Source organism: Phlebotomus papatasi, chromosome 1, assembly GCF_024763615.1.
Source record: "Phlebotomus papatasi isolate M1 chromosome 1, Ppap_2.1, whole genome shotgun sequence".
Taxonomy (NCBI): Eukaryota; Metazoa; Arthropoda; class Insecta; order Diptera; family Psychodidae; genus Phlebotomus; species Phlebotomus papatasi.
In genome coordinates, this window is record NC_077222.1 from 50,505,058 (window position 1) to 50,649,236 (window position 144,179).

General features: G+C 34.1%; 1 protein-coding gene across 1 annotated transcript; it reads right to left on the reverse strand.

The window, feature by feature from the left end:
• Nucleotides 1–9,746: 9,746 nt before the first annotated feature.
• Nucleotides 9,747–118,299, reverse strand: LOC129805635 (uncharacterized). The gene is made up of 5 exons (XM_055853680.1): nt 117,289–118,299; nt 93,802–94,040; nt 79,053–79,165; nt 28,912–29,074; nt 9,747–13,376 (listed from the first exon to the last, which is right to left on the reverse strand). The coding sequence occupies exons 2-5, from the start codon at nt 93,967–93,969 to the stop codon at nt 12,147–12,149; spliced, it is 1,674 nt and encodes a 557-aa protein (XP_055709655.1). The 5' UTR covers nt 93,970–94,040; nt 117,289–118,299; the 3' UTR covers nt 9,747–12,146.
• Between the last annotated feature and the right edge of the window lie 25,880 nt (nt 118,300–144,179).

Genomic DNA, 144,179 nt, shown 5'->3' on the forward strand with positions numbered 1-144,179 from the left:
GCTACATCTCTTTCGTAGAGGTGATGCTCCTTTGTTTCTCCAGGCATTTGTCCAACCTAATCATCACAAAGGCTAAAACTTCACGAAATTTTGTGAGAAAAACACCTGTCCAAAATAAGGAGTATCACCTCACTGGTAAATGTCTTAAAACATTTCCCATTTTTCATACGAAAAATCTAATTCACAAGGCAAATATCACTTCAAGTCAAATGTACAAATCACCACTAACGTGAATCAACACAATATTCAATGTATATTAGGGCGTTTCAACTAGGAAAAATTTTTTTTGGCACTATTCTCACGGTGTTGTATTTGATGAGACAAGAAAGTTTTTCTTCTACGACCATATGATCAGACGCTGTTTACAAGTGGCTGAACGACCCTCTCTGTAGAACAAATTTCTGATTTTACCGGATTTTACACTACAGAGAGGGTCGTTCAGCCACCTCTAAACAGCGTCTGATCATATGGTTGTAGAAGAAAAACTTTCTTGTCTCATCAAATACAGCACCGTGAGAATAGTTCCAAAAAATTTTTTTCCTAGTTGAAACGCCCTAATGTATATTCAATAATATCACTCAAAAAAGCGAAGAAACATTGTTAGTACTTCATCACAGCTAAATAAGACTCAAGTAAACACGAAGTTCTGCCATATTTCTCGTAAGCAATTGCTCACACTGAATTTTCAACAAAGCAATTTCAACTCAAATCATATTCAAAATTTGACTTATTTAGTGTTAAAATCTTCCAAAAAGAACAAATATTTAGATAGAATTCATTGTTCATTAAATATTGGAATAAAAATCCATCATTTTAATCAATTTATTTTTAGTGTCCAATTTTATCCTCAAAGTGACCAAAATAAGAAAGTGGACAAAATAATGTGCCTTTCCCCTATAGATCTAAATTTAATACTGGCTGAGACCAGCTTCTTTCAGACATGTGCGAAAAATAGCGTTTTCATGTAGCCTTGTAGAAGGTTGTCCGATTAACCCTTTAAGGACGATTGGAACACCGGTGTTCCATAACGAAAATAATTTTTGCTGACTACCTAAAGTTATTTTTTTCTTATGTCTGTACATAATTGTTAAAGTAGAAGGTTGAAGGAATCAAGAATATTTTTTGCAAATCTCTAACTATTTCCTATGTAGTAAATATTTAAGCTAAAAAATGACGAATTTTTAAATTCTCATATTGAAAACATATTGGGCACTTGAGATCTGGATAATTGGTTATCCCACGGCTCAGGACAACAGACCCTACTCTCCTGATACCACGAAGGGAAACCGCACACGATTTTCGAAAAAAATCCGTTAGGATGGATAGGATTATTGTATAAGAACTGACTTCTTATCTGAGTCAATTAAATATGTATGGATAGTGTTTAAATGAATTTTAACTAGGGGAAACTAGGGCACCACTGAACACGGAGTAGCACCGAATACACCAATTTTTGTAATATTAGACTTGACAGGACGAGACCTGTAGGAATTCATGGATATTATAGGGATGCTCGATCATTGAAGAAATGTTCGTAAGATATGAGGTAGTTTAGAAATAAAAATCACTGTTCAGCGCTACCGCATGTTCGGTAGTTGCCCAGTTTCCCCTATACCGACAACTGGTTTGTTTTGGGGACAAGTATTGATTTATTGGAAAGTTATTTGAATATGGTATTTTAATAAAATTTAGAAAGCTTTTAAAATTGGTTACGAACCAGACGAATTTATAAAGAAAATATTTGTTAAATGCTTGAATTCATGACTCTATATCCTCAGAATTTTGATCACAGACACAAATACTTCAAAGCCATTTTTTGAGTATAACTTATCACACGTGATGTGTATTACGCCAAGCTTTTGCACTTTGCCACCTCTTCAAAAGAAACCAAACGTTGAAATAAAATTAAATAGCACAAATTAATGGTAACTTTATTATTTCCATTTATGTTTTAATTAAAACCAAAGAGTAAAATAAATTCTCTTTCAATGAGATTACGTGGATACTCCATTTCAATAAACGCATCAGGGCACTAAATAAGTGGCCAACAGGGCACTCTAACATATCTTCACGCTGTTAGCATTTCAATTGAAGGGGGAGTGATTTAAAAATATAATTTCATCTATCACAAAGCGTTCTATATTAATTCAAATGGCTCTTAAAGAAGATATTGGAAACACTTTTTGAGAGGTCTCTTGAAAAATTTTTCCCAAGAATATCGAAGCCACTTCATATTCAATCCTCTTAGATTTTACCTCATGTGTGCACCATAGAGTATTCCTTGTTCAGAGGAAATTCATGCCGCTTTGACGATGAACGAGAAAACTTCATTTTAATTCTATTACATATAAGAGCTTCTCCTGTAAATTTTGCTGTGCAACTCACCAAATATTGGGGAAGAACTTGGAACAAAAGCCACTTGTGATTGCCACATGGGAAAAGTGGGTGGGTGAGGCTGGGTCTGCACCTTGAGATTGGTTTGGGATTTTCCTCAGTACCAGGAGCATATGTATGTATGTATATATATATTGAGAGCCTGAGCAAAAGTCTATATGGGGAATATGGTAATTTATGCCATCTCTTGTGATATTCCAAACATTCATCCGCTGCAGCATCGTATAGATATGCTTATAGGGGATGGAGAGAACTGCAGGATGGTTCGGGCTACCCATGAAATGCGGGTCCCATGTGCATTGATGTTGAGGATGGTGTGCAGCCTCCGACGACTGTCATAATTCTACCCAGTGCACGTAAATGTCGTCTGGCTGGGAGAAAAATACATAAATTTTACCCATCTTCCTCTTGCATATTTCCAGCAATTTGCTGAATTTTGAAATTTTCGCCAACTCCACTGGTGTTTACATCCTTTTTTTTTGTCCTCCCCATGGCTTTCCTTCAGCATCACAGTGCAGGCGACAAGGATTCTCATCTCATTTTCTGCACATTGCCACAGCGATACAAGGAGGTGACAATTTTCATAATTCAATTTTTCCCATCTAGAAGTCAATATCCCAAGACCAAAAGAATGCACCATGCTGTGGAATTATTAGTCTGCATACAAATACAAAAAAGTCAAATTTTTCATTTTATTATTTTTTATTGGAAATTCTTGTTTTTCTTTCTTTCTTTTCTTCTTCGTCTTTTGCATATGCATCATGAGAAAGTCATATATATATATATTTTTTACAAATAATTCATTTCTATAAATATTCAAAAATAAACAAAATGATCATCGCAATGGAAACTGATTGGATTACATCAAAGTAAATTCTCCATTAATTACTGTAGAATGTGTCAACTAAATAATATAGAGGTGTTGAGTACACACAAAATTAGAGACTAGCATCGCAATTAGATAAATTAGTGTGGGATCTCTCACATTGCTTCACCTTGTTGTTATTATAATTTAAAAGCTTACAAAATTAGTATTTCTCTTCGTTTTTTTTCTTTTAATATCATATTGTTGTTTTTTCATTTTTTTTAAAGGTATATTTACAAAAAATTATCTTTCTCTCTGACCTAAATTACTTTCCGTCTTCGTTCTATGATATGATTTTCTCTTTTCATTCGGATATTTTAGTTCGAGAAGGGCCACACAGTACCATCAGGTTGTAACATCTCTGTGCTGAGTTAGAAGCCAAAAATTGGACTTGGATGGAGAAGGATGAGGGAAAATGCTTTGGTTTATTCTTATGGTGTGGTAACGAAAAAAGATAGAGCTCCCATTGTGTCCTGTAAAAATTCTAGTAGTGTCTTCGGTGTGTTGATAAAGAACGACTTTTTTCATTGGCTACAGATCTGCACAAGAATTGTTGAAGCACTTTAATTAAAGATTGAATAAATCACTTTCTCTTTATCTTATAGTAGACTCATAGAAAGTGTGTTTCCTTCAATGTACGCATCACTGCGCTGCCGTCGCTTTTCCTTTAATCAAAATTTTAACACGAAAGAGCAGCAAGTTAACTTCAAGTATTCTGATTTAGAGAAGACTAGGTGCACTTAATAATCCGCTAGCGAGACTAAACCTTCGATCTATATAACTGTAGTGGGATTTAATCAATAAATATTCTTTTATCGCACAATTTTTCAAATAGTTATTTTATCTTTTTCCACATGACTTCTTTGTAATTTTATGTGGTATTTTACTGGCTTATGTGCCAGACACATTTACGATTTATGATGACAGACGGTTTGACATAATTATATTCAAAATAATGATTAGACTACATTGCCATCGGATTCCCACTGAAACGTCTCTCGGCTTAAACTGTAAGGCTGTTTAGGTTATTAAACAACTTTAGAATAAGCTTTTCCAACGTTTTTTTTTTTATTTGAAGGCTAAACCTCAATCCTAAAACGGCAGTGGACGCTTGTGTATTATAATTTAATTTTTGTTTTGTAAAGTTCTGACTGAGGCTTATTTGTTGGACGCACTTATACGGGCTTTGGATTAGAGACTTATGGCTTAGACTTAGCGCTTAAGTCATAGTCTAAAATGGTCGGGTTGTGGCTAAGCCCAAAGATTTGGAGACTCAGCTAAGTCCTCATTGAAACGAATTTTTAGTGCTTTGTTAGTGGCTTTTCGATGATGACACACCCTTGCAGTGCCACAGTGAAATATAAAATCAATCATTACAGAGATAAAAAAAAGAATTATACGCGTATTCATGTACTGTTTTATGATGTTTTGAAGGAAAAACTGAATTTTTCATCCGCCATTTTGACCAAAAATTTTGCATGACTTTCCGCGAAGCGAGAAAATAACAACAAAATGTATTCCCATCTCTGTCGGGCTATTTTTTCCTAATTATTGAAGGACTAAAGTTACTAAAAGTCCATTCCCGACAGCAATTTGGATAAAAATTGCCCAGAAATAAATTATCTAAAATCATTCAATTTGCGTATGAAGTATAATACCATGGTAAGGAATGGGTTAAAATTAAATAATGTGTCATTAGTTAAGCTTTTGTTTATAATAACCGATTTAATTTAACAACTTTACCTCGAATTTAATAACTTAGAATTTGTATTGAGACACACAACTCTTCGTAATTTGTATACTTTTCTCTTTGAGTATCAAAAGTAAGTGATACCATGAACACTAATGCCATGCCGCTCTTTAACACTTAAACCACATCATATAATGTTAAAGAATTACATGAAAAAAGAATCTTACATAATATTGTTGTATTATGATAAAACTTCTTTGTTTTAGGCTTTAAGAGCAAATATAGTGCATCAATTGATTACTCTTTCTCCGGTCTTGAAACAGAAATTGTGCGACAACTTTTCTTGCGCGTGTCTGTAATTAAACTCGCGTGTTTTTCGGCGTGCCCAGTGGCTGGTGAAGAATGAAAATTGCACCACTTAGTACAACCAACACGTTCCAACACACCGAGTCTTAATAAAATAATGAAAAGGGAAAGTTTTTCTTCTCAATGTGACATAGGAAAAAAAATGTGAGAAAACTCCTGCATCAATTGCAATTACGTGAAATGGAGTATTTCGATGATACTAAGGACACATACACACCGAAAATAGAAAAGCAAAAAAAACTGTCTCACACAAAATTGAACATTAATTGTGAAACTTTTTCAATATGAAAATGGAAAAGTTTCACACTTAAACTGAGAAAATTTACAATGCTAAATAGGGGTATGGGTGAAAATAGAGGATTTTCTGCTTAATCCTAGGTATATTGACATGGATTTGCAGGAGTAGAGAAACTTCTTTTGAATGTTTAGATTTGATAATTTTGGCTAATGAAAAGAAAAACCTGAAAGTTTCACGTTTTGCAAGTAGCTCTTCTTTTATTTGTTTTTTTTTTTTTGTGAAATCTTTTTTTGGGGGACGAGGAATGGGATTTGGGATAGATGGAAAATGATGTCAATCGGTGAAAGCTCTCCTTCTGAGCTTCAATTTCGTTCTTTTTTTAACTCAATATCTTTTTCAAATTGACATTATTGATTTCTGGGGTGGATGAAGTACGTTCTCCTCATACAATGCTATATCTTTTTATAGTAGGTACATGAATCCTTCATGTTAAGCTAATAAGATGATTATTTTTGCAATTTTCCTCTTCGTTTTATTTACAATTCCTTCTGTCGCTCCAGCATTAACTCTATGATGATGAAGACTTTATGGCTTGTGATTGCAATGGGAAAGGATGATGAATTTTCAACTACTACCCTCTATCTATAATTTAGGCTATGTACACTGCTATATCTACAAATTTTTCCACTTTGTATACTGCCCTTACTTAACTATTTTATTTTATTTTAAATTAAGACTTTTCGAAATACAATTTTTTACACAATTTATTTACAATGAGCTCATTAACAAATTCAGTAGTCTCTCCATCGTCTTTTACCTTTAGAATAAATTCACGTAATGTTTTCTTTTTGTTCTATAGTCTATCATTCATCTCATGAAACTTAAGTATCCATTTATACACATTCTTCTATTGAGGTTCTGTAGCGCCATTGTATTTTTCTCTATACCACCGAAAAATATCTCTTTACATCCCCATTCTAAGTTTCTATTTTTTCACCAGTTTTCCGAACAATTGTTAATTGCATTTGGGTGCTTTACCAATGATCCTCCTCATTTTAAAATGCTTGCAATTGTTTATTTTTAAAGGTAGAATCATATTTACTCGCAATCCTGACCGTCACCGTCAAAGCGTCACCGATTTTATTATTTAAAAAAATGCACAATTGAAAACACAATGAAAAATACTGTAAATAAATCATCTAGTTCTGCACAAAAAAATAATCTACTTCTCTAGGGGGAAGTGGGGCACCTTTGAATGTGGGGTAGCTTTGAAATTGTGATTTTTCACCTACTTTTAAATAAAATTGGGCCTTACCGTGATATAATTTAGCTGCACAAACAGATTGACAAGCTAAATTATATCACGATAAGGCTCAATTTTATTTAAAAATAGGTGAAAAATCCCAATTTCAAAGGTACCCCACTTCCCCCTATATGAATTATTTTTGAGTTGGATTGGTTCCGATTAAAGTCCGAACGAAAAGAAAACAGAAACAGTATAGAGCGAACATTTTCATTAGTTGCATTTTGTAAATTAACCCTTAAGCTGGCTATACACTAGACAAAATTTATTGCAATATTTCTTTTCAATATTCAATATTGACAAGGATTGCCTCCAATATTGCCAAGGATTAAAGAAAATTGTCCAGTGTGTGAGTAATTATTGCAATATTTATTTCAATATGGAGCATTATTTCAATATTTTATTTCATTATTTTGAATGGCTACACACTAGGCCAAATAATGTCAATAAAAATTTTCAGTCACATTGAAATAAAATTTCAAAGAAATTCTAATTCTAAACATCAAATTGATTTGATATTTCTTTCAATATTTTTTAATGGTCAGGAATCTTCTTCGTTCAGAACATCACAGAACTGCTGGGATTTCCTTGTTCATGAATAAAAACACATCCAAGTTAGAACACATCTCTTCCTGTTTCTTCCAGAAAATCCCAGATTCTTGGAATTTCGTTGTACATTTTGTCAAATCTTCCCAAGAACCCAGCTTGGTTAGCACTTCTCACCTACTTCCTCCGGGAAATCACAGTTCCTCTCCAATTTTGTTGTACACTTGGTCGAATACATTCGGAATACTCATGTTGGTCAGAAGATTTCCCCTGGTTCTTCCAGAAAATCACAGAATTTCTGGGATTTTCTTCTGTATTTTGTCAATCACATCCAAAATACTCAAGTTGGTCAGAAGATTTCTGTTGATTCCTACAGGAAATCATAGATCTTCTGGGATTTTCTTTTGTATTTGGCAAGGACACTCAAGATACTCAAGATGGTCAGAAGATTTCTCCTGGTTCCTCCAGAAACCACAGATCTTCTGGGATTGTCTTATGTATTTTGTCAACCTCATCCGAAATACACAAGATGGTCAGAAGATTTCTGTTGATTCCTACAGGAAATCATTGATCTTCTGGGATTTTCTTTTGTATTTTGTCAATAACATTCGAAATACACAAGATGACCAGAAGATTTCTGATAGTTCCTCCAGAACCACAGATCTTCTGAGATTTTTTTTTGTATTTTGTCAAAAACACCCAAAATATCCAACTTGGTCAGAAGATTTCTCCAACTTCATCCAGAAGAAATCGTCTGACCAACATAAGTATTCCGGGCGTCCTTGAGAAAATACAAAACAAAATCTCATAAGATGTGCTTTCCTGGAAGAACCAGGAGAAATCTTCTGGCCAATTTGGGTATTTTGGGTGTTGTTGACGAAATACAGAAGAAAATCCCAGAAGATCTGTGATTTCCTGGAGGAACGAGGAGAAACCTTCTGACCAACATGAGTATTCCGGGAGTACTTGACAAAAGATACAACAAAATAACACAGGATCTGTGATTTCTGGAGGAACCAGAAAAAATCTTCTAACCAACTTGTGTATTTTGTGTTTGAAACAAAATAAAATTTGTGACTTTCTGGAGAAACCAGGAGAAATCCTCTGACCAACATGAGTATTCCGGGCGTACTTGACAAAAGATACAACAAAATCCAAGAAGATCTCAGATTTTCTGGAGGTACTAGGAGATAAGTCCTGACAAAAATAGGTTTCTGGGAAGAATTGAGCGGGATATACAACAGAATCTCTGGTGCTGTCTATGGTGGTATTCTAAGATGTCTTCCTGTTCATAAACATTCTAATTCCATGAGGTGTTTTCGATGTTTGAAAGGAACTGAATCTCTGACTAGATTGGTATTTTAATAAGTTGCAATATTGAAGTCAATTTGTTCAGTGTGTTTGCAAATATTGAAATATTGATTTGAATATTCGCTTCAATATTGAAGTTTTATTTCAATGTCACTTTGAAATATTATTATTGCAATAATTTGACTAGTGTGTAGACAGCTTTATGGTCAGTTTTCTGTTTGTTAATAAAGGTGAACTTTTGTCCTAAAATCACTATAAAATTGCTTATATTTCAGAGAAAAAAATAAATAAAATGGTGATGCTTTAACGTTGACGGTTATTGCAATTCAACCCTTTATGAAATTTAAGGTATCACTGAAATGCAAATAGGAATTTATTTCAATTGCAATGTATTTTAATTTTAATCGAAAAATTTTTTATTATTGCGTTTGTGGGAGGAATCTTGTGTGCAAGCCCATTCTTCCACCCCCATTTTGACCACAGTGAAAACCAACGTCATTATGAATATGTAGAAAATTGTTTACAACAGTAATTGTTTGCATGACGGTTTTAAATTTAATTATTTCCATTTTCAACCATGGGTTGTGTTATCAAACACAGAGAAGAAGACAGAGTGAAATGAGAGATAAAAAAAACACAATAAATTTATCGAATGCAACACAACAAATTGATAAAATAGACAATACCACACAATTGGGGATAATTGTTTGAATGCGATGAAAACAATTAATTCCCCAAGTGCTTGGAAAAAAATATTTTCACAAGATTTTTTTTTAGGATACATCGTTTGTGCTCTTTTTTTTAATTTCTCTCTATCAACTATTGTGAAGTTATCATGCTGTGAATGAATTTCTTTTTTTATTTCTTTTAGACTCTTTCTACATTTCCTCATTCAGTTTTGCCCTCATTTGAAAATTGTACAAGAAAGAAGTGTCAATTTACATACAATTCTACTTAATGATTTTTATTACGCAATTCAAAAAAAGACAGTCTTTAGTCTTTGTGAGTTTACAAGAATAATTAATCTATAGTGTTTTTGTTTTATTCTTTCTTGTCGCAATGAGATGAATTTCGTACCTAATAAATTGAATATTTCAATAGCAACATAGTATTGAACAGAATCACATTGTGCCATCTACTACGGAATCCTAATATTGATGATAAGATTTGGATTTTTTTTTCTGTTCGAAAGGTATATTCGAAAAGTATTCATGAATATTAGGCCTTAAGACTTTATGTTAAAAATTCGATTCTGTACAAGAACCTGGAGAAAAACGTAATAAAATTGAAATACTCTTCAGGAGTTTCCTGAACATGTAACTCAATTTTAATCAATGATTTTTTATAGGAAATTTACTGCTTTACAAAATTTCTAAAGATTATTTTCTACCATTTCGAAATAAAAACCGGTTTTCGAGATATTTTCGAAAAGATAATACTAAGGAGATTCTCGAAAAAAGCAAGGAATAATTTTGGCATTATAGTATTCGTGTAAGAAAAATTATTTATTGAGAAAGTTCAATATTTTTTTTTTTATTATTTTCCTTTCTCGAATCCTTTAAAACTTTGAACTTTTATAGAGGTTCTTACCAATTAAAGAAATATAGGTAATTGACATATTTTGACAAGAAATTTAATCATCTGCAAATTTTCTCGCAGACCTTTTCTCTAGCTTAACGCGAAATGTTCTTTTTAAGTCATTTTTTTTCAAAAGTTGTTTTTGATAAGAAAAATCTCATTACGGGTTGAGAAAGGCAAAAAAAGATTTCAATCACAAAGTAGATTGAGTGATCGCTTTTTGTAAAAAAAAAGGAATCAAGAAAAAAATTCTTTCAAATATCTTTAAATTCTAAAAGTACTCGGTAATGTTTATATTTTGGAACACAACTTGGTTAAAATTGATATCTCCTGTAAGGAAAATTATTTATTGAGAAAGTTCAATATTTTTTTTCTTTATTTTCCTTTCTCGAATCCATTAAAACTTTGAACTCTTACCGTGCTATCACACTAGAATTTTTTTCAATTTGTAAATTCAATTTAATTTTCAGATGAATTGTACCTATGCGTTATTTTTCATTAAAAAATCATTTGAATTGAAAGATTTTCGCTCAGTTATTGATATAAACTAATACTTGGCCCACCAAAACATGTTTAAACATGCAAAAATAACATAAATGTGGTTGCTCAATTAAATTTGAATTTAGTAAATTAAAATGCTAAAATTGCTCATTAATTTCAATTTTATTGCAGTTAAACAAGTGGCCTATTGAATCAAATTGTTTTTATTAAATTTATTTACTCGTAATTAATTATTATTTTTGGCCAAAAAAATAAGTACAGTGATTAGTGATAAACTTGTACGCGAGTGAAGCTTAAGTATCGGGAGTAATTTGCTGAGTTCCTCCAAAGCAATTCGAAGGAAATTGTTGCGTCAAGAAATTGCAGTTGGGAGTCTCTTCATGAGCCCCCTTGGCTGCAACCCTTTCTTCTGGCTTTGGAGATACTTTTGCATAACAGATAAGTGACTTATAAGGCATTTTAAGTACTATTACACATTTTCCGGAGTCACTCACAATCAAAAATCTCGAGGAACTATTTAAAAATGAGCAAATTTCTTGCAAAATGTGTCCTGGCTGTGAGAATTTTCAAGTAAATTCTAGAAATCTTATAATGCTCAATTGGCTCAATTGAATTTAAAATTAAATTGTTAGAATCCTTGTGTGATAACACCGTTATAGACAGAGGGGTGACATTAGCTCTGAAAAAGGCGACCAGTTTTAGTGTAAATTTTTCCCTGTTTTCGTATACATTTCATGAGATATCTCCAAAAGTAAGTAGCCTGCCAATTTGGGATTTTCGGTCGCCCATTCCATATTAAATTGGCTTTTAGATTGTATTTGTATTTTTTGCTAATTAATTCCACAATGACAGAAAACACCGTATAAACTCCAAAGTTTTTTCGGTTCGCTAGAAACATATGGGAAACATAGGACACGTCATGCCCTTGGCCAAGCTATTCTGAATTTTTCGTTTTGTTACTTTTTGCCCCAGGTTCTTTAATTATATTTGTAAAACTCATCCAAAATTATACTTAAAATATCAATCTCAACGAACTTTTTTGAAGAGCGATACGTTCTATCTGAGAATTGATTTTTTACCGTTTCTTTTTTTTCATATTTCTTGAATATGAAAATTTTTTAAACTTTTCGAAATACCTTTCGAAGCCAATTTCAATTCCTCTGTTTCTTTTAATCACTCTAAAAGAAAGGTTATGTTAATTTTTTCACTTATCTATCATCACTGGATCCGTGGCGATGACTTCCTCAGCACTAAATACTCTACCCCACGCATCACACGATTTATTAAGTATCCCTATAATCCGCTATATACACACATTCGTAATTTAGGCTCCACTGAGAAATCGCAACGGGTCTCAAGATGCACTGAACGGGGTATTTTTGGGAGCACTTTCCCTGCGTCCACTTCGGCCCCAACCGCTCCTTGTAGACGTCTGTGTGTGCTGACTGTAGCCGGAATCGCTGCCAAAGCTCGAATCTCGTCCAAAGAGGTTAGGTGGGGCAGCTCCGGTTGATGCACCATCGAGAGGTGGTTGACAAGAAGCTGTTCCAGCAGCATTGCGGAAGGTCGTGAACTCGGGCAGGATATAAGGGTAAGGATGGGTGCGATCGTGCGCCAGGTAGGGATCGTACAGGAGGCCATCGTGGAAGACGGGTTCGGCATATCCGTAGCCCGGATCGGGGATCACATGGCCACTCGGAGCTGGAGCTATAATACGTCTCCGGTCGAGTGACCGTGGATTGGTTCGAGCTCTAGCAGCAGACGGATGGTGATGAGTGAGGAAATTTCGCGGACATGGCTGATTACCCCGTTCCCGGAAGATTGTGGCCACGGGTTGAGTGGAGAGCTGTCGGTTGATTTGATTCCGTCGTTCAACCTCGTTGTCCTCACCCTCGGTACTTATTGTCGACGACGCAGCAAAGCAGTTCATTGTATTGCTCCTGGAGCTTCTGGCTGGTGGTGGGTGATTGACTTCTGCTGGGGTATTGTAGGGCAGAGTCATCAGGTGACTCCTCTGCCCATAAATTGTCGGTAGGACCATGTCAGATGCATAGTCCTGCTCAGACGATGTATTCAATTCGTCTGCACTGAAATTGGGCAACTTCCCATTTCGCGTGCTATGCACCTTACGACCCCTAAATAAACTCCCTGGACTGGCCATCATCCCGCGACTCCCTGTACTCCTTACACTGGCATTCGTTGCTGGTGGCGAGAGGAGGGTATTCCTCTCATTTGTGCTCCTCTCACCATTTCCACTGGCACTTCCACTACCACTACTCGTAGGCCCTGTTGTTCCACTGGGTGTTCCGCGCTCCTGATAGATTGTGGCCACTGTGGAGGTGTCTGGGGATGTCTTGTGGAAAGACCTCTCTCCAGGCAGACTAAGCTCATCCTCCGCAAAGTCATCGTCTGAGTGAACGGGTGGCTCTGACTCGCCGTCGGATTCTCTTGGTGGGCCTAACTCTTCATAGACGTTGTCGTGGGAACGATAAGGGTCTGGACCGGGGGATGAACAGACGAAGAGTGGCGGGGAGCGCGTCATGGGGTAGCCACTTGGGAAGTGTATCGATTTTGGGTGAAGCATCTGTAAGAGGGATAAAAAAAATGAGACATTTCAGTGACGTGTGCAATTTAGATAGTGCTCAAGAATTAAATTATTTCATGTTTTTCACTTCAGATGACTTAGAAGCACTTTAGCGATTTCAAGGGGCTTTAAGTCACTCTTTTCGAGGACTCTGTACATTGAGTCAGTCATACACATTAAGAAACTTATAATTATCCTTTAAAAAGCTTATAGAGAGAATTTTAGATGTAGATGCAGGAAGAAAATTATTGAGGTTTTCATAAGTGTAGGGGAAGGTTTTGAAGGTTCGTATTAAAAAAGGGGTCCAAGATTTAAGATTTTTTACTGAATGCCACATACACCGAATCAATTATATCACTATATCAAAAAAATCTCTTACTTATTGGGTTCATAATTCTGCCTCATAAAATTCTTGGAAGTCGTTGGATTTTCCTCTACAGGAAAATGAAAATGTAGCGGCATTTTTTACGAAGGTGCCCTGGTTAACTTCGTACCACTTTTTCCCACCTCTGTAGGCCTCATTTTCCCCGAAAACATTACACCGGACACAAGAATTTGGGCATCACTACTTAGATGGACCTTTCATCTACTTCCTTTCGCCATTTGTAGAAGGTATCACGCATTTAAAATCAATTTTAAGCCATTTTTCTAACACATGTTTTTTGACACTCGGAAAACCATTTTTCCCTGCATTCTGACAGTCACTTAAGAGCTTGGTTAGGTATGATTATCTCATAATCGCACCTAATGTAATCCTAAGATTTTCTCTAATTACCTCCAATTGGTCTAACAGAACATATTTCGGACATAACTGATTTCGAAAATAGCCAGTCACCAATTTAAAGTGAAATGTGGGAAGTTTCACTTTAAAGCAAGGAAAATTGAATGAAAAATACTTAAAATACATCGAAGTGGCAATTAAAGAATCACATCTACCATAAGCAGTCTAGTTTCACACTGCAAAAATCAGAAAGTAGTAATCACACTTATTGTAATCCTTGTTTTTTCTCTAAAGTCTCGAATCTGTCTTACACAACATTTTTTGAACATCAGTGATTCTTAGAATTACCAGTGATTAATTTAAAGTAAAATGTGAAAAATTCCGCTTGAAAACTAAGCAAATTGGATGAAAAATTCTCAAAACGCACCACATGGGCAATGAAAGAATCACAGAAAGAAGTGAAATAAAAACATCTGATTAAGTCTCATTTTGATGGGGAAGTGCGTGTTTTCCTTCGAGATTTTAGTGAAAATTGTTTAATATCCCAATTTTCTTGTGAATTTATTCACTGGAATCTCTGATGAGTCAAATATCCCGAGCGGCGTGCACAGTGTGACCTAAAACAGTGAGGAATTCTCAAATTCGGTGGTCAGTAATTTTGACAGATGTTTTTACGAAGCTGCAAAATTCAATTTTCCTGAGCTGCAAGGATGGTAATTTTACTGAATTTTCCTCCACCCACAAAAACGACCCCCTTCAAGCAAAAGATTTTCATGGTAAATATTAACCCTAATAAACCCTCTATAACTTGGAATAGTTTCTTTTTCGAAAAGACACTTGCAGTGTGCAAAAATGCATGAAATATTACACATCAGAATTACGATTTTAGGCCCATTTTTGATTTTTGCCTTTTGGACCCAGGAAAAAAGGCCTAGGCTTCCAAGTTTGTCAGAAAATGTGAGATGTAGGACTAGCTTTTAGATTATATGTCTATGAATGAAATTCATTTAGTAACTTGGAAAAAAATCAACTTTTACGAAGCTGCAACATTACGAAGGTGCAAAACCTTCCCCTAATACTTTCATAGAGTATTAAATTTTTATTTTTTAAGAAGTAAATAAAAAAATTATTATAAGGTAATTTTGGAATTATTTGTGTTTGTAATGTTTTTCCAATGAATATTGTACAAAAAAAAATATCGTAAAATTGTTCGTGAATGTTTGTGAATTCCTTTTGGGGACGAACGAAATGCTCGTAAATCGTATAACCCACAAACAAGTTCGTAAAGGTTTGTACTTTTTTCACAAACATTGTTCATAAGATGATCATTTGACGAACATCTTATGTACTTTTACAAACGTTTATTCGTAAATGTTCGTAAACAAAAAAAATGTTCGCAATATTTTGTCAATTATTCGTATTTTTTGTTTGTCTGACGAACATTTTCCGAACATTTACTAACAAATGACAAAATTTTGCGACCATTTTTTGCGTGTTTACGAACATTCACGAATGTTTGTGAAAGACAAAAATGCTCGTCATATGATCATGTTACGAATAATGTTTGTGAAAAAAGTACAAATTTTTACGAACTTGTTTGTGGGTTATACGATTCACAGGCATTTCGTAACTCCCCCATAGGAACTCACAAACATTTACGAACATTTTCACAATTTTTTTCTGTGTACGAAATGCTCGTAAATCGTATAATCCACAAACAAGTTCGTTAAAGTTTGTAATTTTTTCAATTGCTTTTTTTGTAAATTTGTTTATGAATGTTCGTAATCACACAAAAAATGTTCGTAAATTTTTGTCATTTATTTGTAATTTTTTGCCAGACAAAATATATACGAACAAATGTTTGCTGAAGTATAAAGTTTGTGAAAACAATGTTTGTGAAAAGAGTACAAATTTTTACGAACTTGTTTCTGGGTTATACGATTTACGAGCATTTTGTAACTCCCCAAAAGGAGTTTACAAACATTCATGAACAATTTTACGATCTATTTTTTCTGTGTATTGTAGATCATGGTAAATTAAGTCCTATTATTTTGTTGAATTGTCCAATTTTATTAGAGATAAATATTTGCTTATTTCGGAAACCAGGGATATAAAATATATTTTGAAATTTGTTTTTATACACAATGTCAAAGTAAATAGCAATTAAATTCGTAAGGTTTTAAGTACACTGAATGTTCTAATTTAATTTCAAAAATGTTGTGCAGTTGTGCGGTAAACAGAAATTAATTTAGTATCTTTAGAAAATCTCACAATAATATGCGAACAATTAGAATATTTTTAAGAGATCTTTTTAGGAATTCTTGAATATGAATAGCTTTGTGTAATTATGCTCATAAGCTTATTAACATAAGACTGACACAAAAGAATTAACAAAATGTGAAGTTTGGAAACTGAACAGCCCCTTGTGATTCGCGCATTGGATAAATTCTTGATTCTCTCGGGAGAGTGTCAAAGGAATATGTCACACTGAAGAAAATGTAGTGATGCTAGAGGAAATGTAGCTTGGTATTTTTCAAAATGTCTGCAGAAAGTGTGCTTATCTCTGACGAAGAAGGAAAATAACAATCTCATTGATTGCTATCTTCAAAGTAATGCAAATACTCTTGAAAGTTTTTCCATGAATTTCCGGATCTGTTTTCTTTTTTTTTTTGCTCTATTCACCCGATTCTCATTTTCTCTCAGTCAGAAAAATATGCCCAAAAGAATTTTCATCGTAGTGAAAATCTTGCTACTTTCATAATCTTCAGGGAATTCTTTTCCTCTTTTTTTTCTTGCCTTCATCTGACACTCACCACCTCGGGGGTAAAATGAATAAAAAAGAAGATGATAGAGGAGAAAAAAGATGAAAAATAAGAGAACTTTTGAGACAAATAGCAAAAGAATATCTTATAGAATTTCCTCTAAATTGAGTCCTTTGACTTTATTGTTCAAAAGGAAAATCCCACTTTTTTTTTTATTCATAGGAATATAAATATACTTTTTGTTGTTGTTTCTTGTTGCCGGTTGAAGAAAATGAACTCTGGTCAGGATAGAAGTGCAATTCTTTCAAATTCTTTGATAACGAAATTTTCTCTGATTCTCAAGTGGATGATGGTGGAAGTTGAAGGAAATGTAGAGGAAAAGTTTGCAATTTATACACACACACACACACAAGTGTAAGGGGATAAGAAAAAATGCTGTTGAAAAAAATGTGAAGAAAAGGAGAAAATACTTGAAGGAATTGAACTTTGTTCTGAGGAAAGCACATAATAAAAAGTAACTCTTAGTTTATGTGGAATTTCCGGAAAGGTGGAATTGAGGTGCGAAAAAGTGCAATTCGCCCCCAAACAATTGTTTCCACAGTTGAAGATTTTTCCAACAATAAAATATATAGAGATTCTCCACATTTTTCCCATGGGAAAAATTGTTCCTTCTTGCAATTGCCTAAAGGTATAAGTGGAAATTACAACATTTTTCTCTTTTGTCCCTTTTTTTCTGCCTCTCAACCCCGTGAAACTCCAGGACTTGGGAATGCAACTCCCTCAGAAACTTGAATTTTCACTAAAGCATTACTTATATTGTATGGAAAAATATATGGTGAAAAGTTGAGCGGATAATAATTTCCGAATGGTTGAAACAAGAATGTATGACTGAAGAAGTGGAATGAATAAACTTAAGTAGAAATTCTTTTTCTACCACCCCCCTACATCCCTAAACCTTGGCAAAAATATCTTGAGCTTTTCTTCTAGAACTGCATTGTACAACCATCCCTGAAGACTTCGTCATTATTATTAAAATCACTATGATGTGAAAAAGTTTCAAATAACCCCATTCAATGAGCAGAAAACGCAAAAGATTTAATAAAGCTGTGGGGGCTTATTCTGTGGGTGATGAAGTGAAAAATCTTCTTACATACAATAGAGTTCTTTCTTAGAAAATCATCCACACAAATATATTACTGCTAAGTGGTTGCACTCGTAATATATGGGAAGGAAACATGATTTATAAAACCACTGCACTTTATACTAACGGATTGGAACATAAATTGTGAAAAATCTCCATTTATGCCATCGAACAGGATCTTGAATCCTAAACAAAGTTACTCTCTTATATTTTATCACAGATAATCCAAAAAAATCAAACAGCATTACGAAAAATTCAAAACAATTTTGAATCAGACTGGGTTAACTACTGTCGAATAAGTCGCACACTGAAAATTTAAATAACATTTCTCGGTTAAGAGGCAAAATTTAATCAGTTAGGGAGAATCTAAACGGAGGGATTTTATTTCGAAATCGCCATTTTGACACAAAAGTCCCCCACTGAGCTTTAGACCGGTGCATTTTTGCGTATCTTTTGGCGCTTAAAATCTCCCTCTTCGGAAGCTCCATTTGTTTATGTTCAAATATTTTGACATTTCAAGCGATTTTAAATAATTTCTTTTTGTTTTTCAAGAGATGTTTCTCTCATGAACTATTTTCAAAGTTATCAAAAGTCGAAAATCATGTGAAAAAGGGACACGATATCGATCACTCTTCTGAATGTATCGTTTAATCTTTATTAGAATATGGTCGAATTGTCAAATAGACATCCTTAAATAGAAATGCAGAAATAGTCGAAATAGTTAAATAGAATAAAGTTGATATATAAAAAAATAAAAACTTAGGATATTTTCTTAATATAGCAACAATATTGGCATCAAATCCTGCGGTAGGATGGTTTTGATATAGAGGATGGGTGCCCCACATGCTCTTCCTCATAAAGTGTTCGTCCCAAGGCATAAATATTAACTTTACCACTCTTTAACAAATTCTTTGATTGTAAAATACTGTGTGATTGACGTTTGAAACGTTTCGATATAAAATAGAAAGTCTTCCAAACTATCTATTTTAGTTAGAGCACACTTGGAGAATTTATAACAGAGGCTGGAGAAAATTTATCTCAGGAATGAACCACTAAGGGAGATTTCCCGAGACTCACCGGTGCATAGCACAGTGGGGTGCATTTTGAAATCCCCCCGTATAGAAGACGCCTTAGAGTTGAAAATTTAGATAATAAAAAGCTAATATTTTGCAACTGTATGGCGCTCACAGTGAAAACAATCACCTCACCGTAGTTACAATAGTGAAATGGGGATCTCAGTGGCGCAATAGGCAAGACCGTTGGCATTTGGGCGGTGAGATCTCTAACTCGACTCTCACAGCTGTGAGTTCGTTTTCCGCCCGGTGCAAAGATCTGAATGTTCAGAAAAATACATTTTCACTGTGATAAAACGTAATAAAATGCACCGCCTCTGCCCAAAAACCTTTAGGAGCACTGAAGAAGAATTCACTACGGGGAAGGCGCTCCTGCGCGATCTACGATCAGCAGATTCTTCTAACACGAGGCACATTGTAATGACTACATTGTAATACCAAATAAAGTGTCTCGATAGATTAATAATAATAATAATAGTACAATACGTTTCACGAGTCGTATTCACCTAAACGTAAGGCTACATCCCCGAAAGGATGCCATGTAATTCAAGGCAAAATACCGTCCAGACGGTTATGGCAAGTTCTTCAACTCGGCCGATAGAATTATGATATTCTAACAGTTCTAACAGAAGCGCATGAAAAGCAAAGTGTTAGAAGTGCCCTAAAAATATTACTACGGGAAACTAGGGTAGTAATATACATGAGGGGTAGTTGCAAACTTTGCAAACACTGATTTTAATTTCGACGAGTAATAAACCGGTTCATAACTCATTGAAAATGGCTCAAGCTTGTTAGAAATTCCAAGACCTTTCTGACCAGCTCAAACACGATACCATTAAGTTGAGTAATGCACTTTTTAAAGTCTTCTTATACTCTGAACCTGAAAAACAATTAATAGGAATGATTCAACGATATTTTTGTAAAAATGAAAAAAAAACGCACGACGCGTTTTCGAACGATCCTAAAAAACATGGTTTTGGAGGGCAATGTGAAGAGTAGTAGGAGATGGAGGGCAATGTGAATGGTCGAAGGGTCGACATATGAGGGGATTCCCCGAAGGGTCCAAGTCTCTATCTCTATCCGTTTGGGCTCTAGATGTGGTATCAGCCGGACGGACAGTCGGACAGACGGATAAACAGTTTAACGTAAAAAAAAATCGAAATTTCAGATCACTTATAATCGAGGGATTATATAGAGGAACGGTGGCAGCCAAAATCCCGAAAGCCAAAATCCCGAACGCCAAAATCCCGAAAAGGCCAAAATCCCGAAAGCCAAAATCCCGAAAGCCATAATCCCGAATGTTCAAAATCCTGAAAGGGGTGAAATTATATGGAGGAAAATGTTTAGAATAATTTCCCAAGACACAGAAGATTTCCCTTTGCCTCCAGAAGCTATGAAGCTTCTGGAGAGAACCAGAAGAAGCTCGAGTAGCTATGACACTTTTAAGAATTCGGGATTTTGGCTTTCGGGATTTTGACGTTCGGGATTTTGGCTTTCGGGATTTTGACCGGGACCCGTTATTATAATGGGTCAAATTCATTGAGAATATATTGAAAAAAATTAGTTGTCCGAAGCTTGAGTCATCCGAAGGTACCATGCTTTCCCTTAGTGCTCTCCCTATGGAGTACGAGCAGTAAAATTACGAGACGCTTCTACTTGTAATAATAATATCGTATTTTTCTTTCTAAAAATTATTTTATAATCCAATTTTCAAATTTTTCGAAAGCTTGAAACTGAAAATCTGGATGTGGATTTGTAAAATGTGAAGTGTCATTAGTTATACCCTGATATCACACTTTTTCATTAAAATTTTAATGCAATTTATATTAATTTTCTCTAATTTAAATTTAAATGTGTTATTGGTGTTTTGAATCAATTAAAGATTAGAGTATAAATTCATTAATAAAAACGTTGATATGACCCAAAAATTGGTTTAAATTGCATTAATGCATAAATATGTTTTTAGACTAAAAATTTAATGAGAGTTGCAGTTTCAAAATCATTTTTTATTATTATAAATTTTTGGGACAAAAACAAATGTTTTTCATCTAGAGTTAGTCTTTTCCTGTGGTTTAAATTCAGATGTATTAAGTTTTATCTGAACAATTTAAAATAATAAAAAAAATACCACCAAATTACTCCGTGTCACACATGACGCAGAACTTACCAAAAGTACTAAATCCTTCTTCCGAATTACATACAAAAAATCACACAATTGTTCTATTCTCGCGAATACAGCTTCCTAGAATCCAAATGAAAATGGACGCGATAATTCTAAATGTTAGCAATGCTGCTAAAGTTCCGAAACACCATGAGTTCTTTTCTAAGATGCTCAAGCACTGAGATATCATGCCAAGTCGGAAGTTGATTTGTGACAAGACGACGAAAGTGCATTACTCACTTTATAGTGTCCGGGAATTACTTCTCATGGAGAATCTTGATTCTGCTCTATCTTGCACTGCTTAGACGACAACTTCCGCGGGGGTGAATTTTAACACATATATGCGAAGATTTAAAGTTTCCGCAATTGAATGGCACGAGGAGGAATGGCAAATGGGGATTATAAACATAAACATTCCCATCCACTTCATGGATGCATATTCAAACAAAATGGAGCACAATAATCACAGCAATAATAAAAGTCCACTCGAGTGACAATGCAGCAACAAAATCGCTGCATTTGAATTTTCCAAATCCGACAGGCGTGAATTGTGCAGATGAAATGAGTGCAGAAATTTTCGCGCCTCTCGAGAGTCCTTCACAACAGAACACAATAATGGTCTTTTAGGAATAATCCCTCTGCCGACAGATAACATCGTAAACACTACACATAGTGTACCATAGTTAAAAGTTTTGGTTTTAATACAGCAAAAAAGTGTTCCTAATTTGTCTTGTCATTCTTCCCTCCTCTCGAGTATATTCTGCAGAGATGACGATAAGGCCTGGGTTAAAAGTACAGAGGGAAATCCTTTAAGAGGAAGTTGTTGGTGAAGATGGGACAAAAGTTGCTAGTCTTACGAGGATTATTTTTGAAGAATCTAACTTGTGTGGCACAATGCGAGTGAATACTTCAACTGTGTGCAACTATTAAGGCAGGTGTCAGTGAGGTAGTGGCAAATTGCAAAGTCAGGTTTATCTGTCTGGCCACTTCTCTATTTGGCGAACATGTCCAGTTCCCAACTGCTGGAGCATAGTTTTGATGTGGTCCCTTTCTGTTCGACGAGTCTGGTCAAAGCCATACTCGTGGTGTTTAGTCATCCCACCCAAAACCTCCAACATGGATGAAACTCTCTGTGTATGCACAAGAGACTCTGTGTATTTTGCATCTCTTTGACCAGTAAAGTCCCCAAACTCCCAAATCCTCTGTTATGAGTCTTTGCCGAACAGGGTGCCTTAATTTCAATACAAGACGAAGGTGAAAAATCTCAGCAAATTGCTCTGGTTAGTCAAAGTATAATAAGCAGAATAAGGTATAAGGCCGAATAAAAAGTACTTCGATGAATGCTTGATTTGGCGAATTGATGGGACGAACCTAACAATTGGTAGCGATTATTAAACAAAGCTCAAGGGAGTTAATTTAAAAAGAATCTTAATTTGGATTTTGATATTTCCTCAACAAGGAGAGAAAGAGGTTCATGAAAATGAAGAAAAGGAAGAACAAAGTGAGGGAATTTTAACATTCAAAATGAGATTCCTTTCAAAATTAACCTAATATCCTAAATAGTTTCGACTATTTCATTCTTATTTCAAGAACAAGCCAAACGCCATGTGAACCGGTTAATAATTTAATTCAAAATATGTTCAAGGTATCGTAGAAACATTATAGTAAATAACTGATCAAAAATCAATATCCGGTTTATCACCGATCTATAATCAGTTGCCCCTGAACAGATCCTGTACCGGATTTGAAGTTTAAATTAATGTAAATTTGTCGCAATCGGTTGGAAAATACCGAAATACACTCTGGACAGCTCTTTCAATTTTGATATTGAAAACACGATAGATACAAAAGATATTGGCCAAAAGATACAAAAGATAAAATGTATTTAAATAAATCGATCTGCACAATCTGTAAAATAGCAGTAACTAGAGCTATATAATGTTGAAAAACTGCATAAATGAAGACGATCAGGACGAGACAATAAGTGCGGCAAAAGATCCCATGGTGGACCTAGCTATTCTCGTAATTGAGATTTCGAGCCATGAATTGTTAGTTTCTGGATTAGGTTCTTTCTATCTCAATCTCATGCCCTAGGTGAAAAATTAGTAAAGATTATTGGATGCAATTCAAATAACTTTGACATTGGCAAATTTTTGGTGACCAAAAAGATTTTAGTTAGAAACTGATCTTCGATCATGGTCTCAAGAAGACAATGAAGACATTTCCTTTGGTTTCAATGGTAATTGCGAAAAATTGATGGACCTGTGACTAAGACAATTTAAAGTTTATTGAGCAAGAACAAAAATCGATCTGTATATATTTCAAAACATGTTCAAATATAAATTTTCAAATTAAAAAAAAATTGTAAATGGTTTAAAGGAAGATAGAAAAAGTTGCAAGGCAATATTATTGATTCCAAAGTTGACTGATGAAAGAATACCCTGGAGCCCCCAAGTCTCTATCTATAGCCGTTTGATCTCTAGATCTCAAAACATACCAAATGGATAGATAAACAGCTTTCTATCACCGTTTGTAAACATTAAAATAGTAAAATCAACAGAAGGATGAATTATTGAAATTTTTAGGTATGGGAAAATCAATGAATTGCATACATCGCTCTTCCTTTAACCCTTTAAGGACGATTGAAACACCGGTGTCCCATAAAGAAAATAATTTTTCCTGACTACCTCAAATTTTTTTTTTGAAAGGAATCTACGATACTTTTTGCAAGTCTCCAACTGTTTGCTATATAGTAAATATTTAATTTTAAAAATTACAAACTTTTAAATTCTCATATTGAAAAATGATTTTAATATTTTTTTTTAAGCAAAACCGTTTTGGAAAAAGAAACTATAATAAACTATAATAAAAAGGTGAAGCTATAATAATCATACATAATATCTTCATTAAACTGTAAATTATTATTCATTGGTATTATCAGAAAAATTACTTAAATTTTTGGGCAATTTTTGTCCTTATCGCTCGTAGAGGTAAAAGAATGCATCGAAACAGAATCTTTTTGATTTTCCAATGTCAGATGTAAGACGTTTCATTGATTTTGTTTATCGGTTTAATTTTATTTTTGATTTTCGGTCCTTAAAAAGTGTCTCGTCATTAAAGGGTTAAATTTTAACAGTGCACAATTTGAGTATTGTTTAAAATATTGAGTAGTTCAGGAAAACCATGCATAAATATAATGCAGCAATTGCATGGAAAGGTTAATAAAACACATTCAATTGATATTGATGTGCATTATCGTTTCTAAATCAACTATGTATAACAGAACCCGAAAACCCGTAATGGGAAAACTTCTACCACTCTTCTAGAACCACCCCAATAAATTTGTATAATATTGTTTCAATCTGGTAAAAGGTTAGTGTGCAAAATAAGCAATAAAAATGTCGCCTACCAGATTTACAATGGACCCATTCCTTGTGTTCTTTTTGTCGCAATAGAGATAAAAAGCCGATACTATCTTCCTGGGGCAAAATCCGTGCCACTTAATTGAACCACCCTGCGTGAATTTATTGCTAAAACTAAAGCATACCGTGGGCGGTGGATGAATGTTATATGGTAGTGGGTGGTATTGCAAGTAAATACATGAATATAGGGGTATATTCCCTGGTTTTGAATTTTAATGCACCTCATATAAAGCATTTGCCATAGTATTTTTGCATACACCTCTCTTGTACACAAGACTGAGCTTTTGTTTACTATTAAATATGTCGCATGGCAGAGTGGTCATAGGGTATAGTACCATCCGGAGTGGATCCTGGACTTCTCTGTCTCTCCCGGACATATCCATGGATCAAAGCTCTTTTGTTTGATGTTCTATCCAGACATGTACAAAATACACAAACACGTGTGCGTTGTGGCAAACACACCTACATGAATCACCAAAAGGGTTTATATATATACCCCCAGTAATAGTGTTTAAGAGGTAAAAATGAAACTATAGGACTAAATCCCTAACTATAAAAATACAAATATATTTGAATTTGTGTACTTGAGTGTGGGCAGAAAAACACTTTTCCATGCAGTAGTGGCACAAAAAACACGAATACTCCGTGAGGACACTATTGAAAGCTTAAAAGCAATATCACGTAAAAGCTTCGAGCTTTAATGTATTCAATTTCAAAACAAGAGGTTGGAAAACACTATACGCTTTTTGCAAATCAGGTTGGGATTTTTTTTCATACCAACTATCTAATCTACTTCCGGAATTGCACTAGTTTTATGGTATACAAAATAATCTCCATATAATACACATATGTACACAATCGGCTGTATTGTCATAAGCTTTAATTTTAAAGCCATTTTCGATCCAGAGAACAACTTTTGCACCACATACGACATAATAGACAGAGGAAGTTACTACTAAAAATGCTATTTGACACGAGTGGAGTGATTTGAGATAGCACTTGAACTAGAAAAGTTATAGAAAAGCAGTTTGAGGTTTGTAGAGTTCCCTTACATAATGTCGAGACTTGCAAAATGTTCTAAAAATTTGTTAGGTTCTAGTAGCACTAATAGAATTTTGTAAAAATAATTATTTGTAGGTAATAATTACTAGGTTCAAGACACTTGAAAAAGTCACACTTCACGTTGATACAGTATATTGACCGGTCAATAATCAATTTAAAGAGATTCATTGATAAGCACAAAATCGTCTACACAAAAGCAACTAAAATACAATTGTATATAGGATTAAAATTATTTATAGGTTTATTACCAGTTAATATCCACTTCGAGGTAATTCAGGTTTGTTTACGATTTCAAGACTTCAAATAATCTAATCTAACCTTAATCGGTTGAGAAATGCAATTAATAGAGCAGCTTAAACTTAGATCTTGAATAAACAGAAAGCTTTGAACGGAATCAGCCAGGTTTTCGAGATATCCCAACAAATTTATTTTTAGGAAATATGATTTTCGAATAATGGGGAATTCTCATGAGACCCTACTGCGGGTTTCAGACTGGAGGTTTAACCTAGTCCCGAAAATTCAGAAATCCTAAAAATAATAAACAATTTAATCGGATTTTTAAGGTTTAGTGGATCATTTACCTTTCATAACTCAATCTTAAGTCTTAATTTTTCCAAAAGATTGTATAAAGATATTTGAGAAGTTAAGCCATATGTTTAGACTTAAGGCCTGAACCCTGTATATTACTGGTTCTAAACCTAAAGTTTAGCCATGTGATGTGGCTTCTCCAATTTCTTGCCAGTCAGAATTTTTATAAAAATTTGACTTTTGAATATTCAGCACAAATGTTCTATTTGACTTTTATAAACTGACAAAGGGAAAATTAAGTAGTTTAAAAAATTATATCCTTGTTACGCTTTAACCCTTTAAGGACGATTGGGTCACCGGTGACCCAAAAATGAAACTATTTCTACGGTCATCTAAAGTTGTGTTTTGCTCTAAAAAGTCAGAAAAAGTGATTTTGTCTGACCCTCGATTTTTTACCTTCTCGTTCTTAAAGAATTAAAGTGATTTCTGTTCAATTTAACATTTTTTTTAGCTAAAAACATTAATGTTTTTGGCTTTATCTCGAAATTGAAGGATTATTCAAATTTTCAGATGAATAAAACTTTTAAAATGATTTTTTAAACGGTATAAGGAGTCGATCTATACATATATGCTTTAAAATTGAACTAAAAAGTAGAACCAAGGTAAGTTTAAACTTAAAAGTTCTCGTAAATTTGATGTTCTTTGCAGAAATAATAAAAATTACAATATAAATTCAATAATTCAGTTTTGACAATACATTATCACACACGTATGTACGTGAATTGTTCGCAGTATTTCCGATTTGTTTTTTATCCCTTTTTGGTAAATTAAATGATGCAACTACCCGAGAAATTACGATACAAGCTCAATGCATATTTTTGTGAAGTCAAAGAAAATATCAGCGGTATAACCTTAACTTTTGATATTGAGTCGCAACCTTATTGTGCCAGTACCAGTCTTTTGATTTTATTAGGGATATGTTAAGGCATTATTCAGAAAATAATTTTGCTTGTAAAATTATCCAACGAATATTCAAACTTGCTTGTAGGTTTAGTGCAATATGGAAAAGGGTTGAAAATTATAAGTTTCAATAGGTCAATTAAAGTCTAACTGAAAATTTCGGTGCTCCAACAGTAGCTTCGCAAAGAGAACTTTCGGCATTGCTGACTTTTCAATATGTTTCTGGGGCTAAAACATTAGCTTTAACCCTCATCCCAATGCTATGAGTGCCATGAAGAGATTGTCTGAGGCGTGTATGGGTGGTTGAGAAGTAAATGTCTATGAGGAACGATTGATATAATTCATAGCTAAACTTTCGCAGATTGAGTTCTTGTTGACAGGATTCCCAGGCTGTGGTATACATAAGAGCAAACAACTAAAAGCTCCCTGAGAAGTATGGCTGTGACTGGTGGTTTTCGAACCCAAAATCGACCATATATTTTGGATGGGAGCTTTTCCCATGATGAAGAAGAAGGGTTCTCTGTCGTATGGGTTGACGGAGTCAACACACTGCTGAAGCTTAAAATTCAATTCGACAGCTACCATAAGGCAAATATTTGCACAAAAACGACCTTACCCAATTTATTGGTTGACTCCCACTCTCTTCGCAAACCATCAACCAAATACACCCCAACAGCTCCAATAATATTCACAGACACTGGGGTATAAGAGAAATATTTTATCGACCAAATGGAACACAAAATAACGATAAAACCCCACACATTATATGGGGGATATTATGAAGGATTTCACTATGTTCTTCGTTTTTTTTTTTCTTACTAACTTCCACTTCCCTCCCTAGCTCTCTTGGACATTCTGAAAAATTCTCAATTTTCCTTCATTCCTGAATCAGCAGACTATCAAGAAGCAGCATCTCATTTAGTTGGATAAAATTTCAATAATACGATAATCCAATTTAATACAATATTCTCTCCAATAATATTGAAATACGATATTAAAGGTGTCTATTTCCCGGTTTCTCATTCAATTGTGAAGGTGGTGCAATGCAAAAAAAGATCCATGAACAGGATATGACAGGGATATATACCTGAAATTTGCTACCCGAATTAAGAGAACAGATCATGACATTTAAATTTACAATTCACTAATTGATGACTAGAAGAAAAAGGGGTTTGGAAATGCCAACAAAAGGAATCCTTTATTATTCCTGAACCGTTTTTTTTTTCTTTCCTGCAAGAAGATTTAAGGCAAGCACTCCTCTCAGATTACTCGGGAACTCCTCGCGCGCCTTTTTTCCATTTCCCATCCACAAGGCCTTCCTCATCATGGTTTCATTAACAAAAGGCGACGACGTCTGAATCAGCACACAATGCAAAGTGATTGTGTCTGGTGTGACATGTTGTGACAGTTTTCAGTGAAATATTTTGACAGGCCTCTCAACTTCACTTCCAAGTCCCCAAAGAGCAACAACAACAAAAAAAAACATAGAAATCTCCATCGTCATTTTGCAATAGAAGGTATAGGGAATTCAAATGAACCGGATACCAATAGACGTTCTATGTGTAAATTGAATCCCACCAGCCAAAGCAACAATTGTGGGAGTCCTTCAAAAGAGGGCCTAATGGATTTTCGTATCCTTCCCGCCCATCGCTCACAGGAAATCGTTAATGGGTAAGAGCATAGAGTAAAAGAAAATACTATTTACCTCCATATTGTGCTGATGCCTCATAACGAGGGGTCGGCTGCCGAGATGTGCATCGGGATCTTCATATGTGACTGAATGGCCCCCGGATACCGCTGTGGCGTCTAAATGTCCTCCGCGCGTTGGGGTCTTGCATGGCAAGAAGTTTTGCACTTTCCGCTTGTGTCTGCAAGAGGCAAGATAGGGAAATTAGATTTATGGAGGAAATATGCAGATATAGCCAAAAGGAAATTTATCTGTCACACATCAAATGTCTCATTTTGCCACGCCCTATTATAAAAGATTAAAATTTTCTTTTAAATGCCTTCTTCTAGTTCAATGTTGGGAATCTGGTTTTAACACTTCACTATACGGCTTAATTTATTGGATCAAAAAGATAATCTGTTTTTCTTTTCGTTTACAAACAGTGAGATTCTATCGGGCTGAAGCATATTGGTCAGTAGGGTTAGGCTTTTAGACTTCGTATTTACTCTGGCTTCAAACACTTTATATTTTTCCCAGATTCTTTATTGAATTTAGGATATTTAGAAAAGTTGAAGATAATTAAAATATCTTTCTGAAATAATCAAATATTTTTGAAAAATAAAATTAGTAGATAAATAACATTATTTTTTTAACAGCTCAGAAAAATATTTTTTTTCTGTATTTTTGCACAAAACAATGTTTTTAAACGGTTAGGGGGAAGTGGGCACCTTTGAAATTGGGATTTGTCCCATGTTTAAGTCGGATTGAGCCACATCATAATGTAATTTAGCTTCTCAATCTGTGTGTTCAACTAAATAGATGAAAAATACTAATTTTAAAAAGTTACCTCACTTTCAAAGGTGCCCCACTTCCCCCTACGCATTACTGTTGTCCCGGGCCCTGGGATAACCATTTATCCACTCTTTAAGGACCATAATACGGGCTTCAGACTTAAGGCTCAGCCATATGGCTTACCTTCTCTAATTTCTTATCAATCAAGATTTTATGGAAAATTAATACTTAAGATTGGATGATCAAGTGATCTATTAAGTTTTGAAAAATCAATAAAATTGGTTGCTACTTCGAAATTTGAAACCCTCGGGAACTGGGCTAAACCTTAGGTCTGAAGCCGGCATAACGCGAAGCTCCATGCTTTCGATTTCTGGATCAAACATGCACCGATTTTTTTGATTCGTTAAAACTTTGCATACCTTAAATATCTTTATGCTCTAACCAATCAGTAAACTCTATAGGAGAAACTGGGGCACCACCAAACACGGGGTGCCACCAAACACTAATTTTTATTTCTAAACTACTTGGACTATCTCTACCATTCCTTCAGTGGAAAAGCATACCTATAGTGCCTATAAATTATTTCTAAACTACTTGGACTATCTCTACCATTCCTTCAGTGGAAAAGCATACCTATAGTGCCTATAAATTATCCTTTGAATCTTAGTCTTATCCTTTGAAGTCGAATATCCGATTAAAAAATCGCAATGTTTGGTGGTATCCCGTGTTTGGTGGTGCCCCGGTTTCCCCTAATGCTAAAATTATTTATGAGAATTAATATAATATTAAATTATAATTTTTGTATCCTCGAGGTGCAAGTTTTTCCTCTCTACTACAAAAAAAACCCTTTTCATACGTTTACTTTCCTTGTTACAAATATTTCGTATTCTTAAACGAATCTGAGACAATTTCATGGAGATATTTTTTTTTATTGAGTATGAATTTTCCTATATTGCCAAATGATGACAAATGGATATTGATATTCAATTGCTTTTGCGTACCATGTAAAGTGAATTTGAATGGAAAATTCACTCAAAAATCCCTTTCATATATTTGGGTAAAAATAATCAACATGGTTAGATTGTATCCTGAATAAAATTTTTCCTGAGATAAAAAGGTTTTCTTGTGGAGAAAATTTTATATGCAGAATACGGGCAACTTGTTTGATTTTGTTGTTTGGAGAGAAATGTTCATTTTTCACACGTCGAAATTTTTCACTTGCCCACTAAATAATTCAGTACTCAAAAGGAAATATTCATTTTTACGTGGGAAATTTTCATCCTTCAATATATAGAAGAGAATTTGCCAAATAAAATTCTCAACATTTTTCGTTCAGCTATGTTGGTATCAAAAATTTAATGGAGAAGAAAGAGAAGTGTATAACATGTTTGTAGAATAATTTTCACAGGAATTTCCGATACTCTCGGAATTTACACTTCCATGAGCCTCCAGAATAACTCAATAAGTGTGATTGAGTTATAGCCCTGAATCACATCTTATTTTCACGCAATTTCTCTCTCAACACCCTAAATCTCAGTTAAAAAAAAGGTAAAGAGGTATAGAGTTACGTTGTGTCCAGAAATCTTCTTCTATATCTCAAATAACGAGATAAACTGCTGAGAAATAAGTGATTTCAGTATCACAACCCATAGGAAACCGGTAGAGACACGAAGGAGGAATCCCTAATAATTTGAATTTACTGTTTAATTTGTGACTTCCACTATTTCGATTCACTGTTGGCTCCTGGTTTTCACTCGTTCAGGGATTTGGTACCATTCGTTCTCCACAAAAAAAACCATTTCCGTAGATTTACATAAAAAAAACTGTTGTCCTAGAGTGGGAAATGGGTTTGTATATAATGTGAAATTCAAAAGCCCTAGCAAAAGTTATAGAATAAGGGACGATATGGTGGTAAAATTAATCTGTGAACTCGTGGTGTAGTCCATACAACAGACCCAATGTGCTTCTATCATTTTGTCTCCTAAAAAGCAAATTTCTGTTGGAAAATGGGGCTCTGGGAAAATAATGGTATACTAAACATAGGGAAAGATGGGGCATCTTGCTATTGTTGATGTTTGATACTACAAGCACTATTTTCTATGCCATTGAAGGAGATTTGAAAAGGTATTCTTATTATATAGCGAGATTATGAACCTGTGTTTAATGTGATTAATAAATTTAATATAACTAGGGTAAATGTCCCAATTCAAAACCATTTCCAGACGCTTTAACTTTGACAGAAGGTTCAACACATTAAGTACATATTTTTTCTGAAGAGAATTACATAAATTTGCTCCTTGACTCTTCTATAATGTTACTATTTAGTGAAAATTCTTTAAATATAATTTGAAAATTTCTTAAATAGAAGAAAAATGCGCGAGCGTGAAATGCTTCTATTGGCAACAAATTAATCCAAATGGAGACAAGGGAAAGTTTCTAATTGGAGACAAACAGTGTTAAGTGAAACCGCGGCAAAAGGCTTCCAAAACCTTGTTGAACTGCTCTTGAGTGCAGGATTTGTTCTTATTCCTGGCCTTTTCTCTTTTCCCATCTAAAACAATAAGAAAATCTTTCCAAAAAAAATCATATTTCCGGGGCTTCCTATTGAAGCAGTTGCAGATACATCAGAAAAACTCTTTTTGTTCACGAAATAGGTGATTATTTCATTAGAAAACTTCACGTACCGTTAACAATAAAGATTAGCGCTTAATTTAACCAAAATTATCCAGAAATAAGACATAAATGTTAAGCAAAACGAATAAACAACAGTCACTTTATTGTGTTTTTCATTGGAAAACATGGTCGATCGATGAAAAGTTCGATGGTGAAAAGGTACACTTTTAATTTTTCTGAGAAATTGAATTGATTGATTGATTGATTAGCGAAAAATTTCCATTTGGAGCAGGTTTTGAATTAGGTTAATTTACTCTAGACAGAATTTTGCAGAAGAAAATATTGTTCTATTTCATTAGGAAGCGCTGTGAGTCAAAAATTCAACTTTATATGCAAGAATTTCTAATGCCGGGCAGTCAATGGGCCAAGTAGTAGAGACCTCGCGCTGTGGTGCAAGTGTTACGGATTTGAATCCCCTTTAGGTCATCAGGTATTTTTCTGGCGTTAAATTTGTTCAAAATGCATCCAGTGAGCTTAACTGCACTTGATTCCACGGGCATGGAACTGACAATCTCATCCTGTATAAAGGCGTCTACACATTGGGAGCAATTTTCGTCAAAAATTGCGTTTTTGACAGAAATTTGACGTTTCCCCCTATAACGCTGCAGGGAATTTCCTTCAAAAAAAGCAATTTTTGACAAAAATTGCTCCCAATGTGTAGAGGCCATAAGAAAAATAATAATGCATGTCTAGAAAGAAACCTCATTGTGGGAAGGCCTAGTTCCTTCATATGGAATGTTCTGCCAGTATTATTTATTATTATTATTATTATGTGACACAAGACTACCTATTAAAATATGCCATATATGGGTCATATTCGTGAAAGGTATATGGGAAAAATATGAGGTGTTCGAAGCCAGAGTGTGCGAAGCCTGGAAGCCTTAATTTAATCTCACAGATTTTAATTATTTTTTTTTATTTATTTTTGAAAATATGGTTCAAATTTGAGAGATGAAATTATCATTTATACCCTCCAAGAGTTCTAATTAAGGACTTTACTTAGTTTAATTTTTAGAAGTCGGTCCAATGCTAAAGTATGGTACATAAATCGTTCTTTTTATTAAACATTGTTACTATTTCAAATTTTCTGTTTACAGATTACTAATGCGCCAAATGGTAAAGTCAAATTTAAAATTATCATACAAAACTACCCCTATCTCTCCTATTTTAATGGAAACGCACAGGCCATACTCCAATTCTCCATTGATGGTAACAATGTGATTTTCCCAGTGACAATCTGTGTCACTGGACTAGCAAGACAGGACAGAGAGCACGTGTGAGTGAATGTGGTTTATTTTGGGACGAACCACAGCCTCAGCGAAAAACCAAATGTGAGGTCATGAACACTGTGTCAACGTCACTGATGAAAATTTTGAAATTTTCCTACATGTCACATCAGATGTTTTTCCTCTACTGTCATTATTTATTTGGGTATACTAGGTGTCTCGATGAACGGATATTATTCGTTTTGAATCTCACACTTTGCTCCCGTGGGAACTTTCTGGCTATACAACTGCACCCAATTACACAATGTCAGTCACAGGGACCTAAGCTTTTAGACATTTCAACTCAATAGTCCAATTGTTTAACAGCTAAATTTAGTTTTGTGGACTTTTCGTAGGATTTGTCCATTCAAATGACATTTCAGCTTTTCCTATCAAGAGAATTTCACTCAATTTATTTTTTGATTTAAATTTTAAGCTATATGGAATAATAAGAGTTAGAAGAGGGTTTAGGGGTGAAAATTGACGTCATTGAAAAACTTTTACGTATTTGTTTTATCTTTATTTAAATTCCAGTTAACCCTTGAAGAATGACAAGAAATATATCAAGATTTTTTTTTGGAAATTCAGATGTCTTTCATACTAAATTTTAGAAAATTTACGATAAAACAAAGTTTGAAAGGTTTAACTTTAAGAAGTTGAAGTATACGAATTTTTTGAACTCAGTATTACACTAATAGTGGAATGTTAAATTTAATTGCATTTTATTTTTTATTCTTTGTCTTAACTCGTCAAACCTCTTTTTGGGGGAAAAACGAATAAAATCCAATATTCCCTTAAACTTAAAAAATCAATACTATAAAAATACTATATCCATTACGTTCTCTGATTGGCTAGAGCCTGAAAGTATTCAAAAGTTCCAAAGCCCCAGCTAATTCGGCATCACGTTGTTATAAATACATTTTTTTATGATAATATATTTAATTAGATAGGTATAATAATGCTTTACATTTAATATTTTTCGGCTAATTTTAAAAATTTTCTCAACAAAATTTTTACTATGGGAAATTATGAGCAGACTTCAAAGCTGACCAGAAATTGGTTAAGTATTACCCAAAGAAGGTTATGGCGGTGAAGAGAAGGGAATTGGTAAATATTACTTTGGGAAAAGTTATGTTTTTTACATATCAGTATATAATATTCAATACAGTATATTGTTTTTAATAAAGCAAAATCATTGAAGACTGACCAAATGTATTCATGGAAGAGAAATTCTATCTTTGATTCTATACAATAATTATTAATTCAATAGAACAAAAATTAAATACGATATTAAATGTTCTAAAAAAACACGATAATAAAATAAAAAGAATTGAATTTTTTTGTTTCGCATCGAGGATTAAACCTGAACATATTTTCATGTTTTATTGAAGGCCATAGAAAAAAACGAATTTTATATGAATTTCATTTTACAACAGCATTGAGAAAGAAATGTATGTTGGAAATCGAAAAAGAGGAAAAAGCTTTCTATCAGAACCACCCTCTATTGTATTTCCCGTACAAAATGTTTCATTTAATTTTTTTTTATGATTCCTGAAAGGACTTCCCAGCCAATTAATTTCCTGAAGAACTGCAAGGCTTCACAAAGAAAATATTTTTTGGGATTTTTTGCCAATTCGAAATGGTTATTGCTCGACTTCAAGGAGAGGGAGAGCAATGTTGTAAAAATACCTTCGTAGATTTTGTGTAAAATATTGGTTTTAATTTTGTGTTTCGAATCCACTAAATCGTTCTTAAATATCTATTTTAGGATAAAATTAGTCAAAATTTAGTAATTTTAAGTAAATTTCTCGTGAATGACTGGTAAATCGAAAGCGATTTACTTTAAATTACTACATTTTGACGTTTCTTTTTAACACAGTAGTGTAGGGGCTGATTATGAAACCTATGCTTCTATGGATAAGTCGTTTTTTTTTTAAGAAAATGTAGAATCTGACTTTGATATTTGGCTTTTGGGTAGGATACAATGAAGTAATTTGGAACTGGACTTAAGAAACATTAAGGATTCTAGGATGGATGTTCTCTTCATCAGGAATCGAATATGGCAGGGGTAAATCACATACAGATGGGAATTATTATACTCTAGGTCTAGACACATTTACGACTTAAGTTGACAGACGGCTTAACTCAAATAAAATCAAAATAATGCTTGGATTAAATTTCCAACAGTTCTCCACTAACTAATCTGTTCCTCGGATTAAGCCGAGAGAGGGATTAGCCAGAAACTGATGAATACCTATGTCATCTGATCAGTATTTTAATTACAATTACGTTAAGCCGTCTTTCGGCTTAAGTCCTATGTTGTGTCTAGGGTGTCTAGGGCATTACACTGCTTTTGGACTTGGATCACAACTTTTCCCGTAATGTTTACCAATTTTTTAATCTCATTTTTTTCATATAGTCAAAAGAAAGATACCAGGAAGAGATTACTCTTAAACATAGGGCTTGTTATTCATTATCTTATTTTTTTTCCTCATCTCAAAGAGTGTGGAAATTACAATTTGGATCTGATTCAATATTACTCCCGTATCCTACACTGGTAAAAATAAAAGGGTCAAATTGACCCTTTTCAAAAGGATGGATCGTATTTGACCCTTTGAAAGGTTCACTTTTGTATCTCTTGAAATTTAGTATGCACATTTATCACGAATAATCATGTTTTATTGTAAACTTATTACTGATATCATATTTCTCTCATCTGAGCGAACACCAAAGATCACTTTTTCATTGTTTTTTTTATTCGTTTATTCCGGAATTAAATAGATGTCAAAACCGTGACCCTTTCGAAGGGTACCTGGTGACCCTTTCAAAGAGTCAAATATGATCCATCCTTTGGAAAAGGGTCAATTTGACCCTTTTATTTTTACCAGTGTAAGTATGCTTTGTAATTATTCACATTTAGGAGCTGAATTGTTAAAAATCTTAAATTTTGGTTTAATTTAACTTGGAAGGTGTCGGAATTTTGAAATTTACGACTTGTCACATTTTGCCCCATTTTCCCCTTTAACTATTTTGTTTACATGTCCTTTGAGTTGAATATAGCTAAGAGTGAATTTTCCAATAAAATATTTCGCAATTAATGTTAGACAAATAAGTTCGAGTACGTCACGAAGTCTCTTACAATTCACCGTGTATTTTTAAGAGAAATTCTCATAGTAAGCTTCTCTAGTGCGTCCTCACGTTCTTTTTCAGGGTAGAAATGGGTATTTTGGCAGCTAAAAAATTAATAGTTTGAACGAAAGAGCAATAAAAGCGCGGAAAAGCTTTCACTTTGGAATTTTTGCGCAAGTGTCTGATGGATGGCTTTAATTAGTGTTTCGCTGGTTTGCAAGAATGGGTGTGTATCTGAAAGTGCAATTGGGAATTATACTGCTTAAAACCAATAAATTGCGAAAATTTATTTGCGCGATAATAAAATTATTTTTGTTTCTTTGAAGAAATCGGAACTATATTTTTCAACGTTTCTCTCTTGTGGGTATATCACGTTGAACTTTCATTGCAATGGAGGAGTCTCTTGTTTTTCAAACAGATCCAAACCTCCATGTTTTCTTCAGGTGGTGATGCCTGATGTGCCTGGTGATGGATGAGGGGATGGGTGGGGGTTGGCAAAAAAAGGCATTCAAAAGTTTTCCCCATATACACTTTTTTCACAATCTCTTCCATGCGAATCCCTGATGGGTATGGAGCTTCTACCCAGCGCAGATATGTGTACATTTTTCCGGTAGGAGAGAAAACAAATAAGAAAATGATGAAAGAAATTACTCTGGGTGAGAGACTTTACCCGGGGTTTTTGGATGGGTTGGGGATTTGTTGGGTAAGTTTCTGCACATTATTGAGTTTTGCCCGGTGAAAACGGAGAAAAAATCTTCAACGAAGAGCACAAATTGGCGCAAATTTCCCTTCGGGTAAGAAATCCACTTGTTTGTCTCATATACAACCTATCATACCGCTCACATACATTCCTCAACCAGGTAACATTTCATCGTTTTTCTCATCGGAGACAAATTTATTGTTCACCCATTTCGAGCACATTCGTCTGGAGACAGGTATTTCTTTTTTTTAAATGAATTTATCAGTAAATCATATTTCTTTACTTGAGTCTCTCAATCATCTCTGGTGCTTACAGGCTCCACCAAAGAGCCTGTTCAAATATCTTCTTTTTTTGAAATTTAAAATGACTGTTTTTTGTTTTAAATTCGGAAGAAAAGAAGTGGCCAAGTTAAAAAGACTTCGTGGAATGCTTATACGTATAAGTTCGATGCCAATAAAAATTATTTAGCGATTCAACCCATGTGGCAAGGAATAGTTACACTCAGTCCCGGCATTATGCACTGCGGGATTATGCTCCTGACAGAATTATGTACATACAATTATGCAAATTTGCCTACTTTTGGGAGGAAATGTATGATATCATTTTTGAAATACGCCTGAATGTGTACTATTTTATTATGCGAGAAATTTGAAGACACTATGCTTATTTTAAGTATAAAACTTTAATTTCTTTTATTAAGTTAAAAATTTTAAATATTCTAACCATTCATTGAAGAACTCTGGCCAAAAAGTACTGTTTTTTTAAAGCATTTCTATTAAACAGTTGAATTTTTTTGTTTTGTCTACTTTTACTCCGCGCGAAATTCGTTCTACGGCAGATTTATTCAAAAGAAAGCCCCTGCGGGTATGCAAATTTTCTCGATACATAAAGCCATTTCGCGCGTTTTTTTTCGGTCCCAAAAATGTGCATAATTCCGGGACTGAATGTATACTCGAACTGGCTTGTCAAACAGCTCAAAATCTGCTCAAAAATTTATTCACCAGTTCTAACCCAAGAAGCAATTTTTTCTTAATATATTCTTGTAGAATTCTCGAAGTAAAGCACTATAGGACCAAAGATCTTTTTAGCTGCTCATAACGCTTTTGGTTCCATCACTGAGATTACTATAAGTAAAGTGGCGCACTGTTAATGATCTTAAGAGATTATATAGGAATTTCAACGAAAAATTCTCACTTTAAGTCTTTTAAAAGTGCACTAAAAGACTTATCTAATTCTTGGTTTTATAATGCAGCTATTTTGCTTCTTGGGAACCGCCTAGCACTTTACACGTTTGCGAGATCTGAAGACCTATCAAATGGATCTAAGATTATTTCCATTGAGCGAGAAATAATATACTAAGAGCTTTTTTAACATCCATCTTTGGAAACAAAAATTGAAAGAAAATCTGTTTTTAACCTATTGAACTTATGAACATTCTTTATATTATTCGGAAAAAAATAGTCTACGAATGAATAATAAAGAATTGACCAATTTAATACTTAGATCAGTTATGATAAGTAGACCTTGACCTGTAGATCTTAAGACAAATAGACATAACCGGGATACATCATATTCCACATAACGTTGGGTTGATAAAATTAAAGTAAAGATATGATTCCTTAGGGATTGAGGGATGGAATTTTAAATTGAAAAATTCAAGGATTTCACATATTTTTCTCCTTTGAGTTCGAGCTATAATATCAACGACACAGAGACGGTTAAGGAAAAAACTGAACAAATAAAATGTTAATTGACATGAAAGGGCCACACCTATCGCGGTGCTCAGAGTCAAATACATCACCACAAGACATTGTACAAAGTGGAATTGTGTACACAATTTAAGTGTTGTTCCCTCCAATCTGTGAGGGTTTTTATATTGATCGGTAAACATTTATATACAGTTTGCATGAATAAAGTTCTCCACATTGGCATATAGGAGGTAAAAAAAAAGGAGGCACCCAAGTAAATAAACATATTCTCCCAATGCGATGCAATGGCCAGATTAGTCATCGAGACCATTTAATTATGTGGCGGCTGTGGGTGTAAGAAATTTGTCTTATCGAATCAATTAAAACGGGTAATAGGTGATTTGATATTCAATTTAAAGTGTTTCCGAGATTGAAGATAAGGTTTAACATGGAAGTGATTTTCAGAGAAGAAAAAACTCAATATACAGCTGACAAGAAGTCTATAAAAGAACTCGTTAACTCAATAGACTTCTCTATCTTCACACAAAGATTTCACTCAGGTAATTCATTCCTGGGCAGGATGTTCCGAGAGAGGTGACAACGTATTAGGCAGATAATTCTGATACAAATGTTGCTTTCTTGCCAGCAAAAAGTCACTTACTTTCGACTGAGATTTTAAGGAAAGAGGATACAATCTCTCAATGTGTTCACCTGAAGAGGATTATTTTCTGTCAATTGTTGGAGATTACCAACCCCTAATAACCCACACTTCCCCTACTAATCATCAATTCACATACTGAGTGTGACTAAAAATCAAATACAATCCACGATGAAAGACACTTTAAATGCTTTCGAGCGGAACAAGGGGTTTGTCATTGGAAAATTTCGTTGAAAATTGCTTTTAAGGCAATATGTCTAAGCGATGAAACTTTTAGAAACGGAATTTATATTCCTGTAGAGCAGGATTTTTCATGCATGCTTACGTAGGTCATTCTTATCTTATACAAAACTGATTGTTTCTAATAGGGTCGCCCTGGTATGGTAACTATCTAGATCTTCCGTCACTTCAAAACCATTTTCGATGTAGATTCTAAAACATTTCCAGACAAGATAGGTCTACTTCAGCTATCTTTGCTGAGTCTACCTCCGAATCATCATCTTATAATTGTTCTCATTCTTGCAAGTTCTTAGCACACAAAATCGTACACTCTTTTGGCTGAGTATATATTTTGTACAAAGCGAAACAATAACGACCATAAGCTTATTAAAGGGAACTGGGGCAGTACTAAACATGGGGTGATTGTAAACACTGCGATTTTTAAACTAGAAATAAGAGTTCAGAGGATAATGCCTATATGAATTCATAGGTGATATAGGGATCCTCGTCCTTTGAAGAAATGGTTGACGTAAGTTCAAACAGTGTAGACATAAAAATAAGTGTCTACATTTACCCCAGTTTCCCTTATGTCTAACGGACTACTAAAACGTAAAAGTTGATATTCAGTTGTAATCGTATAACTTTGATTAAGCTATAAATAAATATATATCATTGTTATGGAGTTCTTGCAATAAAATTAACTAATGTTGATATTTCAGTCCTCAAATTTAGATTGAATACCCCTTCATGCAGATCCCAGCTATAGTTTGCTGCTTATCTGACAGAGACGACTGACTGTGGTGACGGCAACCCTTCCTCCCCCGTGAGATTCCGGTGGCGGTAAATCCAATTGCCATCATCATATTTCTATGGTCTTATTTCCCTCTTTCGTTTCGTCGGGGATTTGTCACGTTGTCTGGCGCTGTGGTCTCGTGCTGGTATATATAGAGAATTTCCTCAATGGCAAGTAAACCAATATTTTGTAGTATGCCCTTCGAGTTTAATTTTCTAAGCCTTTACCCCATCATCCTCGATATCCTCCATTGTGGTCATCGCTCACCCGGAATGTAATCCATTTTTATCATTTCAACCAGATCGGACAACATCTTTCAGCGAGGAGCTTATCTCCTCTCTTTAATCCCTTTAGTACACTGTTGAATGTTATTTTTACCATTAAGGGTGAGGTACATGGGCCGGTATGAGACAGGCAAGAGACCAGGGGCAATATGGTCGGATGGTCCATTGAACGTTAAGAGTGATGAGATAATTCTGGCAAACCATAGACACTAGAACCATTCTACGTTGGTCACCCAGCACTTTTTTTTTGTGTTGTTATTCCAAGTTAGCTGGCCACAAGAAGGGTCTTCAGAGTCTCAAAAGTGAAGGTAGTCGGAGGCAATTTATGTCCATTTTATCTGGGTTCACATTTTTTCCATCCTTGCAAATCCAACATTGAATTACGCTCCCCAAATGTCGAAGACCAACCAAGAGGATGGGTGATATTTTGGTCAAATTACAATATTTCCGAATCGACCCTTTACTCCGGCTTTTTGTCCTCCATAAATCTGAAGGAGATTGTCCGGACCGCACCACCCCAAAAAAAGCATATAATCATAATGTTTCTGGTGGATTTTCGTTATTGTCATTGTGTTGCCATTTTCCTACATTATCTCACCCCATACACAATCTTCCAGTCATTTATTGTCAAAGAGCAACCCTTTTTCACGCAGCAACGCGCTTCATCTCACCCTCGAATTTTGATGTCTAGGAAAGTTTACCGACATGCACAAACCTCGATATTTAATTATCCTCAAAAGGTGAATAGAATCGCATACACTTTAATTAAGTGTAATGTCTTCTACACTGTTGTACATGATAAGTAACATCGACTTTAAGACTAGCTGATTGGTTTCGTGGTTTCTATTTAATGGAAAATTAAAACGCGTTCCACGTTTAATTCAAGTAATGAAAACTCAAGAAAACATTTAGTTCAAACACTTTATATTTCCAACTAACTTTGTACTGTGAACTCTTTGACCAAGGGCTAAACATATTTACTATACAAGGTTCACTCGACTGTCGATCTGCTGAGTATATTAATTGTTTGGCCTCAATAAGTCAATCTGCCCCTTACGCTTTACTTACTGAGAGTGTACTTGTTTATGCAACCATTGCCGTCTTACTAGGACCCGTGAAGAAAATTATGCGACAAGAAAATTTCAAGATTAGATATTTTCCAAAAATAAAAAAGAACCGGAATTCAAATTTTTACCACGGATATTCTGGATATCCTTCACGAATTTTTTGAAAAGTCCCAAATTCGAGTAAGGAATATGGATAATAAAGAACAAGATATTGAAAATTTAGGGCGATTTAATATTTTGATTTGGCCTAACTTATTTTCAATTCGGGTAAGCGTCGTGGGATAGGGCAGCTAGGAAAAAATTGCTGAAGAATTATTTTTTCCTAGCTGCCCCATTCCCCGACGCTTACCGGAATTGATAATACTTGAATCAACCGTTGGAAAACACCAATAATAACTTATTTTCCAAAATTTGTGTTTACAGAATATTTTGTATTCGTTGAACTTGAATCCAATATCCATTTTAGAATTTTCCGATTTTTTTCTCCAGATTTTTTTTGAACCAAATATTACGACTCGGGGTAAAAAGTGACAGAAGAAATGAGGCAAAAATCTTCACTGAGTTAGTGACAGGCTCGATTCATTTTATTTTCAGTTAGCCTTTTCCATTTTTTTCACCCCAGCAGTGGAGGGATTTGAACGTGCCAAAAACGGTTTTTAACTCAGAGTAAATAGTTTTTAATGACTCCGGCACAACTTTTATATCAAAAATTTCACGAAGTTGAACTTAGAAACCCTTTCTTTCTCACATGTTTCGCATATGACTATCTCATTCTTTAGCATACCAAATTTGATTGAGCTAAATTGAATTTGGAGTGATGTTTAAGAGAAGAAGAAGAGTGCGAAAGAATGAGATAGACATATGCAAAACATGTGAGAAAGAAAGGGATCCGAATTTCGACTTCATGAAATTTTCCTGATCTAAAAGGTGTGCCGGAGTCATAAAGATTCACTTGAAAAGTTCATTTTTCATTTAGGTATAAGAAAAGTTGTACTGGGTCGAAAAGGTAAAGTTAAAGAGGAAGTCAATCAGAGATTTCTGTATCTGTAAAACCAGTAAACGTCAAAATTTGAATTGACATTGAGGCAACGGCCAATCACGAATTTAATTCGAAAAACTTAACGGTGTACACGATATATTCAATAAGGGGGAAACTTTGAGTTCCTGTCTCGTTTATTTCGAACAATAGTACCTTTTACTTCGAAGATGCTGTAGTATTGGCAGGGTATGAAACATAAGTGAGAAATCTTGGTAAGAGTGAGGGTTTCAGGAATATTATAGCAGTATTTCGAATGCGACGACGATAAACAAACGAGACATGATTACTTAATTAAATGCCATTTCCACGAGTTTCTCCAAGTCAGTTCGATTGCAGTGACAATTCCAATTTCGAGGCAAACACCCTCTGCAACCCCTTCTTGCAAAATCACACGCCTTTACCACCCCACGGGACTCAAGTCTGTGTGGATTCCAAACCCAATCCCGCACATGTAAATTAATAGAGTCTGAAAAGTTTTGTCTCACTCTCTCTCGCTCTTTCTGTACTTGATGTAATTCTGAATTAATAATCACACCCCTATTCTGATTGGATCGTGGTTGAATGGGAAATTGCACAAATTCTACATAAATGGTCACTCAAAATTTTGTCACATAGTCAGATTTTGTTTTTTGGGACGATGGATTTATTTCAAAAGTATGCAACTTGTTCTAGCATTTTGTCCAATTTCGCGCAAAATTGCCATGTGGTTCACAATTGAAGTGGAAAATTATGCAAAATCTCAAATGATGGGGTAAAACCACCTTCAAACGAGGTACACAGTTGCAACCTTGTTCAGCAATTTTCGGTTTAAACACACACGAAAAAAAAAACAGTTCCAAAATGAACATTTTCAATAATTTGGTAGCATAATGGTTGGACAAAATAGCATGTTGAAATGGTCAACTTAATTTGAACGTGTTTGCCGGACGTTGGAAAATACTGTTGAAATAGCAATTTGGAAATAACATCCCTCAATAGTATTTTTTTTCTCTCTATAATTCATGATTTTTTTCTCATTTTGTTGTCCTCTGAATTCAGGTGAATAGTTATTTCTAACAACTACATTTAATGTGCAATTTGAATTAAACAGGAACTTTAATTATAAAGCCCTCTCGAATATTTAAAGAACAAAAATATAGGGTGGTGAAGCTTTTCTCTACCTATTTACAATTATCCACATTTTCATTAAGGGAGGATTTTTCATGGGTTATCATGTGAATTTAATTCAGCACTCGAAACATTCAGGTCACTGGTTGACCAGGACGAATGAGACAGACATTAATATTATAATAAATTTAATTTTATATAATCCGTACACCACGAAAAAGAGATAATTGCATGTTGCATTAGTAATTTATATATTTCACATAATTATTTTAATGAAGATTTATATTGAAAAAGTCAGTGGAAATTGATTTTCTGTCTCACTGAAAAGTCTATTTTATTGTCTCGTCACAATTAATGATTTGGGGGGAGTGAATATGTGGTTGAATAATGTTTTAAAATCTCCTTTCATTTGGCCCGGTACTGTTAATACAAGAATGAACAATAAGACACGTACTTTCATTCATGAATATTCTCATCCAGTCTTTTGTATATTTAATGTGGAAAGTGATGGATTTAGGCTAAGGGAGAATATATGGGGTAGTATAAGCTGTTTTACGCACGTCATCCTTTGAATTCAGCGTAGGATCTCTGGTGGGCTCTTTTTTGCGGACGAAGGGACTTGATGTACCCAGAGAGCCGCTCAAACCCATAACCAAAGGCATCAATTAATAAGACACAATTATGGTGCAAAGTGAGACGATAAAGGCATCCCTCTAAATTGTATTTCATCAATTCATATTTACAACCCGACTGGCCAAGCAAGTCATACTCGCGGTATTACTGTATTGGTACTATTCCACTACTCATTGACTCGAATACATATATGATATTATACATAAATAAATAATTTTAGCGTTTTCATGTTTATTAAAAAATGATTTGTACTTGTCTAAAAAATTTTGTAAAGGAAATTTTAAAAGTGATTAAAGTGATAAAATTAATCGAAAAGATTGATCCCACTTCATCATCATCATCATTTTCAACCGCTTTTCCTTATTGGGGTCGCGGGCCCATGACATCCAGATTAGCAGCCTACGATTGCCGATCCTCCGCCACTTCAGGGAGATGTTCAGGTTCGATCTCAAAGTGTTCCAAAGCAAGATTCTGAATTTGATTCAGCCACCTTGTCCTAGGTCTGCCTCGAGGTCAACGCCTCCTCACAATGGCTTGCATAGCTTTGATCCACTTCAAATTCTTCTAAAGTTTCCTATCCTTGGAATGAATCTTTAAGACTGATCAGAGTTACCAAATATTGATTAAATTCTCAATACTAATAGTGTAGAAGCCGCATCTTTTATATATATTGCAACGATCATATTTTGAAAGTTATGAGTATTTTTCTCTCTATAGAATGGTACCCAAGAGAGCGTGTTCGTGAGGAGGGGAAGTCAACCATGATTTGAGCGAAGAAGAGAAGACACCGGACTCCGTATCCTAGGTCTGATAAGGTGGATATATTACTTATCCCAGGCCTACGTCAAATATTTAAGTTTAATAATTTAACAATTTAATTTTCAATTTAGCAATTTAAGTTTATTTGAATATAAAGCATATTTTGACGTTCATTGTGCATGTCTTTTTTACACTAATGGCAACATTTTGTCACTAGAATATGTAGGTGTAATCAACGGGTTAAAAAAATCATTTAGGGTTCAAAAATTGCAATTATTTGAACAAATTTTTAAGCATATTTGATATACCGTAATTCAATTGAATTATGATACAAAAATAAAATTTTACAAAATAAAAAAATTATAAACGCGATTTAAAAGAAATCACCAACTAAAAAGGCTTCTAAAAAGTGATATATAAATTGCGTTAGTTCCATAAAAATTAAATTTTTCACTTTGAATTTATCGACCAAACAGTTAATATCGAAAGGAAATATTTAGCAACTACAATACTTGGCCAAATATTGTTACAAAAATCAAATTAGTTCTGAAAATCTGAAAGCTTAATATTATTATGAATTTTATATGTATAAATTTTTACTGCGAATTAAAAATATGCAAACTTAAAAGAAAAATTATTTTTAATATTCTTAGTTTGAAGTGTAACAAATTTAGGAAGCGACTTGGAATATATCGTCGGTTGCGCCTACCTCTGTCGTATCTGCATTTGTTTTGTATCTGCATTTGGTGCAAGCTACAATACAGACGTCCCCTCTTGCGTGAAATGCTGACACAAAAAAATGCAGATACGACAGATGTAGACGCAACCGACGCGACGATATGTTGTCTCCGATCATTAAATCCACTTCCTGAGGCCCAGAAGTCGAAGCCTTATGCTCACCCTTCCGTGGTTTTACCATGACTGTCTCGCTATCTCTACGAGTGCTCTCCTCTCTATTCCCTTCTGGTAAGGGAATTAACTCGTGAATTTTAAAAATTATGACCGTTACAACTTTATAGAACTGACTTCTACAAATAATGGTTTATTAATTAAACAAATATTATTTTTTATAAAATTTCTGCAATAAAATACTCAAATTTAAATTAGGATTAAGCAAAACTGTGGGTTCTATAAATTAACTAAAATTAAAATTATATTAAAATAGAGTACGAGTACTGAAATTATCAGCAGTGTATGGTGATCATGAGTTGAAATGTTGTCTCGTCAGCCGGGTAAGTTTTCTGTTCTTCTTATTTTCTGCGGTTTGTCGAAAAGGAAGAGAAAGAGATTTATTGTTTTATCCCATGCGAAATCGCCTTACAATTTATACTCTCGAACCAGCGAGATATGACGTGAAGGAGAGAGAAAAAGGCGATGAGGGTGGGTGGAATAGCTGAATGCTAGGAAGTGAGAATATTTTAGGGATAAGAGGTTGAAACGGAAAAGAGTGAATTTGAGGATTATTGATGTGGGTTGAGTGGGTATTTTTGTGAGTGTAGAAGTTTGGGTGAGGAATGATGCGGACGGAGAACTCGCATTTTGCATTAAACTGTCAGAAATGATTTTTCCACTTCACCAATCAACTACAACATATTCTTACCGCCGGAAAATGGTACCATAATCGAATTTAAACGAGAGACATTGCAATTCACCAATTGTACAATTTCCATCTGAAATCTCAAATGTAGCTACAAGGATCTTTTATACACTCCACTTCTTCTGCTCACAGACTGATGGAGAGAATCAATGGGATAGGGTTTGATGGTGACTGAATTTTCTCAATATTGCATCATTCAAATGTATAGGGTTGAGGGATGTTCATTGATGACAACCATATACCCTTCCCTATATTCAACGCGATATTGTGCGACATTCATTTTGCCAAAAAGCTCTCGAGGGAGAATGAATGTGGCATTTTCGCAGAGTTTTAGCATTAGAAGAGTGAGATTTGATGAATGGGGCTGCCCTCGATTTTGACGAATGACACTCAAGTGGCAGTTTCTACGATGAATGGAATGCAAAATCCCCTGCAATACCATCAATTTAGTCCCTAGCACACGCTCATCTCTGAATTGTGTGAGTGATTTTACTGTCGAATGCAGGCCCGATACTGTTTTCTATTAATATGAGCTAATCCTCTCTATGGTGGACATGAGGATACAGCGTAATATGTATTCATATGGTAGCCTCATCTGAATCGCTCTTGGGATGCTACTATATGTAGAATTTTCCAACAAATACACAGAGTGCATTTGACGGATAATACTGAATAGAGGTTATGGCATATGTATATGTTTTTGGCCAAAATCATGCCCATATAGTGCCCAAATTGAATTAGATGGGAATCATGAAAATTTGTGGCGACAAATACCATAGGACTTTTCCCAACTAACAGCCCTACAGACTTTCCCAGGGATGAAAACAACATTGAATTCTCTCCCAACTATGTCTTCATACTTTCGCGTCAACATTGCAAAACAGAGTCACGTCCCCTTTGTATGGAAATATTTTTCTCAATGGATTTTTGCCTTCCTCTATCACTTTCCTTATATTTCCGTGTCACATCCGTTTCTATGCTGTTTACGATCGTGTCTTCACTTGAAAGCAACACTATACTCCCACGCATGAGAATTTCCTAGTGTATCACGTCATTGATTTCACTCACACTACTTAGTACACAATAAGTGATGCTTCACACTTTTTTGCTGCTATAGCGCTCACCGGGTCGATGGATTAGGTGGTGAGATATCCAAGTAAAAGGGATTATACACTGAGTTTTTAGCACAATATCTCATGGAATATAACGCTAAGTCTTACATGTGTTGGAGTACTGATACATTATCCCAATTACATTTCTAAAACGAAACTTTTGCAAAAAGATTTTCAATAATTTACTAAATTATTTTAATTTTTTTTTAAAAAAATTAACCAGTTTCTATCTTAAATGCATCTTCATCTACTTTAACTTCTTGAGATTATCGACTTTAAAGTTTTTTCATTTACTTCTGTGTCACTTCAACTTATTTTTTATTAACTCAATTTAGAAAATTGGCAAATGGTACAATTTCAAAAATTAAGCAAACCTTAAAAATAAAGCAATTATTTAATTAAGATTAAACACAAAATGAAATAAAATCAATTTCAATTTATTAAGAAAAAGAAGTAAAAAGAATACCATAGTTTTATAAAATGAAATAATAAAAACATGAAACCCGTAAAGGATTACAATATTAAATAGAAATAAGTTTTAATTAGGATAATATTAATCTAATAAATTTTATAAACTGCAATCCCAAAATATTATTTAACTTAGTTGCACTACACGTAGTTTGATTAGAGCCTTTTCAATCTAATAATAAAAATATTTTTACATTAGAATATCTTTTGTATTATTCCCGGGTAATCTCAAGTTTAACTAACTTTGGCTTAATTTTACAATTTTATAAGCACATAGAATTTTGAATCTACTTGCACATAAACTCTTAAAATTAACATAACTTTCTTTTTGTTTTGAAATTAAAAGTACTTTCGTAAACGTATTGGACCACAAGCCTAAAGTCCATAACGCTCCCATTGATGTTAAATTCTCCAACATTCGGAACAGAATTTAATTAAATTGACATAATAAAATTTTAATATTAATTGAATAATTTATTTATTTTGTTATTAATTTGAGTTTCAAATTGCAGATTTGCTTTTAAGCCACATGTCTGTAAGAGCTCGAACTAGATTTTTCTTTCTTTTTATTTTTTAACTGACTTTTTTTTATTAAGATTCCAAAGGTGTAAAGGCAAGTAATAAAAAATGTCAAAAACTAAATCTCTTCAGATGAATAAAGCAGAATTGGCTAGAATTTCTCCACAGCATTGTGTCTGTGAAAATGTTTCCTGTAGATATGAATTATGAGGCAGTGACAATAAATGATAAATTGCCTTATAATTGATTTACCCCCAATTGATATCCTTTTTGGGGTGGAAAGACGCCAAAGTAAAAAAAAGGGGAGAAACATCGGGATCTCACGTAAGCAGAGCAACAGCAGTGACATTTCGGAAGTATCGTTAAATGATAAATGCATTAAAGTTTATTAAATTTTCTCTGTAAAATCTATAAATCACACTCGGTCGTCTCCACAATTCGATATGATGTCTTGGGATATATTATATTTTTCACTCTATCAACAGTATTTGAACACTTGCTGGCCTCTGTGGCGCTGCACATGGAGAACCAAAATGATGCCAATTATTTTTGCAAAGTGCGAATATTGCCTTCAAAGTAACTTTTTCTAGTGCCAAAATCGTAATGAGTCGGAAAGGCAGTTTGGAATGCAGCAAAAGTGCATTGCGTGCTACATGTTGGACAGATGCCAGGAAGCCCTGTTTTTGGATTTTCCAGGACCCACTTTGAGTGAGGATGGATATTTTTGAGTCCATATGACCCCTTTCCACCTCATATCATGTGCATGGGTAATTTTGCATGTTGGGCAGAGGAATGAGATGCGAAATGATACGGAGAGCAGACCCTCTTTTTGTGGCTCCAACTTCTTCTGAGTACTGTTTTTACGATGAGGCGCGCTTGAGTGCTGATGGCAGTTGAGAAAAAAAAAGCTTGTCGCCCCCCTTTATACTTTACACACGTTGAGCACATGATGCTGAAAATGCCGGAAAGACTGTGGCCAAAAATGACGAAAAGATGGTGCATGGGATGTAATGTTACACATCAGGCGTCAGCACATTATGTCAGTTTTCATTTGGTACCGACGCTTTTTCATATCCTCTCAACCTCTGGGAGCATTAATGCTGAGCCACCCTCCCAAAATACCAAGGCTCATGAGATACAAATCCACCCCTTACATACTACACCTCCTTTACTTCCTCGTATCTCTTATGTTTCTTCTCTTTGAACACTTTTCGTATTATACTCCATACCCTGCCATCAGTCGTTTCTTGTGCGAAACTTCCCCAACAAAGCCACAGTATACTTCTCTCTTGTGCACCGGGTTTTGTTACCCAACCACCCGGGAAAGTGTCAAAAGACAAAACAGAAACAGAAGTCAAGATTGAGAGCACTATCGACTTCCATGTGGAGTTCCGTGTGTGAGAAACTAAACTGAGAAATCTTTGCAAACTCTTCACCCATTGACTTCCAGTTCCACCCCCAAATAGCATTTGAGCGATGAGACTAGATGACTTCTGTGGTGCGATGGGCCAAAGCCATTATCTACTATAAATCATTCACCATTAGGTCGCGATTGCTCTTTCACGTTAGCAAAATTCACCCCTCTTGGATACTTAGGAACTGTAAGAGCTTTTCTGGTTGACTCCGCAACTGCACATCACCTTTCAAGCTTCCTCCCCCCATACCCACACCTACCTACATACGTATATATGGAAGCTTATGGTTGGTATTCTCCCGTCATTGAACTTAGAGATTTTGATACAAGCCAACGTCTTGCTCTTGATGTATACTTCTATGCTATAAAATTTATTTTTATTGCTTCAAATATTTCCGCCAATTTGATTTTAATAGTATACTCAAGTTTAATCTCATGTCCCTCATATAATAGGGTCCAGTGTATATGCGTACCCATATAGGGATATTAGTTAAATTTAATATATATGAAAGATCTCAAGTTCTCAAGTATATCTCAAACTTTTACGTTTTAGTCAACTATTCAAGTATAAGCGACAGTTATAACTAACCACAAATGGGATACATTTATGTAGGGTCGAATGAACACCTCTTCGACAGGAAACCCCTATTGAGATTTTTATGAAAATGTTGAAATTTATTTAATGTATCTAATAAAATGTAAGTAATATGGTGTTTTTGATTAATCTACGTTTTTCAATAAGGATAAGTGTTCAAATTTCGTGTTCCAAATGGTATAGAGTAGGGCAGGGGGGTGACATTAGCTCTGAAAAATGCGATTAGTTTTAGTGTAATTTTTTCCCTGTTTTCGTACACATTTCACGAGATATCTCCAAAACTACGTAGGTTACAAATTTAGGGTTTTCGGTTGCCTCTTCGTTATTAAATTGTCTTTTATCTTGCATTAGTATTTTTTACTAATTCATTCTACAATGACAGAAAACAGCTAATAAACTCAAAAGTTTTTTCGGCTCACTAGAAACATATGGAAAACATAGGAAATGTCATGTCCCTGGAGTAGGGTGTCAATAGGTCCTGATATGAGTTCTTAAAGTGTCAATAGGTGTTCCTTTCACCTTAGCTATGAAAAGAAATGAGAGGACAGTTAAGATATTTTTTCATTATTTTAAATTTTAAATCAATTTCTAAAAATTCCTTTAGACGATTTTTCTATAACGAATTGCAGATTAATTAAAAATCAATAAAGTTTTGTATTAATTTCTTTTCTTTTGGGGAAAATTAAGAAAAATATTATAAAAAAGATATAGAAACCCAGATTTTCGATTTGGTTATTAATCCTAACCTAATAATAAGTTTAATTAGTTTGATCAAAGACAAATCCCTGTACTGTATACTGAGAGAAATCCGAAAAAGTTAAAATAACATTACAGAAATGTTTATTTTACCCTGCAGTATTGATACGAATTCAGTGTAAATATTATGCTTTTTAGGTGTATTAGGGGTTAAAGTTACCCTTTTCATGTTAATTTTACCCATAAAAAGGTGTAAAATTAACATTAAAAAATTTTGATATATTTTTACACCTAAAAAGTGTTAAAGTTATGAGGAAAAAAAGTTAATCGCTCCCCCGTTTTTTCTCAGTGTATAGAGTAAATTGTAGAATTTTAAGTTATAGTCCATCTGCTCGTCTATCCTCTAAGGACAAGTTTCCTTGAAAATTTAGAACCACCTTGTTAAGTAATTAAATAGGTAGGATTTTGCTCTAGTTGGATTTTAAATCGGAAGTTTGCAACTTGATGCAGAAAGGGATATGGTAACAGATTTAGGCATACAGCATTATCTCAATTAACCCCCGGTGTCGGAATCGGAAGGAATGCACAAGCCTCTTGCTGCAATGCCCAGAGACGATATGTGGTACCAGGTTTCGGAAATTGAGGTGCAGCGCTATTACTAAGTACCTTACTAAATTCCCCAAATGGGGATAACTTGCAAGATACACTGTAATATATTGATATGTATATGTTACTTGGACTTTGGAGCTCTGCTGTGGAGAATCTTGGAATGGGAATATGAGGAAGTTTAGCTTGAGAATATTTTGGGGTAGTTTGAAAGTGAATTCCATCGAGGTCTTTCTGATTCTTCTGCCGCCCATCCCTCCTTCATAAATCCGGAAGTGAAATATGTAAAGTTTGCATGAGTGTTCCATGTCACATTTTCCAAGTAGATTGTATTTGCTGTTCATATAACTTGTGAATTTTGAATATTTTTGCATAATACACGGTAAAACCTATGTGACTCCTTTTTCCCAAACAGCAATACAATGTCAGCGTATGGAGAAGTTGAAGAAGATACTACATGGATCATTGTGGAATGGTAAAAAACCATTTTTAAAGTTTTCTTAAACTCTGTGCACGAAACCTTTACGAAGACTTCATGGTAAATCACGATGGGAAGAATAGCGGAATACTGGAAGTAAGTATTTCAATTTTTACATTTGATATTTTTCCTAGTCGCAACAGCCCTTCCCAAAAGGATTTCTATCATCCATCCTAGTCCCATTCTTTGTACTGTACCAACTCGCATCTTGTGGATCATTTTGCTCATCCCTGAGGGGAGTGGGGTTTATGGGGTAGGGTATTCATGCATAAGACGGAAGAAGACTTCCCATATTCTTCATCCAAGACGAAAATATATATCACGACACTCTCACTTCTTTGGCTTGGAGTGAATTTCTGGGTGAGATATGGGTAAGGGGTTGCGTTTGAGGGTGAATGGTAGAGAATTTCCTGGTGCGGCTTCTTCAAATGAAATAAGAGGGAAAGAGTGGCGAATGATGTCATGTATAGGATCGATGACTGGCAGAATTTCCTTTATTACACATATTCAATTTATATATGCTTAGAAATCAAAATCGCTTGAAAGCTCTCCTGACTTCGTTCCATAAGAGAATATTCATATTGTGGTGAATGGTATTGAAGGAAGAAGTTGAAGCTTTGCTTGAAGATTGTGAATTCACATGATTTTTTGTTTAGTTAAAGATTATGACCTCAAGGTTAGACTTTTGATTAATTCAGCCGCTTCTACATTGCCCTTCTTTTAAGTTTCGCGGTGCATTTACGAAGAAACAACCTGAAACACTCATGAGACGAATCAATACTATGTCATCCGAATAATGTTGACGAGGTGCCAGGATGTACAAGGATGTGTACCTTGGCACATCGTCTCTCTTCTCTCATGATGGAAAGTGGCCAACTTTTGTGGTAACTCAATTATACTTGGAGAGCATAGTTTGATTCAGTCATCTCCAGGTGTAATAATCTTCTATGCGATTGCCTTCGGTCATATATCTCAACTGATAAAACGTCAACTGGATATGGGTGTGCATGAGAAATAGTGTTGACTCCACATATATAAATCCATCACATGCCTTCGAGCTCCACCATGGCTCTTCGAGGTGAAAATACTTTAAGATGCACATGAGTTGTATGTCTTCAATGTCGAGTTAAATTTCAAAAGTCTCTTGCACATGATACGTCATTTGCTGTAAAGTGTACATTCGCAATTTATGATGAAAACTCCATTTTCCAATATACTTTACGACAAAATTTTGTAAAATTCTTTACCAGGAACGTAATATGAGTTGTTAGAATTGAAGAGGGAAATATGTGGAATTTTTCATAACTTGCGAGAATAGACAATAATTTCTCAATTTCAGTTCAGCCATGGATACCAAATATTAAACTAGAGATGGAGAATATTTTATAAAACTCTGTGTTGAAGAAACACGGTGTCAAGCAAATAAAAAATTAAATAATTTTTTAAAATTTCCATCAAATATGAAATCCAAAAGTAGGACTCTGTATATAGAAAAAATGGATTGAAAAAAAATAAGTGTCTTTTAGAGCTTTCTAGTTGGATTTTGCAAAATAAAAAATTGTAGAATATACCAACTCCACAATTAGATTTCTTAGTCCTAGCTACTCAACTTTACAAACTGGTTACTTAGTATACTATCCGTTTTTAAAATTTTCTTATCTTAAATTTGATTATTTTAGTAGTAAGTTCGAAAACGCATTGTAAGAAGACGAAATTATTATTTTTTTGTATTCAGATAAGGTTGGGCCTTTTGAGAATAGAAAATTTTGAGATAAGAAATTTAATACATTATGCAAGTTTCAAAAATACTTTTTTTTATGGCCTGGTTTTAAACAGTGAGAAAATATCAAAATTTAAAATTAGAAATGATTCCAAAAGAAAAGAAAGATTGAGAAAAAACATACACTAATTAAACAATTAAAGTGAATTGTTCAGAATTACATTTTTTCTAGTTGAACCTAAAAGGTATTTCAAAAAATATTTTTAATATCTTTTATAACGTGTTAAAGTTAATTTTTCAGAACTTTGTTTAAAAAAAACCCTGAATAAAGTTCCTATTTCTAAATTTTCTCTAGTTTTTGATTTAAATATGAAATATACTCCTTTAACTATGTTTTTACTAGGTGAAAAAACAATGAAAATTGAAAATATTTTTAGATTTTTTTTCTCAGACAAGAATTATGAGCTATAGATTTCCCGCCAATAAGGGAGTCCTGCGAAGGGATGCTCTAGTGAACGTCTCATTAGTCCGTAATTTTGTAATACTTTTATTTTTTCAAAAAAATAATTTATCCATTAGTGGGTCCCGGTCAAAATTCCGGAACCCAAAATTTTGAAAAGAGAGTAACCCGAACACCAAAAACCCGAAAGCCAAAATCCCAAAAGTGTCATAGCTACTCCTACGAAATTTTCTCTGTCTTGGAAAATTATTCTACAAATTATAATTACCATATAATTTCATCCCTTTCAGGATTTCGAACATTCGGGATTTTGACTTTTGGGATTTTGGTTTTCAGGATTTTAGCTGCCACCGGTATAAATATATGCAGATAATTTAAAGAAGCTTGGTTTTTTCTTTCTCCTCATAATCGCGAAAAACTTCTAAATTTTGGCTTTATAATTTAGGCTTTCCCCTTAATCGGATAAACCGGTAGCTTATTATTAAATGACTTAAATTTAATCTTTCGCTTGATTTATTATTTTCTTACTTTTTTCTTTTTATTATTATAAATCCAATTTAGTTACTTTGCATAAAGATTTCCACCGCTCTTTTCCGATATTTACAATGCCTTAAAAAATCTATTTTCGTTAATAGATTGTTATCCGTATCACTACATTGTACTTAATTAGAATTTGGGAGATTACAAGCTTTTCCTTAGGATGAAACTCGTTGTAAGTCGTAGAAGATTTAATAAGTATTAAACCACATAATGGCACTTACACGATGTGGAATATAGGAAAATCTTAAATTTCACTCTGTGGTAAAATCTTTCAAAGTTTCCCAGTTCGAAACTTTAAGTATCAACAACAGCAAAGGTGACGGTCGGGCTATGACGTCTAGGCGGTTTTGTTGTGAAATCATACTTGGTATTATCCGGAACTCAATATAATCCTAATAATTGTTATTACGATAGGACAGTTTAGATGTATTGGATTTCATCATTTTTACACGTATATCTAATTATGTGCGTCTTCTGGGTGGTATAATTATATTTTCACGGGGATATAAAAATGGATTAAGTTTTCCGATGTTGTCTTCATGTAATTCTTCGTGTAGCCCGTAAAGTCGTCAATAAAGTCGAGATTGACAAGTCATTAAACAGCAATGGATTTATGTGTACGGCATATGAGTTAAACAAGAGAAAATCTAATCAATACTTACACTCAGTTCCGAGACTCCCTCGTGTATTTCTTAATAATTAACTTATCCATATCTTCCTGCCACATTCTCTCCCAGAGTGAAATGTGGGAAAATTCATCCTGCATACTCTGTATTAATAAGTTATCAAAGTTTATTTACTTATGTGTGATTATGTATTTGTGAGCATTTCGCTATATAGGTCGACGCTATTTATTTATTCATCTGGGTTTAAGGAAAGAGAAAAGAGAAGATGAAAACGTTTATTTTGTATTTGAGAAAATCACATTTTATATCATCACCCAATCTTCCTCGTCTTCTTTTATTTTTGTAAAACTTCTAACCCATTCACATCTTCCTATTGCTATGTCAAGAGTAATTTTCACAATTACCTAGATCAACCAACTTGGCAGCAATTATTCGCACGAAAGCTTCATCAATTAGTAAAATGAAACTCTTTTTTTTTTGCCTTCTTGGAAAGATTTTAGCATTGAATTCAAATATCAGGCATTACTCATCGAATTAAACTTGTCAATTAGTTAGTCTCACACCCATGTCCTTTCAGAGTTGAGAGAATATATCTTCACCATCGTAAATTGATTATACTTTCAGGCCATTCATTGGGGTGAACAAGAGGGAAACGACCTGTAACGATCCTACAAACAAAATGTATGCCCCCTTATTAGCCTTTTCCGGCTTTTCTTTGCCATCAACTTGCTATTTTTAAACTAAATTTGCTTGGGGTTGTCCGGGGTTGTCACACTGGGGAATTGTAAAGTCAATTCACAATCTTGACTGTAATTACCTGGGAATGCCTTTGAGAATTGACCCAAATCTACAAAGTGTTCTTAATCTGACTTTTGATATTAACCTATCATCAATTGGATGGTGTATGTTGAGATGAAAGTTCAATAGCACTGTAAACGTCTTGGCAATTGCTTTTATGCCATTAAATCGTGAAATTGGGGATTCAACTCCTTTGAAATATTAACTGATTTCACAAGAAAATCAAACATAGATATAAATATACGTAAAATTCTACGACTTTCGATTAAAACATTCAACTTAATACCGGGTAAAAACTTGGTATATATTTTCTACAATTCATTATTTATAAATTTTTCATGTCACTTTCAAAAAATTGCAGAAAATGTATACTTCTGGTAAATTGTTTAAAAATTTATTATTACTGTAAAAATTTCGATATTACATTTTATCAAGAAACATTTTGAAGTTTAAGGCTTTTATTTTTTGGAAATACGAAAGGGATAATAGAGGAAACGTAATTCAGCAATGGCATCAGGAAAGTGATTAATAGAACGCCAATTTCGATTGCAAGGAATATTATACCGTCATGAGAAAATTTCGAGTATCTTGCGAAAAAAATAAAATTCAATTTCAGAATCAAAGTCTGAATATTGCAAAAGATTTTAACATTTAAAAGACATAGAATCCATTATAGTTCTCGTTTTTATAAATTGCAACAAAAACATGAAAATTATATTTTGAGGAATTTAAATCACATTTCTAAAAAGGTCATTAAAAATATTCCACATCTAAAAATAAATTCGAAAGGCCTATTTTTTTTTTACTTTTTGGAAAATAAAATACATTCATTTTGCTTTTGAGCTAATGTGGGTGTTTAGTTGATCATACCCAGGAATTCAATTACGGAAAACTCTCAACAGTTTGAATAATGGCCTATTTTAGCAAGTACTACATATCATTCGAAACACTTTCTCACGTTTTAGACAAAGAGATGTATTTCCCTTACTGGTTTTACTTGTCTGAATACGTTAAGAAATTGATATTTTACCGATGGCAGCCAAAATTTCGAAAGTCAAAATCCCGAATGCTAAAATCCCGAAAGCCAAAATCCCGAAAAGGCCAAAATCCCGAAAGTCAAAATCACGAAAGCAAAAATCCCGAATTTTCAAAATTCTGAAATTGATGAAATTATATGGAGGAAAATGTTTAGAATAATTTCCTAAGACACGGAAGATTTCCCTTTGCCTTTAGCAAGCGCGGGTACAATCGTGGGAGTAGCTGTAACACTTTCAAGAATTCGGGATTTTGGCTTTCGGGATTTTGGCCCTTTCGGGATTTTGGCTTTCGGGATTTTGGCGTTCGGGATTTTAGCTTTCAGGATTTTGGCATTCGGGATTTTGACCGGGATCCATATTTTGCAAATTAGATATTAAATTCTAATAATCAAAATTCAAATAGTAGTATTATCACTGAGTTATGGTTGCAAAAATCAAAAAGCAATTCGGCATTCTGCTATGTATTTTAAAGCCACGAATTTAAGTATCAGTTTAATATGATTTTATCTAATAGTTTTGTTTTATTTCCTATGGGAATTAATAATTCTCAAGAATTATTTATGTTCAATAGAGAATAAATATTCTGATTCTGAACTTAAGTTCAATTTGTTACATTTTATGTGCAAAATTTATGTTTTATTTGGAAATTTTATAAATTCATTTAAATAGAATTTCAATTTTTCACGCGAATATTCTATTGAAATAGTTCTGTATTATTAATAAGGTTTAATATGAAAAATTCTTTAGTCAATTATTTTTTCAGTGAACTTTAAAATATTTGATATCTTTTCTGTTAGTTGAAAAACAAGCTCTATTTTCCTGACAATCTCTTCAGAAAGTCTTTAAATAAATCTGTTTCTTACACAGCTATTCTTATATCTTTAACTGACCCTTGGTATTCCAATCCCTTTCAAGATGGGTTCCCTTTGGTTTAAAATGCTTAAGGAAGGCCTCTTACTCTGTTTGTTTTATTTATTTTTAGGATATCTTTCGCCAGAGAGGAAATTTGTTTTCGCCCCATACCACCCTCGGTTCTTTGTATCTAAAGCCTCATTTCTATCGTTTTTCGTGTGGACCCAGGACTGAGGAAACAAGAACGAAATGTTATCCACTGGTAAAGAGCAAAAAAGAAAAAGAAAGTAAAGTGGGAGAGGAACATTCAGGTGACTCGCAATTTTTCTCCTAAAGAAAAGGCAAAAAAAAGGAGTTCCTCCTGCATTTTCATTTAGGTTTATGCCTTCCTACTTATCGTGTGTTTCCTCTGGCTTTTTTTTTGCACCCAGAACTCATGAGATGGGGAATGGTATACCTTGTAAAGCTAAAGTGAACCATTTGTAGGAGTAGAAACCCCTTTGTCAACATGATTTTCACCATGAGAAGATGAAGAAAAAAAGGCACCTCACGCATTCTAGAGCATGGCAAAAAGACGGAAAAACTCGTGAAGTTGAAGACGCTTCACGAATTTGCAATATTATAGAGAGGAAAGCTAAAGTGGAAAAGATAAGAAAGTTCTTCCGCAGAATATAAAAGATTTTCCACGCATTTAATTTTACTTCTTATACCCAACCAACATCCAAAAAAGCTTCGTCGGTATTTCCTTCCCATTTTCATCTTCAAACAAATTTTTTGAAATATATATTTTCTAGAAGTGAAAGAGGGATCAGGGAAGAAAGCAAATCTAATTGAATGGGGAAGGTGCCGTCACTCGGAGTTTATTGAGATGAGGATGGTAAAAAATGTAAATGATGATGAAAATCAGAATAGTGGATTTCATCTCTTGTCAATGGTTATTTTTATTTTTTTTCATGCTTCTTCTTCTCCACTAGAACACCGAGTGTTAGCATAGTAGAAGTAAGAATGGTTGAAAATTACATGGAAATTTTCCTCACTACAGTCATCTAATGAAGGGAAATATGCTGTGAAAATGATGTCTTTTCGTCCATTAGCACAAAAGAGGCTGGTATATCTCCCCCTGGGTTTTCCTAAGAAAAATCGTCACAGATTTTTCTTCCAAAAAAATAAACAGAAAAAGAAATACCCAGCATTTCCGAAAGAGCTGTTTAGGTCAATTTTCCAAGCCAAAAAAAAACAGACAATTGTTATACAAGCAGGATGTAAATGGAGACAATTAATTAAAAAATTGCATGAAATTAATTATTATGAGTTATAGGGTAAACAATGTTTACAATTATAGCCAAAGTTAATTTGGTTCATTGGACTTTTAATTACAACTGAGAATAATTGCCCAGCAAATATTCAGCAATAATGCTATTATTTTAATATGAATAGTCAGTAGAAAGCAATTAAATTGATCTGAAAATGCAAAAATGGGGCTATTACAAATTTTCAAACATGTTGTTTTAAGCACAAAATCTACTCGATACACTGTTAAAATTACTGAAAAAATAACCATTTGACAGACGAACATCTATGCATTACTATAAATATCACGTAAAAACAGGAAGAATCCACAGGTGAAATCGAGAAGTAAACTTTTTTTTTAAAGATTTTTAAACGTTTTATATTCAGAAGGCTTTTTTCTTTTGGCGAATATAATCTATAAATTTAAGAGGAATATATACGGTCGAATGAACACCTCTTCGACAGGGAATCCCTATTGACACTTTTGTTTAAATGTTGAAAGTTATTTAATGAAATTTACGCTTTTCGATAAGGATAAGTGTTCAAATTTCGTATTTCAAATGGTACAGAGTCAATAGGTCCTGACACGAGTTCTTAAAGTGTCATTAGGTGTTCCTTTCACCCTGCGCCTTACATATTCGAGGGACTTTGAAATTTCTAAAAAGAAAGGTTCATAACACTCCTAGTATATAAAAGGGAAATCCAAAAACGATATTTTATTGGATTGTGAACCTAAATGAACAACTTTTTAATATTCGAGATACCTCGATTTGAGTATAGGCTCATTTAGGAAAGCTCGAGTGAATGAAATCTAGGATCTCACGGGAAACTCAAGGAATACGGGGAATCTACATGAAACTTGAGGGAACCTATACGCAGAACTGAAGGAAATCCGTAAGACTCATATATATTTTAAGGGACTTCAGGAAACCCATACATTTAATTAGGAAATTCGGGAAACTCATACATTTTTTCAAAGAATCCAGAGAATTCATAATATTTTTTTTTTCACAAGATCTTTTATTTTAGGAAACCGGGAACCTCGAACATTTCTCAGGAAATCTGGAGCACCGATACATGTTTTCACGGAACCCAGAGAACACAAATATTGGTTTTGAGAACTCAGAGGAACTCGGGGAACGCAAACGTATTTTCAGAGAACCTATTAGAAAATCGGGAAATCCGTACATTTTTCAGGAAACCTGGAGCATTTTTGGGAACCTATAATTTTTTCTGAGAACTTGCAGATTTACATTTTTTTTTCAAGTGATTCAGGGAGCCTATACATTTTTTCAGGGAATCTGAGGCATACATATATTTTTGTCAAGGAATCCAGGAATTTCACGTATCTCTCAGGGAATCAAGAAAACCCATATATTTTTGAGAGAACTCAGGGAGTCCCCATTTTTTAGGGCACCAGGGAAAGTTATAATCAGCAAATTCATAGAGGAAATAAATCTTTCACGAAATCCAGAGATCCCATACATCTGGTTCGAGAAACTGGAAACTCGATCCACTTGGATTGCTTATAGGGGAAACTGGGGCACCACCTAACACGGGGTAGCACCAAACACCAAACACTAATTTTTATTTCTAAACTACTTGGACTATCTCGACCACTTCTTCACTGGACAAGCATCCCAATAATGCCTATAAATTTCTATAAGTCTTGTCCTGTGAAGTCGAATATATGATTAAAAGATCGTAGTGTTTGGTGCTGTGTTTGGTGGTGCCCCAGTTTTCCCTATGCCTTATATGAGTTACCCTTGACGCATAAAGTCTTAGTAAGTCACCTGGCAGGTAATACGAGAATGCAATATCTTTATATTTTCGAATTGATATTCAAATCCTTTTTATTTTCTTTGAGAAACGCCTCTTGTGAATGCGAAGAATGCGCAGCTCGTTCAGAGTAATAAAGATAAAGAAGTGTTTTTAATTGTGTACTTTGGCAGTTATGCTGAGAATTGATGGATGCCTAAAAACGCTGATTGGGGAAGGGTGATTGAAATTAGCGATCAGCATAAATGACTGCAAATGGCACTTTGTAATGAAAATATGCCAATTTAGCATTTTAGCATCCATCACTAAGGCATTCCGAAAAGCTGGGTACACAATATCAACTGCCAATGTGTATATTTGCAGCCGACCAAATAAACATCAGCATTAAAGAGTGAAATTTGATTTGTTTGCTGAAGATACTGCGAAGGAAAAAGGGGGTCTTGGGTGCTGAAAATAGCTTTTATTGTATCATCTACCACAATTTCTACGCAGCCAGACGATCGAAACCTTGGGTAGGTTTTCTCATCTGAGGGAGACACAAAATGGAAAGAAGAGGCTAATCATGTTGCAGAAAGTTCATTGATTTGAGCCGACATGTGTGTGGTTTTATCTGCAGAAATTGTCTATAATGAGAGAATTGTGTATGGGGCATTCTCTACCTCCTGGCCAGGCTGTTCTCCCGCTCTGTTCTTCGCAATTAAAATCAATAGTTAAATTGAAATAACATGATTTTATTGCGAAATTTTATGTGTGTTGCCGTCCATTATCGAAATTCCTAATTGTAGACGCGTCTTGTTCTTGCAGTCAATGCCTCATGGGATGGTAAAGGCTTTGGATATTGTGAAATGTATATTTATAACATTCGACATGATGAAATTGTTCTTCATGTCCAATTGATGCTCCTCAGAGCTCAAAAAGTTAGTGCAATATCCCGTGAAAATATACTTTCATCTGCAACATCTGGTTCATCGTGTGGATGTTTAATATATAAATTTTGAAAACGGTAATCATGTGATGACAGTTTTAGTTTTCTTCCTTGTACATTTCATTGCTGTCTCGTATTGAACTTGTGTCGGCAATGCAATATTGTCTCAAAATGTTAATTTGTGTTTTCTCAAGTAGTGTCAAGCAAGTGCCTTATGGCTTGTGGATTCAAGAAGTGCAGATTGCATAAAATGTTATTTCTTCCAGATTTTTTTTCATGGAGTATTTCCATTGAGAAAATGGAAAAACTTTATTTGGCTCTTAACCAAATGGAAAATCAAATCATAGAAAACTTGCATGTGGTCGTCGTCAGAAACCTATTTGAGAGATTGATCCTCCGGAAATTGTTTTGGGAATTCAACGAGCAATCATTTTGTAAGTTTTCTCAAATGTGTTTTTTGATAAAAAGCTACATAGACAAATTTATAAAAGGGAAATAATAATAATAATAATAATTCATACTTCAAGTCGAAAAGTTATATAGATTATCAATCATTTTATCTAAAAGTGATTAGATCGAAAACTTGAAAAAAACGCCACTAAGACATATTGTCGGTGAGATATAGGTATTATATCTCCATAAAATTTCACTCAAGAGTTTTATGGTAAGGGACAAGATGAGTTAACATCAGGTTGTTCTGATTGAATTGACTGAGTGATTTAAAATCTATAAAATATGCCCTTCAATCTTAAGATAAATTTTTAATCTTTAAATTTTCGGATTGGTTTTAGAAAGATGATTCATATTCTGTAAGAAAGATCTATAACTATAAAGTGTCACCCAATAATCTCGAGATAAATCTTAAAATCGGTCCTCAAAAGTTAATTTGTATTTTCTGATTAATTTTAAAGTGTTAATTTTTTGTTAGGCCCTTAAGCAGAAATGTTACGAATTCCTTGAATGTATCAAATTCTTTTAAGAATTCTTAAATTTTAAAATTGGGCAAGAGTATCATTTTATAAACCTTTAAATGCAGAAAATTTTGAGACGATATTAAAATAGATGAAGTGTCAAAATAGAATATAACTTAGAATCGTAAATATTTAAATTTTTAAGGTATATTTATGTCAGATTTTAGAGACTAAATTTGCTTAGGCTTTCAAGATACAACATACGAAACTTCACGTACCAAGGTTTCAAAATTTCAAAATTAGTCACAAAGACCTTTTAAGCCCAGAATACGAAATCTTAAATTTTCACATTTATTATTGACATCAAAGTTTTAAACTTTCTTTATTTTTAAATTGAAAGGTGATTAGTAATGAAAACAAATGGTTTTTCAGTTTAGTCGATATAATGTTTTATACCTTTGCTTAGTTTTTTTTTCATTTTATTCAACCGACACCGATGCAAGCTATTAACTTTTTCAAAGAAGTGTCCTTAAGCACTGAAAGAAATCGATCGACAAACTTTACGATAGCATCAGTGTAATAGCTTCGATAGAATTTTCTGAATGACAGTGAAATTGATTTTGAAGGCAAGTTTTCCACTTTTTTCATCCTCACCAAAAATGTCCTGGCGTAGAGAATATGTCGTCAAGTTGAGGTGCGATTTAGTGGAAAAAGAAACCACTATACTTCTTGGAAACTCACAACCATCCGGATTAGGGGGTGTATATGGGGGTGAGAGACTTTTGGGTAAGTTTTTTTTTCATCTTTTGGATGGAGAGAATGTCTTATTCTGGTTTGGATTTGGAGTAAGGGAAAAAGTTAACGAAATCGTTTACTTTTTACTTACACAAACGTGACCTCTTGTCGTTGACATTTCTCCTTATAATTCCAACTGTTGTGCTCAACCCTCCGCCCTTTGAGGGCACATATTGAGTGTGATTCAGAAAACTCATCCCCAGAAAACACTGAGAAAACTTTCAATCTTCGCGTTGGAAAAAGTTTTTCACTCAGAACGATGATTGTGTGCGTAGAAGAGTTTGTTGTATTGGCAAAGATAAGGTAGCACACGAGGGGTATTCAATCATGAAAATAAATCTAAATGGAACCATCGCATTTCACCACCAACCAAAATGAGACTTGATATAAAAATTTTAGCTATTCTACAAGTTTTGCAAAAAAGCTCGCGTGGTAAAGGTTTGTATCTCAATTTAAGCTTTGAACATATAGCGTGACTCCCAAAAGAGTTTTTTGATCTATTTACTTGGCTATGCTCTTCTTTAATTCCATTCAAAAAGGGAAATTCATGTAGAGTTGAAAAAAAAGAGCGTTGAGAACTTTATATCCTCTCTGCAAATACAACAAAAGCGTCAGCTGTCGGAAATGCTTGGTTGTTCTGTATTCTTTTGGGCAAAAATTATTAGAATTATGAAAATTAAGTCCCTAATTAAGTATAATTAGTATGGGAGGGAAATAAATTAAAAAGTTGACAACAGGACAATTCTACGTTGGTTGTCATAAAAAAAAGTGAAGCCATAAAGTTTGTTAGCCAAAAATTTTATGATCCAATCAAAAATGATTTCATATCGTGGCGGGGTGCCTCCCGGTGTAATAATTCCTGTGATGTTCCAAAGAGTGTGAGATGTTACGCAGTGTTGGAAATGGGGACTAAAAGAAATAACTTTTCACTCCAAAAAGTATCCAACACAGCAGCGTGAGTGGTGTGGATGGTTTGAAAAACGTGTAATTTATTATTTCGTGTGGCTTTCGTATCAAATAAATAGAAATACGCGCGAAAGAATGGTTTACGGTTGAAGAATGGTGTCTTGCAAGAACAAGAAAAAAAGAGTTTTGTTGCCTGAAATACAGTCGGTGGCACAAGAAATGATATAACCTTTTATTTTGAAGAATTGCTCCGATATAAATAATGAAATTTTGTATATAGAAACTATGAAAGAACTTTATTTTTATCCCTTAGTTTTGGAAAGATATAACCAAACTTAAAGGCTTTTGTAAAACTTTTAGAAATTTTTTTTTATTATTAAAGTTATCTACTTGTAGTTAAAGATTTAAAATCGTAATGTATAAAATCGGACAAAAGCAAGTCTTTTGTCCGTTAAGATTATCCGGTAAGAGTTATAAATTTCAGTTAGTTAGGGATCATTTTATTCTACGTAAACATTCATAAGAATAAGTTTGTTTTGTAGTTGAGATTCTTTACAGTCTTTGATTTTATGGAGCGAAGTGAAATCTGACTTCGTCAGATCGGGACCAAATTTTGGATGTGCGCTAAAATCGATTTTCAAGGCCGTTCGGTCCAGTTCCGTCCCGCCCGGAGTTCAAACGCTTTTGGGGAGAGAACGGAGAGAGATATCGACAAGCGGTTTTCGGCAAAACTTAAATGCCTATGGGCGGCTAGAAGTAGATGATGTCACATCTCTCCCCACCTCCCCTTCCGCCATTTTGGAACACCCTTAAATATTATTTTCTAAATAACACAGGCCCTATGACATGGATCGGTTTCAAAATTGAATATGTTATAGCTGGGCCTAAGAGAATTCCATTAAGAAAAATTTAAGCCATCCGAGCTGGAAGGAGTTAAAAATGTAATTTTAAAATGGCCATATTAGTAGCAAGGTTGCTACAGGTCTCACACCAGAACATGCTGGAGCACCGTTCAGCGCTAGTCTCCCGGAATTGAGCCCCATTGCTCATTTTAGGACAGCCACGAATCTAGCATCCTCCTCGCTTTACTGGTGAAGACCGACTGAGGAGCCGATTCGATTGTGCCTTCGGAATAACTCATTGAGTATTCTTTACTCAACCTAGCGGAACTATAGCGATATCGTAACTTGAAGTTAGCCGCCGTTATAGCACCTCTCAAAGTTACCACCCGAGCTGAACAGCGATTGGTACCATCGGCTTAGAAGAGTCTTCGTCAGGACTGGCTTTCTACCTCCAACACCTCCAGGATCGACAGTCCTATTACGATATATCCTATTTTAATTGTCAAAATTTGAAAAATTTGAAAAATTTTGATGATTTGGAAATCTCTCATTAAATTCAACAACTCTTTCAACATCCTAACTTCATAGGATATAATTGAATGGCAGATTAATCGAAAACTCTATTTCCGAAAATTCGATTTTGAAAACTAGATGTTGCTTTTTTCTTCAAATTTTAGTATGTTATAGCTGAGTTCGAGATTCTTCCATGTTTTGAAAATATAATATTCTTGAAAGTTGTATAGTTGAACCATAAATATCGTTATAGTTCACGTTTATACCCAAATATACGGATACAATTTCTTATCATTTATGTGCCCTACTGTAAATGTTAGAATGTGAAGATGGGTGTTTATTATTGTAAAAAAAAAGCCACCACACTAGAAAAATTATTAAATGGATGAAGAGACGTGAAGAAAGTCATATTTTTGGACTGTCTAAGAGATGTGTACAGTAATTGTGAAATTTAACATGATCATTTTTTATTTGGTCGCCGTACACAAAAGAAGTGGGAACGGAAGATTTATACGGCTAAATTAATCGTTTAAGACATTTTTAATTGCGCCTCTTTACAATTTTCTTTTATGTCTAACCTTTTTTTCTCCACAACATCTCTTTATTTTGAATATAGCATACAGTTAAAGAGTTTTTCACCTCACCATCCCACTTGAACACCTCAAGATTGTTAGAAGGAAAAGAAGACACCAAGAAAGCCCCTCAAAGAATCTTTTCTTTTTGCACGATGGCATGTACATTTGTGTTTTGTGAGTCTCTCACTCTCTTAATAAAACCCTGGAAATTCCATCACCAATGCCTAGAAGACTTTTGTGTGTGACAACATAATGAAGATGTTTAAGGTTACCAACTCGCGTGACCCAAAGTAAATTAAACTCTACTTGAGACACTCGACTATCTCCATACTGACAAGTTCGGAGTCAGAGTTCGGCACTCCATTGAGAGCAAGAGAGATGACTATGGACTATTAAAAAAAATCCCAGAGAGTGTAAAATACTTCGTGTTCTATCTGAAAAATTTTTATCGTGCCAAGGCACATAATAAAATTCACAGACTCTTTACTCGATTCTTGTCTCTTCACAAAAGACGACACATTTGGGCCAATGAATGTTTTTACACTCGGCATAGATGAAGGGAATTGCTCGACTTTTTGGCACACGACTCACGGATTTTCCCACATATCCACAAAACCAATGGAACCGTAACCCCTTCTTCATCCTGGAATTATGTTTTCTAGAGACGGAAAACGCATAGATATCACTGAGAAAAAGGATACAAATGAATATGACGAGAGAGACTAGATTATCTGGAGCAGAAAATATTCTATCATTGTAAATTGTGTAATGTGTTTATGCTTCTATTTTTCCAACACCACAAACATGATAAACCACGAAGAACCTATAACTTTAAACACTTAAAGCAGATATGAGCCAAGTTGAAAATTAAAGTTAATATGGGTGACTATAAAGGAAACTTCAAATATGAAAGAAAATATCTCAAAATACTGTTGTGTAAAAATTGCATAATTTTTAATGAGAATAACCAATTAAGGAATTTTTCATAGATTTTGTCATGAATCGACGCTAAGACAGCAATGGTCACATGGGGAGGTACGACAAAAAAAGGATGACAATAAATCAATTAATCCATCAACTAATTACGGATCTAAAACCGGTCATTAACAAGTTAGATATTGTTAGTTAGTTAGTTAGATAACAAGATAGACAACTAGATCATACTTATCAGGAATTTCAAGACCTTTCAAATAAATTCAAACTTGCTCCAATTGGTTGAGAAATACTTTTTTAGAGTTTTTTTTTATTAATGCTTTTTAACTTTTAAAAGTTTAGAAAAAGAAGTTCTTTGAAATGAGGAGTGGCGAAATTTACCTGAGGAATTTCTATACATGGATTATTACTTTTTTTTATATAAGAATGGGGCTATCAGTCCTGTGCCTTGTGGACTCAAAGGCAGTGAAATACAGTAAATGTATTTTTGGAAACCTTTAAAGTAACTTTTAATTACTTGCATCACGGATCGGGTGCTTTACCGCTTGATACATTGCATTCTGACCAGGATTTTCGCCAATCCTTTTGCAACTGGTTTTCGTTTGAACGGTATTACAAAACCTTTCTGAAGAAACCAAACACTTTTCAGGTGGTTAAAAAATATACCATCTACAATTCTTTATTCTTTAACCTTAAAACCCCTATATATGGCTTTGCTAAAAAGTTGCAATTAGACAGTTTGGGGTTGCCAGTGATCTCTTCTATCCATTTTCCGATCAGTGAAAGCTTTAACCGAGATTGAACTGGATCAAATATAAACGATCCGGAATTAAAATAACGTGGCAAATTAAGCCATCATCTTCGTGTTCAAAAGAAGATAGGTTTTTTGTGGTATTTGTAATTTTGTGTTAATTTTCATTTTGAAGTTTAATGATTCAATTTCCATGAAGAAAATTCACTAAAACAAACAACCTCTAATTAAACTTTCTAGAGAAGTAAAGTTACATTGTAAGTACGTGTGTATATTTCACAAAGTTTTAAATAAAGTTGCTATACCAGCACAAATGTCAAGAAAATGCTTTTTTAACATAATGAATTTGGAAACTTTTGTAAAGCCCTTGTTAATACACTGTAAATATTTGGATGAAAATTTTGCAGAGTGTGGATATTAAATTTAAACACCCAAACATTTAATTTTAAATTCTTTTGGAAACTCGATGGAAATATAATTCATTTCTCATTTTAATGAATTATTTTATGAATTTTCAGTGTCATTGTGAGAGAACTCATTTGGAATTTACAATAGTGTAGATATTATCTCTGTGTTGAAAATGAAAATTGCGTTTGAAATCGTGAAACTATTGAAGTTATTGAAGCTTTTGCATGGAAGTATTAATATTGAGTTGAAAATAAATTGCAAAAAGCATGAATTCTCTGAAGCTTAATTTCCCTCTTCATCATCACCATGTATGATTGTGAATACGCATTTACATAATTATAATTTCGTATTTAATTAAAAGTACTCTTCAAAAACCTGCTCTATTCCACAAAAACATCCACATAAATGCCGTTCATCTTCATTTCAACTTAATTAAAATTTATGCCGAACTTTCTTCGAGAGAGGAGACTCATCTTTTTTGGGTGATTCTCCATTATACCATCATCGCTTCACAGGTGGATGAGAGACACTTTTTGTGCCCTATGGTTAAAGAAAGCTCAGGTGAATGGGATCTGTTACAGCCCCCGGGGTTGAACTCTGTTGGATGGGATTGTTGGCCTAAGGGATGAGGGTGTCACCCTGTCATCGAAAGTATAATTCATTTATGATTGAAGTTTGCAAAGGATTTGCCGTCACTTTTTGGGGGTTATACACGGAAACTTTTCCTGACTACTAAACTGATCCCTCTCTCCATTCAGCTGACGTACATTTAAGGCTATACCCTGAGCTCCACGTCCCCAAACCCCATTTTGTCACCATCTCCCCATCAAGATATGGGCTTCCTGGGTTGGCAAACTGTATATTCCGGGGGTAAAAGAAGAGACACAGAGAGAAAGAGCTGAAAATCATCTTCATCGTGCCGCAGACAAAGTGAATTATGGTTACATCGTTTAGATAAAAGTCACTTCAACTTTCTCTAAATTCCCTTCTAGTCGAATGGAAATTTTGATTTCTTGCCCTCGCCACCCCTGGTTCCCTTTTATGGCACTTACATGCCACCCCCCAGCCCAAAAGATGTTTAGGTGGATGGGATCGTCTTCGAGGAGACGGAAATGACGAAAGAGAAGCAACTTCCACATACTTTCATGTGGTTCAAGATATTTCGGAGGGTGTATAAACTGCGGCTGATTATGATATCAACGGAAGATAAGAGAAACATATAAAAGAGGAAATCCAAAATTATGCTGATGATTGTGATTTTTCCGCATATTCAACACATAGAACACATCGCTATACACAACCTATTCAGTGCTAAAAGGACAAGGGAAAGGAAAAACCATGTAAATGGACGGTAAATGATTTTGCTGAGTGATCGATAAACTTTCTATCTACAGGCACGAGCTTTTAAGTTTCTAAAATCTTTAATACAACTTGTTGAATTTCGTTTACGAGTTATCGAAGTACGAAATAATTTTAATCGAGTAACTTGAACACCTGAACGAACCAAATGTTATCTCTTGAAATTAAAAGACATTTAAAATGTAAATTGTATATTGCGTTCAGAGAGACATAAAAATGTTTCAAAACTTTTACAGTATGCAATTTTTAAAAGTGCAATAAAAGCAACAATTTTTAAGTATATTATGGTTATTATTCATTTAAAAATAATTCTACATTTATTAAATTATTTTTTGAAATACATGTTTTTGAAATGCGCAATATATTTTAGTTTATTTATATTTAGGTAAAGTTAAGGATTCTAAACAACATTTTTACAAGAACTTTAAATTTTTATTTCTTTCAATCATAAATCTTGGAATAAAGAGACAGTTTGATTTTTCTTTAAAGTATTTGGGAATATATAATTTAAGATTTATCTGTTAAGCTTTGCGGTAATGAAGAAAGATAAATTAAATTTAATTGTGTATATGAAATTAGAAATTAGAAAGCTCTTATTGCTAATTTAATAGACTTCCCTTCTTTAAAAAAATATTACTTTTGATTGCATATAATTCAAAAAGATTTTTATTGTTAAATAATTGAGATCTAGAATTCAATTTACAGAAAATCTCATGCCTGAAAAATGTCTGAGCTAAGCTTTCAATAATGTTAGATACATTTAAAAGATAGTATTTACATTTGCAATGATAACAAAATTTTCTAAGGGGTTACGTGGATCAAAATGACCGAAAAATAGTATATTTTCCTGATTTTTTTTTAACATAATAATTTTTTATTTCAATTCAAGCTTTTAGGACTATAAAAGTACAACATTCAAACTATAATTTTTTGAAATCTTCATTTCAATATCTTAAAAATTCAGCTGTTGCAAATTGATTTTCGGAAACTTTTTTGAAAAAACTTACCACGTGGTGGATAAGATTTCATACTTACGTAGAGTATATTTATACGGATTCAAAAAAACTAATAAATAAGAACTAAAACTAAAACTAAACTAGAACTAAAACTTAAATTTGTAATTGAATGGTAGATTTATTTATAAGATGAAATTTGGATTTTTGAGGGAATTTTATACAAAAAAAAACATTTACCGCGTATTTTACACCACGTCTCGTTTTGCAAAATTAAGTTGTAATCAAGGAAAAAAATTCCATCGTTCAAGTACGAGTTTAACTCATTAGTTAGGAAACATTTAGTTTCTTCTTGACGTTAGATGAATATACTTAAAAAAAACTTATCCACAGAAAAGTAAGTTTTTTCCAAAAACCGTCTACAGAAATCAGATCCCAAGAGCTGAATTTTTTAAAATTTTGGAATGAAAATTTCAGAAAATATAATTTTAATGTTGTAGCTTTATATGTTTAACCTTTTAAGGACGATTGGAACACCGATGTCCTATAAGGAAAATAATTTTCTTGACTACCTGAAGTTATTATTTTCTTATGTTTGCAAAATAGAAGGTTGAAGGAATCTAGGATATTTTTTGCAAGTCTCCAGCTATTTGCTATATAGTAAATTTTTAAGCTAAAAAATTACGAATTTTTAAATTCTCATACTAAAAACTGATTTTAGTTTTTTATACTTCCAATTTTTTTTTAAGCAAAACCGTTTTGGAAAATGAAACTACAATACTCAAACATAATATTTTTCATTAGAGTGAAAATTGTCAGTCATTGATATCGTCAGTAAAATTACTTAAATTTTTGAGCTATTTTTGTTCCAATCGTTCATAGAGACAAAAAATACACTAAATCAGACTCTGTTGGCTTTTCGGAAGTTAGATGTAAGACGTTTCACAAGTTTTGTTTATCGGTTTCATTTTTATTGCAGATTTTCGGTCAGCGAAAACTGTCTCGTCGTTAAAGGGATAAGAGCTCCAATTAAATATATTTTTATTATGTTGAAAAAGACGTAGAGAAAGTCTGCGCGACCTCCGTAACCCTTTAAAGTTCAGCTTGTTATTCTCTCCTTTAAAATCTATTTTCTTTAATCCGATACATCAAGCACTTTATTCTACTCACACAATCCTGGATTAAGCAGTGCACGAGTGAAAAAAGCTTGAACGTTCTATCTATGAAAAATTTATCACAAAGCTACAATACATATCTTTTCCTTTCCATCTTTTCTCCTTTTGTTCCTCAATCGTGCTCGCTACTTTATAGATTCAGAAGACGAAGTGATTTAATATCGATAATTAATTTGTACCATGTCAAATGTGAACATGGGTGAGGAGAAACAGATTTTTTCAACACACTATAAATTAAAGACGTGGGTGAGGAATATACAATCAATAAAGTCAATTTTGAAAGAAATCGATGGAGTAAAAAAAACATTAATATCTCTTCCCACGGTGCAAGTGGATTTAAAAAAAAAAGAATGGTGTGGAGTATGAGAAAAATATCCCAGAATTGGAATGAGCGAAAAAACATTAAATTAAATTTCAGGAAACTAAAACAACTCCTCTTGTTAATTGGTGATGTTTGTGAGGTTGGCCGTTGGAGAATTGAAATTTCTGTTCCGTACAATTTCGAATAAAAAAGAACACACTTTTTATCCCAAGGCTACCCACTGAATACACCGTAGATGTAGACAAGAGAGGAGGAAAAAAAGCTTAAATTCAATAAAATTTACGATTAGTTTCCAACGTCAGTGGATGATTGTAATGTGAAACATTTCATTGGCATTCCACGAGGTATAGAAGGTGAAAATTATAGCATTTCTTATGCTCTCTTAAAATCATTCGACATCACATAAATGCTTTTCTCAGTCAAATGAGGAGACATTCTCAAGTGGGATGAACCGAATATTAACAACAGACACTTTTCAACAATGTTCTATATACATACAATCAAGTTAAAAAAAAAACAATAGCAATAGAACAAACTTGTTAGACTCCCTCAATATTACTTCCTGATAAATTATTTTCCAGCTGTCAATTTTTCATTTTATGCGAGACAAACTTTCACGAAAGAGTTCTCATTTGTATTTTAATTTTTGTGTTATATAGTGAAATGTCAGAAAATTTTCCTCTTTCTCTCTTCCACAAGCCATTTTTACCATTTTTCAGCCAAAATGACAAATTACTCTTTGACGCGAAGAGCAATTACAATTCTCTCCTTTAACATCCATAACATCATACTTTTTCCCATCCACTAAATACTTTCTCCATGTCAACAGAGTACACAAACAATGAGCAAAATATTGATAAATCTATCCTGAATGCTTTTTAGTGAAATACTTTTGCACCTCAGTATAATTATCTCTGAGTTTTTTCTCATACTTCTTCCCCTTTGGTCCCATCTGTCTTATAACAATGATGAGCTTTCGAGAAGTTTAAGAGTTTCTTTTGCAAAAAAAAAGTTCAACTAGCAAAGTTGGAAAATTAGTTTTGAATAATCTCAGAGCAGTTATTAACATAAAAGCATTGGTTGGGGAGATTGGGGCAGTTGTAAAATAATTGATATTAAAAAGAATCGTTAGTTTCAAGGGGTGACTCATATTAGGAAATTCTTATGAATTGTTCGGAAAACTCTTCACGAAACCACAGAAACCCAAAAATTACATTGTGAAACTCGAGAAACCTTTTCTATTATTTCTATTAAAAAAAATCTTTACAAAGAATGTGCGAATTATTCCACCATTGTCAACCCAGTTACCGGTGAACATCGATTCTTTTCATTTCTTCCTATAGCATTCAAGAGCCTTTAGAACTTAGGACATAACGTTCTGTCGCATAAATCTTTTCATACTGGGGTCAAAGGAACACCTATTAGCACTTTAAGAACTCGTGTCAGGACCTATTGGCACCCAATTTTGTACCATTCGGGGTGAGAAATTTGAACATATTCTTGTAAGAAAAGGTAGATTAATAAAAAAAAATGTCATATTGAGATACAATAAATAAATTTGAATATTTTGACGAAATTGCCAATAAGTATTCCCTGCTGAACAGGTGTTCATTCGAAGTTACAAAATTTAATGCAGTGCAATGATTCACCTCTGTAGGGGAAAGTACTTTCCCTCAGAACGTTCATGCCTTCGAATAATGTGAATTCCTTCTACTTTTCTTAAGCTTCATGATAAGCTAACAAATATTTGATGGAAATGTGTAAGTCTCTTAGGAAAACTAAAAGTAAATTCATATTATTCGAAGGCATGAACCTTCGAAGGGAGAGTACTTTCCCCTATAATGTTTTATTAAGGGGTTATGTAGGTCACCCAGACTAAAAAAGCATATTTCTTTGAGATCTCTTTTCAACATAATAATTTAATTCAAACTCTTACTGTGTTATCACACTTGCATATTAAAATTTTAATATGATTCACATTAATTGTCGCTGGAGAGAGTCCAAATGTGTAATTTATGTGTTTGAATCATTTTATATTCAAAATTTGATCTATTTGTTGATAAAAAGGTAGACCTGGCCCGCAAAATTTGATATAAATTGATTTATAGCATTAATGCGAAAAATTAATGTGATTTTCTCTTTAATTTTTTAATGTGAAAAATATTTATGCTTTAGGTAAATTTAAACTTATTTTTGCAAGTCAAGTCCACTTCTTTATCAATAAATAGAAAAACCCCAAATAATAAGTGACTCAAATAACACAAAATAACATATTTGGACGCTCACAAGCGACAATTAATGTGAATCACATTAAAATTTTAATGTGCAAGTGTGATAACGCCGTTAAGCTTATAAAAGTACAACACTTTAAGTATATTTTCTGTAATTTTCTTTTCAAAATTTTAAAAATTCAACCTTGGAAACTAATTTTTAAACACAATTTTTGTAAAAAACATATATTTCGGGGAACCAAGATTTTTCAGAGTATATTCACTTGACGTCAAAACACTAAATATTTCCTGTTAACTGATGAGTTGAAGTCTTGCTTGAACAGTGGAACCTCTTTTTACTTTGATCACAACTTATTTTACAAAAAAAAAGCTATGGAAATTACACTATAAATTGCATTAATTTTTTTTTATTAAATTCTATCAAAAATCCAAATTTCATCTTAAAAAAAAATATAGCGTTCACGTATGAGTTTCTAGGAAATATTTAATTTTTTGACGTCAAATTTATATAGGGTAAGTGGGGTAAGTGTACCAAATTGTGGCCAACTTGCAATTTCGGTCACATTTTTTGTTCCTCAAATTTTCATGCATTTTTAGTTTTCGCATACTCTATAGAATACACAATGCTAAACAAAATAACAAAAAATATCGCTTCGACGATCAAGGTGATCTGAAAAAGGCATTACAAGAATTCCGGAAGAGCAAGGAACTCTGAGAATGAAAGTGACCGGAATAGGCCACCAATGCTATGTCTAAATTTTAATTCATTTTAAAATGTATTAAGAATGATTTTGGAGAAAATAAAGATGATAAAATGTCAACAAGGTTCCAAGCAACACTCCTTATTGAAAAGTAACAAAAAAACAATTTGTATTAAAAATATTACAGACTTTGTCGCTTGCATGCAGCTATGCCGAAATTTGGCACATTTATCCTAGTCTAAGAAATCCTGTCCATCGAAAAGTATGTTTTTATTAAAAAAAAGATCTTCAAAAATCAGGTTCCAACGGCTGAATTTTTAAGATTTTTGAAAGAAAAATTCATAAAATGCTGTAAATTTTTTTGTTGAAAAAAAGAAATAGAAAAAGTATAGTGTTTTGCAGTTTTTTTTGACTCACTTAACCCCTTAAAAAAATTCAAACATATGCCAAATCACATGTAAATTTTTATTAAGGTATTCAGAACAATTTTCTAGATCTGGGACGTAGAACAATTTTCTGATTAAAATTTTCAACACCGTTCAGTTCTTTTATTTATGTATATTCACATTAAGAATCACTGAAGTATTGAATGCTTATTTAAACACGTTTAATCTATGAAGAAGCTTTATTAGAAGAAAACTACAACTATAATTTTCCGATAAATTCAATTGAATTCGTTGTATATTGTGCTTTTAAACTTCTATTAGGAAAATTTCTCAAGTTGAAAATAAAATTTTAAAAGTTTGTCTCTCTTAGATTTATCAACAAATTATTCAATATCTAAAATTATTTCTACTGAACTTTGAACTTATGCTATGAGTTTTAATAGCTTTTTTTAAAGAAAGTTTTTTTTTATGCTTCAGTGTTCTTTATTGTTAATAAAATCGTAACATGGTACGTCTATGAGATGAATTTCTACACTTTTAAAATGGCTCATCCATACAAATAATTTTTGCCTTAATTTTCGTATATAATGGAAGCATTAAGGTCACGTAAATGAAATTTCCATGAAAAGCGACAGCACTCAGCCATGAATATTTAATTTTAAGCTCTGTGCAATTTTCGCAAAAGTTTCCTCGTGAAGTTTCAATATTTGCAATAAGGACAATAGATTTTTTTTCTATGGGGAAACAAGGATTAAAACACGGATTTCTCTCACGGCACTGTAGAAAAAGTTTATCTTTCAGCAGGTTCAACAAACTTAGAGCTATACCCAGGATATAATGGGCACTGATTTAATTCGGTCTGACGCAATTATGATGATTTTCCGTGGGATGATTGTTAATTAGCACTAAACTGGGTAATTGCAATTGTCATGGAAATTGTGAGCTGATGTTCTCAGTGGTGATTTCAGCAAAAAATCCAGATGTGAATGGATAATTGCTTGAGGGTAAATGTTTAAAAATTTAATAACTTTCAGCGTAAGAGACTACGGTTAGAGTTTCTTGGGCCATCAGGACAGAGATTGGAAAATGCGGAAATGGTGATTTTGATAAATGACTCTCAAATTGTGCAGTGACATGATGAGAAAACGTGAATAAATTGCAATTCGAAGGAAGACGTGCCAAAAATTCATTTGACACAGTCTACTGAATTCTTGGATAAAGCTCGATTGATATCCCATCTCCGAATATCACACCATTCGACGAGATTTTCAGTTTTGGGCGCGCTGTACATTTTGACCCCATTAAGTCGAAACGTGCTCTGGGTCATCGAGATTATTTCGTAAATATACCGGGTGTGGAATTCTTATCCTGTCGTCGTGTCGACCCCATCTTCATCATAATATACAAGAATTTCCTTCCTCTGGGGCTAGAGTTGAGCTTTTACAAGAGTTTCCTGATTATTAACTTGGGGCCTATAATATTCTATAAAAGCTCGTGATCGTACTCTTAAAGTAATTTCAGTGGAAAAATACATCAGTTGCAGTTCATCTATTGCTTCAAAACATCATTACTAAATAAAAACGTTTGGGTGCACCCGCACAAACTGCAATTACTTATTTGTAGGCAATTTCCTCGTCATTTTCAAATGACTACCAAAGTATTTCCAAATACCAAAATACAGCTACAATACTTGATTGCTCATAACCAATTAATTTACCACAGAGGCACATTATAACTTGTAAATTCTCATCTGACCCGAAATTTCCTTTCCAAATTAATTCTTCATGTCACATCATGAATTTTGTATTAAATGTTTGGCATTTTAGCCGGTGGATGAAGACTCGCGATAAAAGAGGCAAAACGCAAAAGATGTTAGGAAGTCTAGAGGCGTGGCCGTTGCTTTTTCTTATGGAACGACCACATGAGGTTTAAATAAAATTTGTGATTCTAGTCGCGGTTTCAGGGGCTACGCCTCCGTGTCAAGATACTTGCCAAATCGACATGTTACGGCATTTCTCCGATTGGATGCTTCATGAGACATTTGATGTGTCACTCAAGAGTGTTTGGCCAAACACCCAAAAATAAATCAAATTCCACTTACTTCCACACGAGCAGCGATGATATCAAAACAACTAGAACTAGAACCACAGAGCACAAGACGATCAGTGCTGATGTCTGTAGGGATGGACTGCTGTGGTAGCTGGGGTCCAAAATCTGCAAGAGAAATGGCACATTAGAAAAATTACAAGCAACTGAGAGGAAAGCAAACAGATCTAGACAATCTTCCTTCTATTTGGCGTGTGCCGGGGGCTGGTAAATCCTAAAAAACATGGCCTAGTTGTGTTTAACTTAAAGATTTTGCTAGTGTCATTTTTGAATATATAGTGTGCAAATGGTAAGCGTTTACTCTATGTTTCTAGTGTCCCTGGTTTGAATCCCCTTTATATCACAAGAAATTTCCTAGAATTATAAAGAAGTTTAAGCCTTATCCTGTAAAAAAAACTCAATTTTAATGCATGCCTATGAAATCTCATAGGGGAAAGTGCCTATGTTTCGTATGATCCCCAAGCTTCGTAATGACTAAATTTTTCCTGCGTTTCTCAGTAAATGTGACTCATCGTACACATATTTAAAAAAAAATACTAGGGGAAAGTGCCCAGCTTTTAAAATATATTGTGGAGTCACACTTATTTAGAAACATCGGAAAATTTTCTCTTTAGGTCAAGTCTTAAGCTAAGATTAGGCTTAAGTGGTAAAGCACTCGCTTTATGATGCACGTGTCCCGGGTTCGAATCCCCTTTAAATCACCAGGAATTTTTCTGGCGTTAAAGGTGTTCGAATTGCATCCAGTGAGCTTCACTGCATTTGATTCCGCGGGGAATGGGACTGGCAATCCCATCCCTGTATAAGAAAAAATAAGAATAGATGTTCCTAACTCCTTTTGGAGAACGCCTGAGTTCCTACATGGAGCGTTGTGCCACCATTATTATTATTATAGAAAAATTTAGTTATTACAAAGCTTGATATCGTACGAAGCATGGGCACTTTCCCCTACCTCTGGACTCTAAGATAACCGATTAATCACTCCTAAGAGCCCAGAACAAAGAGCTTCATGCTCCCCATCTCCCTCCATAAACTTACTGAGAAGAACAATTGACTTCTACAATCTTGCTTGCTATTAGATCTAATTCATTTGAGAATTTTTGATATATTGTTGCGTTATTACTATATTAAATTTTACAAACGCCTTAGGTCTCGTTCAATGATTAAACGATTAAAGCTAGTACCACCAACTGATCAACTGGTTATAAGAGTCAATTTAAATATTTATAGAAAAATTTATTCAACGACTTTTGAAGAATTTGCATGCCCCTGAACACAATGCAACGATGGAATCCATTTGAAACATTTTCGAGGATACCCATCATTGCCTACATGCCAGAGACAGGGATAAGAGCCCACAGAGCATTCTCTCAGATAAACCGACAAATTTCAGCTTGATTTATTTCAACTAAATTCAACCATTTTCCACTTCTTCTGTTGCACATTTCTTTGGCAACACAACGTGGGAGATGACGCACAGTTAACATTGCAACTGACGAGAAAATAGGGAAATCCCGTAGGATGAGAAGGACAAAAACTCACAACATTTCGCTTTGCTGATTTAATTGAAAATTCATACAAGAGTTTAGCTTCTAGCCCTATGGATCGGTCATGTTTTTCCTAACAGATTTTTTTTTCTACCCTAATGCACATTCACGAACTTCCTCAATTCTTCCAGGGTTGGGGAAAAAAGTCTAGTTACAATTGAGTGTCAAGAATACTGCTCCAAATAGCTTTCAGAGTTTGGAAGAACTGTAAGGCATATTCAAGATTAAGATTAGGCTTAATGCTAAATAGATTATTGGATAATATAAGATTAAATGTGATATAAAATAAATTTTATTAATAGTTTATCAAACTATATAATATTTGAAAATAAGTATGTCTTATAGGACGAATTATTTGAGTTTTCGACAACTAAATATTAGATCATTTATGTAGGTTTATTTTAAACATTTTTATGTCAAAATAAATTGCTATTTATTTTAAAAAGGTGGGTATATTTTTCGAAGTTTTTAATCATGAAAAAGTTATGAATACGTTACGGTTAAATTAATAAGTTGTAGTTACGGAAAACAAGTATGAATCGTTTAAATCTGTTGTTAATTATGTAGCTCGAAAATGGATGAAGAGGTTCAATCCTAAAAAAAACGCTCTATTAGATTACAAAATAAATACTTGGTGCTTTATTTCATTTAATTTTTAATTTTTTGTCAGCAATATTTAAATTTTTGAGCATGTACTTAACAACTAATTATCTGATAAAACTATTAGAAAAAAAAATTAGGTGACTCATTAATCTTTTTGTACCGATCTTCTGGACACTCAAAGTATTTTCACGCCGTGACGAGCTACTTGGGCAGTAGTAGTATGGGGCAATACAAGTCTTGAATTACATAATTCTCAGAATTGTTAGTTAATGCAATTATCGCACTTGAAAGCTTCCTAAGTGTTATGTTTACATTTCACCGAGATTTATCACTTTCCGTTGAACTTAAACTTAAGGATCCTCCCCTTTCCGGACACAAAATGCGTCACATTCTCAGGCATCTCCTTATCACTAATCTAGAACACTCACAACTCCAATTCAACAATTCAGTGTGTTTTGTGTGGCGTGTGATTCAAGTTATTTCAAGTGTTAAGAATTGTTTTATTGTGTCGCACGTCCGCCTCATTCCTCCACTTCCATATGGATAAATCACAATACAAATTTTTCAGCACCAGCACCAATGCTTCTGATAAATTCCCTTGCTTTTTTTTCAGCACCCTCATCTGCTCCACGAAAAAATCTTCCAATGTTTTTTCATCACTTTATGGAAAATGTGAGCCTTCAATGATTTCAGATATAGAAAAGTCATTCATCTATTTGTTTATTAAATTGCTCCACTCTTGTCATTTTGCTAACCCCAACCCTTGCCTTCTGGTACAGGAAAAAGAAGCACAGAGAGCTTTTATTATTTTTCCATTCCGTTTGATTGACTCACTATCTTTCGTAAACTATATTGCTGATATTTTTTTTAGGGGGATGAAATATCATCGAAGGGTGTGTAGGTGTATGTCAAGGGGTAGGGTACGGAAAGTAGGATTGAGATGGTATTTGGTGTATAGCTAGGTGGATGGACTGCCGTCATCCCAGAACTAAACACAAAAGCTCAGACAGACAGTGTTAGCACAATGACCGAGTCGCCTGAGTTTGTGATAAAAGGGGATGACCATTTGGGGATTGTGTGCACAGAGTCCAGTAGACCGTAGATTTAGTCCCAATAAATACAAACAGAGGAACTATGGGTAGGTTGAGCTTCACACGGTAATATATGGCTTGTGGAGAGATGGTCCATGGTGAATTGGAACACAAAAGGTGAAAACTGAGGCACATTTTCCACATACGGCGGTAATGCTGGGTATATAAAAAAAAAGTCCACCCGCCTCTAATTAAATAAATCGAGACAAAGAGCAGTGGCAGAAAACGTGGTGTACAAGCATTAAATACAATAGTGCCACAACTGCCGGATCTCAGCAAAATATCCAAAAATACCACATACTTTTCCTCCAAGGGATCCCCCAACCTTGCCGCCCGAGCTCAATAAAAACATTCCCGTAATATGATATTCGCTGTGGAACAACCAAGAGGAGATAGAGTGGGAAAATACATGTCTTCCAGCAAATTCACCCCATGTCTACAACTACCCCCATATGACAACCCCTTGCTTCGTTTCTGTCGCTCACGAATAGTTTTTGGCAGATTTCAGGAGAAAGAAAAAATAGTCAGACACAATATCCCTCGACGTATTCAGCGATGTGGGAAAAGAAGTGGCAGATAAGGAAAATCGTTAGAGAGATATGAAACATCACTAAAAATATCTGAAGCAATAAAAGACAGAATTTTCCTCACCCAGCAGACGTGCCAATATCATTTTGTTATTGCCCAAAAATCACCCTCTATTGTGTAGCCATACTGTAGCATTATTTTAGACGATTTCATACACAATTGAGCAAACTCAGAAATCATTATTTTGCTAGAAATCAAAATTGCTTTGTTGCCACGTGGCCCATTATTTGCAAGGTCAGCGCAATCTAGTAGTGGGAAATACAACCTAAAAGTTTAATATAGTTAAACTATAGTATTTAGTAGGTTGGATCTTTCAAATTAATTTTAATCCATAACAAGAGATTTTTAATAATTTTGCACAGAACGTTGACAACCAACGTTAAGACGACGGTGGGCGCAGAATATTTTTACAATGTATAATCTATTTTTAGTAATGTGTAAATGCAATCTACACCACTGAAACCACTGAAACAAATGAGGTGGGCTTGACTTATTCCAGACCTTCCTATAAAATTCAAACTTGGCTAAATAGTTTATGAAATTAGTCCATCAGAATGACTTAATTTTGCCTTTCTAAAATTCAAGTTTGAAAAGTTTTTCTGTCATAGAATATTATGGATGATACACTCGGTTTGACTACATCCAAAATACAACAAATATATAAAAGCCCTTTACGGAATAAACTGAAAAAGAAATATGGTTTTGGAAAGGAGGGAGTAGGGAGGAAAAGGCCGTCTTATCACTAATATTGAATTATGGAAGTGATCACGGAACATTGAAAGTTATTATTCTTACAGTTTGACCTCCAAATCGGTAAAAATCTTACGGATTATTGAAAAAATTTTTAAAAAATATGAGATAGTAAAAAGAACTCTAAACCTATTTGCTACGAATTTCAATTTATCCATTAACCTTTTAAGGACGATTGGGTCACCAGTGACCCAAAAATCAGCCTTCTAAAGCTATGCTTGCTCTAAAAAGTTTTTTCAGACACCCAATTTTTGAATATGTCGTCCTTAAAGGGTTAAATTGGTTAGAATTGCAATATCTTTCAAAATAATCTGGATTGTAAGATTTGTCGATCGATATCCCAGTCAGATCATACCATATTCGTCCATATACAAAAATATAATGAATCATTCCTAATAACGATTTTTCAAGGTCATTAAAAGCTCTAGATATAGAGAGCGTATTTTTCAATCGAATGATCTCATGATTGATCTCGTTGGAAAGGCATTCTTGACAAGCCTTAACCAATTCCACTAATTTTTATCCGAACTATAACTCAATATTTTTTCTAATCAATATTTTAGCGGGCACTCTATGGGTCAAGTGGTAGAGCACTCGTTTTATGATGCACGAATCCCGGGTTCGAATCCCCTTTAGGTCACCAGGAATTTTTCTGGTGTTAAAGGTGTTCGAATTGCATCCAGTGAGCTTCACTGCACTTGATTCCACGGGGCATGGGACTGACAATTCCATCCCTGTATAAGGAAAAATAATAATGGATGTCCCGAACTCCTCTTGTGGGAAGGCCTAGTTCCTTTATGGAACGTTGTGCCACCATTATTATTATTATTACTATAATTCATTTTTATCTGTAATTTAATTATATTACTCCTAAGTTGTATTTTGGACAATGTTTTGAATGATTTATAAATCGGTTCAAATCTGCTGTGAATCGGTAAAGAATCGATTATAAACCGATAAGTAAGTTATATCAGAAAATCAATTTTATTATTCAGAATTGTGCGAGAACTTTTGAGTGATTTATGAATTGGTTTGAATCGGTTGAGAACCGGTAAACGGTAAATGATGCGAAAGTATTTTGAGTTATAGTATGTATAAGTCACGAGTTTGAGTACTGCGCAAAGCCTGAACCGCTTTCCTGCCACCCCAGTTGAAGTTTATTTAAACCGTTTTTCAAGGGCCATGTATGATTTTTTATCACTAAATAAAATAAAATGTTACAATTTCATTAATTAAAATATAAAAAAAGAATGTTCATTTGAGCACATTTAGCGTATAATTAATGTGAATTGTTCTAAAATTTTGATATATATGTACTTGGTGTGATGGTCCTTGAATTGCTTATAGGTCAAGTGTAATAGTTCATAATATTGCCGGTTCCATTCTATTCTGAGATTGACAACTTTTCAAATGAAAGACTTTTGAAGTTGGCGAATTCCTACGCTGCGTTTGTAATTTTTAAAGTTAAATTTAAAAAGTTAAATATCTCGTCACCCAGGATTTGGAACATTTGGAGTAATATAACTCTAAATCACAATAGTACGAAATTGAGATGATTGTGTTTGTATGATTAACCCATAAATATATCAAACTTAAAAAATAGAGTTAATGAATAACTCTATCAAGATATCGAGGTGAGTTTGTGATAAGATATTTCTAGATTTATTTATTGAATTATTGATACCTTTTTAAAGATGTAAGGACCCTTTGTAGCCTTTGGGAATATTGTTATGAAACTTAACTCTTATTTTTTCATATTGCATTTAAGTCTTAACGATTACAATTTGATATAAAATATATCAAATAGTGATAACAATTTTGCAATGGTTAAATTAGAAATTTAAATCATATATTCTTAAATATTTGTTTGAAGTTCTACATTGCAAGTTAAAATAGAATCCCTTAAGTCTGATAAAAAAATGAAATAATATATCTTTTCAACAATTCATCCCTCTCCCTTTTTCATTACTTCCATACAACCGACGATTTTTTTTCTACTTTTTGGGTTTTGTCTTCTATCAAAATAGAGTTCTGACGAGTGAATGAAAACAATACTGTTACTATCTGTGTGCACTTACTCTCAATAGTCAGCTGGGAAGTGGTTGCAATTGTATGAAAACCACAATTACTCAACCACAATCTCCTGGCAATTTTTATTATTTCATATCATTCTTTTTCTGAGACTATCAAAGAACTGCCCTATGGATTCACTATGGGTGGTAGGGGATGGAGAAGTCGGCGAAGAGGTACAAAAAATGCTTTTCATCCCCTGAAAGTGCTATGTGCGTTTTTCTCCTGGTAACATTACATTAGCAGTCCTCCTGTTGGCTCCACACGACAATATTTCCCGTCACACAGTTGAGCTTTTATGATGGCATTTGCAGTCTGTCGGGGATTTATTTGAATAATATACATTACAGTTGCCCAATGCAGATGCTAAAGTCACGTATAGATAGTCACTTCCTTTTGCCAGGGGATTTTACGAAAAGGGACAGCATTGAAAAGAAGGCGTAAGGTAAAAAAAAATAGTCAGAGGATGACAGATTGCATAAAGTGAATTTTGAAGAGAAAATTGCAGAATTCTCTTTAGGTGTATGTTTTAGATCTTAATTAGTTCTTATTCATGATGGATGAAAGAACGTACTATACATTGGTGTATGTTTATGTATGAATGGGGTTTACATAAAATCCTTTCTCATGTGCATCAAGATGAAAGGTATACGTTCTTGGGTGGTTCTGATACCTTTTAATTCACCATAACAAGCAATCAGTTTAAAATCTTTTTCCAATTCACTAAGTTCCCAGCACCAAGAAACTTTCCTTAACGGATGTAAGGAAGCAAGTTGAGAATCAAAAGCTCTGGCTCTCATGTTAACTAATAATACCCAGGATGTGAGAACTTGATGGATATTCCAGTAGTTCAACTCTAATCTATACCGCATTACGTTTAGGACCCAATCACTCTTTGCTTTTGTCCACAGCAGTATCTTATATGCACATATATATAGTGATTTCAATTGGACATATCAACGATTTAGCTTTCCTTACTACCGCATCGTCTGCCGAACCATTCTGGAAACGAACAACACCTTCTAATCTCTAACCACATGCACCTATCATGATTTTGTTTTCGAAGAAACTAGGATATATGGTGAGTTCTTTTGGCAACAAATAAATTACCACTGAACTATGCCACCACTTACATTGTGATTACTTTCAATTGATTCGCTAAAATTCAATTCATTTGGTACTTAATTGATTGCTACGCTTTCCATTGAATGTTACCATCTTCTACATTGGAGATATATCGTATAGGGGATTCAATTACAAGGTTACTTACCTCTGTCGGAAATCTTGGCAGGACGAAGTAGAAAGGAGATCAACTAATTCCTGATACTTTTCCCCAACACTTCACTCCCATCGTGCCTTTAATCGGCTCCCCTCAGTGAAATTGAGAATGACAAGATCCCTTCTTATGTATAATGCATGGCACTGGGTTTTCTATATAACGTATGAATTCTCTTATAAGTATCCCTTCTCTGTGTGATTCACTCCATCTGAACCTCATATATTACATCAATTTTCTCTCTCCATCTAACTCCATCTAACCCAACACCGTAGCTTTAATATCATCTACAAACGTACCAGTGAATAATACAATATTAACGGGAAAGAAATGAACAATTAGAAGGGTGACATTTTCACCTTCAACCAATTCCGTAGGTAGCACAAAAATGCCAAATTAGGAAAATTGCACAGACACAGTAAAGTGAGGGAAGATAATTTGGTAATTTCTTTAGACGAAGCATTTCTTCTGAGATTTGTGCCTTGGGAGTTTTATACATTTTTATTCAATTGAATTATTTCGATAACCGAATTCTTTTTCTTATCCCACTTAAATTATTGAGAAATTATTGTTTCCATCACCCGCTGTCATATTTGCATCTCTTAAAGTAAAGGTTTAGTTGGTTGGATCAGCAACTGTACTAACTGCACTTGTTAATGATTAATTGCGGTTAACTGCGTTTGTTAATGCAACCGACTATTTGTCATAACATAAACATTTTACTCATTTGTGAGATAAAATTAGTGCTTCTATAGATACTTACAATCAATTCAGACCTCACTTTAAAGAACAAAATGTTTAAAATGAAAAGAATCATCTGAAAAATTGTCAAAATGCAAAAACGACAACAGATGATGTAATTGACCGAATGTAAAATATATCTCTCTTCCTTTCAGTCTAAGATGTTCTCAATTTTACAGAGAATTTCAAGTATCATTTTATTGTATGACAAGGAGAGCAAAAAATAAGAACAACTGCATGACTCAGGGGTCTATCAATTGAATTTAGAAAGCCTTAAATTGAAATTTTTACAGAGATTATTTAATTCAGGATAATGCCCAAAGCACAATAACTTTTCATTCACTCTCACTAAAATGTCAAAAAAACTGTACATAAATACAATGAGTATTAAATAAAAAGTTTGCGTAATTCTCCAAAGTTCTCAATAATAAGACAGCGGTGGACACAATAAACAAATAGTCTCTATTATTTTAAATTGTTTATCTACTTAAATTGTTTGTTTAATGAATCTTAGAACTCGAAGGGTAAACCAGAGCAGAATTAGCGAACAAATGAAATCCTGTTGTGAAAAATGTTTGAATTTAACTGACAAGTACATTCAATAAATACTTAAAGGGAGTTATCTATTTTAAGTAAATACAGTAGAGTTCTCAAATTTAAACTCCTCAAATTTTAACGACATTGTTGAATTCAAGATGTAAAATTTGAGGTTAAGCGAAGAAAGTTTTGCATGGATTATAACCATTTTTCTCTGGTGTTTCCTCAATGTTATGGTATTATATTAACTTTCGCAATAAATTCCATTTATTTTACAATAAATTACATTGATATATTTTCTAAAGTTATCTTTCTTAATTTAGGGAAAGTGTTCACATCAATTCTGTTACGTTTTTGGATATATTGTTCGAATTTGAGGAGAAGGAAAGCTCATCTATAACCCTTAACCCTTTAACGACGAGACAGTTTTTACGGACCGAAAATCAGCAATAAATATGAAGCTGATAAACAAAATCAGTAAAAAATCTTACATCTGGCCATAGCAAATTGAACAGAGTCATATTCGGTGTATTTTTTAACTCTATGAACGATAGGGACAAAAATAGCCTAAAAATTTGAATAATTTTTCTGACAATACTAATGAAAAACAATTTTGACTTTAATGAAAAATATTGTGTTTGAGTATTGTAGTTTCTTTTCCAAAAATGGTTTTGCTTAAAGAAAACTGGAAGTATAAAAAATATTTAAAATTAATTTTCATTATGAGAATTTAAAAATTCATAATTTTTGAGCTTAAAAATCTAATTTATAGCAAATAGCTGGAAACTTCCAAAAAATATCCTAGATTCCTTCAACCTTCTACTTTGCAATTACGTACAAACATAAGGAAAAAATAACTTTAGGTAGTCAGGAAAAATTATTTTCTTTATGGGAAACCGGTGTTCCAATCGTCCTTAAAGGGTTAAACGTTCAAATTTGATTAGATTAGATTTATTAACAATAAGATGCACCAAGCTATTTCAGCTAAATGTGCATAGACTTGTACAAGGAAATTACAATGGTAATTGTCCGATCAATATTTAAGAAATAACATTTTTTTTTAGTAAATCTATAGATCAAATATTAATTTTATAAGTCGCTATTGTACATGAATCAACTAAATTTCATTTTGTAACTTAATCTTATTTACAAATTTTAAAAGTTTACATTCCTTTGAATAATCTTCTTTTAATATAACTTGTAAACGTTCAAATTTGAGGAACCCTACTGTGGGTATTTCCTCAATATTTGTTCTAAAGTTAACTAGTATAACAATCCACAGTCTAATTCTGCTCCGGTATCCCCTACTTGAAATTTTCAAAACATAAATTTTATTTCAAATTTTTCGTCACACATATTTTATTTATTTATTTTGGAATGCAAATTTAACACAGAGATTCGTAAACATCAGAGTTACTGAAATCATTAAAATGTCCGAATGACAGACCCTTCTACCAGCACTTGCCGGAAAAGAGATTCACCCTCAGCTGTGGATTGAGCCAATTAAAAATTCATTTGTGCAAATGATAAAAACTCGTCTCAAAACTTCCTATCCAGCTTCTTTAGCATCTCATAGTGTGTTTTTTTTATTCCTCTGTTTATGTCTCCAAATGCAGTAAGAATTTATTTGAACGAGAGTGTAATGTTGCTAATTAATTTCAAATTTGAATGGACCCACACTCAACTATTATGCGGGGATGCCATGAGATGGTTTTACTTGATGGGGATTTTCTGGGGAAATGGGGATGAAATTTAAATTTTTGAAAAATAAATGCTGAATAGGGGACAATATTCCACTTTCGTTGCCATTCTACAAAACATATCCAAGCCCTACAGGGCACTCAGACACATTTCCATAGGATGTTACAAACTCAGGCAGGTATTTCCTTATTTTATTTCGATACATTTCGTGATGCTATTTTCAGTATTTTTCCTTCGGTTTTTTTTTTGCACACCCTCCCTTCCCTTCGCATGGATTCTTATTTTTTTCGGAGTAGGTTTGCCGTTGACACAAATGAAAATTCCATTCGAAATTGTTGCACAGAGAGATAACATGGAGGAATCTGAAGACATGACCGTGAGTGTGAGAGGAAGCAAACGAATCTAAGAAGTGTTCTTATACATGATCCACCAATAATGGGACGATGAAGTGAACTTTATTGGAAATCAGGTCACATCTGGGATCGTTGGAGCTTTTTTCACGAAGAAAAAAAAACACAGTCAATAAAAAGTACACAGTAACTAATGTTGATGATGTTGTATTCGTTTTTTTTTTGCCATGCCTCCCATAGCCCTACTCCCCGGACAAATACGATTCTCGGTATTTGAACGGTGGGGCTCCCTCTCGTACTTTTTTTTTGTGTACTCCCATCCGATGCAGAAGAACAACATGAACCAAAGTGTAACTATGGTGTATGGATGGAAAAAAAAATACTTTGTATAATTACGAAACAGAAAATTAAACAAGAGTCGCTGTGTTCGGGAGTATAGGCCATAGGCGAGGGAAGGCAGGTTGAAGTGAAGTGAGAAGAATGTAGCAATGTGGTGGAATTTGATGAGGTCGCGGTGGAAAAACAGCATATAGAAAAGAATGAAAATGTCTGTTTATTCATACAATGGAGTGTTGAAAGCCACGAAAATGTCAACAGTAGTTAGTTAAATTGCTTTTACTCTTTCACTTTGCAATTTTTCACCACCAACAAACCCATTTTCTCCACCATTCTCATCCAATGGAATGTCATGTGAACAACTATGTGCCCTCTATACATTTTTTTTTTATAAAAAAAAACCCCTACAACCCTCTTCAATCCATCCCCCCTAATCACCCCAAAAACTCTTCTGTCCTAATAAAATTTCCATTTTAAACAGAACCCCTGTCCCCGTGCAACTCCCATAAGTGATTGTCATCTGTAAACACAAACAAGAAGAGGAAGATTTCCGAGGCATCTCATTCCCATCAACAATGCCGCCAGATTGTGAGGAGCAAATGGAATAAAAAGATATACACACGGTATTTGGGACGTGGAAAGGGTGTGCTAGGGATCCCTGAGAGAGACAAGAAAAAAGGGGCCCAGAAATAGACATATATACCAGACTGTACACCCCATTGTGCTAAATGGTAAAAGAGAAAATATCAAAGTAAGTACGACGTAGAATTATTGTATAAAATTATGATGATGCCGAATATTACATACTCGGCATTTATGATTATTATGAAATACACAAGAGCGACACAAAAGCGAAAAAGTGACTCTCTCTCTCAGAGGCGGAATCACAAATTACATTTTTTTCCACCCCTCTGTGTTTGGGCATAGAGATGAAGTACCCATTCAATCATGAGGAATATCCCAGAATGGAAGGAGAGGCGCACCCTCACACCCTCACCTAATACAAATTTTTGCCCTCCATTTCACATCTCACATTTCGACGATGAGCACTGCTCTGAAATCCGAATATGCCCAAGGTAATACCATTTTTGTGGATTAAATTGAGATTACGCTAAGCTAAGTTACTAGAAGCGGCAGTGTTTGGGCAAACCCGAAGCTCCATTCTCTTATTACCAGGCCTGGTTAATGGAAAATCGTAATAGAATAATAAGGACATCTCGAATTGAAGTTATGTGGCTTCAATTTCCTCTATTTTCTCTTAAATTCCGAAAATACTTATACGTACCATAGTTGCGGATAACTTTTTTCCACCGCTTCTGTTGTTCTTAAGCTTTACTTAAATTCTAGCATTTAAGGATAGTCTTCATCGATTCGATCTACGATGTTCGATTGGTAAAGATCATCCTTAAGGGCTAGAATTAAGAAAAAGTTTACGAAATTTAGAGGGGGGCATTGTTATTCGCATCTACGGTAATAAAACTATGTAGGGTACGTGTGCCAAATTTCGGCATAGTTGCATGCAAGCGTCAAAGTCTCAAGTTTGAAATGTAATATTTTAAATTCAAATTGATTTTTTTTATTCTTTCTTCTGAAAGAGTGTTGCTTGGAACCTTGTAAAGAGTTTACCGTCTTTATTTACACTAAAATCATTCTAAATACATTTTAAAATGAATAAAAATATAGACATAGCTTTGGTGCCCTATTTCGGCCACCTTTATTCTCATAGTTCTTTGCCCTTTGGGAATTCTTCCAATATCTTTTTCACGTCATCTCGTTTGTCGAAGCTACATTTTTTGATATTCTTTTGCATTGTATAATCTCTAGAGTACATAAAATCTAAAAGTTCATGGAAATTCGAGGAACAAAAAAGGTGGCCGGAATTGCAAGCTGGCCGGAATTTGGCACACTTACCCTAAGCCATTCTGGTGAGGTGTCAACACCAAGGCACGCCTAAGACAAAATGGCTAAAACCAATTCAGAATCTTTCCTGAAATTGTCTTGGGAGCGATCCGGAACATCTATCTGAGTGGCTGAGGATCGACAGCCGTTGATTGCTAACCTTAGTTGTCCGATGCTCTTGCCCCATAAGCCATTGAAACGTTGTAAACTATTATGAACTTCAGACTAGACATTTAGTGGAGTTACCGTAGTTTTTGAAAGGTATGTAAATGTATCGCGTTCTAATCCACCTTTCTTCAGATCTTTTATTTGCCTTAAGCTTTTCTCTTTAAAGCTTTATAAAGGACTATTTGACTCAGTGCAGCGATATTACGCGTATAATCTACACTTCGGATCTACCGTAGATGCCAGATACCGTAGATGCCAGATGGTGCCTGAAGTCAGGGTGTTTAGGCTTTCTTTTATGTTTCAACTTTTAAACAATTAATTTCAGGCTGATATCGGGCCCAGAAATGAATTATCACTTGACCGGAATAATTCTACGATATTTAATATGTTGTTAATGTAGTCGTAAGGATCTTATTGTTTGCGGTCACGCCTAATCATAAGATGTTACTTGCTTTCACTTTTATACGGCCTTCAGACCTAAGGCTTAGCCATCTATATTAACTCCTCTAATTCTTTATCAGGCATGATTTTTTAGGGAATTGTTGTTTAGGATTAAATATTAAGGGCAAAAGATTCATTAGATTTTGAAAAGTCAATAAAATTGCATGTTATTAAGACTTTTGAGATCTTCGGAAACTGGGCTAAACCTCCAGTCTGAAGCCGGCATTAGTGTTGAATATCTCTTTGAAGACGGATCACCCCTTGAAAACCGATTACTGATTACGACTTAAAAATAATTTTGCTATAAAAAGTACTTAAGTTTCTTTTAAATATGTTTTGTATGTTGATTGGGGAGGGTAAGGGCCTTGACAGACATGAGGATTAGCCGAGAGACGGCTTAGCGTAATTATATTAGAAATAATGGTTAAAGTGCATTTTCAACATTTTCCACTATGTCGTCTCTCGGCTTAAGTCGTAAGTGTGTCTAGGGCATAAGAATGTAAATTTTACAATATGTTATCGGATAGGTCCTATTCATTTGGAGAAAGGATCCTAAAAAGAAGTGCTTTTTAGGGTAGAAGTAATTTTTGTTCTCAATTCACATATTCTGAAGGAAGAAAGTCTGGGAAAGACACAAAATTAGACTTACCGGAATAGCTTCGCACATTTCGATGTTGGGAAGTGGATCCTCAGAACAAGAGGCAACGTCATGCAGAAATGGTGGTCGAGGTGGTGGCGGAATCACAAACTCTGGAGGTGGTCCAGGTCCTCCACATTCTGAGCCACACTCTAAATCTGAATCCAACATTTCCCACATTAAAACTCAATTTAATGGGGGCGCGGATAAGTTTGGCCGCCACTGTCACAGATGATTCATTTATCGATGGTCTGTAGATACAAGAATAAAGAAAAAAGAAATCTCAGGTTAGGTATAATTATTTGACACCGCTGTAATTGATGCTTTTTCGGGTATGGCCCACGGGTACAAAACAACCAGACATCTGAGCGGAAGGAGTCCTTTCTATAGTGCCATCGAAGCCGCATCGAAGAACAGAGAAGCGAGTTTGGGAGATTCGTATGTGTTCCATATCTCTCGACAGCTGTCCGTTCTGGGACAGATTAATTGATCAAAATGACTGATTTGTCCCGCGTGTATGTCAAGCACTCTCTTACCCAATTCAAAAGTAAACTCTTGCTCCTCGCCATGCACTTCAAGAGCCCCCTTTTTATCTCTGTCTCTCCCACAGCTCAATTCTTTCGGCAAATATTTTATTAAGTGTTGTGCTTGAGCTTAAGCATTGTATGACATTTTAATCCAATATTGTAGGGAGAATATTTTAAAATTAAAAGTGACCTCCGAGTGACAAATTTCACTTTCAGTTTACTCAAAACGGCTAAGCTTATTTGACCAGAGTATTTGGGATTAAAATAAATTGATTTTTATCTAAAATCTGCAATTCACATCACAATGTAATTTAGAAAGATGCTACAACATAATCCCAATCTCTGAAAGCGTAAACATAAGTTGAATAAACGATAAGACTCTCGACAGGCAATCAATTCAAGTGACAAAAACGAAAAATTCCTTCTTCAAACATAACTATGATTGAAATATGAAGATAACAATTATCCGAATAAATACAGAAATATTTCAACGATTTCGAAGATTGATGCTACATCACCTTGTCGCAATGAGGTGTACAGTGAACCTTGGTATTCCACAGTTTTGGTCACAATTTCTTGCGTTCCATTCATTCCTCATCGTCTGTGAAACTTAGAACCCATACAAGATACTTTTCTTCCAATTTCAAAATCTTGACTGATTAGTGTCTCTATTTCCGAGTGAATAAATATTTTAGTCGTACAGGCGGTTCACACTTCTTTTGATCTAGCGAAAAAAAAACGAGTTCCAAGGATTTACATAATTAATCCATTGATGCATTCAAGTGGAAATTGGTGTGTCAAATTACACGTGTCGCATGTGATTAATTTGTCTTATATCGATAGGAGATCAATTTGGGGAAATTATGAGATTCATTTTCTGCATGTGAATTCTCATTCATTTGCATAGTCTTCGAATGAGGAGATTAAGGAATGCCACGTCTCAGAGTTTTTTTTGTCAATTTTATGAAGTCGATATCAAAATGATTTTATTGCCAATATCATATAAAAGTTATGCCTTGAAATGAATGTTCTTAATCTTAGTTAACATCAACAAAGATAGATTAAGCAGATTTAATAACTCTCTAATAAGAAAACAATTTGGGATTAAAATCTTTATAAGATTATAAGAGATATTATATTTTTCATAAAGAAATGAGATAATTTGAGCCATTACTTGTTTAGGTGTTTGTATGTTAATGAGGGTCCATTCGCATTTTATTTTCAGTAATTAGGAGAAACTGGGGCACCACCAAACACGGGGTACCACCAAACACTACGATTTTTTAATCGGATATTGGATATCAGAGGATAAGACCGATAGAAATTTATAGGCACTATAGGGATGCTCGTCCACTGAAGGAATGGTCGAGATAGTCCAAGTAGTTTAGAAATAAAAATTAGTGTTTGGTGGTACCCCGTGTTTGGTGGTGCCCCAGTTTCCCCTAGGGTAAAACAAACGTGGTTTAGTCCTACATTTAATTATATATCTTCTCTCTCTATCCGGAGATCTTACCTCTACTTAAAGCGCAAATAGTTTTTTGATTTGACTATGCCATATTCTGCAAAAGGGGTATGCATATTCCATACCCCTGTTTCATTTTGCCAAGTTTCTAATCAAATTGAGAATGAAGAGTTTGAGCAAATTACTACATTAAAATTTATTATAATTATTTTAACCGTCACTTCTTTTATTGCCCATCGTTTTGCCTTAGAAGTAGATAACAACGATAAGACGGCGATGGTTGTACTATAGGGTAAGTTGTACATGAATAGTTCTTGATGATAATGAAATGTAAAAAGTGGATTGTGAAAACTACTCTCTCTTGGAGTTCGAGCAGTTAAAAATGTAAACAAGAAAACAAAAAAACATGCTTTGTATAATGCCCAGCGCACAATAACTTTTGTTTGTAAATATATTTTCAAATTTTCCTATGAGAGTGAGCGAGATGACTAGATTTAGATATAACTTACTCTCATTGAAATATCAAAAACATGTTTACAAAACAAAAATTACTGTGCGTTGAGCATAATGCCCAGCACACAATAACTTTTGTTTTGTAAATATGTTTTCAAAATTTCCTATAAGAGTGAGTGAGATCACTAGATCTAGGTTTCATTCACTCTCACTGAAATATTAAAAACATGTTTACAAAACAAAAGTTATTGTGCGTTATGACACAATAACTTTTGTTTGTAAATATGTTTTCAAAATTTCCTATGAGTGAGAGCGAGATGACTAGATCTACATCTCATTCACTCTCATTGAAATTTCAAAAACATATTTACAAAACAAAAGTTATTGTGCGCTGGGCATTAGGCCCAGCGCACAATAACTTTTGTTTTGTAAATATGTTTTGAAAATTTCCTATGAGAGTGAACGAGATGACTAGATTTATATTTCACTCACTCTCATTGAAATGTCAAAAACATGTTTACAAAACAAATATTATTGTGCGTTGGGCATTAATTTGATTTGTTTTCAAAGGCAACATAAGTGAAAATTTTCCAAAAAATAACGAGATGAAACTTAAGGTCAATATTATTGTTTACAAAACCAATTTTAATATGAGCATCTTTCTAGATTTTCTTCGCAAATTAGACTCATACATTATCTGGTTAATTTACTTTTTTTGGTTCTTTTTCTGAATTAAAACACTTTTTGATATATTTTTTTACTAATTATTATAAAAGTTTTGAAAATGAACAGTCGTAATATTTTATTGCTCGCTGTTGATCTTTAGAAACTAAAGGACTCGAGATATTGATCTTAGGTGTTCGATGACTCACGTAAATCACTCTCAGACGAACATATTTTATTTTTACTTTAATATTCGAATATTAGGATAACGAAATGTATTTATTTTCAGAAAATGATATCAAGAAAGTTTCGTGTTCCATTATTTCCAAAATCGCATTTGAATGACAATAGAAAACAGAATGATTTGACTGGCAAATTTTCACAAACACGAAAATTTATTTATATTCTCATGTTCTGATTGGATTCAGAATGTATCTTAGTTTTCTATGCAAATGCTAAGTTATTGGGATCGTTGGGATCTAATCAATATTAGCATTTAACATTTAACGATGAGCGTTATGCCGAAGATGGGAAATTTACTTTGGATCTTCCAATGTTACAGACATCTTATAACATCTTGTGTAACTGTCTTAATCCCAGAACAACTAATCTACCCAATCTACCTTATTACTCAATTCATCATGACTTTGCAAAATTAATCTATTATATAGCAGTGAAATGCTCTATTTCACTTTTGTACCTGAAGATAACACTGTGGCTCGATCTCATCATCATTTCAGGTGAATTTTTCATGATACCAATCAATTCTTGGCCCAATTCGCGTTGTTGCTTGCCTTTCAAATAGACGGCTCAAGTGCGTAATTCATGGTTAAAGCTAATGGTTTTCTGTTTTGTGCCGCACAAGATGAGTATAATGCCTCTCTCTTATGTTATACAATTTACATTAGGAATGTGGTCTTCCTCATTAAATACAACCGTCGTCGTCAATGGGAAGCCTATTTTGTGTGCACTTCTGAATGCGAAATGGCCATGTCAATAGACTCTTGGAGACATTTTCTCTAGTGTTTGTTTAAAAATTGATAAAACACTTCATTATTCATGAAAGTGTAGATGATTGAAACAATTACACTTTGTTAAATATTCAAGAATTACGAGGCTTTGTGGAGAAAATAGCCGTAGTGTTCATGCTCGCGCCTTTCTTAACTCTCTCTTCCGCTATTTACCCTTTAGGGAATGTCTTGAGAATAGAATTTTCTCTACTACAGCATAGTTAAACAATAACCTGTTGAAGATACAAAGCATTTGTTCTATTGAAAGATCATAGTAAAATTAGGTGGAATATCAAAAGATGATGCCCTTTTCCAATTGTCTGTCGTTTCACAATAAATGCAATTTCCTATCACAACGTGAGATTAACCTGCAATGGAATCCTCTTGATGTCTGAGAAGATGTATTTCATAAAGAAATTCTCTACATTTCCTACAATCACACTTTTGCTAGGGTAATCCATTATTCTATTGAAATACCTTATCTAACTGATCGGAACTCAATGGACAATGTTCGCAGGTCAATCAATCGTAATTATTGGTGGAGGTCTCTAAAGGTTGAATGAAGGAAAAAAAGACTTATCGTTTTTTTTTTTCAAGTTATCGCGTCGGAATTCACATAATGAAAGCATTAGGCGTTATTAATGATGCTATGTATATGAAATCTAGTCAATGGAGAGAAATCGAATCAATTTTTGAAGTATTTTCTCGAAGCAATTTATGAGAAAGACCCAGCATAGAGATCTCACAGGTACAAGTATCAAAGGAATCGTCTATTTCGTATCATTTATTGAACTTGTATTATTCCCCAAATGATTCTCAATGTGAGCTCACAAATGCTTCTTTTAGAAAATTGAAGATAAAACTCTCTATTCTTCTCCAGAAGAACTTGTTTTTTGAAGCTGCAAAGCTTCTTGAAATATGTTTTGCAACTTACGTTTTTGGACAAAAAGCTCTTAAAAAGAGAAACTCAGCTGGAAGGCTCAATTAAAAAAAAGCAATATGTATATTGTATTGAGTTAATTTTTTCTGAGGTGGTATTCGAAATCTTGAATAAAATCCATTAATTGTAATAGTATTGAAAGAAATCCTTATTAACTTTTTTTTAAGTCTTCTTGACTTCAAACCTTTATTTATAAATTTAGGTTATTTCTAGAGAGGCTACCTCATGAGTTTGTTATACCAAAAATATTTTATATCACGCCCTATTAAAAAAGTTCATGGAATTGGGCGGAGCTTAAAGGCTTCTAATTCCAAATGAATAAACAACATCCCCTAGACTTGAATAAAGAACGAATACCTCATAAAATTCACATAAAATATTTTCAAATACATATGATTTTTTTATACCATCAACTATTTTATAACACATGCCAGAGATAGGGCTCTTCTATAGGAAAATATAGTACTAAATGGGCGTGGTTTTAAATGGGTTTGGGTTTTGCAAGGGGTGTTGTATGTGGTTTTTTTTCAAATAGTTTCCATTTCCAATACACCTAGTTTTTCGTTAACAAGAAATTCTTAAAATCTCATACCATTAGTTTTCAATAGAACTATTTTAAGGGCGTGGCCTATTTCATCGGGAGTAGATCCCTTTATGCCAGTCTCTGGGCGTATCTTCTGTAGTATAATCTTAATGCAGATTATACTACAAATTTAATTTTTAAATATGAATTGTTAAACTAAAAAAGTGCAATAAATTCAACTTAAAATACCTGGGGAGTGACTTTAAATTATTTATTCGTTATGTTTATTCAATTCGTGGTCAAACTTAGTACAAAAGTGCGAATTGTAAAAAAAATATGCATTATACAATTTTCTAAAAGCCATCCCAGCTATATTGTTTATGAGAAAACTTTCAATCTGCAACTAAGAAAAATTTTAACTCTTTAAATAAAATTTTTAAAGGATTAAAAAAATGTGCCAAGTTATTTAAGAGAAGCATTTTGTAGTATCCGGGAAATAATATTTTATTTTTTGAAAATTTTGTTAGAACTGCTCCATTTTTGACAATAAAATAGACGTTCAATTTGGCTTCTCTATTGTAAGTCCAAAGAGATGAATCACGCTCTCTCGGATTCCTCCGGAGATTTTTACAACAGGTTTAGAGGAAGTAATCCAATAATTCCATCCCATAAATCGACTTCCATCCATACAAATCTGGAGGTGAAAAATAGATTGGAAAATTGATTGAACAACAATCTCTACAAATCAATATTATTCCTATTACGAAATACACCTCACTTTTCACCTCCTTCTCACATACTTCTTATATGTTTTTCTTTCCTTGCAGTATGTTTATGTTGTGTTTGAGTATGATTGAAGTGGGTATGAGAGATGTAATTGATTTTATCGCTATTTGAAAAATAATTTATACACAAATTTTGACTTACCCTTGACTTACAAATTTTTTTTCCTAGTACAAATAAACAAACACGCTTATTAGGTGGAATAAATATACAATGGTGGGAGTGAGTGGTCTTAAATCAATCCTCCAGAGGAAGATCATGTAAACAGTTAACATTCAACAAGCTAGTACATTTTTATTGTGAAACGCCCGAAAACTTCTTGTTCATCGATGAAATCACCAATTCCACAGCGAAATATTTCGATCATCAGATAATATACATTAACTTTATGAAATTTTGATATTTCTCCATGGACTTGTTCTTTTCTTATGGGCAAAACAGTTGGACTTCTCGGGACTCTAAAACGTGTCTTTTTGTCTTGGATTTTTGAACAAGAATAGACAAATAAATGATTCAATCATCGTATTCGACTAAAAAGAAGAAATTTCCTTCATTAGGCAACATTTTTTTTGTATAATACCCCCTCGTGGTATGATAATGTATCCCGATAAATAAAACATTGGCAAAAGCGGTGAAAAATCAATTCAATTTCAAGGTAGACTCTTTTTTTCTGGTACCACCCGAAGGCACAGTAGGAGATGGCCAATTCTACAATCTCCACAAAACACACTAAATCAATCTTTTCAAATGTAAAAAATTATTCTTCCAATACAGCATATTAATAAAAAGCAAATTTCAAAAATAGTTCCATAATGAGATAAATTGGATGGATCGGTAAGAGAAGAAAAAAAAACAACTTAAAAAAAAAACAAGGCAAAGAGATTGATTGGTTTCTTGAAACAATAATAATTCATCAAAGTTACTTCTCCCTGGTACATGACCAAGAAAAAAGCCACAAAATGAAAGTGTGGTTTGCAGTTGTTATTTTATAAAATTCATTGTATACCTGTACTGAAGTGCAAACTGTGATCGGAAAGCTCATTGATACATTTTTTGTACATTTTGCTTTCATTGTTTTCACTTTAGCGGCATTTAAATTAACAAACTGGATTGAAGATTTTTTTTTTTGGTTTTATTCCATGGTTTAATTCCAAGGCTTATGTTATCACCTTGAAAATTATTATAAGATTTAATAAAATTTCGAAAATGTTTCTTTAACCATTATCCTCATGTAATTGGGGTCCCGGTCAAAATCCCGAACGCCAAAATCCCGAAAGCCAAAATCCCGAATGCCAAAATCCCGAACGCCAAAATCCCGAAAGCCAAAATCCCGAATGCCAAAATCCCGAAAGCCGAAATCCCGAATTCTTAAAAGTGTCACAGCTACTCCCACGATAGTACTTGCGCTTGTTGGAGGCAAAGGGAAATCTTCTGTGTCTTGAGAAATTATTCTAAGCATTTTCCTTAATCTAATTTCATCCCTTTCAGGATTTTGAAAATTCGGGATTTTGGCGTTCGGGATTTTGGCTTTCGGGATTTTGGCTTTCGGGATTTTGGCTGCCACCGTGTAATTGAATATTTTGTCGGGTCAAATATTTTAGTCTTATTAGGTTCACTGATTGACTAGAGTTTTGTATTATTCCTAGAAACCAATCGGATAACTCGACGAAACAGAAATATTTGAAATAAATATTTTTGATCAGTAAAATGGCAATTTGATAATAAAAGGAAAATTAAGAAGTTCTAAAACATTTTGATTTTCCACTGACCATTTTTTTCTTTTATAAACTACCGAAATATATTTTCATTGGCCTTTTTTTTAAAAAAAAAACCTACTTTTGCAATAGCCAATAGGTATACAGTGAGTGTCAATAGTTTGTTGCCTAATGGATGTTTGAGAAATCAAGTGAAAAAAATAATAGAAAAAAATACTTTTCCAAATTTTTCTTTTTGCAGATGAGTTCCTTGTAATCCATAGATATTATTTATAGTTTTCAAAAAAAATAATTAATTTTATTTCATATCAAAAATAATTGTTTTCCAAAAGTTGGTCCTTTTTGAAAAATCAAAAGTTTGTTGCCTCATTAAAAAAACTAATTCAAAATGGTGAAAACGTGCAACCAACTTTATGCAAACCGGTTACATTTTGAGCTTATGTCATTTGATAGGCAAATGGTGAATTTGTACATTTTTAAGGCTGTCAATGTTAAATATATAGGTGTAAGAGTGATGATAAATAACAAGAAATAATCAGTTTTTTGATAATTCATAATTTAGGTTATAATGGCAAATTACAAAAAGTTGAAAGGTGGGATATTGTCCAGAGATACTGCTGGAAGGAATCGGCGTCGCTTAATTGCCAAATTTTATGGAAATTCATGAAAAGTTATACATAAAATGGTCAAATATTATAGTTATGAGGCACGAGTACATCTGAAAAACGCTACTGGTAGACAAAGGGTTTCGACTCAGAAAGTCGATAACCACATTCTAGGTATCTCTGATAGTAACCCCATGATGTTTGCTTCAAAAATTCAAAGTCGGCTGGTTACAGAAGGCATACAGGCTTCAAATGTTTCGAAAATCAAACTCAAAATGAAAGAAAATATAAGAATAGGTACTTGGCTCGCAAGATTCCATTGGTAAGCAAAACCAAACTGCGTAAGAGGTTGTATTTTTACGTTTTTAGCATGCTCCAAGTGAATTTACAACCTTTTAACCAGATTGGTTTTGTTTACCAATGAAAACCTGCAATCCAAGTAATTATTCTTACCACTTTCATTAAATTGCGGTTGGTTTTGAAGCCTGTATGCCTTCTGTAAGCAGCCGACTTTGAATTTTTGAAGCAAACATCATGGGGTTACTATCAGAGATACCTAGAATGCGGTTATCGACTTTCTGAGTCGAAACCCTGGGTCTACCAGTAGCGTTTTTCAGATGTACTCGTGCCTCATAACTATAATATTTGACCATTTTATGTATAACTTTTCATGAATTTCCATAAAATTTGGCAATTAAGCGACGCCGATTCCTTCCAGCAGTATCTCTGGACAATATCCCACCTTTCAACTTTTTGTAATTTGCCATTATAACCTAAATTATGAATTATCAAAAAACTGATTTTTTCTTGTTATTTATCATCACTCTTACACCTATATATTTAACATTGACAGCCTTAAAAATGTACAAATTCACCATTTGCCTATCAAATGACATAAGCTCAAAATGTAACCGGTTTACATAAAGTTGGTTGCACGTTTTCACCATTTTGAATTAGTTTTTTTTAATGAGGCAACAAACTTTTGATTTTTCAAAAAGGACCAACTTTTGGAAAACAATTATTTTTGATATGAAATAAAATTAATTAATTTTTTTGAAAACTATAAATAATATCTATGGATTACAAGGAACTCATCTGCAAAAAGAAAAATTTGGAAAAGTATTTTTTTCTATTATTTTTTTCACTTGATTTCTCAAACATCCATTAGGCAACAAACTATTGACACTCACTGTATTTTGTAATATCAATTTTTTTTTATTACATATGAATAAGCTTGAGGTTTCATTTCATCGTAAAATATTGATAATATAAATGATTCTATAATTCCTTTATGAATCCTCTGTGAAATGTAAAGTAATTTCCTATAAAAAATGTTTATACATATATTACTGCTACTAAAAACATTAAGTTAAAATTTTTTGAAATAGGTGACATCCGAATTAAATTCACAATATTCACATAAAGTTAATATGATAAAATCGGATAAAAGAGAGATTTCCAGGCTTGTAAATTTCAATTGAAGCAAAACATTTTTTTTTCGAATAGCATATCAAAAAGCAATATGATAAAAAATTGCAAAAAGTCAGAATACGTGTCACATATGCTTTCTAATTAGATAACATCAATTAGCAAGAACAGAACGCATCAATAAATATTTTAATGTTAATGCGAAATTACAATTACTCATCATTTTGCATTTCCTAAAAACATTATGTTCAATAAATTTTATCAGCTTTGCTTTAAGCTCTATTTTTTACTTCTATATTATTGGAAAATTGAATTTCGTCCGTCAACATTTATTAATAGGTACTTAATAAATTATTACCTAAACAAAATAATAAATAAATAGGGGGAGGTGGACCATTTTGAGCTTTGGGGCTAAATTGATAGGGTTAGATGGGACTACAATGATATACGACTTTTACGCATATTTCCAAAGGAAACTGGGCTTTAAGGCAATATAATTCAGATAGATAAAACAATTTGTGGATCTAAATAAAATAATTGTAAGGGTCAGCTTCCTTTAGGAATATGCGAAAATTTGTATATCAATGTAGCCCGACAGTTCAAAATAGCCCCACCTCCCCCTAGATATTTCTTATCATTTGGTCTCTGCGCCGGTAATAGACGGGAAATGTTTACGTATATCTATACTGCGTAAACTTAAGATTCATGCATTACTGCCTTCTTTTGAAGTAAAAGAATAAAAACGAACAATATATTTGAATATTTTTAAAAACTCAAAATTTTACAGGTTCTAAACGATTAATTCCAATTTTAAATAGTCCAAGTTGTGTAGACATAAAAATCAGTGGTTACAACTACTCTATATTTACTACTGCCCCAGTTTCCCCTAAATTTAAGAACTTTTGATGCTGCTTGTTGATGCTTTTTATGCCTTGTAAACTTTCAGGAATAGCTAGAATATCTCAAAGTTTTGCATCAGCATGGTTAGACATCCAATGAGTTAGGGATGGAACTTGAGGAGGGCACCACTTTCCCATAAGATAGTGAGTGTTTTATCAATCATTTGACATAATTGGCCAATTGATTAAGCTGAGGAAGATGCAAACAATTTGATCATCTGATAACTCCTCAAGAGCACAGCGTCAGCAATGAGCTGATGGTATCTAGATGAGAAACACCACTCTGAGCTTATCTTTAATCACAGCGAAGCAATAATGCGTATAATAAATTTATCATGAGAACGCCGGACAGTGATGGAAGATGGATGGGGAGAAAGTGACTGCGTATATGTGGATTATTCTCGCTGGGATGCTTCTGGAAGCATTGTGCGAGTGTAGAACCAAGAAAAAAAATTGTCATACATTTTTATCCAAAAATTACAATTCAGCTCACGTTGCGACTGATACAACAGAGCACTCAATGGTAGAGTATTTGGGCACTTTGGTGAAGATAGTGCGAGTTGTTTTGGGCATTGCGGGGGCGCATGCGTTCTTTGCCATCATCATCTCCTTTGGTACCCATTGAATTGTCGCGCATCTGCGTGATGTCCAATGATGCATTGCATTTACACGCTGTTTATCGTCTCTCCTGACCAAGTCGCCCACCCTTGGCCATCGAGGTGCCGCCGAAGACAATCTCCCCATTCACATGCTCAACAATCCATGCCATTGAGTACATCAACTATGGATAGTCTCAGCAAAATTGCATGTGGAATGTTATGTGAGTGGGTGGCTCTTCGGTGGATGATTGCCAGCAATTGAGCCTGTCGGCACTTTGTCGTCCAACAGGCATACACATGCCTCCCCGTGACATTATTAAATTTCAAGAATTTCCCCTCAATTATTTATTATCATTGTCACACAATCGCGCATTTGTCTATTGATTTTGTATCTCTTGTGCAGAAAATAAAAGAACTTGCACACACAACAATACCGCTTGCGTTTGATTTACGCCGACTGTCGCCGCAGCGAGAGAATAAATTATTTGAGATTCACTAACATTGTACGCAGAGACATCGAGGAAAAAAAGAAACAGCAATATAATTAGACATTAATTGCGTCAGAAATCCTCACTAGAACATCTAAGCTAAGGTGTATTCTTCCATCAATTTTTCACCAAAAGTCCCACAAAGTTACAGTAAGTTTGAAAAAATATACTGAACCAGTACAAATCTTGAAACTTAAGGAGTACGCACAATTAATTTTGCTTTATTTACATTCCAAAATATGTAACTGTATGTAATAATGCAAACGATTGAGACTATTAAGTTAGGGGCTGGATTGCGCAGTGTCCGTATGTTTTTATGCATAACAAAATAATACAATAATAATAACAATAATGCCCAGCACACAATAACTTTTATTTTGTAAACATGTTTTTGACTTTACTATGAGAGTGAATGAAACCTAGATCTAGTTATCTCGCTCACTCTCATAAGAAATTTTGAAAACATATTTGCAAACAAGAGTTATTGTGCGCTGGGAATAATGCACTACGCACAATACCTTTTACTTTTTAAATATGCTTGACTCATACATCATGTGTTTACTCTTCAGTTATCTCACAGCATAGCTTTTGTTTTGGATACATGTTTTACAAAAAAAAACGTCTGTTACAACATTTCACATATATTGATATATCAAACAGTTTTCATTAAAAAAAAACAATGATTATGCTGTGTTATTGTTTTGTAAAAATGTTTTCGAAACAACCTATGGAAGTGAGTGAGATGACTAGATCTAAATCTCGCTCACTCTCATTGAATTGTCAAAAAAATGGTTGCAGAATAAAAGTTATTGTGCGCTGGGAATTATGCACAACGCACAATGACTTTTGTTTGTAAACATGTTTTCAAAATTTCCTATGTGAGAGAGCGAGATGACTAGATCTAAATCTCGCTCACTCTCATTGAAATGTCAAAAATATGTTTACAGAACAAAAGTTATTGTGCGCTGGGAATTATGCACAACGCACAATGACTTTTGTTTGTAAATATATTTTCAAAATTTCCTATGTGAGAGAGCGAGATGACTAGATCTAGATCTCACTCACTGTCATTGAAATGTCAAAAACAAGTTTACAAAACAAAAGTTATTGTGCGTTGGGTATTATGCGTTGGGTATTATGCCCAGCACACAAAAACTTTTGTTTTGTAAACATAATTTTGAGATTGCAACAAGAGTGAGTGAGATATATACATCTAGTTATCTCGCTTGATCTTATAGGATGTTTCAAAAACATGTTTACAAACAAAACTTATTATGAATTGGACATTATAGAATACAAAATTGATTATAATTATTCCACTCACCAAAAAGTTTCGAAATTATCCTTGTAAATATCTCATAGTGTATTATAATTACACGTTAAACAAAACTATATTTCAACTTTAAACGTGAAATTAATTAGCTGTAATATATTTTGTGTAAAGTTAGGCGTGTGAACATTAAAAACACGTAGTTTTTACACAAAACATTAACACCTTTTGTGTAAAAATACAAACGCTTCACATTTTACACTATTTCACTGTATTAATTTTACATAATAAAGAATTTTTTATTAATATACAAGAATTACACGTTCATCTAATATTGCAATTACAATCGTGTAAAAACTTTGTGTAATTTTCGAATTTTTACTGCGTAACTGTTGATCTATTATTGTTAGAGAAAAGTATAATATACAATATTTCAACTGCAAATTGAAACTTTTCAGTGCCAAAACTTTCATTATCTCAAACCATAAAATCATCATCACCTCCGTGAACAATACAGGTCGCCAAATAGCTCGAGGTGAGGTACTTTCCAAAAATAATACAACACATTATAAAATTGAGGAAATGGAATGGTGTAATTAAATTTCAACAAGTCTGATAGGCAATAGTGTGGAAAATTGGTGAAATTCTTTAGGAATATTTGGCGGCATGTCAATCAAAGAGGAGTCGACGTGCACGTTTTGCGTTTTCTTTAACAGGACGCTTATTACTTTATATTTATTTACTCAACGATTGGTGATGACAACACTGCAAGAACTAGCTTTACCACGGTGTGTGGTGGACGTATTGATTTACAATATGCGATTGGGAAAATTACGAGAGTCTCCATTGCGAATGGAGCCCAGTGAATGGGGCAAAATAATTGATGAAAGTGCTCAGGGATTGGTAATGGGAGGAAAAAGACAAGCGATAATGGTGCTGAAATGACAATATACAATGAATATTTCAGAGGCCAAGAGATGCTTTAGCGTGCCTCAAGAGTCCTCGAGCTATATCATTTTTTGGTTAAGTTGAAGAGTGTGGGCTTTTTGTGGGGGAATTGCGTGAAAGACTCCATCTCGCACGCGGGAAGATTAGTCAATTTTTCAGGGAACTAGCTCAAGTGTGGAGAGAAGAGGTGAGGAACAGCCACACTTTCACCATTTCTGAGCGAGAAAAATACATCAAATTGAAAAATCGATTTGAGCCAAGAGGAAACCCTTGTTATATACATATTTAGGGGAGTGTAGGGCAGTTCATGTATAAATTATAAGTTAGATTTTCAGACTGTTTTAAAAAAAAAGGTGAGGAACAAGACCTACAATTGATACACCTCTTGATAATAATAAATGTTAATAAAAATCTCCGAAAGTTTCTCTTAGAATGGGACAGTGTTGGACAAAAGTGGGGCAGTTTCGAAGAAGCAGAAATCAGCTTACGCTTGATAAGTGGAGTACCAATGGACTTAAATTGGATTTTTTAGTGTTTCTAACTATTATACAATATGGTATTATACAATAAAAGTTTATGATGATTCAATCAGGGCTTTTAGATTTTAAATGACGAGAGGGTCAAACATTGGGGATTAGAAAAATTACTTTTTTTTTTGACTTTTTAGAGAAAAACATTACTTTTAAATGACGTTAGGAAAAAAGGTTTTAAGACGCCGGTGTTCCAATCGTCCTTAAACGGTTAAAGAAGTAAACTTATAAAATTGTATTTATTCATGAAAAGCTGAACTTGGTGAAGAAAAAATTGATTTAAGTAGATTTGGTTTCTAAATAATTCAGTATATTAATAAGAATAAATTATTAAATAACCTTATTTACTTTATTTAGATCTATATAAACCAAATTACTTAATTTGAGCCCCTATAAAATTTAATTGTAGTTTGTTAGGTACTTAAAAAATTGAGTAAGGTATTACTGCACATTTTTACTACTCTTTTTATTCATAAGTCTATATAAGTCTGAAAAATGTTGTGAAGGTTGAAATTGTTTCTTTCCAAAACATCCCCAAACTCCCCTATGTCCTCTCCAGGCAAGTTTTATATAAAAAAAATTTTCCATACATAGCAGCGAGGATAAATAAATTTATTTTGGCTGGTACAAAAGGTGAGGAGTGATGGCAGGATGTGGGTTGAAGAGGTGCTCCAGGAGACGGAGTAAAGACGCAAAGTGTAAGCAAAAAGAAGAAGAATAAGAAAGAAAAACTTCCCGTGTTGAGATAATTGTGAAGAATCAATAAAATTGCGAATTGAATTAAACATCCGCATCATGATAAAATTTACCCCTGACTCGGCCCCAGCCAATCTCTCGCACCCCATTCTCGCAAAATATCTTACCCAAGCACAAAACGGTGAGAAAAGTTAAAATCAACCCACCCATTCCGATAGCGAAGAGTCTCCTAATTAATCTGTCGATTCTGGAAAATATATATCGAAAGTGGAGAAGCAAATTGATTGAGTTTTGTTTACAATCCAATCGATTAGAGACACACTAATTGGCTTTTGTATGGCCTCGCCTTACAATTCAACCGCAATTTCCACTTGCAACAGCAAATACAATAAATTATCTCTTCATTTCCCAGGGACATAAATTTTAATTCTTCCACCGTCACTGGCGGAAAATTGCACTTTGTTGTGCAGGCTCCTTTTGAGAGACACGCCATTGCATCCAATGCACTGATCTATTTCTTCTGCTCGAGTATTTGCGAATGTTTACATTGGCAAGTATATTTTAATGTTCAGTGGCTGCAGAGATGCAAGAGGTGGTCTCAAAGATAGGGAATGTACACCGCACCACTTACATTATAATATCCCACTCATTTCGAGTGCGCTCCTCAAGATGCAAAGAAGAGGGTAATGTGCTTTGGTATTGATACTAAATACGAGAAAAGCGTGATGCAAATATAATTCTTTTTGCCTTTCAGAACTTACTTAGCAACGATTTAAATGGTACTGCATATTAGTAATAAAACCATATCATTACTTTTTTTGATCTTGACCATATATTAAATAAATAAATATTGATCTTAAAATAATGATAACAGTGAAATGTTTCTTTTTTTAATTAAAATATGTTGCGTTTGACAGCATAAGTATTAATAACAGAAAAACTTATTAACAGAGCCAAAATGTAGTTTCGTTAGTAGAATTTTTTTTCAAATTTATCAGAATAGGGGAGAAGGGGATAAATATCACAAATACCAAATTTCAAAACTCAATATCTTCTAAGGTAAAGAAGATCGAGACTTCAAATTTTTACCTTATAGCCTTCATGAATCTTCTTGAAATTGGAGTGTTTTATGGGATTCCAATAAATAAAAAAACAAAGTATTGCAATATTTTAGACCTGGATATGAATTCTCAGATGCGTGTGTAATTCACGGCTCGCCATTTGCAAGGAATTTGTGAAGCTTTCACATAAAGTATCATGTGAAACACTTAAAAATAAATAAAAATTAATATATGACAGTTTTTGGAAAGCTTCACAAGATTCTTACAAAAGGAGATTCACAGAGCGGTGAATCTATCACATTTATAACTCCCCATTTGAGAATTTATAGGGTAGAGTCAGCCCTTTTGGCCATGTAAGCACTTTTGGCCACCTAAAGTAAAATCACATTGTAAGGCAATTATGAGTTTATTTAGAACAGGAAAATAGGTCTTATTTCGTGACCTCTAAAATCTAACGAATCAGAAAACTATATTTGATTTTGTATCGACTTGATTAATTCTAAGTTATTGAAAAAAATTCTCGACAAGGTAAATAATCACTAAAAAAAAACATGGGATTCTTAAGAAACTTGTTTATGTTAAGAGAAATTGTTTTGCATTATTTCATATTTTTGATAAAAATATTTGATGTTATTCAATGAATGTCCATTTCTTAATTAACTATATTTTATTGTGATATCATCCTTGATAAGATTTTCTAACAAATTAAATGAAAATCGGTTGTGGCTAAAAGAGCTTACTCTTTTCGGCTGTGTAAGTACTTTTGGCCATTCATTTTCCCATACATTTTACACGTGGCGCACCTCGCGGATTTCAGTAAAAACAATCGTGACTTTTGACTGATTTTTACATCAAATAGAAAATGTGCAAAAAGTCGTTTAAAATACTCTAATAATCACATAAAATTGGTGCTAAATAAGAATAGGACTTGTGCTGTGTATTTGTGAAAGTTTTCGAAAGCTATTTCTTCTTTTATTTTATTAAAATTCTTTTGGAAACAAATGGTCAAAAGTGCTTACACACAATGGCCAAAAGTGCTTACAAAGTGGCCAAAAGTACTGAAACACGCATAGTTGCATAAAATGCATTTTTCACTAAAATATTCAAAAAAAAAAATGGGAATTCTCTTGGATTATTAGGAAGAAACGGCTTTAAGGTATCTTTGTACAAAATTTCATTTTATTAAAATAATGATTATAAAAATTACAAGCACATGAAGCCTTAAAGTGGCCAAAAGTACTTACTCCACCCTAACCTGGTTTTAGAATATTTATCCGCTTAATTAAAGCACATTTTTCGTTAAGATAGAGAAATAATTTTCCATTAAAAATATATCAACTGGATACTTTGTATACCATGCCTGGTACTATTTACTCCAGCATTGTCAAGAATACCCGCAAAATTGTTTTTTTTTTTGAAAATGATTTGAAAGGCATATTATCTTTTTGAATTGGAAAAAAATATTCTTTATAAAAGTTGTAAAGTGCTAAACTTTCTATAAAATTAATTAGAAATATCTGAGATCTAATGTGAAATATTGGTTTTGTGTGACAATTTGCCCCAGTTTCCCCTACAATCTGAAATTAATTAGTGTGACTATTGGAAACACAAATTCGTAATAAGTGAGATTATTAAAAGCTTAATTTATTACTCGACAAATAGATAAAAAAAATAATACATATTTAAATATTCTAAAAAGTAAAAGAAGTTAATAATCACGCTATTTTTTAACTTTACTTTGTGTAATATTACACGACAATGAAATATCTAAGTCTAAATCTATATGTAAATGAATACATAATTTTAGAAAAAATTGTTTGCAGCATCAGTGGTGTAAAATAGTATATTTTGTTTTGGAAAATGGTCTCTTATGCCCTAGACACACTTACGACTTAAACTGAGACTTAAATTCCCATCAGTATTCCACTAATTAAGCCATTTTTTCGGATTAATCCAAGAGATAAATTTATCAGAAACTTATGAAATGTAATCTTATAATTATTTTGGTTATAATTACGTTAAGCCGTCTCTCGGCTTAAGTCGTAAGTGTGTCTAATGCATAATCTAAGATGGTGATGAACCCACGGGAGATGGGTTGGAACAAAGAGATAAATCAAATAAGTCAAAAATCGTTTGACAATTTACTTAAAATTATGAATAAATGATAATTTACATCAAATGAATATTTTTCATTTTTTAAAAATTTGTTCAATTTACGAATCATTCCGGGAACTATTTTTTCATAATCATACTAAAGCTATTAAAATATTAATAATCAGTACACCACATTCAGTGAATGAACCTTCCTTGGTCACTGTATCTTTTTGTGAATGAACGGGTAAACGCGCGGCTTCAAGACAATTTTTAAGTAATATTTGTGCAACAATCTCTCAAGTGTGAACACATGAGGTGCATTTAAAAACATTTTAGCATCTTGTGTGAATTATGTACAACATTTTCACAATTGCAGGCGTCTCAAACGGCATCTCTATATCCCTGTTTTTCAATTCAGCTATAAATTACGTCGCGCCGGTTGTTCGACAATCATGTGAAATTGCCACTCTAGAGCCACCGAACGAGAGATCCTCCATGTCATATGCATTATTACTGTGCTGGCAAAGACTTTTTCGCCACTGAAATGGCAATATATACACTTGTTTGTCTGTTTACGAGGCGCGATGAGGCGACAAGACGGTGGGAGGACCGGGATATGGCTAGTCGGGATGGCAGTACTGCACTCATCATGTGCACATCAAACGGCAGCAACATCTCGTATGGTATTAAAATAAAATTAAAATAGCTATCATCACGCATATGGAAATTTTAATGGGATCTCAACAGTGCTGAAGAGATTTCTCTGGATTCGTCGCCGCTGGAAAAAGTATTTTCTTCATCAATGATAAATCGTTTGTGTTGGTATTTTACTATCAAAATCAACATCACACCAGCCAGTTCTTTTTCGCCTCACTCAATCCCAACTCTCAAGTGGCTTTAGCACTTCAAAACAAGATTGAAGTATAGGAATTCTTCCAGGGTGTGTAGAGAGAGAGAAAATGATGATGGACCCAGGGAGGCAAAAGGCAATCTCGAGTATTTCAATGACCGTTTCAGTTTTAAAAAGTTCAGCCAGCAATTTTAAACAAATCACTCCAAAATTGAGGAAGTTTCAAATTGGTGATCTGTGGTATGTGCATAAATTGAGGAAAAGGAACACACCATCTTGTGGCAGTTTGCTCCTTTCCTCTAACATCTATTTATTTGCGTTTGGTAAGGGAAAAAAAATTAAATGAACATTTCATAACACCTCCCGCACATTGTTCTTCAAGAAATTTCTCTCCTGTAAAATATTTTCTTCAGCCCACTTTCACATCAATTTCCGCCCAGACCACCAAGAGGACCAGGGAGGTGAGATGAGGAAAGCATAAGATGCCAAGCATAAACCATGGTGAGTCGATAAAACGATTTTCTCGGATTTAAGACATTTTACGCCGGCTAATGCGGAAAGCGATCAAAACATGTGTGTTTTTGATCTTTCACTGAATCCAATGCCATACGTGAAAATTAATTTTATACCGAGAGGTGGTCATATCAAACAGTAAGGTACATTACTTAATTCCTTTGAGAAGTCTGTGGAATATTTCATCTCAAACCATATTATGCTGAATTAATTGTTTATGCTAAATTTTCTTGATAATTTTATAAAGTAAATAAACAATTTTCTTCTGTAATATATTCTATTTCTGTCTCAGCATCAAATAACGTAAAATTAATCAGAAATGACTTTAAGCTCCTAAAATAAATTTTCCTATAGCCCAAAAGCATTTCACTATTTTCATACATAAAAAATTAACCAAAATGCTGTACAATCTACTGCGGTCTTTAATAAATAATGTGTATATTGATTTAAAAATTATGGTCCTATACTGGAAAATACCATGATTAAATTCAGAAGTTTTTCATCATTTTGGCAATAGTTATGAATATTTCTGCTGCATGTTTTGGATTAATTAATTAAGGTTTTGTCAGTAAGGAATTCTAAGTGATTAATTAAACATACCACAGATCACCATTTTGATATATAATTTTATTTTGGTAAGTAAATGTGCTTGAAACCCCAAAGCAATTCTTAAATTTATAATTTTCCTTCTTTTTATTTTCTAAATGCATTAAAAATTTAAGTTTTTAAATAAAAAACTAATTTTTATTTTTTACTTATCAAGTTTACTCAAATACTGACTCAAATGTCACAGATAATATTTCAACTCATTAATTTTAGTCAGTAAAAAATTCTATATTTAAAATAATGTGTTTTCCTATAACAACACTGAGTGAGAGAAATCCGAAAAAGTTAAAATAACATTCCGGAAATGTTTATTTTACCCTGCAGTATTGATCCGAAAACGGTGTAAATATTATGCTTTTTAGGTGTATTAGGGGTTAAAGTTACCCTTTTTGATTTTAATTTTACCCTTAAGAAGATGTAAAATTAACATTAAAAAATTTTGATATATTTATACACCTAAAAAGTGTTAAAGTTATGAGGAAAAAAGTTAATCGCACCCCCGTTTTTTCTCAGTGAATACAGTAGACTCTCTCTCAGTCGGGCATATGGGGCAAAATGTCATTCAAATTATCAAAAAACTTGGGCATCAAAATCATTGTAAATTCAATAAAAAGCGCTCAAATATAAAGAATCACGATAAAACAAGAGGAACTCCAGCGAATTTGAACAAATTTGCTTTAAAATCAAACGTGGAAATTGTCAACAAAATTTTGCGTCCGATTGAAAAAGAACTGATTGAGCGAGAGTCTACTGTAGTCTAAGTTGTTTGTGGTTTTATTGGGCTTTATAAAACTCCATCAATATTCATATAAACTAGGCTTAAAAATTTAAATTAAATATTTAGTTCATATCACATTATAATTTTAGGTATTTAGGGATTCACACTGTCTTCAAAGCTAGTTTTAAAAATCAAGAAAATGTAAGAAAAATCAAATGTTCAATCCAGACTTGTTAGTTTGAAAGTTATCTTAAAGCGTAAAGAATTTCGAGCTTTCAAACTAAAAATTTTTATTAGAGAATAAGATCAATTCAAAAATTTTACATTAAGATATTCCCACAATTCTGAGATACCTCTTTAACCGTTAAATCTATTAATTGAGCTTAAAAACTGGTTCGTATCCTCCTATCAAGATCTTTAACCCATTCCTTACCATGGTATTATACATCATACGCAAATTGAGTGATTTTAAATGATTTATTCCAGGGCAATTGATAGTCGAATTTCTGTCAGGAATGGATTTTTAGTTACTTTAGTCCTTCAATTACTTGGAAAAAATAGCCTGACAGAGATGGGAATAAATTTTGCTGTTCTTTTATCGCTTCGCGTGAAGTCATGCAAAAATTTTGTCCAAAATGGCGTACGGAAAATTCGACATCCCGTCGAATTTGTTAAAATTGGCCTTCATCCTTTTTCCGGATTTGAATTTTGATTGCCAATTTGTGTTCTTGGATAGTTACTCTATCTAAATCAATAGAGTTTGTAATGAATTAATGTACAGAATTTAAATTCGGTAACCGTTAAGATGCATGCTTGAGAGAGGCTCCCTTCGCTACCATAATGGGTAATTTTTTTTTCTTTTCAAAAATGCATCTATTAATCTGTAGAAAACTAATCCCAAAATATGAACATTCTATCTCAAGTATTTCTGGTACATTGACTGAATGGGTTAATTGTAATATGTCAAATTTCTATAAGCCTTTTTAGCTAAAATTGTACAATTTTCTTTATTTTTTCGTAAATCTTTCATTTCAAAATAATTGTTATTCTTTAAGTCTTTAGAAGAGTACAACGACACAAAACTTAATAACAACTGTGTCGAAATTAAAATGTCAAACTTCTTTTAATTATGTATGTTCAATTTTGAAACGGGTCTCGAGGGATTCACAAAGTTTCAATGGTGAAAATTTTGAAATGAGGTTGAAATATATAAAATGTCAGCCGTCTTCAACTTAAAATCGGAAATAATTTATTTTATCGCTGAATAATATGAGTTATGTTTTGAAATTCCATTTACCGAAATATAGAGGAGAAAATTTCATATTTCTGGAAAATACACGAATTCACAGAAAAAAAATTGTGCTTGTTTTGTACAACACGATTTTTGGTATAAAATGCTTCATACAATACGTTTGATAGTATTGAGTCCCTAGATTTAAGCACCTGATCCCAATTTCACTCTATTACATAAAATTTTTTTTTAACTGATTGAATTCGATTTAAAATTCGGTTTATTTACTATTTTGATGAATGAAATAATCGTATATAGGAAGCTGGCTTGCAAATTTCCGAAGGTAAAATAGGCCTCCCCGGTGTATATGGTTTACGACAATCTCAACTTGAATCCTTTAAGTATGGCATGTCAAATTGCAATTCCGGGATTGAAACATATAAGCCGATAAGAACTTCTGAACTAAGTGATTAATTGAATATCACAAACTCATGCGAAACTATACGAAGAAAAGGATTTCAAAGTCTCTGCGTCACGTACGAAAGGAACTTTTCTCGGATTCTCAAAAAAAGGGACATTCTCTAATTTGTACTACTTTCGAGGTCACACTGCTGTTGCTAAAATGTTGATTCGGTGTCAAAGTTGAAAAATCCCTACCACAGTGTGTCACGTTCGATACCACGTGAGTCTTCCGAATGACAATTCTTTACATTTACACCGTATTGGATTATTCGCAAGCTACAGAATTTTCTAATAAAAAGATTGGACCCATGAGATTGGAAAAATTTGAGAAAATAAGAAGCTATAATAAAAACGACCACATGGCACTGGACTTTGCTCATATGCAATGAATACCCCCTTGGGACGTAGTAAATGTATGCACTCACAATTATTCTTTCCGAAGCTCGATGCATACGTGAAAAATTGGCAATTTCACGTCGGCAAGAAGAGACACTTTCTTTGACGTCCTGTGAAATCTCTATCTTAGTCGCTGGTATCCACAATATTTGCTCAATACTGACACCAGAGTTGGACACCAACACAGACACTTTGGGGAGTGTTTTTACAAGATGATAAACCACCCTTCCACATGAATTTCAAATCAGGGATGATTTCCCGGTTGATCTTCACTACGTTTCACACATAAACTCACTATGATTATGCTATTTTCACCTGATTATTATTTTTTTTAATTGATTTTATTGAGAATTTATTGGAAATTTAGCACTTCTTATTCACTCCGCTATCTCTTATCTATTGGTGACAGAGGGTTGATTGGGGTCCTACCCTTAATTTGTCCGATATGCAAAGACTGCCACAAAAATCGCGTTTGCGGGAAAAATGCACAAAATCCATATTTTGCAGTATGGGTTGGGCAACAAGGGTTTGGTCACAAGTACCGTAAATATCGCGACAATTTTTCGGCTGGAAATTGCTTGAAAATGGTATTCTTGTAGTGTTTTCCACGCAATTGCACAATATCTTTTTGTTGTTCTTCTCCCCTACTAACTACCACCCATTTAGCCACTTCTTTCTCCAACACAAAACATCACAAACTGTTTTCACCATTTACCACCACAAAAATCTCGTTAATTTTTCCTTTCCCGAGGAGCACACAAATTATTTTTCACATTCTGTTTTTGCGGGTTCCCAAGATTTTTGCCCCAGACATGCCAAAATAAAAGCTAAAAGGTAAATCGGTTTATTTGCGAGATTCAGAAATGTCTTGTGGGAAGATGAATCTGTCGCCTGAAAATTTGTCTGGGAAGCGTATTTTATGTTGCTTGAGTTGTGAGAAATCTCAGTACGGAAGAAGCGAGATTTGAATTGTGGAACCGCTTGCACCGACGGTACGAGACACACTGAATTCAATGGACTGGCTGGGTTCGAGTCATACCTTCCAGCCGGCACTAGAAATGCGTGCAGAGCGGATCTCCGGAGCTCTTGCCCCTATGTACTTCGGGCGAGCCTTATGTATCGAATACGTTCCACACACCGCTTCCCCTCTGAGCGCCAAAAACCATCCCATACGAAACAGAGAGGACAGAGAGAATGAGAGAATCGACCAAGAGAGTCAACAATCCGGAGAGAAACAGAGAGAATTTCTGATGGTAAACAAAAATTTCTCTCATTTGTGGAACATAAGAGAGCCCTAGAGAGTATGTGGTGTGGAACGTAAGAGAGACCAATGGAGAAGCAATTAAAGTACACGCATTGGAGATATAAAACAGTGGGAATACACTAAATCCCAATTGTACACCATCTCCACCATGCAACATGAAAGAGAACACCAAGGCATAAAACCATTGAAAGTATATCGTAATTTGATCCAAAGCACTTGCACGCTTTACCCATAAATTACCATGCAGAAAAAAAGAGGCAAAGTTTTGGTATATGGTTTTAATTTGGTGATAAGTGTGGGATCCGAAGGGACACCAGACCAAAGCTAAAGTCACATCAAAGGCTAAATGGAAACATATTTGGAAGTTTTTGGGTGAAGACATTCTGGTGAAGCATAAAATATGCGCATGATGATTAGATGGCTTCCAGTCCATCGTACCAAAAATGCCTCATTAAATTTGCAAGTCTGAGCAATAATTTTTGCAAAAGTTTGTCTACAATTTTCTCAAAAGGGAACTCTTCCCTAAATTGGGGGCATCCTAATACAATAAACAATGTTTCAACTACCTCAGACCATACCCAACCTTCCATTCGTTCATTTCCAATGTTAAGCAGTCGATTGCCATCTTAAGTCAAACCCGAAAATTCATAAAGAAAAAAAAAGAAAGCAAGAGGGAAGGTTTAATGGCAAATTCTTCATGCCCAGGAACTCCGCAGCACCATAAAACCTCAAGGGGTTTTCAGGAAGTGGTTGGTTGAAGGCTATACAGCTGTTCTCAGTACACGTAATACCACAAATATTCACCAGAAGGATGTCTCAATTGAGGAAGCATTGCTGGATATCGATGATATGACAAAAAAGTCCAACAGCTCAGATGTCTTCCACAAGACAATGTCAATCACCAATCACGCATGGTGGACTTAATTGGCGGAAAATTGCAAACAATACTCTTTTAATTGCCATCCAGTCAACTTTTTGCCCCTTTCTCCAATCACTCAAACAAATTGACATTCAATAATAAACTTATATAATAGGGGACACCCAAGTTCTTATTAAATAGAATATTATAGTCTCCAAGTTCAGGGCAAGGTTAAAAGGATCTTTCAAGGCGAGGTGTGGTAAGCCAAGTGAAAGGTCTTTGATGTTTTCTGCAGGAAACCCATTAGGACTCATAATCTCTAAACCACGTTATTTATGTTTACAACTACAAAGGATGCTAATATACTTCGGACAAGGGGTGCTTGGCACATTTAAAGCCTCAACTGTATGCAGAACATAGAATAAGAGAATGTTAGAAGCACATTCTCAAACTAAACATCATAGTACAATAAGTCATTCTTTGTGAAAAACTTAAAGAAACTCATCTCATTTAAGGCCAAATTACCCTTGATGCTTAACAAAGCATATGCGTAAGAAGGACTGCTGAAGAATTTTGTTGGAATTATTTTTTCTATTAATTTGTCGTATTTTACAAAGCCTTATTTCGAGGCTGCAGCAGATTGGGCAGCTTTTTTTTGTAAAAATGGTTTAGTAAGGATGGAAATTGGAAAGTAGTGAAATATTATTAGGAAAATTGGGCAAACGGAAGAAATTGTGAATCGCTTTTTTTTAACTCTGACTCTGTTTAACTGACTCTGTTAAGGTTATTAGACCTGGTATTCATACATGTAGCTAACTTTATTAAAAGACAAAATAATTGTCTTTTTTAATTGACTAATTTTTTATTAGGGACTTTATATTAAGTTCATTTACGGTCTTGGTTTCTATATATGTTGTGATATCTTGCTGCATTCTTATGGCTAACAGCTAGTATAGCTAGGCCTCTATTCTTATCATTGACTTAGGCACTCATGGACAAACTCAGGAATCAATATAAAAATGTAAAAGTGTAAACCTGACAATATACAACCTTTGAAGGGGTTTTCCATCGTTTTCACCCTGGAGGTTGGTAAACAACACTAAGACGGCGATGGCCGCAAGGTATGAAAGGTTGAACATGACCAAATATTGTCAATGATAATGGAAAAATAAATACAATACAATATTAAGTTCATTAAGCTTATCAGTAATAATTTCAGAAACAATGCACATTTTTTAGATACAGTAGACTCTCTCTAAATCGGGCATTTGGGGCAAAATATCATCCAAATTATCGAGAGAATCGGGCATCAAAGTCATTGTAAATTTCACAAAAAACGCTCAATAATAAAGAATCATGATAAAACGAGACGAACTACGGCGAATTTGAGCAAATTTGCTTCAAAATCAAACATAAAAATTGTCAATAAAATTTTTCGCCCGAATGAAAAGAACCGATTGAGCGAGAGTCTACTGTATCTAATTTTCAGGACGTATTAATTTGAGAACGGCTGGATGGATTTTTAAGTATGGCACAGTCTTTCAGGTGTCTACCTAAGTTACTCTACGACATATGTATCAAAAAACAAAGTAGAAGTAAGGACAAAAGTTGATCTGTAAATAAATAAAGCCGGAGTTTAACCCGATTCGATATCGGTTATACAAAAAATTGTTTGATTGAAGTGCAAAGTACAATTGGTTAAGGTCGTGTAGCAAGTGAAGCTTAGCCTACAGCTCAGTTGGTACAGTACTCGTCTAGTTAACAAGAGGTCTGTAGTTCGATCCTGGGTGTAGGCAGGAATTTTTTCCATCTCCACTCCGGAGAAAACTGGATGATTTGATTGTCAATTGTTCTGATTGACGATTCTCTGTACTTGAAAACAATTAATATTGAAAACAAGTTGGCAAATTCTTTCAAGATAAGTAATTTCAAGTTTTCTAAAACCGATATTTAACTTCGTCCCAAATTTATCATCCATTAATAAAATTAATAATCATTATTATTAATCATTGCAATTCACAAAGATAATTCATTTTAGTATCTCTTTAGACTGATACATTGAGAAAACAATTTTTAGATTTTTTTTTTCAAAAAGGTGAAATGGAGTGTAAATACAGTGAAGGCTTAACGTAATTATAGTCAAAATAATTTTATTTATTTATTTTATTTTATTTTATTTATTAAAGAAACCATACAATAGACTTCTAAGTCCCTCACGTACAGTTACAAACAAGAACAAAAAGAGAAAAAAAAAAAACAAAAGAGAAAGAAAAGTTACAACAAGAATAGAAGAGATAAAAAAAAATCTTAGACTTCCCGACCCAAGTAAAAAGACCGCAGAGAGAGTTCAGACGTTCTGGAAGCAGGTGGAATCGAGTTATAAATGTAAATCCCGTGCACAAAAAGAGTTCGTTGAAAACTGGCACTTCGCGATCTTGGCACCATGAAACACCGACACCTGGCAGATGCCCCCCAACTTAGCAGACAGAAGAGGTAGGACGGAGTCGAGGTCAGAGAAAGGCGTAGGATAAAGAGCATAGCTCTAAATTCAAGATACTGAGGCAGGTCACACCCCACAACAGACCGAGATACAGGGGAGACATGGTCACCCCGCTTCAGATTGTAAATAAATCGTAGGCAGTCATTGTAGGAGACTTTAAGCTTACGAATAGACTCAGCATCAGATTGAAAAAATAACTCACAGCCATAAGTGAAATGCGGCATAATAAGAGACCGGACAAGCAAAAGCCGAGTGTCGGTAGGAATAAGATCCCTATGCCGCCGCAGGGAGTACAAAGAAAAGCCAACTCTATGGCATACTTGAGACACGTGATCCGACCAAGTCAGATCCCCATTTATGATCACACCCAGGTCCCTGACCGATTGGCTATATGGAATGGGAGTGCCTCCAATACTCAATACTGGCAGCGGAATCCCAATGTCTCTCTTCGAAATAACAATGGCCTGGGATTTGCCAGGGTTAAGTGCCAAGCCATTCTCTGCAGACCAAGCCCAAATTCTATCAAGCTCAGAATTCAGACGAAGAAAAACAGAATGAGGAGTAGAAAATTTGCCGTAGTCATATATTTGTAAATCATCTGCATAAAGGTGGTAATGAGAAGAAACAAGAACTTCAGGCAAGTCATTAATAAAGATTGAGAATAGTAAAGGTCCTAGAATCGAACCTTGACCAATACCTCGAGCAAGAGTCTTAATAGAGGAGGTTTGCCCATTGAACTTAACTCTCTGCTTACGCTCATGAAAGTATGAACATACCAAAGAGATGGCAGATGAGCAAAATCCGTAATGGTTTGACAACTTCCATAACAATCGACCATGAGGTAAGCTGTCGAATGCTTTGCTGAAGTCCAAAAGAACTAGGACTGCAAACTGTGAGTTGTCCAAGGCCTGAGAAATATCATGGACAACCCGAAGAAGGGCGCTCACAGTGCCATGTCCCCTACGGAACCCGGACTGAAACTCACAGAAAAGACTCCGAGAATTAAAGTATTCCGTGATCTGAGCAGACAGGAGGGATTCAAAGACCTTAGAGAGCACAGGTAATAAAGATATCGGACGAAAGTCCGAGCCAGTAAGAGGATTAGCAACTTTTCCTATTGGGATTACCAGAGCAGTTTTCCAGTTTTCGGGATAAATTGACGTGGTAATAATCTGATTGAAAAGATCAGTGATAAGCTCCTGAATTAAGGGAAGGAGTTGTTTAAGAAAAGATGCCGGAACGCCATCTATTCCAGGGGCATTAGAACCAAGTCTAGAGAATGCAGCCGTGACCTCTGTCACAGTTAGGTGACGGAAGAAGAACCCATTGCAGAAAAGCGCAGGAAGGAATGTACCCGTGTCATCTTGGGACACACTGCTAATGGACGCGAAATGAAGATTAAGCTCTTCAGGCGAAAACAGGTGATCAGGATTAGAAGTGACCGTGGGGCTCACACCCAATTGCCTAATGTTCAAATTAATGATCAAATTATATTTTCATAATTTTATAACAAAGTCGTCTCTCTGTTTAAGCAGAAAAAACGGTTTAGTTAGTAGGAAACTGATTGGAATTTAGTAAAATTATTATTTTGATTATAATTACGTTGAGCTGTTTCTCGATTTAATCTTAATCTAGGGCATTATGATCAACGATTAGAGAATCTTTGCATAAATTTCGTTTACCTAAACCTTTACCGTCATATTTATAAGCTAAATATTCTCCAGGATAAGTCTGAGTTTATTTGGGCCCTAAAGCTATAGAATTGAGTTTTAATCAAGTGTTTCATCTACTTCGTTAACAAGGTGTCAGTCAAACTACCCTCAAATACTTGCCATTTCCTTTCACTTTCCAGGCCATAGGCAACTCGTGAACAAATATTTTCCTTGGACGCAAATTACAAATCATAATGGCCAAAACTATATCATGTGTCCATTTTTCGAGGGTGACATATCAATTTTCAAGGGTAGTTTTGGAAGCATACTTCCACGTTTGCGACTGTTTTAGCCCTAATGTACACTTTGAAACGTGAAAATGGTACGGTTGAGCCAAACATTAAACACTGATCGATTTGTAGACACAATTTTTCGTCGAAGAATATCCTTTTTCATGTACGGAATATTGTGATGATAGGAAGAAGATATTTGTATCTGTGCATTTGATGTCGTATGAAGGCAAAATGTGTATTGCATAGAAAGGATATTCTTGACGATACGGGAATGATGGTGAACGTACCATATGGCGTCATTGCTGAATAATAATTGCAAAGGCGTGTATAGTGAATTTCACTATGTGAGCTCTCTGTCATAGAGAATTCTCAATTTTACCAATGAAAATCATTCAGAAACATGTGTTGAGATGCCTGATTTTATCCAGGGAGGACCCCCTTTGAAGACATGAACAGCACTATCGAATGACTCTCTGAATATTCAGGACTGGGGATTCAAGTGTGAGTGCAGGAACTGGCAGGAACAAGTGTAAAAATAATGATTATATCTTATCGGGACTGAAACTATAAAAATCCATTACATTTAATAGGTTCCTGCAACACTTTAGTGCGTCTGGACTGAAGAGGATAATGGTATACATAAGGGGGTTGAACAAGTGCAATAGATCAGATTCAGGGTTCAACCATTGGAAACATATGAACGTTCTTATTATACGAAACATTTTCATTAAACTTAATTGGGTGATTGAAATTTCACTCATGTCTAATACCAAAAGATAGTAATGAGTATGCTTTGGCTTATGGGAGTTGTGATTCTTTTCTAAGAAATTCGAAATATCTATGACAATCTTGAAATTTAGTGGATTTTTCTAGTTTAACAACTTAATGAAACGAGATTTGGCAATTCTAAAACAAACAGATACATATCGATGATTAACACAATCCTTTCTTTTAAAACTTAGAAGGAATAAAGAAAATACTAATTAATAAAACTGGGCATTATAAAAGTCACATAAGAACAGAATGATAGCGAACCACGTTCAACCATCCAAATTAAAAAATTAAAATATAATAAAAAATAAAGCCCAAGAAGTATATTTTAAAATCATTCCAACTATTTTAAACTATCGAAGCGTTTAAGATAATCCAAAGTTGACATATTAGTTATTAAATTTCGTAGTTAAAATATTGTTCTAATCCTTAGTGAGAAAATTAAGTTAATTTTGTTATTTCGAATTTTAAGCTTATGACATACATGACACTTTAAACTAATATTTCTTGTGAAGACAATATTTTAAAAAGAGCTCAAAATTTCAGTATTTTTTTATTTTCCACATTTTTTTATTCAAACTTCTTAAAACTTTGGTCATTCATTATACCTTATCTGGGAAGACATTCAATTTATAAATTTTCCTGATTTACACTTGTTATATTTTGCTCCGGGTATCTTGTTTTTAATTTCAGGAAGTACTTAACGACTGGTTGTAAAGTAAAGTATCAGTTTCAACTTTGGTATTGTGGTGTTTGCCGCTTTAAAACTTTAAGGCTAGAAGTAATTTGACTCTTGTAAATTAAATAGCTTTTTCGAAAAATTTGAAACTATATTTTTCTATGAAATCGATTTCGAGATTCAAAACATAAAAAATAATTTAAAAAAAATGAAATTTTGCTTTCGAAAAAGCAAATTTTAAGATTAAAAAAAAATCGGTTTGGAACTAACTTTTACAAGTATTGAAACTTTCGCAAGATAGATATAGTGAGCTGTAGTTGGAGCGTTTTGGAGAAGTCATTTTAAAAGTTAAAAATATTTAAAAAATTTACCCTGTGTAAGTTAGTAGAGATAGTTGATTGACTCGGAGAATAACAGTAGCTGTGATGCAAAGAAAGACATCTACGTATATGTTTGACTAAACTGGAAGCTAAATGTATTACAGTATTGCAAACTCTATTCTTGAAGTCTGTGGGTCATTTTACCTCAGTGCACATCAAAATTGTGTGAGCCAGGGGCTAAATATGAGCAATTTGAGTAATAAATGAATTTAATTTGATATGTTTGGGGGGTGCAACCCGATCCCAAATGGAGCCTCGTAAGCCATTATACTACTCACTTCACCCTAAAGCGAACATGCTCCTTCCCATTTTTCCGCCATACTTTGATGCATTTGGCGAGATCATTTTCAAAATTTATAGTTATAATTTCATTACAACATACTCACTCTAACTAATGGCGAAGGCTAAGGAGTTGGTCTTTGATGTCTCATTGAGTTGATGGCAAAACAAAAGTCCTAATGGCAAAAAAGGGATACGCAGAACCCTATCTTTTCTATTGAGATGAAAAAGTCTGCTTTACGTCATTATTCGCAGTGACTGCATTTTAGCTTTCCCCCTTTTAGATGTTTTCAAAGATGAGGTAGCTGCCAGACTCCGGCGAAACTAATAAAAGTTTCATTATTTAATTACTGTGGTATAAGTTGTCTTGAATGGACTTGGATGGCGGCCTCAGAAGATCCATGTAACTTTATTAATCGAAAGTTTCCTTTTTGCTGCGACAAGTGCTCGACTAATTTAACTACAGACGAAAACATCTAGGACACAATTTTTGTCCATTAGGGCATTAATCTAAGTATTCTTGGGTCACTTTAAACAAATTTTAACCCAGGCAAACATAGTTTTAAAGTTCTAAAATTTAATTCTGAAAATGACTTTATTTTTAAATATTTCGGAAGATAAAAATGATTAAAAATCTAAGGTTTTTAAATTTTTTCAAGCATAGAAGTCTTGCTGTTTTTGATTACATTTTTAATTTCTGAAGTTTAGTGGAGAATACCGTTCCGATTTTTTATTTGTCTGGTTAACGACGATGCAAATCTCCAAGGATACAAACTTTCGACTTAGATGCCTGAAAAACTACGGTATAGACCGAAAAAACGGCATAGTGAAAAATTATTGAAAGTTCAGTTAAAAGATTATTTCGATTGTAAATACGCTAAGCCGTCTTTTGGTTAATAAAGAGGTCTATGAAAAGGTCTCTACTGCTCCGAGCTTTTGATAGCCAAATTTGAATATTTTTAACCTCATTTCTTCTGGAGATAATTTTCTTTGTATCAACATCTTGCTAACTCTTACTACTCTAGAATCACTAATTTATTGCTATAAGAAATAAGAAATTAGAAATTTTGAAATTAGAACGTTAAGAGTTTATGGACAAATATTGCTCTGTTTGGTTGTTATCATTATCAGCCCTAAAGATCAAAGGTTAAAAAATAAAAACTGGGTTACATAAGTTGTCCCGGTTTCTGGAGATCCGTTGTTTTAATTGCACTTAAACAGTTTTTTTTTTGTTAATTTCCTATATTTTTAAATGTCATTTTTAAAAGCTTTAGGGTAAGTGTGCCAAATTTCGGCATAGTTGCATGCAAGTGGCACAGTGTCAAGTTTGAAATGTAATATTTTTAATACAAATTGATTTTTTTATTCCTTTTTCTTAAAGCGTGTTGCTTGGAACCTTGTAGACAATTTATCGTCTTTATTTTTTTTTAATACATTTTAAAATGAATAAAAATATAGACATAGCTTTGGTGCCCTATTTCGGCCACCTTCATTCTCATAGTTCCTTGCCCTTCGGGAATCCTTCCAATGTTTTTTTCGCGTGATCTCGCTTGTCGAAGCTACATTTTTCTTATTCTTTTGCATTGTATAATCTTTAGAGAGTAAGTAAAAACTAGAAATTCATTGAAATTAAAAGAACAAAAACGGTGGCCGGAATTGCAAGCTTGCCGGAATTAGGCACACTTACCCTACTGCTCGAACTTCACGGAGCGAGCAATTTGATATTATAATACTTATGAACTGGTAAACGCAATTTAAAGTAGCAAGGGGCCTCAGTGGATCAGTGGATAGAGTGGCTCTATGTCTGTTAGGTCTCGGGTTCGAGACTGGGCAGCTGCGGATTTTTCAGCTGTTGTATTAGTCTCGAATTCGTCCAGTGAATGAATGAAAAAGTAATGCCAATGCATTGACAATGAACCGCCTAAAAAGAGAGGTTGGTATAGGAAATAAGTTTCGACATACAGAGTTCAGTCGATACAAATACACATTCACTGCCCAGATCCACAAACCGAGGCTGGTCTACCTTGATATAAAGCGGCGCTGTGTATATCAGAACGCACACAGAGCACTGTGATATAGAGCAGGTTTACTCGCCTGGGGGGTTAAGATAGAACAGGAGAATGGGGAGTGCATAATGTGCCCAAATAAGTGGCCTTAGTGCAGCGGTTCCGAAAGGAATATAACCTACCCATAGACAAATCTTAATCTTAATCTTAATTAGCAACATCGCATTAGTTATCAGTTTCGCTTTCGTATTTGTAAAAAAAATATTATTCAAATAATTATTTTTAATTTTTCTAAACTCTTTACATGCGTAGGGCCTAAATAGACTCAGGCTAAATCGAGAATATTTAGATTGTTAAATTTGGAAATAAAGATTTATCTGAAATTCTCATACACTGAGAGCTTAGGATCATCAATCAGAGGTCCTTTGCACAAATTTTCTTTAGTGCCAAATTTTATATGCATTGTGGAGGATCAGCTTGTGTCTATTTGGACCCCATGCCTCGAGTTCCGCAACTTAATTGTTAACACGTAACCTTTTAATTTAAAAGGGTTTCGGTTCAAGTGTACCATGTAATTTGAATCCTCCCTCTGATTCAAGAGTAATAAGTAGTCTTTTTGTTTTGAGCCGTAATGTAACGCACTTAGGGTCATGTGAAGAATTCATAAAGGGTCATAGGCGAAGTATGAGGAAAGAGTGTCGTAAAGTGTTGCATAAAAGTGTGCGATAAGAGGAGATTTCCAATGTAAATTCAGTGAAATGGGTCGATGGTGAAAAAAGACTCTGTGTTGATAAGCTTTTGAAGTGAATAGTCGTCCAAATGGGCAACATAGAAATCCCATCGACAAGTGTCCTTAATATATATTCAAATTTTATCTCCCCACGTGACCACATTCACACCCTCTGTAGACTGGATCCCAGTTTGGGTGGCTCCTGGCAATCCCACTCAATACGGGAGAAGAGTTTGAAAATAGGCGAGTGAAGGGTGACATTATGCCAGATAATGGGAGTGAATAATGCAAACGAGACTTTAAACTTTTCAATGTATTTAATCAATTTCCGGTATAATCAGATTGTGCTAAATTTCCCCAGCAATTGGGGTGTTTTTGGGGTTGGGAAAAGTTGAGGGTATGGTGGAAAAGAGATTGAATCCCTTAATTGAACATTCATCCCCGAAAATCACATCACACAGCACTGGATGGCCAAAAGACCCAACCATTCGTACTCATGTTATTAACATTCATTTGCAATTATCATTGTGTTTAACCTCACTTTTACAGCCAATTAAAGTTCCATCACCCACAGTTCTGCTGCGGCTCTGCCTATCATTCCTGGGTGGAAGACCCCCTTGATGGCATCCTTCACGGGAAGCGTCAATTTTCCACGAAAGTACAGTGCTTGTCTGGGTATGGTGAGAAACAATGTGATTATTGCCCATTTGTTTTCAAAACGGTCACAATTTCCCTCGGTCGTTTTTTTGCTCCACCATTGAGGCTTTCAACAAATTTTTTTTGTGTCCTCTCCACTCAGCACCTTTCAAGACCATCGTCTTCGGTTTTTGGAATCTCCAGGCGTTCAACTAATGCCACTTCCTCTGCCAACAATGCACGACAGATACACTGAGAAAAACCAAACGGTATGCTCACAAAATTGTCTCATTTCTACAATAATTTCATTTCCAAATTGCTTCATTTGCTTCAAATTATTTCTAAAGATGTGATTTTGGCAAAATTGCCTTCTTCATTTGGTCTAAATTCTTAAGACTTTGAAATGCTCTTAGAAACAGCTGTGACTCACAGACGACAAATGACAATTTCCGCAAGGAAATCCATAATGGTCTTGCACAAATTTCTTTAAAGTGTATTTTTTTAAAAGCTTATGGCAGCGCATTACAAAATTTGAATATCACTTGAATATTTAATTTGATTCTCTTTTCCTTCAATTGAGCATTTAAATGAGCTTTAAATGCAACTGATTTTCAACGACTTTTCTTTCAATCCAAAAGAAAACAAATGTTTGAGTATTAAAAATATTTTGACAGTATAGTAATTAGTGAGGAATTCAAATTCGTTCGTCATTAATGCTGATTATTGTAAAGTTATTTATGTAAGCTAAACCCAAAGTAGAACTCTAATTTGGCAATTTGAAGCATCTGATGAAAAATTTACTTGAAATTTTTCTTGACCAGTCAATCCTTATGAAAAAAAATGTTTTTAACTACAAGAAAAACTTTTTTTGGGAAGGACATTTTTTTGTCATTTAGGGGAGTCCAATTTGAAAGACCTGTCAAATTTGTCGCAATAAGTTTGAATTTTTTGACACATCTCATAAATTGAAAACATTAAATATACCTGATATCCTAATACTTAAATCATATTCTTACTGATGTTTTGCTATGTTATGGAAAGTTTGTAAAATTCTGCCAAAGATTTTAAGCAAAAGAATATATTGATTTAATATTTTCTAACCTAAACGCTGCTCAATCTGACTTTATATTATTTACATTGTAAAATCAATTTATCACAACTAATTTTGACAAAATTATAATTTCTGAGAGATGTATGATGTTTACGGATTGAATGTACTTTTATACGCCCAGTATAAAGAAATAGTAAAAAAAACTAAATAGGGTAAATGTGCCAAATTTCGGCATAGTTGCATGCAAGTGGCAAAGTCTCAAGTTTGAAATGTAATATTTTAAATACAAATTGATTTTTTTTATTCTTTTTCTTAAAACGTGTTGCTTGGAACCTTGTAGACAATTTATCGTCTTTATTTACTCTAAAATCATTCTTAATACATTTTAAAATGAATTAAAATGTAGACATAGCTTTGGTGTTCTATTTCGGCCACCTTCATTCTCATAGTTCCTTGCCCTTCGGGAATTCATCTAATGTTTTTTTCGCGTCATCTCTCTTGTCGAAGCTACATTATTTGTTATTCTTTTGCATTGTATAATCTTTAGAGCAAGTAAAAACTTGAAATTCATGGAAATTAGAGGAACAAAAAAGGTGGCCGGAATTGCAAGCTGGACGGAATTTGGCACACTTACCCTATTATCGGTATAATTTCATAAAAACGAAATTCGCGTCTTTTTCTTTCTCAAGAGACTTGCATGAGACTATCCCATTCTTTTGGTCTCGAAATTAGTCTGAACTAAATTTAATTTGGTGTGATGTTCAAAAGAAGAGGAGTACGAAAGAGTGGAATGGACATACAAAGCTTTTGAGATAGAAAGGGAAGTGAATTTTGACTTCATGAAATTTTCCTGATTTAAGAGGTGTGCTGGAGCCATTAACACCAAAAGTCAAATTTGATCGGTATCAATTTAGAATTTTATGGCTCCGGCACACCTATGAAAATTTCATATAGATTCGCATACATATGTCTATCTTACTTTTTCACACTCTTCTTCCTTTTTCGACGTCACACCAAATTAAATTTAGTTCAGTCCAATTTCGAGATCGAAAGTGCTATAGACTTATGCAAATATTTTGAGAAAGAAAAAGACGCAAATTTCGATTTCATGAATTTATACCAAATGAAATTTTACCGATTTCATGAAATTCATTAGTTGTGCCGGAGTCATTAAAAATGAAGAAAAAATAAAGAATTTTTTATTTTCAAAATTCATTCTCTAACAGCTCTAACAGTATAGATTTAATTTTTCATTCATGAAATTTAATTTTATACTTATGAAATTTAATTAATTAATCCACATTTTTTCAGTAATCTTGTTGATACTGGACAAATTTATTTTTTAGTCGGTCATTTATTTTTTTTTCTCATTTGTCAACTTACATTTTGAAACTTATATGATGTTTCTTTTTTCTAAAAAATTATTTCGGTTATTTACTGATCAAATTTAATTTTTTCCTCCGCATTTTAGATTACAAGAAATTTATAAAATCAAATTCCATTTTCTTCAAAAGTACTTACTAAAGTATCCTAATTATTCGCACTCTTCTTTTCATGACTACCACAATAAATTCAATATTTGTTTGAGTCTAAAGAAGTAGTATAGACAGTTGAATTATTTTTAAACCGGATTTTTCAAGGTCAAACTTCAAAGAGTCTCTACATTGCATAATTTTCAATCAAATCTGAAAAATTTGACATGGCAAGAATGGTCTTCAAATCCCTAACAGATCAGAACTAATTTTAATAGCTTTTAAACTGGTAATGAAATTATATTATCTTTAAGCTATTTTTAGAAAATTTTGAGATGATCTATGAATTAGAAATAGATTTCCAAGTTGAGAAATGAAGTGAAGCTACTTTTGGGTAGAGTCACGAATTCGAGCAATTTGCAGAACTGTGATGTTTTGCCAGCCATTGCCACCCTTCTTTAATGACAATTTTTGTGAAAATACAACTCAATCTACAGCAATAGTACCAATAACGCTTGACATAGATTTGTGGTTTATTTCATTTGTTATAGTCTGTCAAATTGACATCAAACTATTATCAAAAATTATTTTGTCATAAAACCACTAGGTAATGATCTTTAATGCCATGTAATCTTTAAAAAATTCAAATTAGAATGTCACTATGAAATCTGTCAAATTTTGACAGTTTGATAATATTTTGACAGATCTGTCAAATTGAGATTAAAAGGATCGGATTTGTGGTTTTTCAGTGTATCACTGGATTTCAGGAGGTTTCACGTGTATTTAATATACTCAACGTCGTATTATTCCACAGTAATTCACGGTTCACGGGGAATTAACAGCATTTTCGGGAGTGAGAATAACATCAAGCCTAATTTGAAGTTGATAATGTGATGACGATGTCAGTTTTTTTTCCTCGTCTCTTTGTCAAATGAGAGTGAGACCAATGTGCTCTATCTCATCGAAAAACCAGGGAGATATACTGGCATTTTGGGATGATGCTCTCTATATTATTATTTTGAACTGTGGTGCCGAAGTCGGTATAGAAAAAAAGTGAGGAAAAAAGCATTAATTCGTTAGTGGCGGCAATAGAGGAAGGTTCGACAGTAAATTGTAGCATCGCGTCGAAGCAACGATGAATAGAGTCATAATTCACGGGAAGATAACAGCCACTTAAAAAGTATTATACAAATTTATTCTCTTTTTTTATTCTTTACTCTCCTCCCGGCTGCCCAATTCTAGGCTATGGGTATGGCCTATGTGTCGTCTATGTTGGGTGTTATCGCAAATTTAGTTGTCATACAGTGTGAGATGCATGGGACCAGAGAAAAAAATCCCCTGTTGATGAGTTGAGGGATGGCCTGAGGAGAGGAACCAAAAAAAGGGAACTCTGAGGGTCAAAAGTGGGATAAAAAATAAATAAAACAATAAATTTAATTTAGACATTGGCCGTCTGCTGTGTTGAGGGTAAATCGGCGTGATGTAACGAATTTGGTGTATATTTTCAGTGTTTGTTGGCGATTGTCGGACGCCGTCGGAGGGAAGAAAAGGAACTTTTCTGGACCTGTCAGAGCTCTCTCGGTTTCTGCCTCCTCTACTTCTTCTTTTTTTTTCTCGTTATACCATGATCCCCAAGAGATTCAACCACGCAATCATCAACGAATTGAAAACTTGTACCTTGTTCACGGTGTTTTCTATCGAAGTGATTAGTTTGTGGAGTTTCGGCGATGATTTCGTTCTTCCCTCTCATTTCCAGACCAATTGGACTTGTTTTTTGCCGGGCCAGAACTTGTGGTTTGAAAATGAAATTTATTATGTTGGTCAGGGTCCCAAAGAAAATGCCTGTGAATAAATACATAGATGAGTGGAATTTTTGGTATTAGGTTTTGGGATCTCTTCATTTTGGGGCGAATTTATGTAAGGCATCCAATAGCTCAACTGTTCTTGTCCATGAAGCAACAACTCCTCATAGCTCTTCTGCAGTCTTTTGGCCATTTCTTTGTACCAATCTCCAAGCCAACACACAGTCGATCGGCTGACGGGTTTTTGTAACAAATTACAGAGAACGAGAAGACTCTTCACAATTGCTCGAACAGGCAAAATGAAGAGTGAGAGAAAAAAGTCTGCTATATGTATGCCTTTATTTCAAAAATGTTGTGCATGCAGTACAAGATACGATGATACCCAGAGACAAAAAACGCACAAAATGAACACACAGGTAGCAAAATACCTGTCAGCTTCAGGTTTAGATCTTCATTTTGTTCACTTCGAACTGGGAATTAAGTTATTTCAGCGCACAATCGTATAAAGCTATAATGATGCCATAAAGAGGAGAATCAGCTCGGGGAGAACCAAAAAAATGTATATATATAAATATATATTGAGAGAAGAACAAGAGCTCGGGATGAGGTTTAAAGTAAGTTAAAACAACGTGGAAACCCAATTTTGTCACTATTTTTGTGTTTTATTTTCATTCTCGTCGCAGACAAGATTGTTAGCGCTTCATACAGATGTTGTGGCGATAGCGATGAGTTCCGATTAAATTAATAATGACTCTGACATTGAGATAGTTGACTGTATCGATGACAAGGAATTTCTCTTCTTTTATTGCTCACCATCTCCAATCCAGGCATTCCATACGGGAGTGGTATTGAGATTTGCCGATTTATTCACTATATATAAGTAAAGAATTTCAAGTTATTTGCGATTCGACAAGGCACTTTTATTTATTCCAATAGCTTTATAGGTGTCTTCAGAACAAATTTTATATTTGCCTAGATGAGCTGGAATTGAGCTGTTAATTTTGAGATTTTGTAGATAATTTTCAATGAAGTTACCACATTAGATACTAAAATTTTATTGATATTTAACATTTAATTGAAAAAACAATTGAGGATACTCTTGTAAGTAAAGTGCAATTTATGAAAGTCATTTCTTACTAAATCAGTGACTGACATATCGATTCAAAAATCTTGCTTACAGAAACGTGGGAGTTCATTCGAAGAAATAATTCTCCAAACAGGGAGCGAGAGTTCACATTAATAAATTAATTTTTAATAAGTTAATTTTGGATTAATTAATTACTCAATTAATTTACTTTAAATGGTCAATAATACATTTGAAAGCATATTTTTTTATTTTTAATAACATAAATTGCTAAATTTTGATTTTCTTAGTAATTAAAAGCGAGGTTTGGGTTACAAAAATTGGTTTAGCTTTTTATGTATAAATATTTTCTTTAATACAGAGAAAACGGTAATTTTGATGAGTAACTATGTAGGGCAAAGTGTCCTGCTTTGAATGCGGTAGCCTTTAAATATTTAAATTTTTCTCTTATTTTCCAAAGCAAAAACCGTATTCTCTAAACTGTAGTCAATACAACTAACTATTTTCTATTAACTTTGATTAATAAAATAAATTTTTCGCTTTGGGAAATAAGAGAAAAAAAATAATGTTTAAAGGCTGCCGCATTCAAAGGCAGACCACTTTCCCCTACTTATATTATATTTAGGTCTATTAAAAAAAAAGGAACAGATAATCCTAACCGGCTTATGTAGGTGAGATTCTTAACGTGAGCTAACTCGGAGTGCATGCAAATTCGATTTAGAGCTGAAATTGTGAGTCGCCATTCAGTTATCTTGAATCAAATTCGTGAAATTATACAAATTTTGTATTTAAACCAAAATATCAAGGATTTGGATGAACTGGCACAAAAGTGATATATGGGTGAAATGTAGACCAGAATGTACTCTATAATTTTCCTATAGAACATGATCTCATCGATTAATAAGGAATTATCTCATCGATAAGGAATTTTTGAGTTATTTAACTTTTAAGATTTAAAAATTTTCTTTTTAAAAAAAGCGCCCCTAGCGGTGGTTTTATGAACTTGCGATGTTAGAAGGAAAAGTGGCATTTCACGAGAGCTTTCCAAAAAGCCCTCATTTTTTAAATTCTGACAATTAGAACCGGAGTTATGGCCATTTTAAGAAAATTTTTTTGGACCCTTATAGCTCGGGTCAGGGGGGTCGGGGGACCTTAAGTTTGGTATTGATGGAAAGCTCTAAGGCCCAGCTATAACATACTAAAATTTGAGCCCGCTCGATGCCATAGGGCCGGAGCTATTGAGAAAACAAAAAAAGGGGGGTCTTCAAAATGGCGGAAGGAGGGGTGGGGGGTGGGGGGTCAATGCACCATGTTGCAATTTTCATACGATATTTAACCTTTGCCGAAAACCGCAAGTCGATATCTTTTTTAGTTTAGGAGCTATTAAGCTCCAAAGAGCGGCCGGACGGCCGGCCGGCCGGCCGGGAACGTAACTTAGCCCCCCATATATTCGTGATCAGGAAGTGGCGAAACACATTTTGGCCAAGTTTGAGCGCGATCGGAGGACATGAAATTTTGTTAGGATTATAGTAGGTGAGATTGTTAAGAATCTCACCTAATATAATTTTTCTTGCGGTAAATTAGAGAAAAGGCGGTGGATAAGCGTCTCGTGTGGTCCCATGCTTTACAGAATGCTCGAATTCGTAACTTTGATGCTATACCTCTAAAAAGTTACTTCTAGAAGAACGCCTAAAATTAGCGTTTTTTGTGATTTTTTTGTGACTGCTAATTAATCAATTTCAATATGAAATTTTTCGGTGGCAGCCAAAATCCTGAAAACCAAACTCCCGAAAGCCAAAATCTGGAACGCCAAAATAACGAAAATTCCAAAATCTCGAAAGCCATAATCCTGAATGTTCGAAATCCTGAAAGGGATGAAATTATACAGAGAAAAATGTTTAGAATAATTTCCCAAGACACAGAAGATTTCCCTTTGCTTCCAGCAAGCGCGGGTACAATCGTGGGAGCAGCTAAGAGACTTTTAAGTCCATTTTAAGTCCACTTTTTGGCCCATTCGGGATTCTGGCTTTCAGGATTTTGGCGTTCGGGATTTTGGCTTTCGGTATTTTGACCGGGACCCACTTAAAAGGTATTCCAAAATAGCTAAAGAGTAATAAAGTTGATTTTTAGAGAGAAATTGCTTATCGGATTATTACCAGTTCATATCCGATTGGAACCAGTTCAGTCTTGTCAGAAATTCGGTTGAGAAATACTCTCTTTTGAGGCATTTTGAATTTTGACCTTGAAAAATTGTTAATAATAGGAATGATTCAAAGATATTTTCGTGGAGAAATGTCCGTCTAGGCATATCAGAAAGTGAAAAAAAATTTCACAACGCGTTTTCGAGTAATCACCCAAACATGATTTTGTAAGGGAAAGAGGGTCGTGGGAAATATGAGGGGCACATTAATGGTCCCAGGGTCGACTTATTAATTTCCCCGAAAGATTCCACGTCGCTATCTCTAACCAAATAATTCCAGAGTCGGTGAAACTCCCATGTTTTCTATAAATGTCATGCGTTCTATATAATTCTTACTTATACCTATATTGATTTTTGCTGACCAAATTGCTATATTTTTAATCAAAAATGTTTAGGGGAACTGGGATAGTAGTAAACATGGGTAGTTGTGAGCACTACTATTTTTTAATTAGATATTAGACACTAGAGGACATGACATATATGAACTCATAGTTACTGTGGGGATCCTGTATGAAGAAATGTATAAGTATAAATCAGTGTCTAAAACTACCCCATGTTTACTATTGCCTCAGTTTCCCCTAATGAATCAGCAAACTAATATAGGGGAAAACACTCCCTTCGAACGTTCATGCCTTCGAATAATGTGAATTTTTTTTAAAGTTTTTCTAAGAGACTTACACATTTCTATTAAATATAAGTTGGCTTATCATCAATTGTCGATAATTCCGTGATAATTTAGTGTAAATCTCTTACGAAAAACAAAAGAAATTCACATTATTCGAAGACATGAACGTTCGAAGGGAGAGCACTTTCCCCTATTTGATGCAGACAGGAAGTATTATACTTGAAGCTCATTTTAAAATATCTCAATAATAAATTTTATGCAACAAGGGCAACATTAAATGAATTTAAATAAAAGAAAATGTAAAATGTAATATTACCAACAAGCATTCTGTCAAGACTTTTGCCTTTTTTTTACTTCCTTGCTTTGACGGGAAATAGATACTCCAGTTTGAGAGCCATATGGTATTCAAGATCTCATCACGAAATCTCACCCGCCAAATGTCCAACAAAAACACCCATTTCACAAATATTCCAGGTAATCCTCTGATGTATCATCAAGCAGAGGGCAAAGGAAGGAACCGCAGAGAACGGGTGTAATAGGCTCCTGAAAAACATATGTTGGAATTTCATATTTTCTTCCCAATTATAAAATGCCTAATGCTTTACAAGGGCGATTTGGGATTGGTCTGAAGCATGTGTTGCGTGTGGCGTGTTATAAATAATGCTTACAAAATATTAAAAGCATGGATTAATATTTTGCAGGTATTAATAAGATGCTTTAAAGGGATCAAAGTGATGTACACGGAGGATGTAATTGATACCCTTGTGCTATAAATTTTCTCCTTCCTACACATTTTATGCCAAAATCATCAAAGATTAACATTACCAAAATTTCCATGGAGACTCTTTTGTTTTGCACTAAAGACTTTCTCGATGGCGCATTGGCATGCAATGTAATAGTGTACCAAAGGATTTGGACTATAGAGAAGTTTCTCTTTCCTATGATTTTGCTCATTAAACACATCACAGAAGGAGATAAGAGACACGTGGACACTCTCAAAAAGATGCCACTTAAACCAACCCCTTAGCAAAATTTTAGACGACACCCTACCCGGATTACTCTTCAACCCCTTTGACTGTCATCACAAAATGTAATTTTTCGTTTAAGATCTCCTGACATTAAAATTGACTTACAGGCGGAAGTAAATATTTCAATTAAAATATTCAAATAACTTGCACAAACACGTATTAATCATTCAATCCATCCTAAATTCAGCGTTCCTCAACGCCAACGAATTCCTTACATATTCAATGGGAAGTTGGTGAAATTCCTCAAATACCTACGCGGCATTATGTTTGCAAACACGCTATATATAGCTAGAATGATAGCATGTCATTTTCATACTTTGGTGCTAAACATTTCAAGTGACATATTCAATTAAAATTTCACAGAGACACATTGTCATGTTTTACATGATATTTAAGAGGGGCTGCTGTCACAGGATATACGGAGAACGAAGTATAGTTGGAATGCTTTCATTAACTAATCGCTTAAATGAAGAAATCTAAATAAGATATTAGAATTTAATTAACTAAGTTTTATTACAAAATCATTTTTTAGATATGATTATTTACAATCTCTGCTTCTGTGGTCCGAGATCAAATGACACCTGATCAGATCAGATCAGGCACAAAGAAGAAATTCGGTTTAAAATTTTTCGAATTCTAGATAATGCATTGCTTCTTAATGCACTAAGCTGTAATTGAAAATAACTTTCATTAACCGTTTTCGGTGAGATTTTAGTAATTGTATCTGAAGTGAGCTTTCTTATAAAAGGACACAGTCTTTTCCTTCTATCTAAATCTTCAACGAAACTTATTATTCTAAAATTGCCCAGATCTCATGAATCATGGACCACATCACAGTCAATGGGTTAAGTGACAAAGAACTCGTTTTACGATGTTTGTGTCCTGGTGTCCTGGATGTTCCAGGATGTCTTGGGTGTCCCCCTTAGGTTATTTACTTCTGTTGTGCCGATGTTTTAGAATAATGACCACATTAAGAAATAATTCCACTGTTCATGAAGAATATTTTGTATTATTTAGACTCTTGGTTCTAAAACGACAAAATCAAGTTTCTAGCAACAGTATACAATTTTCTACAATTTTCAAGTGAATATGTAACTTTCTAAGTTAGTGTCGAAATTAAATTAACCGTTGATTTAGAATTTATTTGCATTACATTTCTAGAACGATACGGAATATATGTAACAGGGGAAACTGGGGCACGACCAAACACGGGGTACCACCAAACACTGCGATTTTTTAATCGGGTATTGGATATCAGAGTATAAGACCGACAGGAATTTATAGGCACTATAGGGATGCTTGTCCACTGAATGAATGGTCGAGATAGTCCAAGTAGTTTAGAAATAAAAATTAGTGTTTGGTGGTACCCCGTGTTTAGTGGTGCCCCAGTTTCCCCTATATACACCGAGCCAATTTCGTGATACTTTAAACATAATGATAGCTCAGGAATTAATTGAATCACTGCAAAAAATGTTGTAGATTAGGAGATCCTTATAGTTTATAATTGTTAGCACTATCTTCTTCCTAACGGCTGAATTCCTCGTTGGAATATTGACATCATAGATTTCTCTTGGAGTTACGCCTATTTCTAGAGCGAACTTTTGTACTGTTATGCCGTAAACACACTTACGACTTAAGCCGAGAGACAACAGAAAGTGATGAAAATTAAGTTTGACCATAATTTCTATTATAAATACGCTAAGCCGTCTCTCGGGTAATCCTCAGGTCTGTCGAGGTCCTTGGCCTATGACCCCTGTGACTTCCCCTGCGGGAGGGATACTGCAAAGAGATTTAGTAACGAGAGAGTTAATTCACGTTAAAACTTCGTAGGGAATATTATTTATTAATCGTATCGAGGTGCTTTATTTGTATTACAATGTAATTTTAACAACGTGCTCCTGTTGGAAGAATCTGTTGATCATAGATCGCTCAGGAACGCCGTCCTCGCAGTATGGATGCTTCTTCCATGTTCCCGGAGTTTTTGGGCAGAGGCGGTGCATTTTTGTTACGTTTTATCACATGTTAAAATGTCTTTTTCTCGACATTCAGTTGCCTGTATCAGGCAGGACTCGAACTCACAACTGTGAGAGTCGAGTCAGGAATCTCATCCGCCCAAGACCTAACGGTCTTGCCTATTGCGCCACTGAGATCACCTGTAGGGAATAGATCGTTAGGAGAAACGCTTAGGGTTCTAGCGGAACATCTGGCGTGTATTCAAGGACGGGACGCTCATCCAGGCGCTTATCCTAAGGGTTTCCATCCTTAAAGGTTCCTTCAACGATCCTTAAGAATCGTATTTTTATCGCCCTAAATAAACCACATAAAATTGTCTTTCCCGGAGTATCCATATTTTCCTTTGGAATTCCTAGAAAATCCCAAAGGATACGGAAGAGTTAAACTAACTCTAACGAGCAACCGGAAACTCAATTTTAAACAAACTCATTTATACAATTATTATAATTGAACATAGGGGAAACTGGGGTACCACCAAACACTTTTGAAAGATGCGATTTTGACTGAATTTCCTAAGAAAACTGTGAATTTTAGAAAAATGTTGCTTACCCCAAGTTATAGTCTCAGGTATAGGCTGCATATTAATGTATACAAGGATGATGTGAAGCACTTCAATTTTCCGTAAAAAGGAAAATTGTATCACCATGCATTTTTCGCTTTTTTCCAACCACCCGGGGTACCAATAAACACCTTCTGGGGCACCAAAAAACATCTCTTTTTCTCACTCATTAAAGTTATTTTGGGCATTCACCACAACTCTTAATTATAAAGAAGGTATTGAAAAAGTAAATAATTCTCAAAAAAGCACTGCAAAATTTAGAATGAGTGACCAAAATAGCAAAAAACTAAAGCACTGCACATCGAACATATTTTTCAATGGATTTTTCATCATTTTGACAACTTCGACTTCTGAATGGAAAGCAGCGCCACTAAAATCGTGGCAAACACTATACCTAAAGTTCAAGTTTTACGCGCTCTTCTGATTATTTGTAATAAAATCGAGAAATCATTCGTCAATCCTTGATTAAAATCATTTAAGAATCATGTAATGCAAAATTGGGTTCTTGAAACTATATTTCTCCTGAGTCTTGAATGAAAATCCCATGAATGGATTTAAATTTCTGAAATCGAACAAAGAGGGAGATGAAGAGTAAGAAAGATAAGAGGAAAAATTTTGCCATTCAAGCTACGCTCGCGACATCTGAAATTGTGAGAAATTTGCCTGTTTGTTGGTGTCCCAAACTCTGTTTTGTGATGGATTTTATATTCTTTTAAAAAAATGTGAACATTAATTTCTTTAGTAGATACATAAATATTTTCCCAAAACCTGTAGGAAAATACTGGTGTAGTGAAATTTGATGTAGCAAATTTCAGTTTTATTTTCCAGGTAGATATATAAATGACTAAAATTATCAAAATCTCACAATTTTGCGAAAAAAGATTCTTATTTCTAAACCACTTGAACTATGTGGATCATTCTTTCTCTGGACAAGCATCCCTATAGTATCTATGATTTCATGTAAGTCTCATTCTCTGAAATCTTATACTTATTTAAAAAATCGCAGTGTTTGGTGGTACCCCTGTTTGGTGGTGCCCCAGTTTCCCCTAATGTTTTTTCTGAAATTCTCGGTTACGTTAACATTGGCTGCTAAATTCCGCTTGGGCGGGAAATGGACCTGAGCAAAAGCTGATACTATTGTGATGAGAATCAATTATTGATTTGGGGAGAGATAGTTTAGGACAATGGATGAGCCCTTGAGGAACTTTTATGTTTAGTTGAATTGCATGTACAATTCCCCATTAAATACGGGGATTAGGAGGCGATTCACCGCCCCATGAACATTCTTTCACCCGACTCTTTAGCTCTATTTTTGCCCAGCAGTACATGAGCATGGAATGAGTTTGGTATATAGAAGCAATTAAAGTCTCACATATTTCGACCGTATCTTTTAATTACAGCAAATTTGCTGGAATCCTTTTGTAGTTCTGCCATGTCACTGTTATGCGGCTTTTCTTTGCTTCTTTTTCATCTAATTTCCTGTTTTTTTTTCAACCCCAACAAGCAGAGGTTTTTTTTTATCACCCCCCAACAACGTTAATGAATAATACGACAAAACGTTAAATATCCTTTTTATGTAGATTTTTCTGCGACATTCCCTACAATATTGAATCTTTCCACACAAGGCTGCAGGATTACAGTGGTGGAGTTGTATATCAGACCAAAAAGGGCTGTAAGGATGACTTGACACTTTCCAGAGATTACCCGTAATAAATACTACTAGTTGGAGCTTATAAGGATATTTTAGAGTGTAGCTTTTTTTTATTCAGTAGCACCAGAAATTTATCGCTTGAATCCCAAGTATTGCTGCTGTAGTCTTTTTTAAATCTTCCTCGTTGAATAAAATCTTCTTTTAGTAACAGTATACCCTCTTAACTGGCAAGTTTTCAGAGAAAACTGCGTCTCCAATTAGTTGGTGCTGTGAGGCAGACGACACTTTTTTAATGTTTTAATGTTTTTCAACAATTAATTTTCATTAAAAGGACCATACATACGATAGTCGAGAAATATTGTGGCAAATGGAAATGGTGCAGCATCTCGACAGAAATCTACATTGAACAAATACTGTGTTGTCATCATCCTTTTATTTGCTTTTGTAATACCATCCTAACTGACAAAAAAGGCGATCTGTAGCAGATGCAATTATAAAAAAAATTGTCCCTGGTTTTCTTGAAATTAAATAGATGTTTAATGAGAGTTAATTAGTCACGAATTTGATGGTATCACCCGTGTATTGCCAGTATTTCATTAATGAATATGTGGAGTGGTGAGAAGGAAAAGTATTGGTTGTGTACACAGAAGACTTGTAATATAAATTGTGGCAATTACGAGTAACATTGAAAGTAAATAACTTAATTTTAACGCCTCCATTAGTCTGTCTGGCTTCTTGGGGGCTAAGATGAAATAGATGAAACCCCTGGTAATTCACCTAAAATGTAAAAATGCAGGATGGTTGGGCGTCTTGTAAGGGATTTGTCATTATTTCAGCGAGTAGATTAAGCAAATCAACGTCGCGTCGACATTAATATCAAAGAACGTTACTATTTCATTCCATTTAGCACTTTGTCTGGCACCTACACTTTTTGGCAGACAATCTTGGAGAGGAGCAAGAGTTGAGTAACTTTTGTTGAAAAAATAGTTCGGGGTTAATGAAAGATTGACCTGAAATTTGCATAGAAAATTAATGTAGGTTGATAGGGGAGTTAAACTAGCGAAAATGAAACTGTGGAGTTTGCGGAATAATTCCTAAATAGAAATAGTGTACTTATTGGTATATTTGTTTTGCACATTTTATTTAAATGCATTTGTTTGTTCATCCTTGCATTTGGCTGTGAGCGTTGTGGTGACCTAACGGTTAGTGACAGCAACTTGGTGTTTTTATGAAACATCCCAGAAGTGTACCTCAAGATCTATTAAGATGGTTTAAATTTTCCTGAATTTCTCCTCTTCTCGAAAAGTAAATCTTGGGGATAACTTGAAAACTGCATAAGTATATATTTCATTTAATTTTTGGGTATCAGTTAAAGATTACGCAGGT

Bases quoted from the DNA above. Each gene is read 5' to 3' on its own strand.
- LOC129805635 (XM_055853680.1), bottom strand. From the start codon at position 93,969: ATGTGGGAAATGTTGGATTCAGATTTAGAGTGTGGCTCAGAATGTGGA. The intron at 79,166-93,801 runs GTAAGTCTAATT...TTTCTCTTGCAG, and splicing joins AAATGTGCGAAGCTATTCCG to ATTTTGGACCCCAGCTACCA. The intron at 29,075-79,052 runs GTAAGTGGAATT...TGCCTCTTGCAG, and splicing joins TCATCGCTGCTCGTGTGGAA to ACACAAGCGGAAAGTGCAAA.